The sequence below is a fragment of the Myotis daubentonii genome, chromosome 5 (assembly GCF_963259705.1).
Source record: "Myotis daubentonii chromosome 5, mMyoDau2.1, whole genome shotgun sequence".
Taxonomy (NCBI): domain Eukaryota; kingdom Metazoa; phylum Chordata; class Mammalia; order Chiroptera; family Vespertilionidae; genus Myotis; species Myotis daubentonii.
The window spans coordinates 290585-412500 of NC_081844.1; the positions used below are offsets into that span (position 1 = coordinate 290585).

The 121916-nt window shown below is 46.5% G+C and overlaps 3 protein-coding genes and 1 pseudogene across 3 annotated transcripts; 3 read left to right on the top strand and 1 right to left on the bottom strand.

The window, feature by feature from the left end:
* The first annotated feature begins 12286 nt into the window (after window positions 1–12286).
* Window positions 12287–13244, top strand: LOC132234445 (THO complex subunit 4-like). The gene is made up of 3 exons (XM_059695419.1): window positions 12287–12374; window positions 12483–12973; window positions 13077–13244. The coding sequence occupies exons 1-3, from the start codon at window positions 12287–12289 to the stop codon at window positions 13242–13244; spliced, it is 747 nt and encodes a 248-aa protein (XP_059551402.1).
* Window positions 13245–21306: 8062 nt separating this feature from the next.
* Window positions 21307–99915, top strand: LOC132234065 (transcription elongation factor SPT4-A-like). The gene is made up of 2 exons (XM_059695119.1): window positions 21307–21880; window positions 99905–99915. Exon 1 carries the CDS (start codon window positions 21337–21339, stop codon window positions 21688–21690), a length of 354 nt encoding a protein of 117 aa, XP_059551102.1. The 5' UTR covers window positions 21307–21336; the 3' UTR covers window positions 21691–21880; window positions 99905–99915.
* Window positions 63428–65074, top strand: LOC132234446 (PRAME family member 15-like). The gene is made up of 2 exons (XM_059695420.1): window positions 63428–64156; window positions 64445–65074. The coding sequence occupies exons 1-2, from the start codon at window positions 63428–63430 to the stop codon at window positions 65072–65074; spliced, it is 1359 nt and encodes a 452-aa protein (XP_059551403.1).
* On the bottom strand, window positions 65740–69374 carry LOC132234540 (SR-related and CTD-associated factor 4-like; annotated as a pseudogene).
* Window positions 99916–121916: the final 22001 nt, after the last annotated feature.

Consider the following 121916-nt stretch of genomic DNA (forward strand, 5'->3'; position numbering starts at 1 on the left):
TGAGATAAAGTTTATCTTTTAGATACAATCAGTAGGGTAAGTAATCTTGGGAGGACACATGTGTTTGCAGTGTCTTTTAAACAAGGACATTCAAAGATTAAGCATAAGAATTCCAGTAAACATCCAGGGGTCTGCATGTGCACAGACTTGTTTGGAAAGGTCAAGGAATAATTAGGGGTGTGGCCTTTGGCACTCCCCTAAGTCGTAATTCCAATAAATAGGACAGTCTGCCTTCAGCAAACTTTTTTTTTTCTCTCAGAATGTCCTCCTTACAAACTTTCCATCTAAGTCTCTTGTGCGCCCCAACAGGGATTGAGCCCACAACCCGGTATGTGCCCTGACCAGGAATTGATCTGAGATCTTCTGGTGCATGGGTCATTTCTCAACCACTGAGCCACACTGACTGGGCAACCCCACTTAATCGTGATATATTATCCTTTTAATGTATTGTTATATTTGCTAATATTTTGTTTAGAAATTTTGTATCTATGTTCATTTGAGATATTAGCCTGTAATTTTCTTCTTGTGTGTTAATATCAGGGGAATGTTGGTCTCATAAAATAAAAAGGGAAGTAGTCCCTCCTCTTCAATTTTTTGGAAGAGGTTGCGAAGGATTAGTATTAAGTCTTCTTTGAGTGTTACTGTTTCATTTTCCTTACTAGTGAGCACTCTCTTTAGGTTTTCCAATTCATGGTTCAGTCTATGTTGGTTGTATATTTCTAAGAATTTTACCATTTTTTTTTAGTTTTATAGAATTTGGTGGTGTATAGCCTTTCATAGTGTTTTTGTATAATGATTTATATTTCTGTGATGTCCATTATAACTTCTCTTTCGTTTCTGATTTTGATTCTGTTTTCACTTTTTGGTTAGTGTATGTAACTAGAGGTTTGTCAATTTTGTTTATCTTTTCAAAATACCAGCAATTTCATTGATTTTTTTTTCTATCCTTTTTTTGTTCTCTGTTTCATTTATTTCTTCTCGGATTATTATTATTATTGTTCCTCTACTGATTTTGAGCTTTATTTGTTCTTCTTTTTCTAGATGTCTTTTCTACTTGCTAAGATAAATTTAATTTTTAAAATTTCTTTTATTTTGAGATAGGCCTGTAATAAGCTAAACTTCTCTCTTAATATCACTTTTGCTGCATCCAAAACATTTTGGTATTTTGAATTTTCATTTTAATTTGTCTCTATACATCTTCTGAGCTCTTCTTTTTTTCTTTGACCCAATAGTTATTCAATAGCGTGTTGCTTTTTCAAAAATTTAATTTAAGAAAAATATTTACATCCCCCTCTCACCACCTCCCCCAACCCTATTTGGCAACCGTCAGCTTGTTCTCTATATTCATAGGTCTGTTTATATTGTTTTGTTCATTCTTTTGGTGTGGCTTAATTTTAGATTTCACACAGAAGTGAAATACAGTATTTGTCTTTCTCTTATTTCACCTAGCATAGTACCTTCTAGGTCCCTCAGTGTTGTTGCAAATGGCAATATTTTATTATTTTTTTTATTGCTGACTAATATATCATTGTATATGTTCACTACATTCTTTTGCCCATTCATCTGTTGATGGGCATCTAGGTTGCTTCTATATTGGCTGTTATTAATAATGCTGCAGTGAACATAGGGGTGCATATGTCTTTCAAATTAGTGATATTGTTTTCTTTGGATAAATACCTCCCAAAAAAACAATTTATAGGTCTTATGGCAATTCTACTTTTCATCTCTTGAGGAATTGCCATACCATTTTTCATAGTGTTTACAGTAATTTATAATCCTACCAGCAGTGCATCTTCACATCGTCACTAGTACTTATTTGCTGATTTATTGATGATAGCCATTCTAACAGGTGTGAGGTGATATCTCATTGTGGTTTTTAATTTGCATTTTCCTGATTAGTGATTTTGAGCATCTTTCCCTATATCTGTTGGCCATCAGTATGTCCTCTAAAGAAATGTGTATTCAGGTCCTCTGCCCATTTTTAAATTGGATTAGTTTTTTTGTTTTGTTTTGGTGCTATGTTGTATGAGTTCCTTATGTACAGTATTTTGGATATTAATTCCCGATAGGAAGTATCATTTGCGAATACCTTCTTCCATTCAGTAGGTTGCCTTTTTATTTTGTGGATTGTCTCCTTTGCTGTGCAAACATTTTTAGTTTGATGTAGTCACATTTGTTTATTGTTTCTTTTGTTTTCCTTGCCTGAGGAAACATATCCAAAAAGAAATTGCTAAAGAAATGTCAAAGAGTTTACTGCCTATGTTTTCTTCTAGAGTTTCATTGTTTCAGGTCTGATATCTAAGTCTTTAACCAATTTTGAGTTATTTTTGTATGTGGTATAAAAAAGTGGTTTAGTTCTTTTTCTTTTTTTTTTAATGTGTTCAGTTTTCCTGATACCTCTTATTGAAGAGAATGCCTTTACCCCATTTTATATCCTTGCCTCTTTTATTGTAGATTAAGTGATTATATAAGCAAGGATTTATTACTGGTCGCTCTATTATATTCCATTGATCTATACATCTGTTTTTATGCCAGAACCATACTGTTTTAAGTATTGTAGCTTAATAATAATAGTTTGATATCAGGTAGTGTGATACCTATGACTTTCTTCTTTCTCAAAATTTCTTTGGCTGTTTTCAGTCTTTTGTGGTTCCATATAAATTTTAGGACTCGTTTTAATTCTGAAAGAATGCCATTAATATTTTAATATTGGTTACATTGAATCTGTATATTCCTTTAATAAGGACATTTTAACAATATTAATCCTTCCATTACATGAGCAAGGTGTATTCTTCCATTTATTTGCTCTTCAATTTTTTTTTCTCCATTCTCTTATAGTTTTCATGATACAGGTTTTGGTTAAATTTATTTCTAGGTATTTTATGCTTTTGATGCAATTGTAAATGGAATTGTTTTCTTAATTTCTCCTTTTGATCATTGGTTATTGGTGTATAGAAACCCAACTGATTTCTGTGTATTAATTCTATGCTGTGACTTTATTGAATTCATTGATTAATTCTAATTGTTTTTCTTTTCTTTCAGTCCTTATGGTTATGTCATCTGCAAATAATGAGAGCTTTACTTCCTTTTCTATTTAGATGTCTTTCATTTATTTTTCTTGTCTTATTGCTATAGATGGGAGTTCCAATACTATGTTAAATAGAACTAGTGATAGTGAGCATCCTTGTCCTATTCCTGATCTTAGAGGAAAAGCTTTAAGCTTTTCACCAATGAGTATTATATTACCTATAGGTTTGATCATATATAGCCTATGTTTCTTCTATACTCACTTTGTTGAGAGCTTTTTGTTGAATTTTGTCAAATGCTTTTGCTGCATCTATTGAGATGATCATATGGTTTTAACCCTTTATTTTGTCAATGTGATGTCTCATGATGATCGATTATGGGTGTTGAGTCAGCCTTGCATTCCTAGGATAAATCTCACTTGATCATGATGTATACTTTTTTTAATGTATCATTGAATCTGGTTTGCTGATATTTTGTTGAGAATTTTGCATCTGTGTTCATCACGGGTATTGGCCTGTAATTTTCTTTTTTTGTAATGTCTTTGTCTGAGTTTGTTATCAGGATAATGCTGGCTTTATAGAATGAGTTTGGAAGCATTCCTTCCTCTTCAATTTTTTGAAATAGTTTAAGAAGAGCAGGTGTTGATTCTTCTTTGAAAATTCACCTATAAAGCCATCTGGTCCTGGACTTTTATTTGTTCGGAATTTTTAAAAATTATTGCTTCAGTTTCATTGCCAGTAATCAGTTTGTTTAGATTTTGCATTTATTCCTGATTCAGGCTTGGAAGGTTATATACTTCTGGAAAATTCATCCGTTTCTTCTATTTTGTTGAATTTGTTGGAAAACAATTGTTTGTATTATTCTTTAATGGGTTTTTAATGTCAGTGGTATCACTTGTAAATTCTCTTTCATTTATGATTTTATTTATTTGGGCTCACTTTTCTTGATGAGTTTGGCTAAGGGTTTGCAATTTTGTTTATCTTTTCAAAGAGTCAGTGTTTTAGTTTATTGATCTTTTCAATTTTTAAAATATCTATTTTGTCTTTTCTTCTCTGATCTTCACTGTTTCCTTGCTTCTGTTTACTTTGGGTGGTTTTTCCCCCCCTAATTCCTGTGGATGTGGACTTAAATTGTTTATTTGGGATTTTCCGTTTTGTTTTTTTTGTTGTTGTTGTTTTTTGTTTGTTTGTTTGTTTTTGAGGTAGGCCTGCATAGCTATGAACTTTATTCTATAACTGATTTTACTGTATCCCATACATTTTGAAAAGTTGTTTTTTCATTTTCATTTGTTTTTATGATAGTTTTTGATGTTCTGTTTGACTTCCTTTTTGATACATTCCAGTTTTCTTGCTGGAGTTGATTTCTAAGTTTCATGTCATTGTGAACAGAAAAGATGCTTAATATGATTTCAGTCTTATTGAATTCATTATGGCTTATATTGTGGTGTAATATGTGATCTATTCTAGAGATTGTTCCATGTACACTTAAAAAATGTATTCTGAAGTTTTTGTTTGAAATATTCTACAAATGATATTAAATCAATCTGGATTAATGTGACATTTAAGGCCATTATTTCCATATTGATTTTCTGTCTGGATTATCTATCCATTAATGTGAGTGGGATATTAAAATCCTGTACTATTATTGTAATGCTGTGGGTTTCTCCCTTTATGCCATTAACAATTGCCTTATACCTTTAGGTGTTGCTGTGTTGGATGTGATAGTTATGATATTTATGATTGCTGCATCCTTTACTTGGATCGAACCCTTTATAATTATGTAATGTCCTTCTTTGTATTCTTAAAATATTTTTGTTTAAAAGTATATTTTGTCTGAAATTGCTACCCCCATCTTTCTTTTCATGGAATATCTTTTTCCATCCCTTAACTTTCAGTCTACATCTTTTGATTTGCAGTGAGTCTATTGTAAGTAGCATATAGATGGGTCTTGTTTTTAAATCCATTCAGCTACCCTATATTTTTTATTGGCGCATTTAATCTATTTACATTTAAAATAATTGTTAATAAGTATGTACTTATTCCCATTTGTTAATTGTTTTATTTGTTTTTATAGTTCTCTGTTTCTTCTCTTGATCTCTTCCTTGTGGTTTGCTGGTTTTCAGTAGTTGGGTTTTTTTCTCTTTTTTCTTTGTATATCTTTTGTAGGTTTTTGGTTTGTGGTTTACATGAGGTCTATGTATATCTATAACAGTCTATTTTAAGTTGATAGGCATATACGGGTGAATATATTCTAGAAGGACTACATTTTACTACCCCATCCATGCTGTATGCTATTGGTGTTATGTTTTGTGTTTTGTATATCCTGGCTACTTATTGTTTGAGTTGTGTTTGATACTTCTTTCTTTTGATCTTAGTAGTGTTTTCAATGTGTGATTCACTGTATTTATTTAATATTTGGCTTTACCTGTGAGATTTTCCCCTTTAATATATATATTCCTATTTCTGAATATGGCCTGTCCTTTTCTGCTTAAAGAAGTCCCTTTAACATTTTTTGTAAAGTTGGTTTAATGGTGATGAACTTCTTTAGTTTTTGCTTTTGTCTGGTGAACTATCTCTTCTTCAATTCTGAATGCTAACCTTGCTGGGAAAATTATTGTGTAGTTTTCTTTCTTTCAGAACTTTAAAGATATCCTGCCACTTCCTCTAGCTGGTAAAGTTGTTGCTGAGCAATCAGCTGATAACCTGATGGAGTTTCCTTTGTATGTAATTCAGTTTTCCTCTTGTTTCCTTAAAGATTGTGTCTATATCTTAAACTTTTGCCATTTCAGTTACAATATGTCTTGGTGTAATTCTCTTGGGTTCATCTTTGTTTGGAACTCTTGTGCTTCATGGTCCTGGGTGTCTTTTCCTTTCCCAGCTTTAAATATAGTTTCTGTTCCTTTCTCTCTTCTCCTCTGGGATCCCTGTAATGCTAATGTTTGGGTTCTTGATGTTATCCCAGAGGTCCCTTAAATTATGCTCGTTTTTTAAAATTCTTTTTCTGTTTTCTGTCCCGATAGGTTGATTCCCATTGTTTGTCTTCAGGATGTGTTCTTCTGTATTAGCTAATTCCCTCTAATGTGTTTTTCATTTCAGTTACTGTATTCTTCAGACCTGGTTGGTTCTTTATTATCCTTTCTACCTCTTTGTTGAAGTTTTCTACGCCACTCTCAAGTTTGGTGAGCACCTTTATGACCATTTCTTTGAATTCTTTATTAGGCAAATTACTTATATCCATTTCCTTAGATTTTTCTTTTTTTCTGCACATTTTTCTTGTTCTTTCATTTGAGAGATAATTCTTGCACCTTTTCATTTAGTTAAAGTGTCTCTGTTTGTTCTATGAAATAGATAAAATAGCCCTCTCTCCCAGTCTTTGTAAAGTGGCCTTATGTACCAGGGTCGTCGGTGTAGGCTGGTTGGCCAGAGGAGCCGAGCAGGTGTAAGGTGTCCTGGACACTGGCCTACTGAGCTGAAATGGCTCCAGGTGGGGAGGCCAGGTGCATGTAGTAATGACCTGTTGATCCTGTTTGCTCCCGTTGTTTGGGACTGAAATGGGTTTGGGTGATGTGTCAGGTACACTCTGCAGTTACCTTGCTGGTAGGCCAGAGCACCTGGATAGAGCCCCCGCCCACTCTGTGGAGGGAGAAGGGAGGGGGGGATAAGCAATGGCGCTCGTTGGCACCTCCAACCAGGGATAATCCCCCCAGTCTCCAGAGAGCTCCAGTGGCTCCCCAGACTTCTCTATAGAGTCTCTCTCTTCTTTGTTGTACAGAAGCTGTCTTATGTAGAAGTGACCTCTGGCTTTAGTGCCAACTTGGAGCCCAGCAGGGAGGCCAGGCCTCTGCACCACCCAGTTGTTCCTGCTTGCTCCCTTTGCTGGAGGCAAAAGGATTGGGCAGCAGAGCTGGGAAAGCTGCTGTGATTTGCAGGCAAGCCACAGCCCCTGAACAGAGATCCCACCTGCCCTAAGGTGTTCACAGGCACCTCCAGCTCATGGAGTTCCTGCAGCTCCCAGAGGGCTTGTGGCTTTCCCAGCCTTCTCAATTCAGTTGTTGTTTGTTGTTGAGAAACTGTTCATGAAGCCCTTAGCTATCTTGCAGGAGTAATTACTCTGTACATATGTGTATATTTGAGTTTGCTCATGGGAGGGGTTGAGTTCAGACCTCCTATGCTGCCAGCATCTTGGACTTTTCCTTTCTAGTTTTTAAATGTGTAATGCTAGGTGGTTTATTTGAAATTTTGTTTGTTTCTTGAGCTATACCTGTAATGCTCTAAACTTCCCCCCTTGTACTGCTGCTTTTGCTGCATCCCACAAATTTTGGTATATTGTATTTTTTAAATTTTCATTTGTCTTTATGTATCTTTTGATCTCTTCCTTTATTTCTTCTTTGACCCAATAGTTGTTTAGTGGCGTGTTGTTTAATCTCCGCATATTTGTGATTTTCCCAGAAAATATGATTGGTATGATATCAGTCTTCTTAAATTTATTGAGATTAGTTTTATTATCCAGTATATGGTCTTTCCTTGAGAATGTTCAGTGTGCACTTGAAAAGAATGTGTGTTCTGGAATTTTGGGATGTAAAATTCTATAAATAATAAGTTGATTTAACCTGCTGTGTCATTTAAGGCCCATATCTTCTTATTGACTTTCTGTCTGGATGATCTATTCATTGCTCTCAGTGGGTGATTCATGTCCCCTACTATAATTTTATTTTTGTCAGTTTCTTCCTTAGGTCTATTAGTAATTGCTTTATATATCTTGATACTTGCAGGTTGGGTGCATACATATTAATAAGTGTTATGTCTTCTTAATGAATTGTCTCCTTTATCATTATAAAATGTCTATCTTTGTCTCTTGTTTCTTTTTCTTTTTTTTTAAATCTTAACATCTGTTTTGTCTCATATAAGTACAGCTACACCCACTTCTCTCTGGATGCCATTTGTTTGAAGTATCATCTTCGCCCTTCACTTTGAGCCTATGTTTGTCTTTGTAATTGAGCAGAGTCTCCTGCAGGCAACATATAGTTGGGTCTTGTTGTATAATCCATACCTCTATTTTGTGCCTTTTGATTTGTGAGTTCAATCCATTTATAATTAGGGTTGTTACTGATATATGAAGATTTACCACAGTTATTGTATCCTTTGTTTTCTTTTTGTTCTATCTCCATTGTTTGTTTTCTCTTATACTTATTTCTGCTATTTTAGTTTGACAGTTTTCTATGATTTTCTTCTTCATTTCTTCTTCTTCTTTTTTAATGTTTTATCTCAGCTCTTGATTTTTGTTTTGTGGTTACCATCAGGATTGTGCAAAATGTGTCATACATACATATAACAGTCCTTTTTCTTCTGATTGCCTCTTCATTCACCTGTACTATTCAATCCTCTTCCTCCTCTTTTATCATTTTGTTGTTGCAAATTATCCCTCTTTATGTTGTGAACTTATTATCTGCAATAGTTACAATTATTTTAATGCCCATCCCCCCTTTAACCTTTATGTTATAACTAGTGGCCTGGTGCATGAAGTTTGTGCCTGAGGGGTGGATGGGTGCGGTATCCTTCAGCCTGGCCTGAACCCTCTCCAATCTGGGACCCCTTGGGGGATGTCCGACTGCCAGTTTAGGCCCAATCCCACACCAGCAATCAGACATCCCTCTCGCAATCTGGGACCGCTGGCTCCTAACCGCTCACCTGCCTGCCTACTTGATCTTCCCTAACCACTCTTCTTGCCAGCCTGATCGCCCCTAACTTTGCCCCTGCTGGCCTGCTCGCCCCCAACTGCCCCCCACTGCCGGCCTGCTTGTCCCCAACTGCACCCCTGCTGGCCTGCTCACTCCCAATTGCCTCCCACTTCTGGCCTGCTCGCCCCCAACCGGCCCCCCTTGCCAACCTGCTCGCCCCCAGCTGCCCGCCCCCCATCAGCCCGATCTCCCCCAACTGCCCTCCCCTCCTGGCCTGATCGTCCCTAACTGGCTCTGCCTTGCTGCCATTGCTTTGTCTGGAAAGACATCTGGAAGGTCTCCCAGTCTAATTAGCATGTTACCCTTTTATTAGTATAGATAGATAGAGGCCTGGTGCATGTGTGGGGGCTGGCTGGTCTGCTCTGAAGGGGTCCCGGATCAGGATGGGGGTCCCCTTGCGGGGCATATCCAGCCTGGGTGAGGGGCTGGGGGCCATTTTCAGGCTGGCCAGACCCTCTTCAGGGTCGGGGTCTCTGCTAGGGGGTGTGGCCAACATGGATGAGGGGCTGATGGCCCTTTGCAGGCCGGCCAAGCCCCTGGCTTTGTCCAGAAGGACGCCCGGAATGTCTCTGGAAGGTCTACTGGTCTAATTAGCATATTACTCTTTTGTTAGTATAGATTATTTAATAAACTACTCTGAAGAAGATTTTCAGTTTCCTGCTTGTATCTATTAATCATCTTATTCAACGTTTTGTGTACTTTTGTGTTTTTGTTTCCAGTAGAAGACCTCCTTTCAACATTTCTTATGTGCAGTCTTATGGTGGTAAATTCTCTCAGCTTTTGTCTGTCTGGGAAACCCTTTATTTCTTCTTAATGTCTAAGGATAACTTTGCTGAATGTCTTATCCTTTGCTGATGGGTTCCTCTCTTTCAATGTCAGCATCAGCAAGAACACAGGACTGAGGAAAACCAGGGCCATGGATGGCGGAGCCCTGCCCAGCCCAGCGTCGGGGAGTCCAGGGCTGCAGGTTCGGAGGAGCAGCCCGTTCCGTTTCTTCTGGCTGTGGACGTGGGCTCGAGAAACCAGAATTACCCCCAGAACCAGCAGGATGTGTTCCTATGTCCTGGAAACCGTTAGTGTGCACTTACCTACCTTCGTCTTCGCCAGGCGCCGCCCTGGAGTCTTCATCCTGTTCGATGAGAACCACTTCGGGTTCCTCTGGCTGTCGGCAAAACACTTCATCCTGTTCGGCAGAGTCCAGAACACCTTCCAGAATGGGGAGGCACCATCCCTGCAAGCCTTCCTGGGGATGCCCTCGAACATTCAGTCCGGGCCCCCTGGGAGGAGCAGCTTGCATGCACTTTGAAGATTGGATCTTCTGACTTGGTTTAAAAAACAAAACAAACAAACAAACAGGCAAAAACCCTCCTCTTACAATTAAAAACACACACACACACAACTTCTTAAAAGAAAAAAAAAACAGCCCTGCCAACACACACACACACACACACACACACACACACACACACACACACACGCTGGTGCGTGTGGGAGCGCGAAATAAAATAACAACAATAATAATGATAATAATAATAACAACAACAAACCCTCCTTAGTAATGACATTGATCCAGCCTTTCAATGCTTTCAACCCTTCGGCAAGCCCATGGGGCCCGGTCCGGACTTGGTCTCTGGACAGGGGCCTGAGCATTCATCCAGAGAGGGAGCTGGACCCCAGGGCCCAGCCCAAGCATGGCGTAAGAGCCCGTCCCGCCCTCTGCTGGTCGAGTAGCGCTAATGCAAGTCACCCTCCCGCAGACACCTCTGGGGAAGGCAGAAACAGGTGCCCGGACTTGACCTGAGGGGGGAAGGACAAGCAAGCAGGGGGCGCGCCGCCTACGAGGAGGCAGGGGCTGAAGGGTGCTCATGGATGCCGACGGACCATTCAGATCAAGAAGCGTCTGTGCGTGACTGTGTGTTTACGTCCGCAGTCACGCACAGACAAGCACTCGCCGCTCTCAGACCCTGCTCCGAAGGGCCCCACAGACACAGGGACGAGTCATGCCCTCCCTCGGTAGGGCTAAGCTGTTTGACTGCGGACAGATGGCATTCTCTCCCTAGGCCCCCACTCTGCACCCTATTCAGAAGGGTACCCTCGCCCTGGCCCTCAACTTCTTCAACTCCAGCTTCCCGTCTTCCTGAGAACTGACCCGTTTATGCAAATCAATTTCACCTGCCTCAGCCTCCGTGTCCTCTTCCAGAGATGGGTTCATGTCACCTGCAAGGTGTCCCTGCTCCCACCACACTGGAAGCCCTCAAGGTGCCATTGGCACCCGGGTCCGCCCAAGGGAGGGGCCAAAGCCTAAGCTGCTTTTCTGTAGGGAGATGCCTCCAGGGATATGCCTCTAGGGGCGTGGGGGTGTGGTGTGGGGAGTGGGGGGGGGGGGTGGGGGTGTCGGGAACATTTCACAGAAATGCAGTAAACACAAACACGAACACACACACAACTGTGGTACATCTACCCAGTGGAAGACTACGCTGTGGTAAAAAAGTGGGAAGAAGAAGGAATTCTTGCCAGCATGGATGGAACTGGAGAGCATTATGCTAAGTGAAATTCGCCAGTCAGAGAAAATTGAATACCACATGATCTCACTCATTTGTGGACTACAGAGAACAACATAGACTGACGAACAGGGACCGATCCATACACATCTATACCCCCCGCTCTCTGACGGGGCTGTTTGACTGCTGGTGGCCTCTGGCGTCCTGGGCTCAGAGCTAAGTAACGAAAGCAGACACATTTTATTCACATCCACCTCAGCCTCTGCCTCCCATGACCTCCAAGGGCCGCTACGTCCGGTGGGTTTGCGTCGTCTCCGGTCTCCCCCTCCCCCTTCCCGCACACCCTACCCCCTCCCCCTCCCCCTCCCTTCCCCCTCCCCCTCCCCCCCAATGCAAATGGGACCGATGTTTTCAAGGGTCCATTGCCGCCCAGAGGTAGAATCTATTGCAATGAATGAAGAGAAATGAGCACAGAAATAAGAAAAAAAAATAATGACATACAGTAAAATAAAACCCGCCAACACTCTTCACGGGTCCCAGGTCGGAGGAGCCTGCCCAAGAGGCGCCCGCCGGTCAAGCACCTCAGGCATCGCAGCCACTTTCAGGAGAACCTTTCCTTGAGATGCGCCACCTGCCCCACCCTAAAGTTGGCGTCTCCCAAACGGTGATGCTTCATTCCTGGGAGCGGCTGATTGGTGGGCCTCTCTGGCTCCTCCCACCCACCACGCTCTGGGACTATAAAAGGAGGGGCGGCAGCACCTCGCAGGGTCTATGGTTCTCAGACCTTCTCAGCCCTGAAGAAGGCGCGTCTGAACTCTGTCTCCGTCTGAACAGCAGTCTCCGTGTCATTTCTGCTTCCGCGAGGAGTCCGTCCACACCTTTGCGAATCCCTGGGCCTGGACCCCAACATCTGGTGCGCGCTCAGGAACAGCTCCAGCGCCAAGCGCTGGTGCGCGCGCGGCAAGGGAAGGAACGGCGTGCTTCCCGCACGGGCTCGATCGGAGCCCGATTCCGGCCCGCCATGGCCGACAAAGTCAACATGTCTCTGGACGACATCATTCGGCTGAACCGCAGCCAGCGTGGCGGCAGCGGCGGGGCTAGGGACCGAGGCCGGGACCGAAGCCAGGACCGAGGCCGGGATCGAGGCCGGGACCGAAGCCGGGACCGAGGCCGGGACCGAGGCCGGGACCTAGGCCGGGACCGAGGCCGGGACCGAGGCCGGGCCGGCTCCCAGGGAGGCCGCAGTGGCGGAGCGCAAACCGCCGCACCAGTGAGCCGGGGCGGCGGGCCGTTCCGGAACCGGGCGGCCCTCGACCCAGGCAGGAACTGGACGGCGCCCTACAGCAGGCCGAGACAGCTTCCCAACGAGTGGCAACACGACCGCTTCCGCAGGGGCTTGGGCAGGGGCGCAGGCCTGGTGACCGGGGGCAAGCTGCTTCTGTCCAACCTGGCCTTCGGAGTGTCCGACGCGGATGTCCAGCAGCTGTTTGCAGAGGTCGGGCCTCTGAAGAAGGCCGGGGTCCACTATGACCGCTCCGGCCGCAGCCTGGGAACAGCCCACGTGCACTTTGAGCGGAAGGCAGACGCCCTGGAAGCCATGAAACAGTACCACGGCGTCCCTTTGGATGGCCGGCCCCTCCACATCCAGCTCCTCACATCACAGATACCCACGCAGCGCAGGCCGGGGCAGAGTGTCAACAGAGGCCGGGTGAATACACACCGAGGACCTGGAGGCTTTGGCGGCGGGCGCGCCGAGTCGCGCCCGCGGAGGCAGCCGGGTTACAGGCAGGGGCACCGCACACAATTCCAAGCAACGGATCTCCGCGGAGGAGTTGGACACCCAGCTGGACGCTTACAACCCCCTGAGGAGCGACAAAATCTTGGACGCCCAGGTGAACACTGGCAGCGGGATCAGGGGCACCGAGGAGTTGGAGGACGCCCTGCTGGACGCTGACGAACCCATGATGGGCACCAGCTAAAGCACCACCAAGTCACAGCATGCGTGGTGGAGCTAGGCCTGGAAATCCTCTCGCGGTGCTTCCCGAGGGCGGGCTGGCCGGGACCTGTGGCCCATTGGGGAATTGTTTCTTCTGTTTTGAAATAGGATTTAATTAAAACGCATGCAAAGTGTTTTCTTTAACGTTTATTTTATTAAAAAATTCCGAAAAAGACCTGTGTCGTACCTCGTCATTTTGCGGATAAATTTTACTGGTTGCTGTTGTGGAGGAGCTGGCCTTTTCACCTTGGCCATAATAAACAGAAATGGGTGTAGACAAAACCAACCAACCAACCAACCTACCAACCAACCTACCAACCAACAAACAAACCAAACAAACAAACAAAAAAAAAAACTACTTCCCTCAACAACAACAAAAATCATAAAAACAAAACAAACAAAAAAAAACTCCCCCCAAAAATATGTATACACACACACACACACACACACACACACACACACACACACATATATACTAGAGGCCCGGTGCACAAAATTTGTGCACTCGGGGGAGAGGGAGGTCCCTCAGTCTGGCCTGCGCCCTCTGGCAGTCTGGGACCCCTCAGGGGATGACCACTGCTCCCCGGGGGATTGGGCCAAAGATAGCAATCATACATCCCTCTGGCATCCTGGCAGCCCTCGGGGGATGTCCACTTGCCAGCCGGGCATCCTTAGTGCTGCTGAGGAGGCAGGAGAGTCTCTCACTAACACTGCTGTACTGGCAGCCATCAGCCTGGCTTGTGGCTGAGCAGAGCTCCTCCCATGTGAGAGCGTCCTGACCACCAGAGGGCAGCGCCTGCATTGAACATCTGCCCCCCTGGTGGTCAGTGTGACCAGTCATTCCCAGTCTTTCTGCTGTTAGGGTCAGTTTGCATATTACCCTTTTACTATCTAGGATAGAGGCCTGGTGCACAAGTGAGGGCCGGCTGGTTTGCCCTGAAGGGTGGCCCGGATCAGGGTGGGGGTCCCGGCTTGGGTTCCTGGCCAGCCTGGATGAGGGGATGATGGCTGTTTGCAGCTGGTCACCCCCTTCAAGGTGGGGGTCCCCACTGGGGTGCCTGGCCAGTCTGGGTGAGGGGCTGAGGGCCATTTTCAGGCTGGCAGGTGACTGAAGCTCCAAACCTCTCCTTTTTTTTTTCTTTATCCTGGGATTTATTTACCTTCTCTGGCTGTCACTGGAGCTGAGAGCCAGCTTTAGCTAGGAGGCTTGGCTCCCGCTCTGAGACCTCAGCTGCTGAAAGCAGGTATCTGGGCTTTGTTTAGCTTCTATAATTGAAACTCTGTTGCAACTCCAGCTCTGAGGCCCAGCTGGCTGAAACCAGGTTTCTGAGGATAGGTTAGCTTCTATAATTGCAACATAGTTGCTTAGAGTGCAGCTCAGAGCTGGGCGGAGGCAGGTGGGGAACCTTGGCTTCCTCCATCACTGGAGCAAGCAAGCCTCCTGTTCGCTTCAGTTGCCTTGCTGCCGGCCGCCATCTTGGTTGGCAGTTAATTTGCATATCGCCTTGATTAGCCAATGGGAAGTGTGTCACAGGTACAGTTAATTACCATGTTTGTCTATTATTAGATAGAATATATATATATGTATATAATAATCCTACATTGATAGAAACATTCCAAATATTATACCAAGAATACTTGTCTACCCCTCACCAGTTTTCGTAATGTTCCATTAACATGGAACATTTGTTAAAACTAAGACGTCTCCAAATTATTATTAACTAAGCTGCAAATTTTATTCAGATCTCACCAGTTTTTTGTTATAACGCACTTTGATATTCCTGGATCCAATTTAGGATACCACACTGCATTTAACATCTAGTAATTTTGTCAGAAAATGTAATTAGACAAAAATCCCAACCAAAATTGTATTCAGTTTAGATTCATTCTAAGAATTAGTGTTCTGCAGTTTTAATCAGAAGTATGTTAATATATGATAGAATACAATTTTATCCTATTATTTTCTTTCAAGTTTCAAACCAGAGAACCAATCAGACCATTTCTTACACAATTTACTTCCAAATTTACTTCCTATTAGTACAAATTTAACTTTAACCAGTTTTTTTTTTACGCTTCTAGCTATGCTTAGATAACTACAATAGATGGTTAGCGAGGCTTCCTTAAAATAGGCAAAAGAATGTGTGATTAGGATCTGTGGATTAAACAAGTAAGTTTGATGTCTGTATAGTCAGTGGAACTGTGTGTAATATGCATATTGTTCCTTTGAGCTACAAGTTAAATAAATGAATAAAGCAAGACTATTTTCAGACAGTGTGGAACCCACAGATGAAGCACTGTCAGATGTTAATTATTCTCTGCCTGTCCCTTGTTGCACAAGTATATACTTTCAAACAGATATGCAGCACTGTAGTTAAAAAAAAACAACAATAAGAAGATTTTCATTCATTTTAGGAGTATTCTATTTTTTCACCCAGATCACTTTTATAATGTAAAAAAATGAGCCCCCATGGATATGTAGCTTATATATTGGGGCTAAGGCACCTTTCCATTATTTATTGGTTCAATAAATAACTCTCTTAATATCTAGGAGAATTAACATTGTCCAAGAACCCAAATTCACTCTTTTCTTCAAAAATTTTTACTGAACTGGGGCAGTTAGCTAGTGTCACAAAACTGCTGTGTGGCACACGACACTGGACATTTATTTCTCAGGTGCCTGAAGGCTTTGGCTAGGTTGGCCAACAGGTGATCCTGACTGGGCTTACTCATATGTCTGGGGATTGGGCTTGGAGGCAGCTGGTTTAGGCTGGGCTGCCTGGGTGACTGGGCTCTGCTCTGGGTGACCCTCCTCCTCCTCCTCGGACAGTGGGCTAGCTGGACCCATCCTCCTTGTGATGGCAGAAGCTTAACAGAGCAAGCCCAGATTGTCAAGCCTCCTCTTGCATCACATCCATTATTATCCCACCGGCTAAAACAAATCGGATTCAAAAACACTCAGAATCAAGTGGTTGGAAGGTGTACTCTGATTCCTGATGGGAGGAACAGCAAAGTCACATGGCAAAAGGCACAGGCACAGAGAGGGCTGGAGACTCATGGATCTGTTTGTTGAAACTCTGTAGCCTGGCGGGCTGGTGTGGCTCAGCGGCTGAGCATCAACCCAGGAACCAAGAGGTTGCCGGTTCCATTCCCAACCTGGTCAGGGCACCTGTCTGGATTCTGAAGATCCCCAGTAGGGGGCATGCAAGAGGCAGTCAGCCGAGAGAGGATATTCCTCTCTTTCCCATGTTTTCTATCTCTCTAGCCCTCTCCCATCCTCTCTCTCTAAGAATCAATACAAGCATATTAAAAAAACGACAACCCCAAAACGATTTAGCCTCTCATAACAGCAGCCTGTCTTACAATGCTAAAATCAGTAGGGCCTGTCCTTTTGAGCATTACATACATATAGGAACAATCTCAAAGCCTTAAAATGCAAATTGTAGCACCCAATTTCTATCATTAGGTTTAGTAGAAAAATAATTAAGAGTTTGGGAATCATAATTTTACAGCCTCTCCGGGTTAGGTTCAGTGCACTTAACTGACTCATATATGTCCATTCCTTTGATGAGGACTCATCTCTGAGTCTTGCACCATCTCTTCCCTTTACACCTTGAGCATTAGCCCAGAAAACTCAGGTTATTCTTGGGAATGGCGCGAGGCAGTTTTAAAGTCACAGCACAGAGAGACATGCAGTTCATAGGAAGGATTCATTCTGAGTAATAATTAAATGTATTTATTTTAATTATGCCTATAAACACTGATTTTGGGGGGATGGCTACTATTATGGGGCAATGATTTAGGGGATTTGAAAGGAATATTACAGGATTTAATTTCTTTTTTTTTTTCAGGTTTATTTGGGTATATTCCCAGAAATGGAATTGCTGGGTTATAAGGCATTCTATATTTAATTTTTTCAGGTAACTCCATACTGCTTTTCTGCTGGGAAATATTTTTAACATGTATCTCTGTGTGTACTTCTTATGTACATTCAAATTCGGGAACCACTGGGTGAAGGAATTACAACTGCACTGTCCAATACAACAGCCACTAGCCACAGTGGCTATTGAGCCCTTGACATGTAGTCATCCAAATTGAGACATGCTAGAAGTGTAAAATGCACACTGGGTTATAAAGTCAGTACAAAGAATGTAAAATTTTCATTAATAACATTTTTATATTGATTACATGTTGAAATGATAGTATTTTAGATATATTAGGTTTTGTATAATGCATTATTAAAATTAATTTTAACTGTTTCTATTTACTTTTTAAGTAATACATCTGGCTCACATATTTCTATTTAACAGTGCTATACTAGAAAATATTATTAAAATTCAAATTTCAATTAGATGGGCTTAACATAATGTGAATACTCAAGAATTAGCACTCTAATTTCAAACTATATTACAAAGTTATAGTAACCAAAATGGTATTGTACTGGCACAACAACAGATACATAGATTAATGGAACAGAATAGAGAGTCCAGAAATACACCCACACCTATGTGGTCAATTAGCCTAAGACAAGGGAAGCAAGAATATAATGGGGTAAAGACAGTCTCTTCAATAAATGGTACTGGGAACACTGTACAGATGCATGCAAGACTGTGGAGATGAACTGGTTTTTTACATCATACACAAAAATAAAGCCAAAATGAATTAAAGACTCAAATGTAAGACCTGAAACCATAAAACTGCTAGAAGAAAACATAGGCAATAAACTCTCTGACATTGATCTTGGAGTTTGTCTCCTGAGGCAAGGGAAACAAAAGAAAAAATAAACAAATAAAATTACATCAAACTAAAGAATTTTTGTCCAGTGAAGGAAATTATCTACAAAACAAAAAGATAACAAACTGAATGGGAGAAGATATTTGCAAATTATGTGTCTGATAAGGGGTTAATATCCAAAATATATAAAGATGACTGGTTGTTGTGGCTCAGAGGTTGAGCATCAACCTAGGAACCAAGGGGTCACCAGTTCGATTCCCAGTCAGGGCACATACCTGGGTTGCAGGTGTTGTGCTCAGATTTCAAAGTTCCCAAGACCCCCAGGGAGCCAGTCAGTCTGATGCAAAAGCAAAGAGTCATTTATTTCAAACCCGGGTTTGGCTCCCCTGCCACACTCACCGATGCAACGGTGAGCTCCAGTGGCCGAGAGAGAGAGAGACCTGATGGGACAGGGGGTTTTAAAGGGGGGTGGAGTGAGGGCAGGAGAGGGGACTGTGGGCCCCGCTGATTGGCCAGGCGCGAGTCGGTACAGGATGTGGTCATAGTGATGGCGTGCACTTCCCTTGATTATTATTGGTTAGTCCAGAGAAATCCTGGGTGTGGCTAGCAGCGGCTTCTTCCCGTGAGGAAGCACATGGCACCGTCCCAAAATGGAGGACCCAAGGCAAGATGGAGGGTGCACATGGCTGTGTCCCAAGATGGAGGACCCAAGGCAAGATGGAGGGCGCAGTCCTTGCCCGGCTCCTGCTGCCACCGCTCGAACTCGCCACAAGGCAGGATAGCCCTCCCGCACAGCACCCGCAACTGGCCTGCGGGCAGACCGGGACTCCAGCGCATCTGGGCGGCACAGGCCCAGCAAACGGGGTGCGGCCGGTGGAGCGGCCCAGCTCTGGAGGAGCGGCATCCGCTCAGAGCAGGCCCGGCCCATGGGGCCGGTGCACTGCAGCATGGCGGCCTCCCCGAGCCAGGGCACGCGCCCCACTCCACTGCAGCCGCTGCTGCACTGGGCCCGGTCCGGGGGGCAGCGGGCGGGTGGCAGCCCGCGTCGGGCTCCCGCCATGGGCCGGGGAGCCAATGCCCCCCCATGGGGCCCGGCCCCCCCGACCGGGCCCCTAGGGCCGCATGGACCCCCGGCCCCAGTGCGGGCAAGCGGGGAGCCGACCACGGGGGAAGGGAGGAAAGAGCCAGGCGGTGAGGCCTTCCGCTCCTATGACCTCCCCCGTGGTTGGTCGCTGCCCGGCCCCACCCCTTGGCCCGCCGCTGGCCACCACGCAGCCGGGTCACTCGGACCGCTCCGGGGAGGCCAGGCCCTACGGCGGGCGCGGAGGGATCTCAGAGCCGGGCGGTCAGACTCCTCCCCCCGCACCGCCCGGGGAGGCGGGCGGTGTGCCTTTCACAGGCTTGATTCCCAGTAGGAGCCATGCAGGAGGCAGCCAATTGACAATGTTCCTTTCTCATCGATGTTCCTGTCTCTTTCCCTCTCCCTCTCCCTTTCTCTCTCTCTGAAAATCAATAAAAACATATTTAAAAATCTATACTAATAAAAGGGTAATATGCTAATTAGACCGGGAGACCTTCCGGACGTCCTTCCGGACAAAGCCATGGTGGCGGGGCAGAGGCAGAGGTGGTTAGGGGCAATCAGGCAGGGAAAGGCAGTTGGGGGTGATCAGGCCGGCGGGGGGGGGGCGTTGAGGGCAAGCAGGCCAGCAGGGGGGGCAGTTGAGGGAAAGCAGGCCGGTGGGGGGGGCAGCTGGGGGTGAGCAGGCCAGCAGGCAGAATGGTTAGGGGTGATCAGGCAGGCAGGCAGGTGAGTGATCAGGAGTCAGTGGTCCGGATTGTGAGGGGGATGACATCCCTCGAGGGCTCCCAGATTGGAGAGGGTGCAGGCTGGGCTGAGGGACACCCCCCTGTGCACAAATTTCATACACCAGGCCACTAGTCTATAATAACAAAAGCATAATATGCTAATTAGACCAGCTAGCTGAACAACCTTCTGGATGTCCTTCCAGATGACCTTCCGGATGAAGCCAGGGCTGCAAGGGCCAAGGCAAGTTGCTGCAGCTGCGAGGGCTCAGCACCTAGCATGAATTTTGTGCATTGGGCCTCTAGTATATGTATAAAGAACTCCAACTCAGGACCAAAGAAGAACACACACCCCAAACCAAACAATCTGATTAAAAATGGGCAGAGGACCTGAAGAGACATTTTCCAAAGAAGACATACGAATGGCCAACAGACATATGAAAAGATGCTCAACATCACTATTCATTATTTGATTTGCAGGAAAATGAAAATCAAAACCACAAAGAGATATTACCTGATACCTGTCAGAACAGGATTTAATTTCTTAAATAAGCACTGCTTTATCACAATTACTTTTACAAATGGCAATTTTCAGGAAAGTTTTAAAATTCTATCTTTATTCCATTTTTTAAAAATCCTCACCAGAGGATATTTTTCAATTGACTTTTTAAGAAAGAGTGGAAGAGAGAGGAAAATACAGAGGGAACCATCGATGTGAGAGAAACACATGGATTGGTTGCTTTCTGCAGGAGCGGTGACCAGGTCTGGGCCTGCAACCAAGGTACATGCCCTTGACCGGAATCAAACTCGGGACACTTTGGTCTGAAGGCTGTTGCTCTATCCACTGAGCCAAACTGGCTCGAGCCCATTTTTTCTAAAAATGTAAATCATTTAGGACAATGAAGCACAGTGAAGTGAAGATGAGTGCTATGGTCTGAATGCTTGTGACTCCCACCATGCCCCAAATTCATACATTGAAATCCTATTGCGCCAGCTAATGGGATTAGGAGTTGGAGCTTTGGGATGGGATTAGGTCCCGGGAATGGAGCCCTCATGATGGGATTAGGTCCTGGGGGTGGAGCCCTCATGATGGGATTTGTGCCCTTATAAAGGAGGCCTGAGAGAGCGGCCTGCCACATTGCCCAAGTGAGAATACAAGAAGTCAGAAGTCTGCAATTGAAAGAGGGCCCGCACCGACCGACCATACAGGTACCATTGTAAGATACGATTTTTGCCTCCATAATTCATAGTGAGTTCCATGTGTTGTGAGCCGTTGTAGTCATGTGCAGGAGGACCACCTTGCACCTTGTAATATTTTAAAATTAGTTTGATTGTGACACTAGCACTGTATAGAATCCTGAATTCATTGTTTTCATCAAAAGATGATTTAATTTTAAGGGTAACTTTAAAGGATAATTGTTGGAATTGGCAACTGATGAAAGATTGAAAATGAATAGTGAAAATATATTATTTGTTTCATTTTAGATAAAAGTTAAAAACGAATATTCGGAGAATTTCGCTCTTCTGCTCCTGTGGGGAGGATGGCTCTGAAGACCGTGCCGGAGGACATGCGGCATCTGCGGGCTTGTTTGCTGTGTTCGCTGGTCAAGACTGTAGACCAGTTTGAATATGATGGTTGTGATAATTGTGATGCATACCTTCAGATGAAGGGTAACCGAGAGGTGGTATATGACTGCACCAGCTGTTCCTTTGATGGAATCATTGCAATGATGAGTCCAGAGCACAGCTGGGTCTCCAAGTGGCAGCGAGTCAGTAACTTTAAGCCTGGTGTATATGCAGTGTCAGTCACTGGTCGCCTGCCCCAAGGAATCGTGAGGGAGCTGAAAAGTCGAGGAGTGGCCTACAAATCCAGAGACACAGCTATAAAGACCTAGCAAGATGTATGGCTGCCAGTGTCTTTGCCACCGCCAACCTGCCTCTGCTTATTTATTGTTGTGAAACTAAATGGACAGAGCTTCAAATACTCCTCACTCTCCAATTCTGAGGCTCAACAGACGGATAAGAGAGCAGCACAGCGTGTTCCTGGGCCATTTTCTTTTCTTTGGACTACTAGTTGGGGTAGTCGTCCTGAACCTCAATGAGGTTCAGGGTAGGTTTGAAGTCAATGCGCCGGAGCTTCCTGAAGAAATGGACACCTCCACATACATGGAGCAGAGCCTCTAACCACACACCTGACATCGCAGAGCCCCCCTGCTTCCCACGTGCTGCTTCAACTCTACTTTCTAGGCAACAGTGGGGCTTTCTTTTTCTGTTCAAGCACTGTACATTTATGGAACAATAAATTTGTAGTATGCAAAAATAAATAAAAATATGGGCTTGTATTTTGCTTCTTCCCCCACTTTTCAAGTCAGTCATATATATATACATATATATACACACACACACATATATATACACACACACACACACACACACACACACACACACACACACATATACACTAGAGGCCCGGTGCACAAAATATGTCCATTCCCTTTACACCTTGAGCATTAGCCCAGAAATCTCAGGTTATTCTTGGGAAAGGCGCGAGGCAATTTTAAAGTCACAGCACAATGCTACATGCAGTTCATAGGAAAGATTCATTCTGAGTAATAAATAAATGCATTTATTTCAATTATGCCTATAAACATTGATTTTGGGGAGATGGCTACTATTATGGAGCAATGATTTAGGGGATTTGAAAGGAATATGACAGGATTTAATTTCTTGCTTTATTTTTTAATTGTAAAAGTTCATGATTTATTCATAGACATAAGAAGTAAATACTTAAAAAACAAACCTATTTCTCTTAAAGTAGATTATACACACTTATTAAAAGTTTTCAAATAAAGTCAATAGTTAATATAAACTAAGGCCACACATTGAAAGAGATTGTATTTATGAATTTACATAAGCCAATTACATTTTATTCCTAAGAACATGTACAAAACCTCAAAAGACAGGATTTATGCATCTGAGCTCAGAAATCTAATGCCCAGCAAGTGCTGATAAAAGAAACATGGCCTTTGATACAGAGTCTATTGAAATTAAGAAGTAATATAGAGGAAGTTATGATGGTCCCATATGCATTATTTTTATTTATTTATTTATTTATTTATTTTTTGCCATGGACTTCTTTAATGTAAAACCACAATGTAAAAATAGAACTTTAGTTCTATTGACTGGAATACAAACAGATAAATAATCTGCTTCAAAGGGAAAAAATACCTGAGGGGGGGGGGGGAATGGTATAACGTGTAAAGCAGGAAATGTAAATATCAGTTTAGTTCCTCATTGCCAACATGGCATTTATATCCCAGATGAGATTTCATAGTTGATCCATAATTTGCTTCAGCTGTTGGTTCTTCTGTTTGAGTTTTTTATTTACTTCAGCAATTTCTTGCCTCTCTTCACTAGCAAAACGAGGTGGGCCAGCCCGATCATCATTCTTTGAGCCATCTTCTTCCACATATGGAATGAGTTGCTCTACTGGAATGGGATCCATCCCTCCGCAGTTTTCATTGCATTTGTCATAGACCAGTCTCAGCTTCCGGAAGAGAATAGAAAGCTGGCGAAGGTGATCCTGGAGCTCTGCTAGCCGATCTTGGTATGTTCCAGTATGATACGTGACACCATTTGGGAGCTGCATGTTCCGCAGCAGCTGGAAGATCTCCATCGTGTGGTACACGACGTCCTGCACCTTCTCCTGCCCTATCTGGCACAGGGAGGCGTGCTGACTTCCCCCGTGGCCTGCAGCTCTGGAGCCTCTAAGCCCGCGCGGTTCAGGTAGTAACGAGTCACTGGATCTGGGATCATAGGCGTGTAATCCTCCAGCTGCTTCAGGAAGTCCAGCAGGTGTGTGCTGGACACCACGGGCTTCACGTCTCTATGGGACGAGCTCAGCAGCACATAAACCCTGTTGGACATGGCCAGCTCACGGCGGCGAAGCTCAAGCCATGGTTTGAAAACTGGGCATGGCCGGGGGCTTTTGGGGTTGCTTGAGTTTCCCAGGGCCTGCGAGGAAGACGGGTCAGCTTTCTCATCACTCTTCTTGCCCAATGCATGGAAACCCTGCAGAGACAGCAGAAAGTGCATCTGGAGGCCGCTGCGAGGCTCTTTGATGGCCTCTTGCGTCAGCTCAGGATGACTTCTCTTTCTCGTCATCTTGGGAATGGCTAGCTTCTCCTCTGCCTTCGTTGGGGTCCAAGCCCCGCCGCGTCCGCCCCACTGGCTCCTGTTCACCTTAATGACGTCGGCCAGAGACATGTTCACTTTGTGGGCCATGGCGGGCGCGGAATCGGCCTCGGATCGAGCCGGCGCGTAAGCATGCTGGGTCGTCACTTCCTGCATGGCGCCGGACCTGTTCCTGTGCGGGCACCAGATGTTGGGGTCCAGGCCCAGGGATTCCCAAAGTTGTGGAAGGAGTTGGCGAAGAAGTGACACTGAGACAGTGCATTCAGTTGATCAGCAGCTTAACCAGGTTCTAGCCAGATCTTTGCAAGATCTCTCCCCTGAAAGCTCCCTTGGAGAACGAGGACAACGACCACGACAATAAACCTAGGGCTGAGAAGCTCTGCAAAGCAGATTCTGCTTTCTTTTATAGCCCAAGAGCGTGGTGGGAGGAGCCAAATCAGCCGCCCGCCTGCTCCACCAATCAGCCACCCCCAGGACTGAAAGCATCACCGCTCCAGAACCAGTAGAGGGTGCCAACGGCCCGCCTAAGCAATTCCTCGGGCTTGGGGAGGACTTGGGAGTTGGGACAGGTGCCCAAGTAGGCCCGCAGGTTTCTGACTCCATGCCTTGCGGGCGGCATCGCCATTTTCTGGGTTGAATAGGGGACAATACATATTTACACAGGCTCGGGTGGACCCCGGACAAGCAACAAGGAAAAAAGCCACAGTAAATCTCCTAGACTTGGGTCACTCATTAGAAATCTTGATTGCAGAACTTGTGCTCCCGTGTGTGTGTGGGGGGGGGGGGCGAGGTGGAGGGGGAGGGTGTGGGTGTGGGTGTGCTTGTGCGTGTGCGCATCTGTGTGTGTAAATCCACAGTCACGCATGGACATTTCTTGATTTGAATGGTACGTCGGCATCCATGAGCACCCTTCAGCCCCTGCCTTCTTGCAGTCAGCGTGCCCCCTGCTTGTCCTTCCTGGCTCAAGTCAAGTCCAGGCACCTGGCTCTGGCTGCAGGATGGTGGCTTGCATTGGCGCTTCCCGACCAGCAGAGGACCGGTCTGACTCTTGGGCCATCTCCGAGTGACACGAAGCTGGCCAGGGTTACCCGAGAGGCCATCTCCTCAATGTAAGGAGAGGCTGTTTATTTTTCCTAAGTCAGGAGTCCAGGTCACCACACACCAAAGGTCTACAGGAGGCACACGAGAAACAAGTGAAAGGAATTCAAACATAGCACTACAGAAAGTCCTCAACATACAGGACAAGAGAGCAAGAAAATAAAAGAGAAACAGAGGACTCTAAAACTCAGAAAACCATAACACCGCAAGCACCCTTAACTGGCAAGAATCTCTTCAACTATAAATAGATGACAAGATCCAATTGAAAGACAAACGGAGCCCTGCTGGTGTGGCTCAGTAGGTGAGAAAGGTCGTGTCATGCAATGGAAAGCTGAGGTCTCCATTCTGGGTCAAGGGATTCCGGGTCAAGGGCACATACGTGGTTGGACATACCAGGTTCTATCTTTGCTCTGGGCAGCGTGCTTGTGGGAGGCAACCAATCCATGATTCTCTCACATCACTGTCTCTCTCTCTCTCTCTCTCTCTCTCTCTCTCTCTCCCTCTCCCTCCCTCTCTCTCCCTCTCTCTCTGTCTCATGTTCTCCTGAAAGTGGCTGAGATGCCTTGTATTCATTCCTCGAAGGGAGGGGTCGGGGGGTGAGGGGGGTGAGGGAGGGGGGAGACCGGAGACGCAAACACACCGAATGAAAGGTGCCTCGGAGGTCATGGGAGGCAGATGATGAGGTGGATGTGAATAAAATATATATGATTTTGTATATGAGCTCTGAGCCCAGGACGCCAGAGGTTACCAGCAGCTGGTGGAGGCATGCGAGGTGCTCCCCAGAGCCCCCAGACAGAAAGGGGTCCAGCTGGCACGTTGTTTTGTGACTCCTGGCATCTGGCCTCTCAGGGAATTCCTTTCCCTTCTTGTAAGCCACCTCTTTGATGGCAGTGGATGTGGCGACTCTAGGACATGAATAGGATGCCGTCCTTCAGATGTGCCCTATGACGTCTGTTTTTCAAAACCATTGAATCCAAAGAGGTCAGTTGTACTGTAGGTGTGATCAGAATCTCAGCTGAGCATCAAATATGATCCACAGGCCCGAGGCCCGAGTCACCCGGCAAAAAGCCACAGTGAATCTCCTCGATGCAGGTCACTTGGCGGAAATCTCGGTGCTGGACATGGTGCTACGTGTGTGTACCTCCATGTCCACGCAGGCGCACTGGGGGATTTCCACTGTGGGATGGCATCTGAGAGCACCCCTCTTCTCCCCCCGCCCCCTCCCCCATCCCGCCACACATACACACACACACACACGCACACACACACGCACACGCACACACACACACCTACCTGCCTTCTCGCAGACAGCGCCCCTGGCTGGACCTTGCCCCATACTTGGGAGGTCCAGACACCTGGGTCTGCCTTCCCCAAAGGAGGCTGCGGTAGGGGGTGGGGGTGGGGGTAGGGGTGGGGAGGAGACTTGCATTAGCGAAGCAGGACCAGTAGAGGGCGCCACTTTCCCACCAAAGCGATTCCAGGTCTTAGGTTGAAATTGGGAGATTGGGCAGGTGCCCAAGGAGGCCCGCAGGGCTCCCTCTCCATGTCTTGCAGAGGGGCATCACCGTTTTCTGGGTTGAAGTGGGAACAATACGGATGTAGACAGGCTCGGGTTTGGCCCAGGACAAGCCACAAGGAATAAAAGCCACAGTAAATCTCCTAGGCATCAGTCACTCAGAAGATATATTGTTAGCGGACCTAACAATATATCTTTTTTTTTTTTTTAGGTGATCATCATAGCCAGATTTTCTCTTTCATTGTCATCTAACATCTGTATTTATACTTTTATACTATTTGGTCCTCACCTGGGAAAACAACCTCTCTTCTCCTACCCAGGTTCCTCCCCCTATTGTCCTCTTACATCTGCATTTATCCTATTTGATCTTAACCCCATCCATTCCATTCCAAAGGCTAGGGCGTTTCTCATCTCTATTTCAAGGTTCCTTGAAACATTCCTGCAGGGATTGCCTCAAGCAGCCAGGGAGGATCGGCTTCCAACAAATTCCCCCATTTTTATTTTTTAAATGACAGAGCCTTGTTAGAAAAAAAGAGGGAGAAGAAAGGGAAGAAGGCAGTATCCTGACACAGCTCTTTCCTTCAGCTGCCCCTTTCCCTGTGGTCCAAGGTAGAAATGGGAAACAAGTCCTGTTTCATTGAGAGGGCAGTTGCTGTCAGCCAAGTCTCTGTTTTCTGGGTAAGATCTCAGCTGGACCAAGTCTCTTTCTGTTCCCGATCTGAGCTGGGCCAAATCTCTATCCGTTATCTGGGTCTCAATCTGGGCTGGACATAGGAAGCAAGAAGCATCCATGGGGGCAGGAGACCTTCCTCAGAAGGGGCAAGTATTCAAGCCCCTGCACCATTTGGGGGGGGGAGTGAGGATCTGTGCCTCACCTCTGTTGAACCCCAAGTTCTCTCCTACTGGCCCCCAACTGTGCCTGTCTTAGGTCGTCCCACCCTGTGGGGTCTTACCCGTCTTTGACTACCAGCCATCTCTGGGCCAAGTAGGGTGATGTGAGGTTCAGTTCTGTCTCCTTGGTAGCCTATGCCCCTGTGGCCTCCATGCCCAGCAACTGCCTTTGGATCCCCTCGCCTGCTGGCAGGGCCCCGGCATTGATCACATATCTTGGGGAACCCAGGTTTCTTCTCCAGAGAGGGCCCAGCTTACACCATTGGGCAAGAGACAGATCCATGGTACCAGCCACCGTGACCTCAGCATTAACAAAGAACTCAGGCAACAGCTGTAGGCAATTGGATAGTGAGAAGAGGGTCCCTCTTGACACAAGGGCAAGAGGGGCCAATACAGGACAAAGGAGAGTCCCAGGAGAGATCTTTGATTCTTAGGAATAATTTTAATATTTTTATTTTTGTTCTAATTTTTAAAAATATGCTTTTATTGGTTTTAGAGACAGAGATGAAGGGAGAGGGAGAGAAATATCAATCTGCTACCTCCTGCATTATCCCTATTGGGGATCAAGTCCACCACCCTGACATGTGCCCTGACCAGGAATCAAACTGGCTACCTCTGGGTGAATGGGACAATGCTCAACCAACTGAGCCACACTGGCCAGGGACAATTTGTGTTTCACTTTTAAAAATACTTTATGCACAAAATGCACACCATCATATAGTGCTGAAAGGATTAGAGGCAAAAAAAAAAAAAGGTTTCAGGCACTTAACCAGCTCTCTCATCAAGGTGGTTGTTTGTGGGTTGTTGTTTTTTAACACTTTAGCTGTTTCTTCTTCATTTACTGCATATTTCTAAATGAAATGTGTGTGTTAACATGCATTCATTCATTATTTTGTGACTTGTCATGTGAATTCGTACTCGGTGCCACACAGGGTTCTGGGAGCTGGAAATACAGATTAACACAATGATCAGAATCACTGCTCCTGAGCAGCTAGCTGGGGAAGGAGGGAAGCCCCGACAGACATATGTGCATGTGCTTAATATTACACAGTGGTTAGCGCTTTGGAGAAAACGGGCCCAGGACAAGTGCCTAGGGATCAGTGTGAGGGGAAGGTGGGTGTGTCAGATTGCAAAGGTCAAGGGAAGGCTTTCTCAGGAGACAACATTTACAACAGTTGTGTCACAAGGTCCCAGGCAGAGGGAGTGGCTGGTGCAGGGAAGGAAAGAGGTGGGGTGTTGAGCTGGCTGAGGGCTACTCCCGTCTCAGTCTCAGTACAGAGGGTAAGAACAGAGGTTGGACAGATGCCTAGAAGCCTAGAAATACAGAGCCTATGATCCAAGCTGAGATACTGGGGACTTTCTTGAGTGAGACGGGACAATTGAGCAGTTTTCAGCTGCAGAGTGGCATGTTCTAAAACTATGCTTTGTTAATTTTTTTGGAAAATAAACTTCAGTGGGGAATCCCCTCCGAGATTATTTCAACTCCAAGTGAGAGAGGAAGGCGGACTGGCTGGAGAGGGATGGGAGTCAGGAGTGTAAGAAGCAGGTTGGGGAAATATTTTTGTTGTTGTTGTTAATCCTCACCCAAGGATATTTTTCCACTGATTATTTTTTGAGAGAGAGTAGAAGGGGGAGAGACAGAGAGAGAGAAACATCAATAGCTTGTCTCCCACAGACACCCCAACCAGGGCTGGGGATTGAGCTTGCAACCAAGGTATGTGCCCTTGACTAGAATCAAACCCAGGACCCTGGAGTCCCCAAGGCGACGCTCTATCTACTGAGCCAAACTGGATAGGGGATGGTTGGAAAGATATTTTGAAACAGGACTTTGTAGTGTATTTGAAATAGGCTAACACTGAAAGAAATCAAGTAGGAATACTGTGTGAGGAAGGACATATTTCCATTTTATGATTTGTGGAAAACTGAGAGAGAAGCAATTGCTAGTTGGGGCCTATGGTTTCTCTATTTTTAAATATTTTTAGTGATTTGAGAGAGAGAGGAAGGGAAACGAAGAGAGAGATAGAAATATCAACATGGATCAGCTGCCTCCTGCTGGGATCGAGCACAAAACCTGGGCATGTGCCCTGACCAGGAATCAAACTGGTGACGTCCTGGTTCATGGGTTGATGCTCAACCACTGACCTACCTGGCCAGGCCTGTGGTTTTTCTCTTTAACATGACTTAGAAGATACATGTATATGGAAAGGTCACAATAGTCCAACCCATATAAGGAGTGAAATGGCTTCTGATGGTCCTTGATCTGTAAGACCTTTTTTCTTTTCAATCCTCATCCCAGGATATTTTTCCATTGATTTTTAGAGAGAATGGAAGAGGGAGGGAAAGACAAAGAGAAATATCGATGTGAGAGAAACACATTGACTGGCTGCCTCCTGCACACGCCCAGACCAGGAACCAGGCCGGGGAGAAGCATGCAACCAAGGAACATGCTCTTGATGGGAATCAAACCCAGGACCTTTCAGTCCACAGGCTGAGGCTCTATCCACTGATCCACACTGGCCAGGGCTGTAGAAAAGACTTTTGATATGGGGTCTCTGGATTTCTGAAGAAGAGTAGTGCAGACAAAGAAAAAGAAAAGTAGACTGTGAAGGAACACTTTGTGGGAGGCAGAGCTTGCACTGTCAACACAGTTAGAATGATTCCGGAGACAGGTCTTACCAGGAGACAGAGCATAAGGCACAGGCAGCCTTGCCCACACCTGCCCTGACCAAAACTTTCTCCTTCAGCAGAACCAAAGCCAGAGAACCACCCATGTCCCTCCTGCTCTGTGGCCTTCTCCAGTCAGACATTCCTCAGCCAACATGTGAAACGCAATCACCCCTCTGAGATTCTGCCAGGAGCACCTGCAGGAAAACACCTCCCGTCAGAGGAACCCGGCCCAGAGCCTCAGAATCAACAGCAGCAGCAACATACTGATCCACATGGCTGGAATGACAAAGCTGAAGGGCAAGAGGTCAAAGGGAGGTCCAAACCTTTGCTTAAAATGATCAGGCACAGGGGAACTTCAAGGGCCTCTTTCAAGCCTCCCAATGGACAAACAGGGAGCTCCAGTGAGCATGAGAGAATAATGGAGGAAGAGCCCAGCACAGGCCAGAATGTTAATCCAAAGAACACAGGCAAATTATTTGTGGGAGTAAGAATGTCAAAAATTGTAACAATCAAGCATGGAGGGTGTGCGCAAGGCTTCAATGATAAGTCACATATCGACACACACCAGAGGACACACTCAGGGGAGAAGCCCTATGTGTGCAGGGAGTGTGGGCGAGGCTTTACACAGAAGTCACATCTCATCAGACACCAGAGGACACTCTCAGAGGAGAAGCCCTATGTTTGCAGGGAGTGTAGGGGAGGCTTTAGACATAAGTCAACTCTAATCATACACCAGAGGACACACTCAGGGGAGAAGCCCTATGTGTGTAGGGAGTGTGGGCGAGGCTTTACAGATAAGTCAGATCTCATCAAACACCAGAGGACACACTCAGGGGAGAAGCCCTATGTTTGCAGGGAGTGTGGGCGAGGCTTTACACAGAAGTCCAATCTCATCAGACACCAGAGGACACTCTCAGGGGAGAAGCCCGGTGTTTGCAGGGAGGATGCATCCTGAGCCCTAAATCGCACCTCAACAGCCACGGGGCAAGTGTAGGCACCACATACCTCCTACCCCAGCTCTGAGGGGGCTTCAGAGGAAGCCTGCTGGCTCCTTTCCCTCCCCAAGAGTGTAATTAGTACAGAAGTAACTGGTCAAACATCCTCCACTTTCAAAAGGAGAGGCAATAGACAAACCGTTCCTTAAGTGCTATGGGGATGTCAACTCCAACGTCCCTCATGGTGTTTTTGGCCTCGTTTTAATAAAGTTTGTGTGCAGACACACCTGAAGCCTACATGCCTCATCCCCCTCATCACTGAAAGCAGAGTTCCAGGAGGGCCTCAGAGAACCCTCAGCCACAGACCTGAACCCGGGAAGGTAGGAATCTGGCATCAGTCCAGTGAGGTTCCTGCCAGGGAGAGGGATTGAGACAGACTCACCAGGAACACGAATAGGACCCCAACAACCCCTTTGCTTCTCCTGGCTCCTCCCCTGATTCCTCAGACCTCTGTAGCCTCAGAGGTGAAAGCCAGAGAGGGTGTGTGCAGGTGTGTGTGTGCATGCGTGTGTGTGTGTGTGTGTGTGTGTGCGCGCGCGCCCATGTGCCTGTGCACACACCTGTGCTGCCTCAGTCTGAGCACTGGTCGCCCTCTTCTTGCTGCCTCTGTAGCACTGGCATCTCGCCTGGGGCACAGCATGTGGGCGCCAGGTCTGTCCACAAGGGTTTGAGTCTCAGCTCTGCCCTCACAACTGTGTCCTAAGGCAAGACCCCCAAGGTCTCTGTGCCTCTTTCCAAGCTATAAAGCGGGAGGGTGACCAGGCTTCGGAGTGTCATTCAGAGTGGGGTCAGCACCGGCGCCTCTGGCTCAGGGTGGCTAAAACGTGCATCTCTCGGTGAACAGAGTCTGCCAGGCCTTGAGGTGGACAAGGGAGGCAGAGGGAGTGGGGCCCGGGAGCCAGTTCAAAGCTCAAGCAGCCCCACTGTTCTGCGTGGACTCAGCTGCCTGAGCAGGAGGCGTGGGGTCAGTCATGCGCCTCCCCCCGGCCACCCTCCCACTGAGCCTGGGCAGGCGGCACTGAGAGTGACCAGGACATGAGGCCCTCACCACCCAGCTGAGAGCTTCTGGGTGCACCTCACCTCACAGTGTGTACGAAGCCCACCTCGCAGCAGCTCCTGGTGCCTGGCCTTGTACCTGGGTCTGCGGGTCTAACCCTCACCTGACCCATCTGAAATCCTTAACCGCACGTTTCTTACGGGGAGTCTGATGGGCCATGGACCTGCGTGATCAGAGCCACCAGGCCGTGTTGGTCATTCCTGGCCACTGAGGCCAGGAGCACTGACCCTCATGGGCCCATGGGTGGGAGTCCAGCGAGGCTCCAGGAAACAGGTAAACAAGTGTCTGCCTGGGGAGGCGACGGGGCCACAGCAACCAGAGGTCCCGCTTTTCTTACAACAGAAAGGACGTTGATGCAGGGAGCAGGCACAAGCTGTGAGGACCCGTCAACCCTCAGCCCGAGGGACCTAGCACAGCACCTGTTTCTGGAGGAGGAACCCAAACCCACGATCTGGGACCATGACCTTCCCTCTTCCTCCTAGCTGGCATGGCTCAGTGCTTGAGCATCGACCTATGAACCAGGAGGTCAGGGTTCAATTCCTGGTCAGGGCACATGCTCGGGTTGTGGGCTTGATCCCCAGTGTGGGGCCTTCAAGAGGCAGCGGATCCATGATTCTCTGTCATCATGGATGTTCTCTCTCTCTCTCTCTCTCTCTCTCTCTCTCTCTCTCTCTCTCTCTCTCTCTCTCTTCCTCCCCCCTTCCTCTCCCTTTCTGTCTGAAATCAATAAAAAATATATTTCAAAAAATGATGGCATTTCTATGTGAAGAATGGGAACCTCATTTCCTACAATGACTGAGGGCTTGGGTGGGTGACCTGAAACTCTCAGAAGCAACCATTGAGCAACACCTTCATACTCGGGTTTTCCCACATCAACCCAATCCTGACACACCTCAGGACCAGGGGAAATCTGCCAGTTGGGATATTGTTTTCTGTGGGTCTCAGCTGACTCATGAGGAGCCAGCCCACAGTCATGGAGCTGTTGACACCCAAGCAGGGGCCCTGTGCACATTGGAAGGTGGGCTCTCTCGCTTAGGTCAGGAGGGGAAAACCCCCACCCCCAGCCACGCATTGAAACACCACACGTTTCCAAGTGGCTCAGCTCCTCTGGTGAGTATCTCTCAGGGGTTTAATGAAAGGTTTGCACAATCAAGTCCTCATTCACATTAAAAATGTTGGTGTCCCCGTGCCCAAACCTCCACATACAGGAAGGTTCTGGTTTGACTAGTCATGCCTTGATTTGTTGAATACATCTTTCCCAGGTGGCAATGATTAGCCTTTAACTTCATGCCCAGCTTTTTCTACCATTTGTTTCCATTTCCAGTGTGAGACATCTCACTTCCTTTGGAAGGAAATGGAAAATTCTCCAGGATGTGATGCTCCGCTGTTTGGGTGTAGATGTGCACACACGTTTTAAACTGAGATACTGTGAACATTCATGAACTGGAGTTCTCACGATGACTAAGGAAGACAAGTGGTGGGTGTTTTCAGTAAAATCTGATACCTTTTGGTGGGAGGATAGGAGCAGATTTGACAGTTTCCAGTTTTATTTTAAATCTGTTGTTCTTGATCTGAGACATAGAGAGACAGGGAGACAAAGCGAAACAATCAGGTGATGGGGGTGCCCTTACCAGGAATCAAGGGGACTTCTTGGTTCATAGGTCAACACTCAGTCATTGAGCCTCGCTTGCTGGGCTGTGTGTTGCTACTTGAATGACCCATTTCTACGAAGACAATGCAGCCCTGGCTGGGTAGGTTACATGCCAGGGGGATGAGAGCCTTTACCTTGCTGGTGTTCTCATGCTGCTTCGAGCATCAGGCCTGTTTCCATCATCACAGCAGGTGGGAGCTGTGGCATCAATACAAGTTTATTTCTACCTTCTGCCTATAGGTTCATAACAGAATGAAGGGAAAACCATGAAGGCTGTCTCAACAAGGGGACCAGTCATTTAGCAAACATTCTGCTTTGGTGACAACACATGACCCCCAACAGTTCCTTGGGCAGCGATACACAGTAATACTTACCAAGTTTCTAAACATTTGCCAAGTAAAACATTCACTCTTACAAAGTTTTTAACATGCTCACTTAATTACACTTAGGAAGGCAACTTTGTACGAGAAATGTCGTTTTCTAAAATAAAATGTGTGTATAATACAAATGTATAATACATCAAACAGATGACTGCTTGGCTCTGATTTATTTTTCATGCATACAATAACTATATAGAATAAGTTTGAGATCACTTTCCAAACAACTGATGTGTGAATGGATGTCCAGAGAGGTCTTGGGTCTTGGGCAGAGTCAACATGAAGTAGGTGCTGTCTGTGGAAATGGAATCCAGGGTTCTGGAGTCAAAAACCTCTGAGAAGGTAGATCTGGGAGGATAAAAGGAACCAGCACAGTGGTCACAGGTTCCCAGATGTCACCTCTCCAGGCCACTGCGGCCTCGATTATCTGTCTGTCCTTCGGTCTCTGTGTCCCTCGGTCTATGTGTCCCTCAGTCTGTGTGTCCCTCAGCCTGTATGTCCCTCGGTCACTGACACCGGGTGAGTCTGCTCCCATCTTCTCAGTGGGGGGTACTCTGGGAGCAGCGACACAACGCAGTAGAGGGGAGCACCTGCAGGACCCTCCTCTGTCCATTCCCCACCTCCTTCACCCTCGCTTTTCTCTGCTCCTCCCAGCCTCGCCCCGCCCCCAGAGCCTCGCCCCAACGTGGTGGCTTGGGAGACCCTGCAAGGACCGCGCTAGAATGGCCTCGTCGTGTTGTGTCAGGATCTTGCCAGCTGAGAGACACTCAGACAATTTATTTTAATCTTATAGACACATTCCGTGGAAAAATATCAGCGGAGCTGGATGCTCTGCTCATCATGGTGCCTTTCTTTAGGGGTATGCTGCTTTTTCACACCCTCCAAATCTTTTCCTTCTTTGCACGTTTTTCTTATTTATGTTTTGGTTAATTCTTACCAGTGGATATGTTTTTTACAGACAGAGGGAAGGAGGGAGGGAGGGAGGGAGGGAGGGAGGGAGGGAGGGAGGGAGGGAGGGAGGGAGGGGATAGAGAAGAAACAAAAAAGCAAACATGAATATGCAAGAGACACATGGATCTTTGGCTCCCACAAGAGCCCAGACCGGGGCAGGCAATGAAGCCTGCAACCCAGGTATGTGCTCTGGAACAGGAATGCCACCAGCAACCCTTCCCTGGGCATCGAAGGTCGAACCAGCGAACAACACTGGCCAGGGCCTATTCCTTCTGCTTAGCAGATGAGAACAAATGTCACTCTTTCTTCTGGCAGAAGGCAGCCAATCTATGATGATCACTCATCATTGATCTTTCTCTCTTCCTTTCTGAAATAGTAGAAATGTATATTTCTAAAAAAAAAAACCACTGGGGCCCTGGCCAGTGTGCCTCAGTGGGGAGAGTGTCAACCTGTGTATTGAAGGGTCCCTGGTTTGATTCCCGGTCAGGGCACATGCCCGGGTTGCGGGCTGGATCCCCAGTGGGGAGGGGGTGATACAGGAGGCAGCTGATCCATGATTCTCTCTCATCATTGATGTTTCCATCTCTCTCCCTTTCCCTTCATCTCTGAAATCAATAAAAATATATTTTTTTAAAAAAACACACTGAGTTTCAATACAAAAGTTTAAATTGAATTTTTTTTCGCGCTACTAACATGTTCCCATGATACCCTGCATCTGGAGGTGCCATCAACAATGACAGCCTCCCTGGTACTGATTGCATCAATCATGGCAGCCGCAAGGGTACTGGCTGCCTCAGTAATGCCCTACAGAGGCCGCTGAGTCTAGTGGGAATAACACGTTCTCACGATACCCCTGCACCTCGCTGGACAGACTGCTGCCTCCATAATACTGTCATCCAAGGGACTGCCTGCCACAATCAGAGCGGCCACCGGGTTACTGGCTGCCTCAGGAAAGGTGACCTGTCCGGTTCTGGCTGCCTTGGTAACGGCGACCTCCCCAGGACTAACGGCTTCAATAATGGCAGCCTCTAGGTTACGGACTTAATTAATGAACGCACAGCTTCCCCATGTCAGTGCAGCAGCCAAGGCCTCCCTTTGCAGGGCTGGGACAGGAAGGGGTGCAAAAGCCAGACCCGTGACTTCAGTCTATCCAGGGAAGGGATAATTGCACCCTGGACAGCCTCGATGATTTTGTAGGGTTTTCTGTGGGTTTTGTTTGTTTGTGGGTTTTTGGGTAGAATTTTTCATCAAATTCACAGGACATTACCTAACATTTCAGCACCACGGACAGAGGCACAAGTTGTTATTCTTTGAATGGCCACAAGAGGGACGCAGAGGATCGTTTTTGCAAAGGAATTTGCTGACAGCTTCCTTTAAGGCAGTGGTTCTCAACCTTCCTAATGCCGTGACCCTTTAATACAGTTCCTCATGTTGTGCTGACCCCCAACCATAAAATTATTTTCGTGGCTAATTCATCACTGTAATGTCGCTACTGTTATGGATCGTCATGTAAATATCTGATATGCAGGATGTATTTTCATTGTTACAAACTGAACATAATTAAAGCGTAGTGATGCATCACAAAAACAATATGTAATTATATATGTGTTTTTTCGATGGTCTTAAGCTACCCCTGTGAAAGGGTCGTTCGACCCCCAAAGGGGTCGCAACCCACAGGTTGAGAACCCCTGGTCTAGTGGGAATCCCTGTTTCCCAGAAGGCAATTCCCAGCCTACCGCCTGGTCCTCTCGCTAAGGAAGCCAACACATGCGCCTGGAAGACAGTCCGGGACCTAAATACCGTCTGGAGGAACAGAGACTCGGTCAGGAGGCAGGAAGGACGCGTCACCCCAACACCTACCCGGGCTGGGGGCTCTGGGCTCCTGGGGTCCCTCCGCGAAACCGCAGGAATCCGAGCCCTGGATACCGTCCAGTTGAGCCTGGCTGAAAGCTTATTGATGGACACTCGCAGGACCCAGGGCAGCCAATCACCACGGGGGTTGGGAGCGCGGGGCGGGCTCTTTCCACAGGATTCTGCCCTTGACTGGCAGGAAGGCTCCACTCTGCGACCCGCCCTTTCCGCGTTTCTGACCGCCCATTGGTGAGCAGGGCCCCGTGACCGCAGCACTGATTGGCGGCTGCCGCTGCGCTCTGGGTGCGGGAAATCCCCCATGCCCCGCCTCACACCTCCTGAGGGCGGGAGCGCGAGGCCCGGAGCATGCGGGTTTGAGGGGACCTCAGCCAGGTGCACAGCGCGGCCTGGAGACGGACAGGAAAACGGGGGCCTCGCGTGGGAACCCCTTTGCCTCCGGCCTTCAACCCCCAGCCGAAGACCCGGGGTGTCCTCCCGAGAGGCACCCACTCTGTCATCCTCCAGGGACCCCAAGTCAGCTAACCCGGAGGACCCCCGGGCTCCACGCCCAGAGGAACACTCAATCTCCCAAAGTTCAGACCCAGCACATCCCTAGCCCAGGCTCCCTAACCACGGCACCCCAGAAAGACCGCATCCCCAACTCTGACACCTGAAACCCTGGAGCCTGTCCCTGAGACCCCAAATCTCTGCGCAGGAGCCCAAATCCTCTCACCCGAGCTCCCCAAGGTTCCTGGCCAGAAAGACCCGAATCCTACATCTTGCCCGCGGGGCCAGTCTCCTCAGCCAGCGATGTCTCTGCCCCTTGAGGTGCCTCCTCCCGCGTGCATTGCTCCGGGATCGCGGGTGATATTCCCGAACCCGGTTCCTCCCGGCACAGCCCCCACCATTCCTCAGGGCGCCTCCACCCCCACCCCCAGGGCCCCCAGTTCCCCCACTGCGCCCCTCAGTTTCCCCCTGACCGCGCCCCTCAGTCTCCAAATGGGGAAATGAGTACACCTTGACTTAAGAATTTTTGGGGAAAATGAGTGCATGCTGGGAACAGTGCCCATAGTCAACATCTGCGCTTTTCTCTGAGAAGATGGGGGCCTGATCTGAAAGGCACAGGCAGAGAGTGCTGAACCCATCCATCAGTTCTTAAATCAAGATGTTTAAATTATGTTATTTTTTCATTAAGTATAAGTGAATATGTCCATACAGAGAATATATTTGCTAAGTGTGAACAATTTACACACTCAACACATTCTAAAGTTATTTCTCTGTGACACAAGCTATGATACGTTAAAATGGTGTCGATAGACTTTTTACTAACTTGGACATAGACAATTTGGCCCTCATGTGAGTACACACAGGCATTTAAAAGACATGAACATTTTGGTTTCATACTTTAATAGTTTGTACGTTTTTGTTTTTATTTCTGAATTTACCACGTACTTTATTGTTTAAAAACTTTTAATATGGGTTGTATTTTTATCCTTTCCCTTAGGTCTGGAAGATACTTCTTCCCAGAATAAATATTTCAAAGGGATCCAATAGTTAGACTTTTCAATATACTTTTATTTGTATTTAACTTGATTAATAAATGACTTTTTAAATGTGAAAAAATAATATGCCTTCATTGTCATTAAAACTTATTATGTATGCACAAACCCACAAAGTCATTTTTCTTTTTTTAAAAAAAATTTAAATTAAATCTTTATAGTTCAGATTTTTTTTAAAAAAATGGTGAATTCTGACCAGAAACAACTCTTATTTGGTCTGCAGTGGCGTCAACATGAAAAGCATCAGATTAATTCATGACAAAATTTAAAAGATCTATCCCAAATCTACTTCAAGATAAAACCTTTCCAGATACTTTAGAAAAGCACTTAGTCCTACAGGATGCAGTGATCAAGGCCTCATTTTCAGACCATGAATACCTTATGGTAAAAGTTGGAAACATGACTTGTCATTTCTCACAGTCTTCAGTTTTCGGAGTTGTTAACGATTGCTCATGCTTGATGACTTTCAACCACTTTCTGGCAATTGCTGATACACTCCGATCTTGTGTGCATCTGCTTGATGCTGCCTGGTTGAGGACATGCTACAACAATGGCCTTCTAGCTTGGCCGACAAGATTAAATTATTTCTTGCTGCTATGGATGAGGCTGCAAAAAAACTTTCGCATGATACTTAATTTGATGCTATGAAATCCCTTTATCTTAATCTATTGGCAAAGTCTTACAATTTCACAAGGAAGCAATAGCGTCTTCGTTTCACAATGTTACCTTCCAGGCAGTTTCTGTGTTACCTTCGCAATTACTAAATATGCTCTCAGATTTGTCAACCTCTGGTGCTGAAAACAGCTCAAGTGCCATTTGAGGATAAAAGTGTTTTTTCTTTCCAGGAATAGATATTTCTTCTGGAAGCAAACAATAATTCACAAGAATGAGGCAAGAAATATCTGACTCTTCCTTACTAGGAGAAGTTGGAAAGGAAGTTCTCCATGCCTCTCCGGCAGAATACATCCAAGGACATGTAAAGAAACATGTGATGTGGCCTCCTGTGAGAAGGAATTGGCCATGAGCAGAAGCTCAGAGAGCCCAGCGCAAAAATGCAGCTATCAAATCTTTCTGGACTGCCAGGCATAGAGATCCACTTGTTTCCAAGTCTAGCACTCTTCAGGTCATCAGAGATGATGAGGTTGAGGAGGGCAGTTTCTGCATCCAGAATCACATTAACTGCAGAGAGAATTAGAATACCTAGCGGGGAGTCAATGGGAAACATCCCCTCAGGTTCACCCCACCTCCAAAAAACATGGACAGAAATCCATCAGGCCAAGACCACTCGCCTTGATCTGGCACTTACCGGCATGTGCCTGAGCATCAATCAGTTCTGGAACTACAGAGAAAAAAGAGATGAGGGGGGAAATCTTGAGCATTCCCATTCAGAGGGCTAAGTCTACCTGGATCCCCACAACAAGGAAAGACAAGAACCCATATGCTCAGGACCTGACTCCTCTGCTTGGCTATAACCCCATTCCTCCCAGGCACCAGGGCCTCTCTGGTCTGATGGGTTGATCCAGTGAAAGGAGTTTCCCACAGAACCTGTGAGGGCCTGTTAGGACCTTTCTCTTGCCTCTGTTGGAGGCTGAAGGCAGAGTCAGAAGACTATGAGAGATGGAGAAGGGATGCCTGGGGGCTCTGGGCTACATGGATCTCTGGGAGGAAGGGAGCAGCACCTTCTATCTTCCCCCAAGCCCACCTACCTAAGAAATGCTTCATGCTCTTCTCCACAAACTCTGATTTCTGGTGGAGCAGATGGATCTTCTCTTTCACCACTAGAGGGGTGGCCCATGGCTCAGGGACAGTCACTGTCTTGACTCTAGAGATAAAAGACTATTGTCCAGAGAGGGCTGGAGTGTGGAGTGGACCAAGCTCACATAAAATGGAGGGAGGTGCAGCCTCCACAGGGCACACCCAGCCCCGCCTGGGCTTTGCAAAAAAAAAATTCCTCCCTGGACTTCAAGTTTTAAACATTGGTCCTAACTTCTACCATGAATTTGCATCACCTGGGGAGTTTTTATTTTTTTAAAATCTATTTTTATGTATTTCAGAGAGGAAGGGAGAGGGAGAGAGAGATGGAAACATCAATGATGAGAGAGAATCATTGATCAGCTGCCCACAACCTGGGCATATACCCTGACCGGGAATTGAACCATGACCTCCTGGTTCATAGGTCAACACTCAACCACTGAGCCAAGCCAGCCAAGCTCACCTGGGGATTTTTTAAAAGCACTGATGTTAAAACCATGAGTTTTAATAATAGCCTTAAAATGCTTCTGATATTTAAATGCTCAGCCCAGAATTATCTATGTCAAATTAATTATACTTCCTCAGTCATTTTCTTTCTATTTAAATAAAATGATAATAGAGGAGGGAAAAAAAACACACACAATGAAATACTACTCCACACCCATTAGTATGGCTGTTGTTAAAAAAAAATAGCCCTGGCCAGGTAGCTCAGTTGGCTAAAGTGTCATCCCAATATACTAAGGTTGTGGGTTTGATCCTTGGTCAGGGCATGTACAAAAATCAACCAAGGTATACATACATAAGTGGAACAACAAATCAATGTTTCTCTCTCCCCTTTGCTGCCTCTCTAAAATCAATCAATAAAAACAATTTAAAAAGAAAAAAGAGGGGGCAGGGCTCCCTCCCTAAGAACTGGGAGCTCGCCACAGCGGGCAGGCCTCGGGGTTTGGGGAAGAACAGGCTGTAGACTAGAGGCACTGAGCCACCGATGGGTTGTCCTAAACTGCAGTTTCACTGGTTCCCTGAGAGAACAAAGTGCCCCCCATACAACCTGGCTCACTGAAGTCAGGATGCCCTCCTGAAAGGCCCTTGCCCTCCCCTCCTGACTCCACACGTCCACCACCTCTCCTCTGAAAGGCCGCCCCCCAGCACCGGTCCCTGTCTCCTCAGTCACAGCACTCAGCACGGCCCACAGCAGGTGCTGGCGTGGCCCTGCAGGCCCGGGAACCATGCAGGCTCCAGTGAGGGGCCCCACAGACAAATGCCACTCCCACTCCAAGTCCCGGTGGGGTCTGGGTGGCTTTAAAAACTCCTCTCAGCCTTTCCTGCAATTGGAGCCAAGTGTCCAGAAGAGCAGGAGACTGCTGTCTGCTCCTGAAATAGCCCATTAACCTAAAGAGGGAGGGAGCCCCAACAGTCCTTTAACCAACGAGGGGGGCTAAAAATAGCCCTTTCCGTGGGAGAGGTCGGGACACAGACTGAACGGTCTGGGAAGCAACTGGGGAGGGTTCCAAACTTGAGCATCTCACGGCTGCCCAACCTGGCCGCCACCTACTGGACTGGGGCATCAGCCCGGTGGGGTCACAGCATGAGCTGTGGGCTCAGCCTCTGTGGTCTCCATGTGGAAGGGCCTGGATGGCTGGTCCCCTCCTGCTGACCTTTAGTCAAAGCAGCACTTACTGAAGCTCCCAAAATCCTCCTGTCATTGCCTCCCCACCCTCTGTCATCTCCTCCCTCTCACCACTGAGAAAATGGAGGCGTGAAGCAATTAGGTGATGATTAAGTCAGGCACCCAAGTCCATGTCATTGACAGGACAGACCCGGGCTCCACAGCCTGATTCCAGTGTGCACAGGTGGACTAGCCACAGCTCAGGTGTCCCCTCTGGGAGCCCTCCCTGGGCCCACCTGCCTTGTGCTCTGGTCCTGAGCGCCTGGAGAGAAACAGGCTCAGACACATATGCCCACCATCACCTCCTCCCTTTGGGGCTCTGAGACTCGGCTCCTCCCTGACCTGGGAATGCTGCTTGGCCCTGTTTTAGCTGCTGCCCCTCCCACACCTGGCTTCCCACTCTGCCAGGTCTCTGCTGAAGGGCACCTGGAGAGGCAGTCCTGTACCCTTCACCTGCCTCAGCTGTGCCGAGAACAAAGGAGACCGCCCTCCACCTGCCTCTTCTGGCACCAAAGGGACAAAGGCTTGTTCTAATCTTCCTTAGGCCACTTGCTGTCCAGCCAGCCATCTGCTGTCAGCCAAGGTCAAGCCTTTGTGCCAGCCAGGAGCACGTGGAAAGCTGGGACTGAGACCCCACAACCTGGGGCATTTCACCATGGCATTTATAGCATCTAATTCCTCTCATGTGCCACTTTACAGCTGTGTCCCTGCCCCTCACCTTTCCGGGAAGGCACTGGAGACAAATCTGAATGTCTCTGGAGCCCCACCTCTTGTCACCCTGGTGGCTCAGCTGGTCTCAAGATGGCCCAACCAGAGAGCAGGCTGACGCCAGCCAGCCCTGGGCTCCCTTGCTAACACAGCTGCAGGCCAGGATGCTGGTCTAGTCACATGGCTCATAGGTGCTCGGGACTTCCACCCCAGAATGCACACTGCATCCCAGAACGAAGCCTGGCCCTATGCAGGGCCCCTCCTGCTGGAACTGGAACATCCACGCCGTCCTAGGGCAGGATTAGGAGGACTGGGGACCATGTGGCGTCCCCTCACAAACCCTGCTTTCTGTCTACACACCAATGGTGTGCGCCATGACCTCTGCCATCAGCATCTAACACCTTTAGGCTCCACTGGCTTCAACTACAAACCACAAAGTTCACCCAAAGCCACCCTCCAGAGAGAAGTCCACTTACGCCAATGGTAAACTTGAATTTGAATGGTGTCCCCTCAAAGAAGGCGGCACAGTTGTCACCAGCCAGTATGGCCTGGTCTGCTTGATGTCCATGCTGTTGATGACTTTGTTGTGTCCTGTGATCTCGCCCACAGAAGAGCCACTGTCCCACAGGAAGACGGCTCCAAACATTTATCCAATGAGAGAAGCCACAGGAAAAATAATCATTCCTGTGAAGCTGGATGAGACACGGGAAGCTGAATGTCCAATTCAGCCTCGGCTCATGATCATGCTTCACACTCCCATCCACACTCCCATCCAAATCACACACTGATGACACTGCGAATTGGGCTCTACACAGTATTTGTCGAAAGCATGGAGACCACATGTCTGCGGAAGGGGCTGGAGGTCCGTGCTTGTGTGGCCCAGGACCAGCAAGCCTCCCTGAGAAAGCATCGGCGAGGGGACCAGTTTTATGGTTTATTTCTTTACTGGGCAGGACCACAAAATACACCTGCCATCCCCTCCGAGTGGAAATGATGCCTTGCTTTTGGCTGGCATTCTGTGAAAACGTATTGTTTTGGTTACTATTTGCAATCTAATGAAAAAGAAATTGTTAAGACCAACAAGAATGATTTGAAAGCCCAGCTGGTGTGGTTCAGTGCTTGAGCATCGACCCACGCACCAAGAGGCTGCTGGTTCAATTCCTGGTCAGGGCACATGCACGAGTTGCATACAGGTGTGCAGGAGCAGCTGATCGATGATTCGCTCTCATTGATATTTCTACCTCTCTCTTCTTCTCCCTGCCTCTGTCACTCAAATCAATAAAAAAGTGCATACACACACACACACACACACATACATACACACACATATACATACACTAGAGGCCAGGTGCACAAAAATTTGTGCACTGGAGGGGGCGTTCCTCAACCCAACTTGCCCCCTATCACATACTGGGAGCCCTCAGGGGATGTCCTACTCCCTGCTCCCTGCTCCCCTTGGGGAGCCGGCCTAAGCCACAGTCTGGCCTCCCTTTTTGGGAGGCAACCGGACTGGTCATGGGAAGGCATCAGCCCCATCACCCCACTGCTGCAACTACTGCCAGTCACCGCAGCCACCAAGGTGTTTTCATCAACACGGACTCCAGTCCCTTCACCATGAAAAAATGACAACTTTCTTTAGGCATTTTCAAGATGTGTCTTTCATAGGCTATGACATTTCTTTATTATATTTTTTATCCTCACCTGAGGATATGTTTCCATTGATTTTTAGAGAACGTGGAAGAGAAAGTGAAAGACAGAGAGTAACATCAAAGTGAGAGGAACACTTTGATTGGTTGCCTCCTGCATGAACCCTGACCTGGGAGTCCTGACTTCAGTGGGCTTCTCTCCAGGCCAGGGAGAAGCCTGCAACTTAGGTACATGCCCTTAGTCAGAATTGAACCCAGACCCAGCAGTGGGCAGGCTGAGGCATTATCCACTGAGGAAAACCAGCTAGGACAGGATATGACATTTCTTAACCCTCTAGCAGTGGACCTTCCTTTTTTTCTACAGGAGTGTGGTAAAAAACCTTAGATCACCTATTTGGATTCTTATTACCCAAGTTACTGGTGAGAATATTACCAGTGGCATACAGGGAGCTAAGCCAATGAGCCATCTGAAAAGGTGTTTCCTCTGTAGTTCACACCAATTGCCAGCTTGGCCCCTGCCCAGGCCTAAAGCCTCTGGCAGAGTAATTTAGACCTGGGCAGGGGACCTCCAGCTCCCTCAATTGTTGGCTCAGCCACTGCTCCCCATGATCGCTAGCTCTGCCCCTCTCCCCGCCATCGCCAGCTCCCTCCCTGCTCCCCGCAATCGCTAGCTCTGCCCCTGCACAGGCCAAATGCCTCTGGCCAAGGCCTTACGCCTGGGCAGGGGACCCCCAGCTCCCACCATCGCTGGCTCCTCCCCTGCTACCCCCAATTGCTGGAACTGCCCCTGCCCAGACCTAACACCTCTGCTGGGGCATTAGGCCTGGGCAGGGGACCCCCAGCTCCCACCTTGGTTGGCTCCCGCCCTGCTACTCATGATCCCTGGCACCGCCCCTGCCCAGATCTAACACCTCTGGCCAAGAAGTTAGGCCTGGGCAGGGGACCCCCAGCTCCGCTCAATCGCTGACTCCGCCCTTGCTCCCATCAGGCCTGGGCAGGGGACCCACAGCTTCCCATGATCGCTGACTCTGCCCCTGCTCCCCGAGATGGCTGGTTCCACCCCTGCCCAGGCCTAATGCCTCTGACCGAGGCGTTAGGCCTAGGCAGGGGACACCCAGCTCCCCACGACCTCCTGCTCTGCCCCTGCCTAGGCCTAATGCCTCTGGCAGAAACATTAGGCATGGACAGGGGACCTCCAGCTCCCCCGCCCATCGCTGACTCCACCCCTGCTCCCCGCGATGGCCGGCTCCACCCCTGCCCAGGCTAATGCCTCTGGCCAAGGCATTAGGCCTGGGCATAGGAGCCCCAGCTCCCACCATCGCAGGCTCTGCCGCTACATAGACCTAATACCTCTGGCCAAGGTGTTAGGCCTGAGCAGGGTACCCTCAGCTCCCTATGATCGCTGACTCTGCCCCTGCTTGCGATGGCTGGCTCTGCCCATGCCCAGGCTTAAAGCCTCTGACCGAGGCATTAGGCCTGGGCAGGGGACCCCCAGCTCCTCAGGATCTCCTGCTCCACCCCTGCCTAAGCCTAACGCCTATGGCAGAAGCATTAGGCATGGACAGGGGACCCCCAGCTCCCCCCGATCGCTGACTCCGCCCCTGCTCCCAGCGATGGCTGGTCCCGCCCCTGCCCCAGCCTAAAATGCCTCTGGCCAAGGTGTTAGGCCTGGGCAGGGGACCCCCAGCTGCCCATGATCGCTGACTCCACCCCTGCTCGCTGACTCTGCCCCTGCTCTCTGCGATTGCTTTCTCCGCACCTGCCCAGGCCAAATGCCTCTGACCTAGGTGTTAGGGCTCGGCAGGGGATCCCCAGCTCCCATTGCCAGCTTTGCCCCTGCTTCCTGCGATCACTGGCTGGGGGCGGGCAAAGGCACCTGGTTCTCTGATCAGGGGGCAGGGCTGCCTCCTCGGTTTCCAATCACCACCAGCAGCAGGCGGCTTCTTCTGTCCTTCCCTTCGCCTCCCAGCATTGCGCCTACATATGCAAAATAACCACCATCTTTGTTGCCCTGATTAGCCAATGGGAAGGGTAGTGAAGTATACGGTTAATTACCATGTTTGTCTATTATTAGATAGGATTTATTAGATTATAAATAAATAAATAAAGAATGACCTGAAACTCTATGGAAGAATTGATACCTACCGCATACACATTACAAAGAGGCTCCCAATAAGGCAGACAGGCATATGCCTGCCAAGTTCAAGTCCTGGAGGGCAGCCATAGCACCCCAGAGGAAACCCTGAGTGCACTTGGAATAAGAAAACCAGGGTTCATCTCTGGTCACTAGACCTGGGAGTGCAGCAGCCACTGAGGGCCACCTACTCAGTGTCACTCACCCTGTCTTCCTTAGTGAGGGGACCTGGGGTGATGTGCCCAGCTGGGAAATGTCAGCCTCCCTGGCAGCTGCTGGGCGGGACCCAATCCTGCTCTGTGAGAGCTGTATCTCTTTCACTGCCTCCCTTTGCCGCTTCCTGGCTGGAAGGTGAGCATAATGGTGGCAGGAGTTCTAGGACTCCAGAGACATACAGACAGAAGGTGCCTGGGCCCTGAGACAAACCCCGAGGAGCTCACCCACTGTTACCTATCACTGAAGCCCACCCCGAAGGAGCCAGTGGCCCGTGCTGCTCACACCTCTGTGAGGAGGCTCAGAGCCTGGCACCTAGGGGGACTGGACACACACTCATCCCAGCTGGCACACTGAAGTCACCGCACCCCTCCCACAGGGACACTCGGAAAGAAGATCAGGGGACATGGAGGGGAGAGCCAAGGCCAGACTCACTTCTCCCTTCCCCGACCACAGCGATCCTCTTACTGTCTTCCGTCCAAGCAATGTCCTTGATCTTCCCAGCGAAAGGCTGGTACTCGTACTTCAGGAGGTGCTCCTTCTGCATGGTGTCACAGATTCGCAGCTTCCCCGACACATCTGCGGACATAATGGGTGGCGGGAGCCCCAGTCACCATGGGTCCAGGGCTGCAGAGCTGTGCAGCCTGGGGGCAGAGGCCTCCCTGCAGTTGGCCAAGGCCGCCTGTGAGGAGGGGTGTGGTGTAGGTCAATGACCCTGGCCACTCGCTGACCAGCGCCTGCTGCCTTCACGAGGCCCACTGCTGGGTGTGTGCCCCTCACCAGATTCCGGGATCACCACATTCCAATAGGTAACAGGAAGCCCAGGCACCATCGCAGCCTCGCTTTATGACCATCTTTCTTTACTTTGTAGGGGACCTAAATGGCACACAAGCTTCAGTCACTAACTTCCTCAACACTGGGGACCGGAAGTTCTTCCAGGGTACATGGTGTGTATACCAGTGACACCTGCCTCTCTCCTACATGGCCCTGAGTTACTAACAGAATCAAGGCACACAGCTGGGCAGCCGGGTGTGTGCCAGGCATGCATGGTGGCCCCCATTGGGGGGTCTGTGGACCCCACTCCCTTGAAGCCCCACTGCACCTCAGGCAGTCAGCAGCCTCACTCATCACAGCACATCCCAACCCCATGACTCAGCTGCAGTGAGTAAGCCTCATGGGAGGTGCACAGGGTGGGTGTGGGAAGGAGTGGTACTACAGACAAAACAGAGTGCCAGGCCTCAGAGCATCTGCCTCGGATCAGTGATAGAGTAGCAGCCCCTCCATCCCTGCCACGAGTCAGCCACCACATTCCAAGCACCAACCCCCACACGCCCCTCCCGCAGGAGCACTGAATTCCCATTCGCAGGAAAAATGGAGGCCTTGATGCTAAGACTGGAGGCCCAACTCCTCAGCTTGGAGGGGTCTGGGGAGCCCTCCCAGCAGGTGAGCGGACGGTGTGTTCCCAGGACACACTTCAGCACCTCACTAACTGGACAGCAGTTATGTGAGAACTTTGGTCCCCTTCAGGTGGGCCCCAGGGGAGAGAGAGCCACAACACCCCAGATGCAGCCCTGCCCTGGGCAACTCCGCAGCCCGCAAACACCTATGACCTTGCCACCTCAGGGGGAAGGGCCAGCGGGAGGGCTTCCCGAACATACAGAGTAGACAGGCATAAAGTCTCACCAAACCAGCCCTCAGCACACCAGAGGCTCTCGTTAGATGGTCACAACTACTCAGTGAGTGAGCTAAGGTTCCACAGGAGGCCCCACACTTGAGAGCAAACATCTGGCATCTAGTCCAGCTGTGGGACAGAGAGGAGACACAAGTTCCGCTATCAAGATTTGTAATGAGTGACCCACGCCTAGAAGATTTACTGTGGCTTCTTTCCTTGTGGCTCGTCCCAGGCCCACCCGAGCCTTTCTAAATATGTATTGTCGCCTCTTCAACCCAGAAGACAGCGATGCCGCCCCGGGAGGCGTGGAGATGGAGCCCTGCGAGCCCCCTTGGGCATCTGCCCCATCTGCCAAGTCCTCCCCAAGCCCCGGAACCGCTTCGGCGGGCCAGTGGCTCCCTCTACTGGTCCTGGGGCGCCAATGCAAGCCTCCTCCCCACCCCACACCTGCACCCCCTTCTGCAACTTCCTCTGGGGAAGGCAGAGCCGGGTGTCGGGACCTCCCAGGTGTGGGTGGACCCGAGGGGTCGGGAAGGTCCAGCCGGGGGCGCTGTCTGCGAGAAGGCAGGTGGCCTCTGGCGTCCTGGGCTGGGAGCTAATATACAAGACCATACACGAATTCTTCACATCAACTTCAGCCTCTGCCTCCCATGACCTCCAATGTCGCGGCCAAGGGTAAACTGAGTGGGGGGAGGGGGGAGGGGGGGAAGGGTTAAGGAAAGACAGACAAGAGAATGAAAGCTGGGCCTCGGTGGGACGCTGCTCCCTGCTGAGGAGATGGCACCAGCACCCACAAGCCGTTTCTTTATTTTATAGCAGATGCCACGAGGCAAAGTAGGGGCGTGATCACGTTGTTTACAGCATTCTCATGAGTTCCAACCTCACTCAACTACATGCCCCTGAACTCTAGCACAAGGCACGTGCGGCCCCGTGTTCGCACCATAGGCGCAAGCTTACCACCACAGCTGTTGGCTATAATTGTGCTGGGAGGGCCCTGCCCTCCAGCTGGGACTTGCACATGGCAGTGAGAGGACCCTGTCCTTTCATTAGTCCTAGGCTTGAACCTGGCCAAAACACTGTAGCGGCGCCCCATACTCCAAAGCCAGCTGGTGTGTCTGCGTCTCGGGTCTCCCCCATCCCGCCTCCCCCCGCCCCTTCCCTTCCAGGAATGAATAGCAGGCGTAGCCACGTTCAGGAGAACCTTTCCTTGAGGTCCTTTTGGTGAATGCCACCTGAAGGGGCGTGCCGTGCGCGGGCGTAGCCTGGGGCATGAGCGCCCCCAGCCTAAACTTGATGCTTAACCGGTGACGCTTCAGTCCTGGGGGCCGCCGATTGGTGGAGCGAGCGGCTGATTTGGCTCCTCCCACCACGCTCTGGGGCTATAAAAAAAGGGGGCCTTCCTTCTGTGCAAACCTTCTCAGCACTGGGACCGTCTTAGTCGTCTTCTGAGTCGTCGTCATGGTGTCCTCCTCCTCCTCCTCGTCATAGTTCTCCAAGGGAGCTTTCAGGGGATAGATCTCAAGAAGACCCGGGGGTGCGTGGCTTGACTCTAGGGCGGACCCACATAGCTATAAAACCCTGCGGATGGACGGCGGCCTACTCTGTGGTGGCTGTTAAGCGTGGAGGCATGGAGGAGACGGAGGAGTGCGCTTGCCTCTGTGCCGGGGGCTCTACGCGGGGATGGGAGTGTCCTCAGAAGCGCCAGCGCCCAGCAGAGATGGCAGCGGCCAATGGCAAGCGCTGTCTTCAGGAGTGCCAGGGCACAGCTGAGATGGCAGCCGCCAAACGGAGGCGGTGTCTTCAGGAGTTCCAGGACCCAGCTGAGAAGGCAGAGGCCAATGGCAAGCCGGCCCCGGCCCCGGCCCTGGCAGAGAAGCACCTCCAGGTGGCCGCGGCCACACCCTTCTGTGCAGGGAGTGGAGGAATGGCGAGCCCCATGCCGCCCCAGCACTGCTCCCTGCAGGACCTGCAGGTGGAGTTGCTGGTGGAGATCTTCGCCTCGCTCCCCGGCACCGTCCTGGCCAGCCTGGCCCAGGCCTGCACCAAATTCTGCCACATCCTGCGCACCGACAGCATCTGGAGACAGCGCTGCCGGGAGGAGTATGGCGTTCGTGAAAACTTGCAGAACCTGGAGATGATCGGTATGTCTTATCGAGAGGTCTACACCAAGATCTTCCCATACAGACACATTTTGGGACTTTGGCAGCTAGATCATTGCTATAGAACACTGCTGAGTGTCGTGGTGGATGGCTTAGGCATTACTGCTTGGGCGTGCAGGCCTTCCTTTAACACCCATGTGGATGACCCAGTGGAGTTCCAGCCCTGCTTTAGAATTCCCCTGACGGGGAGCAAATCAGCCTCGGTGGAGCCCTACATGGACAACCCCTACAGCTTTTTCCACAAATGCCACCTGCAGATTCAGAAGGACAGGTTCAGCATCCAGGGGATCAAGAGAGACCACCGAAATGATTCCCCAGTGTGGCTTAGGGGAGAACGGGGGCGGGTGCTGTTGGTGGAGGACTTTCTGCTTGATAACCGCCAGACCTACTGCCGAGTCTACCTCCCGCCGATCCACCCGGACGACTTCATCAGGCCAGGCCTCTTCTAATGCGTATACCATCACTACAGACTGAAGATTGTCATGCTCAGCTTCCATGGGAAGTAAGCCAGGGTCACGAACATCATGGGACAGGCCATGAACACTTAGTTAGAGATCCACCTCATGCACCGCATCCACCAGCCAGATGGCGAGATCTTCCGCAACTTCAACAAGCTCTCCCATGTTAAATAAAAGTAGTGTTATCTGTTGATAGATTTCTTCTTGAATGTGCTTTGGTATGCAATTTTTAAATTTTGTCTACTTTATTGCCTTTATTGGCAAACATTTTTCATATTTCCTTATCTTTTTAAAACATCTGTAAACTCTGTCTCTTTTGATAATTTTTGAACTATCCTAACTCTTTTTTTTATGTGTATATAGATAGAACCACAAAGTGATGAATGATGTTCCCGTTAGTGAAGTGTATATGTTGCCATATGTAATCAACACATCTAGGCTTCCGCAAGTCTGAGTTTCTGTGGTGAATTAGCACAGCAACACCTCTTTCCAAGTCATTATGGCTGTCACTCTTTTGCTTATAGAGACAATTACATAGGGAAACTTAAAGTGGTGGTTTTCCATACCATCCCTGAGGAGGCGAGTAAAGGCAAGCCTGTTCTCAGAAGGTACATTGTGGCAAAAGCCCACATTCTGGTCTAGACACTTGTCAAGCATAGGGCATGGAGCTGTGAGAGTTCTACACTTAATACTACACTCTTTTATTCTTGCTTCCCACTTCTCTTATTCTTAGCAATTTTCATGTTTCCTGGTCACTGCATCTGAATTACAGATTTATTAAAAATAAATCAATTTAAATTGATTTAAATTTCTTTGAACTTTTCAATTAATGTCATCACATATAATTTTTTGGTACAGTGAGATAATATGTCTTTATCTGGCAGAAAAAATGTATGTGCAATGTTTCAAGAACCTCTTGATAATACGTGATGGAAGTTTGAATAGAAACGCATAAAATGGGGGCTATTCGATGTGTAAGAGGGTATAGAGACAATTAAAAACAAAGTTCAAGAAATAGGAATTTAATTGTGACTGAGGAACCTTGATAATGCTGGCATTTATACATATTTACCTATACTTCTGTGAAACATTTAAATGTTCTCTCTCTCTCTGCAGATTGGCTCCTCTCATATAGTAAGATAAATTGCCCTGAGAGGGCAATTGTAACTATCAATGCCTTCTCAGGGGCATTGTAAATTCACATCTCACAACAGCTATGGGCTGATCAATGTCCAAGTTCTAAATTAAAATAAAAAGCTATGATTGGCCCAGCCAGCAAGGCTCAGTGATTGAGCATTGACCTATGAACCAAGAGGTCACAGTTTTCAAGCTCAGTCCCCACTGTGGGGCATGCAGGAGGCAGCTGATCAATGATTCTCTCTCATCATTGATGTTTCTATCTCTCTCTCCCTCTCCCTTCCTCTCTGAAATCTATAAAAAATATTTTTAAAAAGTTATGATTGGCAATAGAATGATATGAAGTAGGCTGGAGAGAGTAATGCCAACAAACAAAGAGGAGCCTCATGTTTTGGGTACCCATTAGAATAGGCATTAAACTTAGGCAGACCGCATAGAGAGAACATAAAATAGTTGTTTCTAACTCCAAATATAAATATATTGACATACATGTAATGTGTACCTCAATAGGACAAAGAAAAAATTAGGATTGCTTTCCTGACAATCCTTCTGTCCTCACTCAGTTCTACACACATCAATAGTGATTATATTTAATTTGGTATCATTAGTGTTGCCTAAAGGCCCCCATTAGACTTTACCCCATATTTCTTGTCATTAGAACCATTTTTCCATTATGATAGTCCTGTAAAATTTAAGAGTGTCTACTAATATCTACAATGCTTAGTTATATCATATTATTAAAAACATTATATAAAATTATGTCAATGGCATTGATGCAAATATTGACTAACACTAACTCCAGTTGTCAGATGGATTATGTTTGACCTACATAGTATTAATTTATCTTTGAAGAGAAAATCATGATTATCTGCTTCAGTTGAATTACAAGAATATATGGCAACACAAAGCTGAAACTGGTCACCGCCTTAGAGGAGCATGCTCTCTATCTTCTAATACTGTCTCTACTAAGCCAGAATCACTCTCATGTGATACTGCCTCACACTGTCAGGCATTTGATACTGTGAATCCTGGATAATTAGAACAATGGATGTGAAGATGCTTATCCCTCTTTCTGTTGAATCTAAATCTGAGAACTGACAATTCTATTCGCTGCCCTCATTCGTCTACAAAATTGTAAATTTCTTAAGCACAAAGATTATCTCTGTATGTTATGAATCTCTAAATGATTTAATATATTTTCCATGAGAAATAAAACATCTGGAACAATATTTGGTAAAAAAATATTTGAACTTTCCTTTTCTATGCATTGTCAATTCAGAATCAAGGCTTTAACAACCCCAACTCTACCTAGAGGTATCTTAGCAGCCTCTTTGTGGCATGTGAAGGAGAGAAGTGAAAACAGAAACTGCAATATTTACCTGCTGTTGATATCTATAATAACACACAGAACATGTTTCTTTAAAAATTTTATGAAGATAAAAAAGTAATTAATGTAGGATTACTAAACCTAAATCTGGATTTCTAATATAACGTCTAACGGCTTTTCATTAGCAAATAATTTGAATTGTTTGCTAAATATAGTTGCAAATATGGTAGCAAGTTTTGAAGAGTTGAACGTTGAATAGTAAGGTAGATATATTTGATTTAGTTGAAGTGTATATGTGCTTGAGTTAGTGTGTGATTCCCAGGCTACTGTCTATATAATATCACTGCAAGATGGCAAGCATTATAATATTTACCTATAGCATTATTTTGAAACTGTGTGATAATTAGTCTGGTGCAGCAAAAGAAACAATCTCCTTAAAAATGTAAAAAGTAGTCCTTGCTGATTTGGCTCGGTGGATAGAGTGTTGGCCTGTGGACTGAAGGGTCCCGGGTTCGATTCCAGTCAAGGGCACATGCCTGGGTTTTTGGCTGGATCCCCAGCAGGGGCATGCAGGAGGCAGCCGATAATGATTCTTTCTCATCATTGATGTTTCTATCTCTCTCTCCATCTCCCTTCTTCTCTGAAATCAATAAAACTATATTTTAAAAAGTAAAAAGTAAATAAAAAGTCCTCTCTATACCCTTATGTGCTACAAAACGATATCAATATTAACATCTAAATCTATAACTATGACCAAATCTATAATTATGTCATCTATACATTCTAATTTGTTCTAATAGCTAGACCTGTATTATTGTTTTTCAGATTCTTAAATGCATTGCAACCAAATTTTCTAAATAAACTATCCATTTTGAAATTCTAATAGATCAGGAGTAAGCAAACTATGCCTGGCCTTCTGTCTCAATTTGTAAACAAAATTTTGCTGGAACACAGTCATGCCTGGTCACTTAGGTATCCTGTGGCTACTTTCATAGCACAACCACAGCATGGAGTGGTTGTCACAGAGACCATATGGTCACAAACCCTAAAACATTTACTAACTGATGCTTCAGAAAAAAATGTTCACCTACTTTTGCACTAGGTTATTTTTGGTTGTTTTTTTTTTAATATATTTTATTGATTTTTTACAGAGAGGAAGGGAGAGAGATAGAGAGTCAGAAACATCGATGAGAGAGAAATATCGATCAGCCGTCTCCTGCACATCCCCCACTGGGGATGTGCCCGCAACCAAGATACATGCCCTTGACCGGAATCGAACCTGGGACCTTTCAGTCCGCAGGCCGACGCTCTATCCACTTAGCCAAACCGGCTTCGGCTGCACTAGGTTTTACTAAGGAAAAAATTATGACTATGTCAGGTATGTTCAGATATAAAACTTCAAAGTAAAATATATAGGTACTTTGTCTTTGACACTAAGTTAGGTACTCAGGTAATTTTCTTTTCTTCTTTATAACCAATAATTTTTTAAAAAATATATTTTATTGATTTTTCACCGAGAGGAAGGGAGAGAGATAGAGAGAGCTAGAAACATCGATGAGAGAGAAACATCGATCAGCTGCCTCTTGCACATCCCCCACCGGGGATGTGCCCGCAACCCAGGTACATGCCCTTGACCGGAATCGAACCCGGGACCTCTCAGTCCGCAGGCCGACGCTCTATCCACTGAGCCAGACCGGTTTCGGCGATAACCAATAATTTTTTAATGTATATTTAATTATTTTCCTTAATTGTAGAATTCTTAATGTATAATTGCTTTAAATATTCGTTTTAAACAAATATTTCTAAACAGTATTATATGAGTAATCTCATGGTACAGTGTGCTTTTGCAATATTTTTTCCATAAATATATTTAACACCAAACTACTAGTAATCCCAAATAAATCATGAGAAATGTAGGTCTTTATCTGTCCTGAAACCATATGCTGTTAGTATGAGTAGCATCTAAACTGAAAATATAGCATTTTATCTCCTGTAATGTTTACAATAGTTTCCTCAGGGTTTTTTTTTTTTAATAAAAAATCATCTTGTAAATTATCAGATGAAGGGTTATATAAAACTAACCATAATTATTGACCTTAAATTTCTACATATCCTTTTGCTCACTTTTTTTTATTACTTACTGTCATGTTTGCTCAATTTAAAAATATTACCAATTGATAATGGCATGAGTTGAGTGCTGATTTAGGACCTGAAAGGAAACCATCTCTAATTTTGATTGCCAAAGCAAAATAAAAATAGCAATAAAAAGGTTAGGACTAAATGCTCTGGCATATTTAATCATTGTTTCATTGTATCCCTATAGCCTTGCAAAAGTAAAATACAGTGAAAAGGTATTATCTGTAGGTATTTTAATATAATTACTAAGGAAAAAAATAGTTAGTTTTAATGTCATGTTCTCTTTTTCATAAACAAAAATAAAGATTTTAGCCCTAAAGAACTGAGTGGTCCTACACAATTGCTTATGTGTTAACTTATAATAATTTATTCATTTATTTATATTTTGTTAAAATAACTTAAAACAGGTAGAAATTTAGCAAAGTCATAAAATAAACCTGCTCTACTCATATATAGCAAACATTTTAGATGTGTGCTTTCATTTTTTAAAAGATAGCTGCAAAATATATTTTGGAATAAAACCAATCGAAATATTTAAAGGTAAGAAATATTTTATTCTAGTTTGGCTATCCAAATAGAGATGCCCCGAATAAATCCAATAACTCTACTTTATGAGAAGATATATATCATACATGCCCAATAAGACAAGAGCTTTTTTCCTATAAGTGATTTCTCTAGGAAGAGGAATCAACCTACGTACCTCATCACACACACTTTGACTTCCCTCCTGTTAAAATGAATGAGCCATGCCTGTTCCAACCTGGTATCAAGTCCTTAACTATGGAATGGTTTCCATCCTTTGTCTATCATTCAATTGATTTTTCTCAGGCAGTTTTTTATATCTCTCCTATAGAAAAAATTTCCTTCCTTGTATAGCTAATAATGTGTAGTATTTACAATGTGCAAGAAACTATTTTACCTATTTTACATGTCTTGACTCATTTGTCCTTATTTAATTCTATGATTTGCCATTATTAAACCCATTTCTACAGGTAAGGAAATTAAACAAGGATTTGGCCCCAGGCAATGAGGCTCCAGATTCTATAATCGAAACATTGTTTTATTTTACCTCTCATCTTTAACTGCATAAAGCAACCATAACTACTCTCATCTTAAAACCAATAAACAAAAAACTATCTCATGATTCCCACCCTGCCTTCCAGCTACATTCTCATTTCTTGTGCAGGTCAGTCAGCAGTTACCTCTTTTGCCAAATGGAATTCTCGGCAAACATCTTACTGAAGTAACCAGCAGAAGTTAACATGGTTATTCAACATTTTTAAAAAGTATAAGACCCAGCGCTCCTATCTTGCACAAAACCTCTCATTGGCTTCTTTCCACAATTAGAGGAACTCTAGAAAACATATGGTGGTTGCAAGCCTTTGCCTCAGCCAGCTCTGGTTATCTCAGCCTCATTTCTAATCTCTTTCCTTCCCTGGTGATGTTCCCACAGCATCCTTCTTCCTTGGGACTTTTGCACTGCTGTTCTCTCTGATCACTCTTTTACACATTTCTTTTCCTACCACCAAGACTGGAGTCAATACCCAGCTTAATCTCAACAGATAACAGGTGAAAGACATAGAGGTAAGGTAGAGCTCCATGAGCCTCAATTTTTTTTTAATCAATCAAATGGCAGTGCTTTGTAATTTAACTTCCAGACTTTTCTTAGCATCAGAAACATGGGCAGAAGTTTCACATGTCATATTTTTATTAGATTATTTGTTCTGGAATAAAAACTACCCTCTCTATTTTCTGTGTTTACAAAAATACTGTTTTTGGAGATAATAGATAGATGATAGATTAGATGATAGATTGGTAGGTAGATGATGATAGATGATAGTTAGGCAGATGATAGATAGATAGATAGATAGATAGATAGATAGATAGATAGATAGATGATAGATAGATAGATAGATAGATAGATAATAGATAGATGACAAATCAATGTATATATGAGAGAGGGAGAGAAAGAGAGAAAAGAAATGTATTACTATGTTAAACAAAAGAGTTCATAATCTCATTTATACAATGTGTATGTTAATTCACTAGAGGCTATACTTTCTTCCTTTTCTTTAAATTAGCAAATCTTTATTGGAGTGAATTTAAGAAAATACCTTATAACATTTTTAAGAAGTCAATATACAGTTCTCTGCATTTATGACAGATCTCAGATGGGAAGGGGGTAAAGGGATAGGGAGAAATTAACTAAATAACTTATGTGCATAGCCCATGGTGAAAGCCTGGGCTGGGGCAGTGCCTGGGTGGAGAGGAACAAAGGGGATGAAATGAGGGTCAACAATAAAAACTAAAATAAAGACAATCTACAGATCTATTCATGTATGTTTCCTTTCATAATCACTTTACCTGTAGACTTGCTATCAATTTTAAAGAGATGATAATGTTTATAACATGCTTGGCATGTATTAAATGTTCAGGGAATACCCATTCCCTTTATTACTATTACTAATTTTAATTGAATGGTGAGGAAACTCGGATGGTCAGCTTTATCAACAAAAGTATAATGATTATTTTTACTCTTTAAGACTATAACATGCATATATGGAAAAAAATTGAAATTTAACATATAAATGGTATCCAGAAAGGAATCATCCAACTCCCTACAACAATCCCACATTTAAATCCCTTAATTGTACAATTAAAGGAAATAATCGCAGTCAACTTTTAAATCAGTCATGACTTCATAGAATCTGAATACAGGTGATGAACTTTTATCTAACTCTAGAATCCTGTTTTGAGAAGCTGTTTCTGATGTCAAACAAAGAACCTAACATGGTGATTCTAGTTCAAGGTGTTTATTTAGGCACTGCTCTCAGGAGAAGGGAAGCGGAGTGAAGGAAGCAAGTGAGGGCAGAAGTGAAAAGCTGAGTAAAATGCATCCTCAGTTGGAGAGTAGCCTTAGTCTCATGTCATGGAGAAGATTTAAATCTTCCCCATATTTAAACTCAGGTTTGAGTGGACCCATGGCTTTTATTTATCCTAACGGGATCCAGGTTAAGAAGCAAATTGACAAATAGACGGAAAAAAAAAAATCAGGCTCAGGCAGAGAGAAAAGAAAAATGGCAGAGTCCCTTGATTGCATCTTAAAGCTTCTGATAATAATAATAATAATAATAATAATAATAATAATAATAAATAGTCTTATATCATCTTTGTTCACATAACATTACCTAAAGCAATTGTATGGCCAAACCGATATCAAATTGGGCGAAAGGTGTGATTTTACCACAGGATAAACCCCACTTAGAAACAGAAATGAAGGTAAACCCTAATATAATCTACCTTTATTCATATTTTTGGCCACAAAATACTTGGTTATCCTCTCACAGTCACTCTCTCCCAGAAGAGAGAGCCAAATAGCCCATTAAATCATGGTGCCAGAAATAAAAAGCCAACACCCATCTGTATCCAATAGGAGTAGTAAAACTACACATATGCACGCGCGCACGCACACACATACAGAAACACACACGCACACATGCACACACTCACACATACACACATGCGCACACACGCGCGCACACACACACTCTCCTGGAGCAAAACTTCCCAGGCTAATGTTTCTCATGGCCCTCAAAGGCACTTTCCCTTACTTCCACAGGCCATGTCTAAAAAAGATTTTGGAGAATATTCTTTGCCTGGGGACTGAGGAGCTTTTTGCATATTGTTTTTTGTCTACAGGAGATTGAGTGCCCCGAGCGTCAAGTGTGTATGCATTTTTTGGGGGAAACCCTGAATAGACAGATCTTATACCCTTCACAAAGATTAACTGAAAATGGATCATGAAATGGCAAATGAAAAACTAAAAATTCCTCGAAGATAACATTTTTTTAAAAAAAAAAAAGGAAAAAAAATGGAGCAACTATAGATGACCTGTGTTTGGCACTAATTTTTTTAGACACAACATCAAAGGAGCAATTCATGAAAAAATTGATAAAGTAGACCCCAAAGAAAAGAAATACTTAGATATTAAACTTAGCAAAATATGCACAAGACCTGAACTTTGAAAGCAAATTTAAAATTCCTGATAAAAGAAGACATAAATTAATTAAGAGATATACAATGTCTATGAGAAATTCTCCCAAAATTGCTACATAAGTTTGTGGTAGGCAGAATAATGGCTTCCAAAGAAGCCAGATCCCTAGGAGTCCTGGATGTGTGATGTTTCATGACAAGGAAGCATCAGGTGATAATGATATTAAGGTGGTTAATTGGCTGACACCGAGAAGACTGTATCGTATGGTATACAGGTGATACCACTGTAATCATAGGGTCCTTAAAAGGGAGAGAGCAGCAGTGTAGAGTCGAAGTTGCACAGTGAGAGAGACACACTCCACTGGCCATTGTTTGCTATGAAAGTGTTCAGGGAGCCTTGAGCCAAGAAAAACAGCCTGTAGAGACTGGAAAAGTCAGGAAAGCCAGCTATCCTCTGGTGCTCCCAGGAAGGAAAACAGCACTGCTTGAATCTTGCTTTTATCCCATTGAGACCCTTTACATTGAGGCCCTTTTCAACCTCCAGAACGGTAAGATCATGAGTTTGTTTTTTATTTTAGCCCACTCAATTTGTGGCACTGGCAATCAAGCCCACAACCCAGGCATGTGCTCTTGGCTGGAATCATACCTGGGACCCTTCAGTCTGCAGGCTGACACTCCCTCCACTGAGCCAAACTGGCCAGGTTGGATTTTTAAAATATATATTTTATTGATTTTTTACAGAGAGAAAGGGTGGGGGATAGTTAGAAACATCGATGAGAGAGAAACATCGATCAGCTGCCTCCTGCACACTCCCCACTGGGGATGTGCCCGCAACCAAGATACATGCCCTTGACCGGAATCGAACCTGGGACGCTTGAGTCCGCAGGCCGATGCTCTATCTGCTGAGCCAAACCAGTTAGGGCGGGGTGGATCTTTTTAATGTATTGCTGCATGTGATTCGCTAATATTTTGTTGAGGACCTTAGCACCGATGTTCATTAGAGATATTGGCCTGTAATTCTCTTTCTTTGTAGTGTCTTTATCCGGTTTTGGGATTAGGGTAAAGCTGGCTTCATAGAAAGAGCATGGCAGTGTTCTTCTTGAATTTTTTGAAATAGTCTGAGGAGGGTAGGTTTTAGCTTTTCTTTGAAGAACGATAAAACTCCCCTGTGAAGCCATCTGGAAGTGTTCTGATTACTGCTTCAATTTCATCAGTAGTTATTGGCCTATTCAGGTTTTCTGATGCCTGCTGATTGAGTTTTGAAAGATTGTATTTTTTTCTAGGAATATCTCCATTTCTTCAAGGTTGTCCAGTTTGTTGGAGTAGAGTTGTTCATAGTATTTTCTTTTATAATCCTTTGTATGTCTGTGGGGTCAGTTGTTACTTCACCTCTTTCATTTCTGATTTTATATATATATATATATATTTGGTCCTCTCTCTTTGCTTCTTGGTGAGCCTGACTACAGGTTCCTCAATCTTGTTTATCCTTTCAAAGAACCAGCTCTTGGTTTTATTTATCATTTGTATTGTATTTTTTTGTTTTTTGGGTTGTTTTTTTTTTTTTTTGGTCTCTATGTCATTTATTTCCTCTCTGATCTTTAATATTTTAATATTGATCATCTTAACCACTAGTGATTTTTTGTCATGAAAATCACATGGCTCTCTCCAAAACAGAAGAATTTGCCTCTTCAAAGTCAATTCTGTTTCTTTGTTATGGGGTACGGCCACAACATTAGTAACAAACAGAATTTCCAGAGGATGAGGCCCAGAAATCAGGATTTTAAAAAGATTCCCAGGTGATTCTAATGTGCAGCCAAGGTTGAGAACCATTGTCTTCGAGGATAACACAGTTCAGCTGACACTTGTTTTCAGCCTTTAAAATTCTGAACAGCCGTAACCGGTTTGGCTCAGTGGATAGAGAGTCGGCCTGTAGACTGAAGGGTCCCGGGTTCAATTCTGGTCAAGGGCATGTACCTTGGTTGTGGGCACATCTCCAGTAGGGGGTGTGCAGAAGGCAGCTGATTGATGTTTCTAACTCTCTATTTCTCTCCCTTCCTCTCTGTAAAAAATCAATGAAATATTTTTAAAAAGACGGTTTACATTCCTGATGTTGGTCCTCTGAGCCAACCTCCAGGCATCTATTAGCTGAGGACTAGACATAGGGCATCCTGAATATGCATGAGCCCTCAAGATTATTGACCACAACCAATCAAATGTAGTGAATATTTCTTCCTTATAGACCATGCCCCCGCCCTTCCCCCAGCCCCACATCACCTTTCCACAACCTGTTATCTGTAGCCAATGTAAATTATTTCAAACCAACTTACATCTTTCCACCACCACCACCCCTCCGCCCCCCAAAAATGTATAAAGGCACTTTTCAACTCCAAGTCAGTGGATGTGTTACTTTCTCTACCTAGTTAAGCTGCTGGAAATTTAGACTTCATGCCTCAGGACCTGGTCCTTTTCTTGGTCCACACTCAATAAACTCCCACCCCCCCCTTTTTTAATGGATAAATGACTTATTATGTTATGAAGTACCACATAAAATATCCACAGAATATCTATAGTAGGGAAGAGAAAAGCAGTAAGAAAGAAGTGTCAGAGGTAACAGCTCATTTCTATGCAGCATATTCTGAGAGGGTACTGTAGGAGTTTGAAGTCTGTAAATATTTAAAGGCAAATGAGCACAGGCATGAAATGATTACATTTCCACTGATACTGTCATTAGTGTCATGTTGATTTTTAAATATGTCCACATACTCTTTGAGGTGCCTCCCTTCGAAAGGTTCCGATTCTCCTGTCCTTGAATGTGGGCTGGTTTTAGTGGCTCAATAGTAACAACCAGAATGCATGACTTTTGAAACTAGGTCATAAAAAAGAAGAAAGAATGTGAATCTTACAACACATGAGGGAGCCAAGGGAGATGGAATGGTCTCTGCTGTCTAATAGTGTGTATAATCCACAATACTTATAGTTTCTTTAGGAATAACTTTTCATTTCCCAGTAAATTAAACATCCCTTAAATGAACCTTTTTTTCATATGTACTTCTGAAAAAATTCAATACCCAAACTTCTTGTTGATCTTAATGAAATGAAATTTATAGTATCAGGGCAATCCTTATAAATCATTTTTGATCTTTTTCTGATGGCTGTCCCATATATTCAGTGAGTCCCCAGTTATATTTGTCCCCACAATTTGGAAACGTCTCTAATGTTTGTCTCTTCCTGACACAACTCCAGTCCTAGTCTTCATCATCACACTCTGTGGTTACAATAGACTTCTAAACTCTTTTCTTATCTTCCCCAATTAAAACCACATTGTACATGTCTACTATATTAACTTTCTATACAGGGTGGGACAAAATAGGTTTACAGTTATGAATACATGAAACAGAGTTTACTCTTTTTATTTATTGATTACTGTATTATTTTTTAAAGGCTTTCAGTCTTTGAAGTTGTTTTTTGTTTAACAGGACTCTCAGACTTAGTCTATTTTTGTTATTCAGATAAATGATCTAACAAAATCAATTCCTTAGCTATATTTAAGTAACTATCTAATAACTGTTAACTTAAAAATTTTCCAACCAGATTAAGAAGACATTCCAGGGTAAAACATGTAATAGTTTATTCTCTTTCTGTGGTGTAGACACAGTCTGTTGCTATGTGTGTATAAGTGAAAATGAATAAGCAAGCAGTTTATCAAAACATTTATATTCAGGAGTCCTCCAGCTGTGTGGTCAGTGCTGTGGTTTTTTTCTCCACCAGGTCTGAGATCTGAGCCCCAGTCACAGCAGACATTTTTGCTGAGCACCTTGAAGATGAGCACCCGGAACCCAGCCAGACTCCTGAGGCTGGCAGGAGAGAGCCTGCTGAGGGACCAGGTTGCCGTCGTCGCAGCTCTGAAGTACCTGCCCACTCAGCTCTTTCCGCCGCTGTTCATCCTGGCCTGCCTTCAGAGAAAATGGGAGCCCCTGAAGGCGATGGTGCAAGCCTGGCCCTGCTCTGTCCTCCCTCTGGGGAGCCTGGGGAGGCTGCCTCCAGTCATGGTCTTAAAAGCGGTGTTGGAGGGGCTTGCCGATCTGTCTGCCCAAAATGTTCACCCCAGCAGGTGGAAACTGCAGGTGCTGGACTTAAGGAGCATGGGTGTCAACCTCCGGAGAAGGTGGTGTGCACACAGCACCCAGGAGTGCTCTCAGACAGGACTAGTGGCTGTGCACTGCTCCAGCCCCAACACGGACCACGCCTTGCCTCACTTGAAGGTGGTTTTAGACATTAATTTCAGTGAAATGGGCACATTTAAGTTTTACATGTACGTCATCCAATGGGCCCAGCAGCAGAGGGAAGCTGTGGTACACCTGTGCTGCAAGATGTTGAAATTTTATGAATTTCCCCTCCAGAGAGCCAGGAAGGTCCTGGATAGGGTGCAGCTGGACTGCATCCAGGAGGTGCAAGTGTTCTGCACCTGGGACCTGCCCACCCTGGGGGCATTTGCTAACTACCTGGGTCAGATGACTAACCTGCAGAGTCTCTCTCTCAACCACATCAAGGTGTTACGTGAGGGGAAGAATGAACAGGAGGAGGAGGAGGAAGAGGGAGAAATGGAGGAGGTGGAAATGGAAGAGGAGGAGGAAGTGCAGGAGGAAGAGGAGCAAGAGGAACAGAAGGAAAAGATGGAGGACTTGGAGGAGGAATATTTGAGGAAGTCGGAGGGAGCCGAGCAGGAGTGGGAGAGTGAGGAACAGGAATGGGAAAGGGAGGAGCAGGAGGAGCAGGAGGAGCAGGAGGAGCAGGAGGAGCAGGAGGAGCAGGTATACGTTTCCCGATTCCTCTCTCAGATGGGCAATCTGCGGCACCTCAAGAAGCTCTACTTGCAATCTCCCTCCTTCCTCCGAGGCCATCTGGACAAGATGCTCAGGCGCCTGCAGACCCCCTTGGACGAACTCCTCATAGGCAGTTGCCGGCAGCTGATGCAATCAGACCTGACACACCTGTTCCAGTGCCCGAACCTCAGGCAGCTGAAGTCCCTGTGTTTGTATATCGCCAAACTCGCTGATTTTGGTCCCAAGCCCCTCCGAGCTCTGCTGGAGGCAGTGGCACCCACCCTCCAGGACCTGCACCTAGATAACTGTGGGATGGTGGACTGCCAATTCGAGGCCATCCTGCCTGTCCTGAGCCGCTGTCACCAGCTCAGGGAATTCACCATCACTGAGAACAGCCTCTCCATGGCCACCTTAAAGAAGCTGCTGCACCACACAGCCGAGCTGCGCAGTTTAGAGTTGGAGTATTACCCAGTCCCCCTGGAGTGTTACGGGCCCCAGGAGACTGTGGACCAGGAGAGAGTGGCCCTGATCAGGGCTGAGCTCATGGAATCACTGAGGGAGTTAGGACAACGCAGGACCATCCGTCTCTGCACCAATGACTCTAGCACACCTGAGATGTGCCTCTGTAGTGACCTTGCTCACTAGGTGTACCTAACAAGGGCTTCCAACTGGGCCCCTGGAACCTGAAACCTCTCAGACCAGGGTGCATTATGCAGGGGGCACCCACGTTTCAGGTTCATGCTCAGTGTGAATGGGGAAAGGGAGGGATCCAGCCCAGGTACAGGATTGCAGGGACAAAGGTTGGGGAGTTCATGGGACCATCTGGTTTGCTTGGGGAGGGATTTGGGCTCCAGGTGCATCTGTGGGAGTTAATCCTCAGGTGGATGGTTTTAAATGAATTATAAGAAATAAAGACAATTTTAAAGGCCAAATAAAAACAAAAAACATTTATATTCACAGCATTCACATTTTTTAAGGAACAAAAATAAATTCTGTTTATATTGATCTTCCACCCATTGGCATTCCTTCCTAGGTGTTAAACTGACTCCCCCTCACATGGTGCGCATTTAATGAGAGCTATAGCATTATACACTTGGGTTGGAAATGTCCCACCCCAATGGGAAAGCAGCAGGAAGGTTGCCTTTGCATTAATCTCTGTTATTAATCTTAGTTTAATCCAACTGTTTTAAAGCAAAGTCAATACTACTAGGAAGGCACTGGTGGGGAATAAACAGAAATAAATCTGCTTGGTATAATAGACAGTTTTTGTGGTTGGTTGGTTGTTTTTTTAAAATATATATTTTTTTGTTACGAAAATAGAGTTTATTGAAAACATCCCTATTGTTGAGCTTTCACTGTTAACCTTGTCTTAAATTTAAAAAAAAAATAGAGAGCACTTCTAATTACGATTTGTAAACTTTTTAAAGTCAAAACGTTAAAAAGTTACAGCAAAAAGGGTAATATTTATTCATATTTTCAGTATTTTTTGTTATTTTGTGGCTATTTTTAAATAGAAGGGAAGCAATCAAATTGCTTACAGCGCCCCACCACTCCCAGGGCGGCCAGCGGGAGCCAGTATGATACAGCATCTGTACACTGTACCCCAGCGTGCGTCCTTCCCGGGCGGCCGGCCGGCTAGCGGGCCTCGGCCGCCGAGGGGGCCTTCTCGGGGTCTGCGGGTGAGGTAGCCTCTGTGGGCAGCTCTTCAGCAGGCGGGGCAGGCGCCAGCTCAGGCGCCCCCTTGGCGGGGTCCGGGGCTGGGTCTGCGCTCCCCGCCTGGGTCAGGGGCAGCTAGGCGGCCCTGTCGCCCCCCTTGGCCTTCTCCTTGGCCCGGCCTCCTCCTTCTCTCTGCGGGACTCTCTATCCCTCGGTCGCGGTCGCGGTGCCCAACAGCCCGCTGGGCTCTGTCCTCCGTGTCTCTGTGTCTGTCCTGCTCAGGGCTCCTCCGTCCCCACTGTCTCCTCTCCCGGCCGCTGTTCTCCCTCCAGTCGCCGCGGCTGGCTCCCGTAGCGGTCCTGCTCGCTGTCCACCCTATTTCCGAAGGACCTCCTTCCAAAACTCTCTTGGAACTGAACTGCTGCTGGAGGTTGTCATTCCTGAATGGCTGCGGCTGCTGCATGGGGGGCTGCTGCTGGGCTGGCAGTGGCTGCTGGGGCTGCTGCCTCCCTTCTCTATCTTCAGGGCCACGCCCCCGGGCCTGGCCCGGGGGCACCGGAGCCCTGGCATGCCACAGGCCGCACAAAGGGGCCATGTGGTGGGAAGGAGCCTTTCATTCCATGGGGCGGGGGCATCCCGAAGCCCCCTGGTCCGAGCTGCGGGCCTGGGTGCATCATGTGGGGCGGCATGGGCCAGGGCAGCATCAGAGGGAAGTGCTGCAGGTGAGGCAGAGGCATTCCCAGCAGGCGCTGCAGGGGGATCAGCCGGGGCCTTGCCCCAAGGAGGCCCCTGGACAGCCCCTGGAGCCCAATCACAGGCCCAGGTGCAACTCCTTGAGAACCCAGAAGCCAGACAGGCTGGGTGGCCGACCGGAGGGGTGGGCAGACTCGTGGGCAAGGCGGGCGGCGCGGCAGAGCCGTACATTTTCACACCATCACCAGACTCGGCGTTTCCTCTAGCCCCAGACACCACTGTTGGAATGGGATTTCCAATAGGTAAGTTTTTGGTGGGGTCTTCGCTTTTACCAGCGATAGTAGAGTTTGGGATGCTCATTGGTGGTGTGTGAGGAGGAGGAATGGACACGGGTGGAGTTATAGGAGGTGAGTGTCCGGGAGGAAGAAAACTTGGTGGTAAATGCATTGGGTTGAATCCTGAGCGTAAAAAGGGTGGAGGAGGAGGCGGTGGAGGAATGCCAGGACCGAAGACCTGCAGCGGAATTCCCAGAGGCTGCGTGAAAGTGGATGGCTGGAGAGCACCAACCGCAGGAGGCCCTGCCTGATGTGGGGGGACCTGTGGAGGAGGTACTGTGATAGGTGCGGGGACGGGAATAGGAGGGACGGGCACTGGCAAAGGCTTGGGTATGGGTGACACTGGATCTGCATGTGAGCTTTCTGCCCCTCCATTCTGAGCAACTTCATTCTCATGCTTCTTGGGAATTCCTTTCCACTCTGGGTTAAGCGTGTCGCTGTCCAACATGCCTCCTTCACAAAAGCCCTCCAGCTCCTCAGGCTTCACTTTGTCCCAAGGAACGTAGGTCACACCCAGCTCCACGTCCCAATACTGCTTGGAGTCCGCCTTGATGCCTGTGTTTAAGGCCCAGACGATCTTTATGGACTTCTGGTTCACTTTATAGTTCCCTCGGCTCCGCTTCTGCAGGGCGTGGTAGGCGTCTTGCCTATGCACCATAACAATGTAGGCACAGCCTCTGGGAGGAATCATATTAATTGATTCAATTGGACCAAACTCTTCTAAGAGACTGGAACGTCCTGCTGAGTCGTCCTTTTGTTCAGCTGTCCCACCCAGAGTGTAGTGCTACAAACGCTCGCGGTCTCGGACTTGACGGGAGGAAGGCCTTTCTGCCAGCCCTCTCTCTCTTTCTCTCTGTCCCGTCTTTCTTGGGATCGAGAGCGAGGAGAATGGCGGCGTCTGTCCCAGGACCGAGATCGAGAGCGTCGATGCCGAGACCGTCGAGATCTAGAACCAGATCGAGAGCGCCTCCTTTTTGGTGACCTAGATCTCGACTTTCTGTTATCAGACATATGCCGCTTCACCTCTTGAATACAAGGCTGTTCTACTTTCATTTCCTGCTGGGCTTTCTGTGCAAGCGGCTCACTGGGGGCCGGGAAGGGGGCCTGGAACTGCTGCTGCATGGGGGCAGCGGGAGGAAGCACAGGCGGAGCCAGGGCAGAGAACGCAGGCGGGGGCAGAAGGCTGAACCCTGGCATCTGTCCATTAGGAGGAAGTGGAACCTGTACCTGATGGTGCACTGGGTCCTGTTGCATTGCCATCATCGGCGGCTGAAACGGATCCATATTCTGATGTTGGGGATACGCTGGTTGCTGCATGCCATCTCCAGGATACCCAAAGGGCGCCTGCGGTGGAGATGCAGCGGGCAGGGCAGCAGCGGCGGGGCCGGGGCAGCAGCAGGTGCGGCAGCAGCAGAGGTGGTACTGGCAGCAGTGGCAGCAGCATCTTCTTTCTTCGATTCTTCCACAGCTTCTGGCTCATCGTCATAATCAAATCGATCAAGTAGGTTCTTGTCAAACGCCGTGGCCTTCTGCTCAGGCGGTGGTGCCGGAGTTGTTGTTAACCGAGCTGTGACGGCCTGAGCCTGAGCCATCACAGCATTGTCAATGGCGGGAGGCTGTGGTTCTGGAGGCTGCTGAAAAGTCTGAAGGACCTGCTGAAGCTGCTGCCCTTGGGTCGTCTGAAACAGCTGGGCCACAGCAGCTAAAGCATCCGAACTGGGCAGCTGCTGGACGGATGGCACAGAGTTTGTAGTGACCAGTGGGGGTTCAGAAGAAGCTTTAACTGGAGGAGGCAGTGAACCTTCATTGTTGGGGACGCTGTCGAGCCCGGGACAGCGCTGCTGCTCCCGTGCCATGTCCAGAAGGGGCTGGATAATTTCAATTTTGAAGACTCCATTTTTTTGCCAAAGGTTCAGCACACGGACTATTTTACTCTTATCTTCAGATGGACAAAGATATAAATATTGGAATGTGGCGGTTATGTTTTTAGAGAATCTTGGCCCAAAAACATCTTTATCAGTTCCAAACTGGTGACGAGACTGTCGTACAATTGAGTCGATTACATATAACCCTGGAACCTTGTATTCTGGTTTTCACTTTTTGATGAACTTTTCTACTATTTGAACTACATGTTTATGATGCTTAATGGTTTTAATAGCAGCTTTTGTGATGAGAATCATCTTGCCTCCAGAGATGGGAGGTTTCATACCCATAAGTGAAAAGAGCTCCTGGTTGAAGGCATTGACAGCGTCCATGTTCTCGCTGCGATGCCAGGCCTTGGTCACATAGACCTAGAGCGGGGCGGAGGGCCGGCTGGGGGCGGGGGCAGAGCAGCTGGCAGGCAGAGCAGGAAGCAGGGCGGCAGGGTGGCAGGGCAGCAGGGCGGCAGCGGGGCAGGCAGGCTGCGGGCCCTCAGCGCCATTGGCGGGCAGAGGAGGAGGCGCCGCGGCGTGGGTGGGTCCCCAACATGTGTGTCAGGCAGCAGCCGCGGTGGTGGAGGCGCTCGTCGTCTTGCTGGTCAGCCCGCGCCCCACGCTCTGGCCACAGGGCCCGGCCGGCGAGCGGGGCCTCCTCAGCCTCTGTCGGCGGGATGTGGGCAGCGGCCCCTAAATGTATTTTATTGATTTTTTACAGAGAAGAAGGGAGAGGGATATGTCAGGGCCAGCCTGACAGGGTTGAGCCGGGCTGAGGCAGGGAGGTGGGAATTGAGAAAAGAAAGAAAGACAGGAAAGCGGGGTCGGGAGGACCCCGGTTCTCTTGATGAACTGAAGCGAGTTTATTAGCTACACAATCTTATTTATACACAACACACTGAATCGGAGGTCTGTCAAGAGGAATGTATTCTTTGTTCCTCTTAATCTCTAAGGGAGAGAGACAGCAGAAGGACAAGTTCTCAGTACAGCATATCTCAGTAAATAGTTACAGACTTCTTGGCAAGTTATGAAAGGCTGTTCTCATTCTACAAATGTTACTCCCATTCTACTGATAATCGCCATCCAAACAAGTCTGGGAAAACTGTGTGGGTAAGGGTCCCAGCCTTGCTAGCCCCTTCAGGTGCAAGGACCTTGCCAGCTTACATGTGGCCTCCAACAGATCCCCCTTCTTTGTTTTTTAGGCAAAGTTCATGCTTCAGTGTCCGACAGTTTTTTATGTGTACATGTAAGCAGTAATATTTCAGTTCTGGATGGTGGACAAATGGTGGCAGTGTAGGTCCGACCCTCTCTGGTTTGGTCTTGGGCAAACTGCAGCGATGCACAGCTGCTGACTGCTAGCATGATAAAGCGTTGTCACCATCTTCATTTCTGGACTGCTTCTCTTCTTGTTGTCACATGAGGCCACTGCTATTCTGTGGCTGGAGCAGTCCTGATAATTCCTCTCTGTTGCAGGAATCTACATGGTCTTGGAGTTGTTTTCTGAAAATATACAAATGTATTCTCGACCAAAGGTTAATAAAGGAATTATATCTATCATTTAGACTTGGGATTCTTTTAATTTTTGTCCAAACAATTTTCCTTTGGCTTGTTTTGAAACCACGTATATTTTCATGGGTGTCTTGCTATTAGCATTATAAATGAAAAAAATTAATTTTCAAGTAAAAATATTAAAGCAATTAAGGCATTTACTTAACAGGTTATCATTTACTTAACAGGTTATTATTCCACTATCCCCCCTTTTTTATTTTTTAATATTAGGAGGTTTTTGGAAATTATATAATGCAGTCTAGATAACTTTTAATTTTAATTTTTTGTATAAAAATATGACTGTTTTAGGTTTATAGTATGTTAAGCAATTTATCCACGAAATGAAAATTTTGGTTAATACTTTTTGAATAATTACTTATATTAATTAGTAAAATTTAATTAATCTGAAAACTTGACTACTATTTTACTGTTAAATTTAATAATCTAATAACAATCTTAGTTTACACTGTAAATATTAATGGAAAGGATTATTTTGCATCCTTGAGAAGGCCTTGAGCATTCCTGGTGTTGAGCTGGATTTAGATATAGGGTAGTTGCTGTTAGCCAAGTCTCTGTTATCTGGGTACCGATTTCGGCTGGCCTAAGTCTCTTTCTGTTATCTGGGTCCCGATCTGAGCTGGGCATGGGAAGCGCAGCAGCCATGGGGGCAGGAGACCTCCCTCAGAAGGGGCGAGTGTTCAAGCCCCTGCATAGTTGGGGGGGTGAGGATCTCTGCCCCACCTCTGTTGACCCCCAAGTTCTCCACTGAGGCCCCCTGCGACTGTGCCTGTCTTAGGTCGCCCCTCCCAGAGGGGTCTTACCCGTCGTTGACTAACCAGCCATCCTCCGGGGCCAAGCAGGGTGATGTGAGGTTTAGTTTTGTCTCCTTGGTAGCGTATGCCCCTGTGGCCTCCATGCCCAGCAACTGCCTTGTGATCCCCTCGCCTGCTGGCGGGGCCTAGGCATTGATCATGGGGAACCCAGATTTCTTCTCTAGAGAGGGCCCAGCTTACGCCATTGGGCAAGAGACAGATCCATGGTACCAGCCACCATGAGGCTTCAACCTCAGCATGAACAGAGAGCTTAGGCAACAGCTGTGGACAATTGGAAGAGGGACCCCCTTGGCAAAAAGGGCAAGAGAGGTCAATATAGAATGCTCAAGTGCCTTCCTAGGGGGCCTTCCACACAGTGGAAGGGATAAAATCCTTTTATGTTCTTATTAAATTGCTGCCAAACAATTAGTTTGTAAGCTTGTTTGGAATAAATGTTAATATGCTGTTGTAAAATATTAAAAATTATTAATGAGCTTTTGTTATTTTAAATTATATCTTAAAATTCTACTGCTGTATTTTAAGAAATATAAAATAAGATAGCTTGTTTTGCCCTTTCTTAGAGGCAAAAACTTAAAATATATATTTATTAATATTTATCTGATAAAGCTTTCTATGTGATTTCAAGTATATTAAATTGGCTTTATTAAAAAATCCTTTAAGAAAAGAGAATAAACTTTTGAAAACATTTCAGGGCCCATGAAATGTCCTAAAGTCATTCCTTGATTATAGTTTTGAAATCTAACTTAAAAAACTATTAAATATATATGTGTATATATAATTTAAAGATTATATACCTTTTATAATTATTAAGAGATATCAATTAAATTAAAACTGATCTTTGTATTTAAAAATTTTGGTTGGGATTATAGAATTTATCCTCTTTTTTCAATTAGATAAATATTGAAATTTTATTATAATTATATGATTTCTCCCAATTTATGTAACCAGAACTTTAAACTCTTAGCTGTCAAGTTAAATATTTAGTATTTCTTAATCAGTAACATTTTTAAGAATAAACTTCAAAAATACATGACATAATCAAATAGATTTAATTCTGTCCTCTAGATTTTTCGTGAGGGAAATTTAGATTAATATTTTAGCATTTTGTTATTTCAGAATATCTAATATAATTAAGCAAACTCCTAAGCCTTGGGGAGCCATTGACTGAAAACAGGTAACCATTAAAATGTAAATTATATTCTTTCTACCAAGGATGGGAAACTGGGAAGCAAGCCTCTCTTTAAAAGTTGTCACTGGCAGGAAATTTTTGGCCTACCTGCTCTGTTGGGGGAAGGGAGGCTAGCCCTTCCTCTATTAAAAATTGCTTTCGGAAGCTAGCCTTAAATAGAGGGCGTAGCCGTCTTTTACCTGGGCTACTTATATTTTTATAATTAATATATTTTAATAACTCTTGAGATTTAAATTCAATTTATTATTTTAAGGCATATTCTTTAGTAAATTCTTTTAACAGAGACAATTTTACTGACTTTTCTTTTTGGCCTTGAAATTAACTTTTTAATATTCTTTATTAGTATTTAAAAACTGTTCTTTATTTATGGAAATGCCAATCCTGCTGCTAGAATCTAGCTAGCATCTTTTTTCCTTTGAGTTAAATTTTGCCATCTTTCTTAGGAAATAATCAGTCTTGGGTTTTATTTTGTATATTTGTAAAGAGATTTTAGCTTGAAACTCTATCTAAATGTCCAAAATCGGACAATGCGCGCATTAGTTCCAAGCCAGCTGTCTCTTTACAGGTGTACAGAAATCCCAGATGCATTTTTAAATTTCAGATCTGGTGGCATTTGCTGTAGTTGTATCAGAAATGCAAGGAAATCATAATTTCTTCTCTATGTGGGAGGTTTTAAATCTAATGATATTTTGTTTATTTCAGTAGGCAAGGGCAGCACCTAGGGCAGACAGAATGTCTTATTCCTATGGATCCAAGGTCCAGCCCGGCACTTCCGGGGTTTGCTCAGAATAGCTCTTGTATCTATTTTGCTCTCTGGGGCGGGCTGGGTGCTGTGCAGCCTGCTGGCCTTGAGACAGCACAGGGACAGCAGGGTAAATAGACAATGCCCCTGTTATTTGCCGTGGCTGGGCCGGCCCCTTTTGGTAGTTTCCCGACTGGTGTTGAGGCAAAGAATTTCCCTGGATATCTGTCTTAGATTTACACTCATTTGCCCAATGTTTCCCTTTTTTACATTTAGGGCATAGTCCAGGTTGTTTGGGACCTCTGCCATTTCCTTTATTAACCCCTTTATTAGAAAGACACTGTTTTGCCATGTGTCCTGTTCCTCCACAAGTGTAACACTTGTGTGTTTGAATTTCCTTGGAACTGGTGCCGCACAAGGCAGCGGAGAGTGGCGGGAACAGCCCCCGCGGCTTCTCTTTTTCTTGACAAGAAGCTTTAATAATTCTAAAAAGTGTTCTAACACATCCTCTATATCACTACCCTCTTCAGTTCCAGCAGAAAAACATTCTTCCTCCTCTTTTGCCTGAACAACACCTTTATTATCATCATGACAAAGAGCAGCAGCTTCCTCAAAATCCTCCTCATCTTGAGGAGTTAAATTGTCTTTAAAAGTTACATTATTTCTTTTTAATATACTGTCTTTTTTAGACTCCTGTTTTGTGCTATCACACTGCTTCTCCTTTTTTTCTGGCTTAAGAGATGGTTTATTATGGTCATGCCTGGGATCCAAACAATCCCGTTATTAAATTCCATAAGAAAATGCAGACCTCCTGAATGAATTTTAAAAAATTTTCTACTTGCTTGTCATTAACCTTAGTTCCTCTACTATTGAGCATAGACTTTAACATTTGCCCATAAAGGGCATTTTCTCTAGATTCTAATTGCCCCATGCTTTACTCCCGATTATCAAAAATTTGCTCCTCCCTTACCTTAACGAGTGCACTCTTTATCCGGAGGAGTTCCTCACCGTCGTCTCTCCAAGCCCGATGGAGTTCCTCACCTTCTTTTTCCCAGTTCCTCAGTCCCTTAGCTCGGGCGCCAGATCTGTCAGGGCCAGCCTGACAGGGTTGAGCCGGGCTGAGGCAGGGAGGTGGGAATTGAGAAAAGAAAGAAAGACAGGAAAGCGGGGTCGGGAGGACCCCAGTTCTCTTGATGAACTGAAGCGAGTTTATTAGCCACACAATCTTATTTATACACAACACACTGAATCGGAGGTCTGTCAAGAGGAACGTATTCTTTGTTCCTCTTAATCTCTAAGGGAGAGAGACAGCAGAAGGACAAGTTCTCAGTACAGCATATCTCAGTAAATAGTTATAGACTTCTTGGTAAGCCATGAAAGGCTGTTCTCATTCTACAAAGGTTGATCTCATTCTACTGATAATCGCCATCCAAACAAGTCTGGGAAAACTGTGTGGGTAAGGGTCCCAGCCTTGCTAGCCCCTTCAGGTGCAAGGACCTTGCCAGCTTACATGTGGCCTCCAACAGGGATATAGTTAGAAACATCGATGAGAGAGATTGATCCGCTGCCTCCTTCATGTTCCCAGTGGAAAACCCAGCTGCCTCCTGCACGCCCCCAGTGGACAACCCAGGACCATCCGCAACCAAGGTACATGCCCTTGACCGGAATCGAACCTGGGATCCTTGAGTACGCAGGCCAATGCTCTATCCACTGAGCCAAACCGGTTGGGCTGGTTGGGTTTTTTTTCTTTTAAAACAACTTCTTGAATATTTTATAATCTGGAGATTTTCCTTTCATATCTTAGTCCTCCCTTTACCATATTAAGAACTTATCACAAATGCCCTTCATCTTCTTTTCTTGAGGATTCTCGGGTAGAATCATCGCACTACTGCAGAGGAAATGTATTACTTCTTCCTTTCTAGGTTCCTTGGCTGGCCTAATAACCAGATTGACATAAAATAGGTTAACCTAAGAAAAAAATCTAGTTTCATGTGTACAGAAGCTCATAAATATATGAGACTCAAAGAAGTGACCAAAACAGGTGGGCAAAAAAAAGAATACATTTGTAAAGAACTGACAAACCAGAGCAGTTAGGGCTTGGGATACTAAATTAATAAGTAACGAGGTTTGTGTACACGGCCTGCCATGCACTAAGTTTCCTAGCTCTGGTCATAAGGAAGTCCCTCCTCCTTCTGGAACAGGGAGGGTACCTTTCATGGGGCAGATTCATTTCCTACTTTGAGGGGGACAGAGGCAGGTCAGAATGCCCTTGCTTTGGCTATTTTTCAGGTAACTTTAATTCAAAATAATCGATGTGCCAAAGTGGCATATTTTGGGATGGCATATTTTACTCCCCTTTGCTATTCAATGGAAGATCACACATCACCTGGATCTTCAGTAGGAAGTAATATTTGCTTTTCCCCTGAGAAGTGTTTTAAAACAGCTTCCCTTTACTCAATGTGGTATAGGAAACAATCTTAGATCAGCAATTTTCAACCTTTTTCATCTCATGGCACACATGAACAAATTACTAAAATTCCACAGCACACCAAAAAAAATATATTTTTTGCTGATCTGACAAAAAAGTAGATAGAATTTTGATTAATTCGTACCAGATGGCTATTGGTGTATAGACTGTTGTCAATTTTTTTTTTTAATTTGACTAAGGAAAAAGAGATCAGTATCGTTGACCAAATAGTCAGGTATTGCGAAGAAACCAAGATGGCGGCATAGGTAAACACCGGAAATTGCTGTCTCACACAACTACTTCAAAAATACAACTAAAAGACAAAATGGCCATCATCCAGAACCACAGGAAGGCTGGCTGAGTGGAAATTCTACAACTAGAAGGAAAGAGAAAAGCACACTGAGACTCAGAGGAGGTGCGGAGGTAAAGTGCAGAGGTACAGGGGCGCACGTGGCAAGGGCTGGCAACTGAGGACGCTGTTGTCTTATTCAATCAGGAGGGAGTCTCAAGTTCCTGACTGCTCTGAACTCCAGTTTCAAGGGAGTCTCTGGGGACCCAGAGTCATACAGGGTGAAACTGGACTGACTGGCATCAGGCAGAACTCGAGGGCAGCTTTCTCTCAGAGGTGCTTGCAGCGATTACCAGGACACTGAGATATGGCGCCTCTTAGCGTAGGACTGAGGATCAGCCATAGCTGTTTGCACTGCCCCATTGATTCCCTGAGACCCCACCCCACCCAAGCAGAGCACAGAGGCTTTTGCATATGACAGGTCTGGCCCTTTGCAATCTGAAAATCACCTAACAAACTGCAGCTGGGTCAAAGAGAACCAGAACTTTCAAAAGAAAGCCCAAGACCCCACAGCAGCTTGCATTGCTTCACAGCTGGGCCTCATTTGGGCACCTCCAAACAAAGAAGAGGAATCTGCAGAACTCTCCATAGCTCCTGCTTGGTAGCCTCATGCAGAGGCTAAATTAGCACCTCCTTAGAGATCCAAGAGCCAGTGTACCCAGTGATCAGAGTGGGACCATCCAGATTACAACTCCTCAGATCCATAAGGGAGACACTCAGGGGGCAGACTCAGTGAGCACCAAAGCCCCACTGAAGCAAGTCTTGCCCCAGAAGGGTGTCTCCAGCACAGAAGTTCTCCCACTGATTCTCACAGCTGATTCCCACAGTCAATTGGCCTGGAGGTCAATTCCTCCCAGTGAAACCTACAACAATCAGGGCTTAACTACAAGACTGTGCACAAAGCCCACAAAGGGGAGCACCAAGAGTGTTCACCTCAGATAATTGGGGAGGCTGAGCCACTGGGCCCTATAGCACACCTAGCACAGAAAGCCACTCTGTCAACACAGGAAAGTATAAAAAATGCGGAGACAAAGAAACAGGTCACAAATGACAGAAATGGAGGAAAGCAAACGACTGGATATAGAGTTCAAAACCACACTTATAAGGTTTTTTCAAGAATTTTCTAGAAACCGCCGATAAATTTAGTAAGACCCTCAAAAAGTCTGGTGAGACCACCGATAAATTTAGTGAGACCCTCAAGAAATCTAGTGAGACCCTCGAGGATATGAAAAAAGACCAACTAGAAATTAAGCATACACTGACTGAAATAAAGAATGTTATACAGAGTTCCAACAGCAGACTAGAGGATCGCAAGAATCAACTCAAAGATTTGAAATAGGAAGAAGCAAAAAACACCCAATCGGAAAACAAAAAGAAAAAAGAATAAAAAAATATGAAGATAGTGTAAGGAGCCTCTGAGACAACTTCAAGCGTACTAACATCTGAATTATGAGGGTGCTAGAAGAAGAGAGAGAGCAAAATATTGAAAACCTATTTGAAGAAATAATGACAGAAAACTTCCCCTACCTGGTGAAAGAAGTCCAGGAAGCACAGAGAACCCCAAACAAAAGGAATCCAAAGAGGACCATGCCAAGACACATCATAATTAAAATTCCAAGAGCGAAAGACAAAGAGAGAATCTTAAAAGTAGCAAGAGAAAAACAGTCAGTTATCTACAAGGGAGTACCCATACGACTGTCAGCTGATTTCTCAACAGAAACTATGCAGGCCAGAAGAGAATGGCAAGAAATATTCAAAGTGATGAATACCAAGAACCTACAACCAAGATTACTTTACCCAGCAAAGCTATCATTCAGAATTGAAAGTCAGATAAAGAGCTTTACTGATAAGAAAAAGCTAAAGGAGTTCATCAGCACCAAACCAGTATTATATGAATGATGAAAGGTATCCTTTAAGAAGAAGAGGAAGGAGAAAAAGGTAAAGATACAAATTATGAAGAACAAATACACATCTATCAACAAGTGAATCTAAAAATCAAGTGAATAAATAATCTGATGAACAGAATAAACTGGTGAATATAATAGAATCAGGGACATAGAAAGGGAGTGGACTGACTATTCTCCAGGGGGGAAGGGGTGTGAGGGGTGCGGGAAGAGACTGGACAAAAATCGTACAGCTATGGATGAGGACATTGGGCAGAGGGTGGGTTGGGAACCGGTGGAGGGGAGCTATGGGGGGGGGGGAGAGGAACAACTGTAATAATCTGAACAATGAAGATTTAATGAAAAAAACAAATAGTCAGGTATTGTAAATTTTAACAATTCTTGTGGCACATGGGTTGACAATCTCTACTTTGGATGTAAGGGATGTAATGGAAAGGAAATGTTCAAACCAGATGTAACCACCCTCCTGAACAAGTCAGAATGAAGATAGTTATTTTTTCAAGAGCATGTTGAAGCATTGTAACTTTATCAAATAATAAAAACTGTATGTCTAGTGATGCAACTGGAATAAGTCTATGAGTAGAGCCTAAGAACTATTGCCAATTAGAAATAGGGGCCTGAGTAAACAAGCAATCATTCCTCGGGACATCAACAAAAAGAGCAGTTTAATTAGAGTAAAGACACCTGCAACCTGGAAAGGCAAAATCTAGACTGGAAAAAAAGTACAAATTATCATTTTTTTCTGTGGCCAAATTAATTAATAATGATTTTATTGTATTGCTTTTGTAAATTGTTGGTGTGTCTCATTTTATGTAACTATGCATAATAAAATGTTCATGCTTCTCATTTCAGTATGGATAGTTATAATTTCCAACAGTTCTCAACACTATCAGCCCCACTTTTACTGAGAAATACTTAATACTGTTTATATATGTAGGTTATAAGCTAAGATAAGCTTTTATAATAAAAAGAACACCAAACAAAGTGTGTTTTCATAGAGGGGGATCTATTTCTCTTTTAGGTAACAGTTGTGAGCTGCAGGTGTTTGAGGGCAGGTGGGCAGTTCTGATCTCCAAGGTCATTCAGGGACATGGGTGTTCCGTTCTGCTTTCCTATCATCACATATTTTGTTGCCCTCCCCCACATGAGTGGAATAAACTCACAATCATTAGTCCCTAAGTCCTGGATAAAACAACACACACCCCAAACTTTTAAGGGAAAAATTTGATGTTGCTTATGCATTCCTCTTATATCCCATTGATAAAAATCTACAGAGACACATAAATGCAAGGTATTCTGAGTAATTTAATCTGTCTTGATAGATCATTTTCTATTATAGTTAACTAGAGGCCTGGTGCATGAAATGTGGGCATGGGTGGGCCCCCTAGGCCTGGCCGGCAATCAGGACCAATCAGATCCCCCGCCTCCCCACCTCCCCGCCTTCTCCTTCCCCTGCTGCCTGTGGCAACCGCCACCCATCCCCCAGTTCCCCATCCCAGCTTGGGCCCTGACAGCCAGGGGTAGGGACCCAAGAGGTTGGCCACCAGCTCTGAGGAGGAAGCCAGCCATCAGGCCCCCTGGGAAAGGGGCCACGTCCACTGCCACCCCCCCCCAGTTCCCAGTCCCAGCCCAGGGGCCTGGCTCCGATCAGGCGACCAGAGCCTTCCAGCCAGGGGGAGGGACTGGGAGGTTGACCGGTAGGTCTCATAGGTGATTGGGGTCTGTAGGCTGGGGGCCACTCCTGCGTTGAGCGTCTGCTCCCTGGTGCTCGTGTGCATCATAGCAACCGCTCGTTCCAGTCGTTTCATTGTAAGGTCACTTAGGCTTTTATATATAGATATAGATATAGATGATATAGATATAGATATAGATAAGTCTCCATTGATATGAAACTGTGAGAATAGATATTGCAGGAAAATGGAATTAAGTACAAAACTAAACAAACAAATAAAAGCCCATACTGCTATAAAATAATAAAGATTTGCAAAATTAACTTATAACAAGGTAATATAAATATCTGATGACTATAAAGTCATCAGAAGCAAGTACGTTTATGAAGAAATCGCTTCAGATACAAAAGTTACACAGTAGCATTAAATTTGCATCTTAAAAACTATCTTCTACATTGACATTAATGACTTAATTATTTGAAATTGTTACCTAATTTTGCAAAATTCAAAATGAAAAAAGGTAGACTTTTCTCTCAATTCGCATATATTGTATTCCTAATAATTTTACTGTATAGTAAAATCATGTAAAAATAATTTGTTCTTCTAATTAAAGCAGAGTAATGTTCTAGGCTTAATAATTATTAATACATTTTCCATCTACATGGATAACTGGTAGTTTTCTTGAAAGTTGTAGAGCATAAATCCATTATTTTCCCCCTCAAATAGACAATAATATCCTCTAATCACAGTGACAATCAAAAAATATCCCCAGATTGCCTTAGAAAGAAGTGAAAATGCCATTGGCAACCCTTGTCCAAATCAAATAAGTGTCTTATTGTTATCAAGTGTATTTAAAAACAATCATGAAAGTATTTTCATGAGTAGATAACTCAGGTAGATACTCTTTAAAAGCAAGAATCAAGATCCAGGAGTTCAAGGAGAAAACTGGTAAGCAAGACACACCCGTTGTGAAATCAGAGTTTCTGAAGCTAAGTATATTTAAGGTTGTGTGCTAACCTTGGGATTAAAAGACCTGTGTATTTCATCAAAATAAGGCCTCTTATATTTGCACACATATGATAGCAGAGTCATAAAAATGTTCTGTATCATCTCTATACAATTAATTTTCTTTGGTGTCTCCCACCTTCATATCAATGGCATTTTAAAAAATCAACCATTGCTTTTTCCACATTATTTTACTGAATAAAGTAATCAGTTACATCAGAGAAACAATAATCATGCTAATTTTTGTTCCAAAATTCATATAGCTATTTGGAAGATTTGCATATACTATATCATATACATGTAAGATTAATTATAATGAACTATGTTGAACTACAACAATTATTTACTTGATTTCATTCTTCTGAGTTCATAAAGCACAATCTGTTGGATGCTTCCATGACTCCATGGCACTTCCTTTTGTATAAACATCACCAACAACCATCTTTCCCTTTCTGTTACTTTGAGAATTTCAGAGCTACTTCATTAAGAAGACCTTATTAAGATTAAGGTCTTCTCTCTGAATCCATGAAATCTTTGATATTGCTATCATGTTGTTGTTAATCCTGACCCAAGGATATTTTTACATTGAATTTTAGAGAGAGAGAGTGTGTGTGTGTGGGGAGGGGGAGGCGGAGAGAAACATCAATGTGAAAGAGACACATCAATTGGTTACCTTCTGTATGTGCTCTGACAAGAGCTGGGGATCAAGCCTGCAACCAAGGTATGTGCCCGCAACTGGAAATGAACCTGGGACCCTACAGTCTGAAGGCCGATGCTCTATCCACTGAGCAAAACTGGCTAGGGTAATATTGCTATCTTTGATATTGAATTGATAATTGCTTTATGTATAAGATAGCAAATATCATGCTTTTTACTTGGAATTCTCCTCCTGCTAATAAGAATATCAGTGCTCCTGATTTTTTGTCCTATGTTCTCCTGCTTATTTTAGAAATGTTTAGGCATTTTGTGTATCTTGATTTATGTCTGTTTCTTGCAAACCAACACAGCTTTGTGGTATCATTGAGCTAGCCTTAAAGTCTGGATTTATTTTGGTTATATTGCTTTATGCTTTCCTACTTTCTGCTTATTTGCAATTTAGAAATACAAATTTTTTTCATCCACAAAACTTGAAAGATTGAAATCTTGTTCTTAATTACAAGAGCAGTTACTTTAATTTCATCGTATGCATAGGTGAATGCATATTTCTGTAAAAATAATTACAAACACAAAAAGGAAGTAATTCAACCATTCCTTCATAGTGAAAAATGAAGTGCATTTTTACAAGTTTTAATATTTCTTTTTACTTTACAATGCTTGTTAATCTATTTTGAAAGTTAGAAATGCAGCTTATAAATAATTGATTCATCTCAAAATTATATTTTTCAATAACTTGTTTTGATTCTTGCATTTATTTTAACTGTATTTATTGCAATATTTATATGTTTAGTTTACTTTCCAATATTATTATACCATTACTTTTACAATATTGGTATTTTAATTTATCTCTATTTATGAATGAATCTTAAATTCTTCTCCTCTTAGGAAAGAGAAATAATGATTTCTAAATCCTTTTATAACTTAAATGTCTTTCTGTTATCTGACCTCATCTCCCCCATTTTCAGGGGGCAGGAAGAGTGGAATTCTTGTAATATCCGGAGAAGAGGAATTTTCTGAGACTCATGCTGGTGAATGAGTGATTTTTATTTATGTGGAATTAAATCCCTGAGTTCCCAATGTCCAATTTTCCTTTTCTCAGTCATAGAAGTGTAGCTGGGGCTTCAGTAGAGCTAAAATCAGAGTCAATATCTGTGGGAAACTGATATAGGGTTAAGCCTCAGACTGACCTGCTGGCAAAGTCACAAACAAGTCCTAGCTTAGAGGGCACAATCCTCTTAGCTTAATTAGGCTTGACCTTATAACACTCCCTAGATCTTATCTGGGAAGCTAAGGGGCTGAGGAAGTGCAGGAAGTATAAACATGGTGTAAACAAGTGAAACTCACAAGAACTGTGTACCTATGGTAACCACCACCTTGTTTACCGCTCACTATAAAAAGCTTGGTGAGGCCTGAGCACAGTGGAAGTCCTTCCTCTTGAGTTGGACTTGCGCCTGGTCCCCCAATATTCCCAAATTATCTCGGGTCTTTTCTTTTTCATTTGTGTGCGGCTCCTCTTCCAGACCCGAACCCTGAACCACGCAGGACGTGGAGGGAAACACTTACGACAAATATCCAGTGCTTCCTTTCTATGTTGGAGCCCAGTCCAGTCCAGCATCAGGCTAGCTTAGCTTGTGTTTCCGTTTATAGTCCACCAGTCCATTGCCTGTGGGGTCCACATGGCCATGGGCCATATGGGCGAATGCAAGGAAGCAGGAGCAAAGAGTCACAAGAGAGGGGAACAACCAGAGCACAAGAGAGAAAGCTCCTTTGTTTAGGAGATTATGTATTTCCAAATTGTCATATGCTTGCAATGGCCACACCCATCTGGTATATCAATGGTTCCCCAGGCTTGACCTTCCCTATGTCACCCCAAATTTTCTGGGCATGATGTACCTATTTTCGCTTTGTTAGCTCCCTTCCTCCAATGTTTTGCAGGGCGTAGGTTGGTGATTCCCTGGGGAGTGCATAGTTGCAGCTTCCTGGTGAAGCTGCCCAAATGACATGACTATAATGTTTGGCCATCCCTTTGCTCCTTTCCTGTTATTAATAACTAGCTTATCACAATGGTATCATTTCCATTGCCTGTATGCTGGTATAGTTAGAGATTTTTTGAGTCCTAATAATCTCTCCCTTGTTTATACCCTGCACAGGACATTTTTCAAACTCATTTTAATACTGGCACTTCCTTTTTTTAAAAATTATCTTTATTGTTTAAAGTATTACAGCTATCCTCTTCTTTTCCCCATTGATCCCCTCCTCCCCACTCCCATCCCCTTCTCAGGCCTTTACTCCACTCTTGTCTGTGTCCATGGGTTATGCAATATGCATATAAGTTCTTTGGTTGATCTCTTCCCACCCCGCTTCCCTCTGAGGATCCGCAGTCTGTTGCATGCTTCCATGATTCTGGATGGCACTTCTTTTGAGTAAAGCATTGTTATTAGTTGCATGAGCTCTTGAGACAGAATGGGTTTGAAACAGATATTGGCTTAATATTTGTTCAATATGATTAAGGCACTCAACTCCTCTTTATTTTAAATTATTACATGGAATTAATGAGGATATTAAGTTTACAGATTGTGCAGTGGGTTAGATTAGTTAATACTTGTGTTTATATGCCCAATGTACTTAACAGAGTACCTAACACATAATAAGTTACTCATAATATTAGCAGTTATTGTGTAAGTATTATGAGCTATATCTGATTTTTTTTTTCATTACAGATTACCTGTTTTTCTGCCTGGATGTTTGCTTAAACTTAAAATTCAAAAAGCTGCTTGACGCTTGGTGACCTATTTGTATTTGCAGACTGAAAAATATTCTTAAGAAAAAAACAGCTTAAATTATTAATTAACAATATATTAGTTGTTTTAGATTCTTCTCTTATAATACATTTTTATTAGTTTTTAATGTCTTTTCACTTAAAAACTTTTTTGATGTTTCCCACTGCTTTGCTAATTTTACACTTTATAACTATTTTTATTTATAATATTTTGACAGTGTTTTCACATTGTGCTTCACACCTTTCTGAATCTCTGTTGTCATCTTGACCTTATATATTTTTATGTGCCCTTGATTTCACTGAAACTGTATCTTTTGACCTCTCTGGGGAGGGATCAAGGAGATTGCCTCAAATTATTATTATTATTGTTATTATTGTTTTTGAAAAACATAGTTTTTTCAAATGTAGTACTTACAGAAGAGAGAACTTTTAGTATGTTAACCTCCTGGTCTTTTCTGTATCCACCATGCAAGAATCACAGGACATAAGCTTTCTTTCCTAATTCTGTCTAGTAGTGGGTCCTAAGAGTTGTACTCTAGAAATGAATGGGAAAACAATTCCCCGATGATGAAGGAAAGTCAGAGCTGTAAATCTGAGCAAGGCTGGATAAATCTTCCCTGGGAAATGACAACTTAATTTTATGTTTGGCATATTTCTGCATCCCAAAGTTACAGGCAACAAAACCACTGTCCTCGATCACGCATCACTATCCACACTGTTCTTTGCTCACTGCTTATCAAATTTTACCTAGGTAGCCCAGCTGGTGTGGCTCAGTGGTTGAGCATTGACCTATGAACCATAAGGTCACAATTTGATTCTGTTCAAGGCATATGCCTGAGTTACAGGCTCGATCCCCAGTGTGGGATTTGTAGGAGGCAGCCAATCAATGATTTTCTCTCATCATTGATGTTTTTCTCTCTCCATCTCCTTTCCTTTCTGAAATCAATAGCAATGTATTTAATTTTTTTAACCTATATAAAGCTTATTCACTTTATTTCATTATTCTACACTCAATTTTTTATGGCCCTATTATAAATTTTATAATTCAAATGATGGAAAGTTAGCATGTTTCATTTATAAAAATCTCAGCTTGAAAACCCTTTCCTTAAGAATGCTTTCCCTTGTAAATTTGGTTAGTGTTCTTTGTTCTCCCATAACATCTAGTTTCTCTAGTTATACTTGCATTTACCAACACAGGTTTTCTATTCCTTGGGAGATTATCAGTGAGGAAAAGGGTGTATTCGACCTTATTTACCAATTTCTTTCCAGGGCCTATCAGAGGGCCTAAAAAATGTTTTTTGTTAATTACTCATGAAATCGTATAAATTTACAGTACGAGATTGTAGATTGTTGCTTGTTTCTTTTTTATTTAGAGGGTAGGAGTACACACGATATTGTGTAATAGTATATGCACAATACAATTTTGTGTATATCTATAATAATCTATAATAATAAAAGTATAATAAGCTAATTAGACAAGACAGCTGAATGACCTTCCATATGTCATTCTGGACATCCTTCCAGACCAGTGGTTCTCAACCTTCTGGCCCTTTAAATACAGTTTCTCATGTTGTGACCCAACCATAAAATTATTTTTGTTGCTACTTCATAACTGTAATGTTGCTACTGTTGTGAATTGTACTGTAAATATCTGATATGCAGGATGGTCTTAGGCGACCCTGTGAAAGGGTCGTTCGACTGCTAAAGGGGTCGCGACCCACAGGTTGAGAACCACTGTTCCAGGTGAAGCTGCAGTGGCGGGGGCTGAGGCAGAGGTGGTTAGGGGTGATCAGGCAGGCAGGCGAGCGGTTAGGAGCCAGTAGTCCCAGATTGCGAGAGGGTGCAGGCCGTGCTGAAGGATCCTCCCTGCCTCATGCATGAATTTTGTGCATCAGGCCTCTAGTTTATGAATAATAACAGAAAGTTGGGAGGAGGCCTATCAGGTCCTGCTTTAACATTTTGTTGCCATTTTGATCAGGAACACCTTATAGAGAATTATAATGGTTACTAGAGGCCCGGTGCACAAAAATTTGTGCACTCGGGGGAGGGAGAGGGGGTCCCTCAGCCCGGCCTGTGCCCTCTTGCAATCTGGGACCCCTCGGGAGATAACGACCTGCTGGCTTAGGCCTGCTCCCGGGTGGCAGAGGGAAGGCCCAATCCCTAGGTGCAGACCCTGGTAGGGCTCAGAGCAGGGCTGATTGGGGAGTTGGGGCGCTGCCCCCTGTCATGCACAGAGCAGGGCGGATCTGGAGGTTGCGATGCCACCCCTAGTCACGCTCAGGGTAGGGCCGATTGGGGGGTTGGGGCACCGCCCCGACACACTCAAGGCAGGGTTGATAGGGAAGTTGCGGCACCACCCCCTGTCATGCACAGAGCAGGGCCCATCGGGGGGGTGGGGCTCCGTACCCTGTCACACACAGAGCAGGGTTGATCAGGGGGTTGGGGAGCTCCCCCTGTCACGCACAGAGCAGGGCCGATCAGGAGGTTGAAGAGCTCCCCCCTGTCATGCACAGAGTAGGGCCAATAGGGGAGTTGAGGCACCGCCCCCTGTCACACACAGAGCAGGGCAGATCAGGGGGTTTGGACGCTGCCCCCTGTCATGCACAGAGCAGGGCCCATCAGGGGGGTTGGGGCTCCGTACCCTGTCACACACAGAGCAGGGCTGATCAGGGGGTTGAGGAGCTCCCCATTGTCACTCACAGAGTAGGGCCCATCAGGGGGGTTGGGGCACTGCCCCCCATCACACACAGAGCAGGGCGGATCAGGGGGTTGGGGCGCTACCACTGTCACACTCAGGGCAGGGCCGATGGGGAGGTTATGGCTCTACCCCGTCACACACAGAGCAGGGCCTGTGTGTGTGTGGGGGGGGGTTGGGGCGCCGCCCTCTATCACCCACAGAACAGGGCAATCAGGGGGTTAGGGCGTGGCACCCTGTCACACACAGAGCAGCAGGGCGATCAGGGGGTTTGGGCGCTGCCCCCTGTCACGCTGATCCCGGTGCCGGGAGGCCTCACCGCTCTGCTGATCCCGGTGCCGGGAGGCATATTACCCTTTTACTATATAGAATAGAGGCCTGGTGCACGGGTGGGGGCTGGCTGGTTTGCCCTGAAGGGTGTCCTGGATCAGGGTGGGGGTCCCCACTGGGGTGCCTAGCCAGTCTGGCTGAGGGGCTGAGGGCCATTTTCAGGCTGACGGGTGACTGAAGCTCCCAACCACTCCTTTTTTCCTTTTCTTTTTTTTTTTATTCTGGGCCAGCTTTAGCTCTGAGGCCTGGGCTGCTGAAAACAGGTTTCTGGCCTTTGTTTACTGTCTGTATTTGATACAATGTTGCGGTCTGGCTGGCTGAAGCCCGGCTGAGTAAAGCAGGTTTCTGGGGGGTTTTTAGCTTCTATATTTGCAACATAGTTGCTTAGAGTTGCAGCTGAGAGGCCGGCAAGTCAGGCGGGGAACGTTGGAGTCCTCCATCACTGAAGTAAGCAAGCCTCCCTGTTCGCATCAGCTGCCTGGCTGCCGGCTGCCATCTTGGCTGGCAGTTAATTTGCATATCTCCCTGATTAGCCAATGGGAAGGGTAGCGGTCATACATTAATTACCATATTTCTCTTTTATTAGATAGGATGTTTTTAATTAAAATGCTTTATGAAAGATGGAGGTCATTGATGTAAGCAAAAACAAAAATATGAGTTAAGTCATTTAAATATCAATTGTTCTAACTTTGCATCTTGATTAGAGATAATTCATATTGAACAAACTGATGTTGATACATTGCAATATTTATTGTTACTTTGATTTTCTTAAAAATATTTTAAACATTTTTATTAATCACTGCATTACATGCTGTAACATTCTATCATTTCCTCTCACAATTTTTCTTATGATTGGGGAATGAGCAGATGGAGTTGATTAATTATGAAAGTCAGAAAAGTGCATATTCTTAGTTTAAAAAATATCAGCTACTTCTTTAACTAGACTTTTGGGAAGAAAAAAATTTTTTATCTTTAATTTCTTTATCGGTTAAGGTATTACATGTGTGTCCTCATCCCCCGCAATTAACCCCCAACCTCCCCCCACCACACTCATGCTTTCATCCCCCTGTTGTCCATGTCCATTGGTTTGGCTTATATGCACGCATACAAGTCCTTGGTTGATCTCTTCTGATTAACCCGACCCTCCCCTACTTTCCCTCTAGAGATTGATAGGCAGATCGCTGTTTCTCTGCCTTTGGATCTGTCCTTGTTCATCAGTTTATGTTGTTCTCTGTATTCCACAAATGAGTGAGATCATGTGGTATTTATCTTTCTCTGAATGGCTTATTTCACTTAGCATAATGCTCTCCAGTTCCATCCATGCTGTTGCAAATGGCAAGAGTTCCTTCTTTTTTACAGCAGCACAGTATTCCACTGTGTAGATGTACCATAGTTTTTTAATCCATTTATCTGCTGATGGGCACTTAGGCTGTTTCCAAATCTTAGCTATGGTGAATTGTGCTGCTATGAACATAGGGGTGCATATATCCTTTCTGATTGGTGTTTCTGGTTTCTTGGGATATATTCCCAGAAGTGGGATCACTGGGTCAAATGGGAGTTCCATTTATAGTTTTTTGAGGAAACCCCATACTGTTCTCCACAGTGGCTGCACCAGTCTGCATTCCCACCTGCAGTGCAGAAGGGTTCCATTTTCTTCACATCCTCTCCGACACTTGTTGTTTGTTGATTTTTTGATGATAGCCATTCTGACAGGTGTGAGATGATACTGCATTGTCATTTTGATTTGCATCTCTCATATAATTAGTGACTTTGAGCATGTTTTCATATGTCTTTCAGCTTTCTGTATGTCCTCTTTGAAAAGTGTCTATCTAGGTCCGTTACCCATTTTTTGATTGGATTGTTTATCTTCTTATTGTTAAGTTGCATGAGTTCCCTGTTAATATTGGAGATTAAACCCTTATTGGTGATATCATTGGCAAATATGTTCTCCCATCTAGTGGGCCTTCTTGTTGTTTTGTTGATGGTTTCCTTTGCTGTGCAAAAGCTTTTTATTTTGATATAGTCCTATTTGTTTATTTTCTCTTTAGTTTCCATTGCCCTAGAGCAGTATCAGAGAAGAAATTCCTTTGGCATATGTTTGCGATTTCACTGCCTGTGGATTCCTCTAGTATTTTTATGGTTTCCCCTCTTACGTTTAAGTCTTTTATCCATTTTGAGTTTATTTTTGTGTATGGTGTGAGTTGGTGGTCTAGTCTCATCTTTTTGCATCTATCTGTCCAATTTTCCCAACACCATTTATTGAAGAGACTGTCTTGACTCCTTGTATGCTCTTGCCTCCTTTGTTGAGTATTAATTGGGCAAAGTGGTTTGGGTCAATTTCTGGGATCTCTATTATATTCCATTGGTTTATATGTCTGTTCTTTTACCAGTACCAAGCTGTTTTAAGAGCGGTGGCTTTGCAATACAGCTTGATATCTCATATTGAGATCCCACCTACTTTGTTTTTCTTTATCAGGATTGCTGTAGCTATTCGAGGTCTTGTTTTTTCCAGATGTATTTTTGGAACTTTCGTTCTAGATCTGTGAAATATGCCATTACTAATTTAATAGGGAATGCATTGAACATATAGATTGCTTTGGGTAGTATGGACATTTTGATGATGTTGATTCTACCAATCCATGAGCACGGTATGTTCTTCCATCTGTTTATGTCTTCCTCTATCTCTTTTTTCAGTGTCCTGTAGTTTTTCACATATAAACTCCCTTAGCCCTTTTTTGTCTGTGAAGCTTCTTATTTCCCCTTCAATTTTGAATGATAGCCTTGCAGGATAGAGTATTCTTGGATTCAGTCCTTTGCTTTGCATCACTTTGTAAATTTCTGTTCATTCTTTTCTTGCCTGATGTGTTTCTGTTGAGAAATCATTTGATAATCTAATAGGAGATCCCTTGTATGTAACTTTCTGTCTCTCTCTTGCAGCCTTTAAGATGCTCTCTTTGTCCTGAACACTTGCCATGGTAATTATGATGTGTCTTGGTATGGGTCTTTTCGGGTTCACCTTGTTTGGGACTCTCTGGGCTTGTGTGACTTTTTCTACCCCACCTCAGGGAAGTTTTCTGATATTATTTCTTCAAATAGGTTTTCTAGCCCTGTTCCTCTTTCTGTTGTTCTGGCACCCCTATTATTCGTATGTTGTTTCGTTTTGTGTTGTCCCATAGCTCCCTTGGGCTCTCCTCCTGTCTTTTAATTTTTTTCTCCAATTGCAGTTCAGTTTGGGTGTCTTTTGCTTTCCTGTCTTCTAATTCACTAATTCAGTCCTCTGCTTCTCCTAGTCTACTGTTGAAACTTTCAATGGTGTTTTTTATTGCAGCTATATCACTCTTCATTTCTTCTTGGTTCTTACCTAAGTTATTGATTTTTTCATCCATTTCTTTTTTATTCTTACATAAGTTGTTGATTTTTTCATCCGTTTCTTCTTGATTCTTGCATATGTTGTTGATTTTTCCTCCATCCAGTTTATGCACTCTAGGACCCTTAATCTGAATTCTTTTTCTGTCATGTTGCATGCCTGTTTCACCTAGCTGCTTTTCTGGTGAGTCCTCCTTTTCTTTCCTTTGGGGGTTTCTTTGTCTACCCATGTTTGATCTGACTGACATATCTAGATGTTGAGTGATTCAGTGACTGCTCCTTGGGTGGCAGAGGCTCCTCGGGCTGCAGTTGCTCCTCGGGCGGTTGTGGTAACAGCTGCTCCTCAGTTGGCAGCAGGTCCTCTGGCGGGTGCTGTTCACAGCTGTGGTGGCTCTTCTGTCTGATGGGGGGAGGCTTCACACACAGCTGCTGTTCCTCAGACAGACCCTATATGTAATACTTTAAATAATAAAGAATTTAAAAATATAAATGTATAAGGCCAATCCTATATAATAAAAGCCCAATAAGCTAAGTATCTGGTTGTCCGTTCAACCAATCAAAGTATAATATGCTAATGATATGCTAATGCTGCTCAACTGCTCACCATAATGTGCACTGACCACTAGGGGGCAGATGCTCTGACTGATAGGTTAGCTTGCTGCTGAGGTTTGGCAGAATGGGACTGAATGAGACAGACCAGACATGCCCTAGAGTGCTTTTATGCTCCCTCCCTGGCTGGTCAACCTCCTGCATCTCTGCTCAACCCTGATCATGCACCAGTGGGGGTCCCTCAGCCTGGCCTGCGCCCTCTCTCAATCCAATCCAGGACCCCTCAGGGGATGTCAAAGAGCCAGTTTCAGCCTCATCCCTCAGGTCAGGCCAAGGGAACCCACTGGTGCACGAATTCGTGCACCTGACCTCTAGTCAATAATAATTAACTAAAGAAAAATAGATCTCCATATAGGAAATAGAAGGGATAAATATTTACTTACGCTATTTTACTTAGCCTATTGATCTACAGAATTTTAACCAGATAGGAAATCTTAAGTAGTAAGTATCCTATATAATAAAAGTCTAATATGCAAATCAACCGAATGGTGGGATGACTGATTGCTATGACGCACAATGACCACCAGTGGCAGATGCTCAATGCAGAAGCTACCCCCTGGTGGTCAGCGCTTCTCAGACAGAAACTGGGCTCACAGCTGGTGAGTGCAGTGGCAGTTAAGGGAGCCTTTTCTGCCTCCACTGCAGGCGGGTGGTAAGGAGCGAGGGATCCCAGACTGTGAGAGGCCCAGACTGCAAGAGGGATTGGGCCTAAGCTGGCAGGCAGACATCCCCTGAGGGGTCCTGGATTGTGAAAGGGTGCATGCTGGGCTGAGGGGTCCCCCTTACCACCCCCCCCCCACAATGCATAAATCTCATGCACCAGGCCTCTAGTATTATATGTTAAGAAGGCTTTATAGTCAAGAATTAGATTTCTGTTAAAATCCAACTTGCTCAGAGATGTTAACAAGAAACTGTTTTCAGTTTGTATTTTTGATTAAGAGTTGGACATACTTACTTAGAAAATTATTCTCACAGGAAATAATCATAACACTAGTTTTTGACTGAAGCAAAGAATGTAACCTCAAATTTAATTATGTAGGGAAAGACCAGCTTAATGTACTTGGCTATTTCTCCAGATTCAGCTTGAAAATATTCAGGACCTGAGAAGATTCATTTTCTCAATAGTTCCAAGCCAAAGATGTTAGAAAACTGGGAAGGTTCATGGTAGAGTTATAATTGGCTATAACCTAATTGGAACAATTCAGAATTGTTCATTGACTGGGAAAATGTGCAAGAAGAAACACACAAGGATGACAATGGCAGTGAGCTCTCCTGCAGCAGCTGCCACCTCTACTAGACACAAATCGCAGCAGGACACTAAAGGTGAGGAGCAGAGTGCGACCCTTGAGGAAGTGTGCTACCCTTTGCAAGAGCCATGTGAATTCTGTGATTTACAGAAGCAGGAAAACATGGATTATGTACAGAAATAATTAATGGTGAGGGACAAGGCTCACATAAATATACATTGTGATGAAAGGGAATTTAATAATTTGGGGCTACAAGACAGAGATAGTGCATTTATATCTGCAGCTTGGGTCATTATCAAAGTTGTATCAAGTTTATTGAGATGGTGGGCTGAAAAAGGCATCCAAAGATGGACCAAAAATTGTAACATGGAAATGCCCACTGGTTCCTGCTCTAATGGAGAAGAAGGAATGCTTTGGTTGGCCCAATGGCTGATAGCCCCTTTTCAAAAAGTTTTATCCGAGTAACTATCTCTTTGGGGGAAACAATGAACTAGATAATTCAGCGACCACAGGCAAATGGTTATGAACAGAAATTGGTGTCAGAATCCAAAATAATACCTTAGCCCTCACTAAGACTAGGATCTTTTGAGGGTCAGGTGACCAGTGAATTTTAGCTTAGGTCTATTTTGAAATAGGTCCAAATTTTATCTCACCCATTCTGTGGTTGCTCCTGGTTGTAAAATGCATAACTGAAATTCCTATACCAGCAGAATTATCCCACACACTCATCACCAATGACTCAAGGCAACTGTGGACAGAAAGTCTAAACCAATCCATAAGAACTGCCTGTAATTGTGCAAGTATTAAGTTAGAAGCTGTACCATCTGTCTGATGAATATGAGAGATTTGTGCCACCATGAAGGATTTGAAAGATTCAGGAGTGCGGATTTGGGCACATCCTCATTACGCTTTTGATTTGTCTTGAGAGAAAGAAGGAGGAAGAGAAGGAGGAGGAGGTTGGACAGGAGCCAGTGAGAGAGGAGGAAAAGATAGAGAAAGTAGAGGAGGAGGAAAGAAGGTTTAGAAGAAATAGAAGGAGTAAGAAAAGGATGAGAAGGAAGAGGAGGGGGAGTAGGTGACAGAGAAGAAGAAAGAGAGAGGGAGAAGACACAACTTGGAAAGTGGCAGTGTACTCACCAATTCTTTAACTACAGGAGACCCTATGCTGCTGCTGTACCATGTGGTTACTTTGCTTGAACAACTTCAAAGTCCCCATCACCTTGTACCCTATGCACCTACAGTGCAGGCAAATGCCTCCTCCTCATGTTTTCATCGTTCAATTCAATTTGCCTTCTCTCAGGTGGCAAGGCCCCCATACACCTTCATTATCTTCCCTCTGGGATGAGTCATCTCTACAGGCTGAAGGTCCTCACTGCCTTTTTCTTCCACAGGAAATACTTCTGGCTGGTCGGTTACAATGATGATGTTATGCAGAATGGACCAAGTGAGTGGGACAATACTACTCTAGAGTTGAGACTGTAGAGTCAGTAGCTGAGGAAGAAATTCTGACTGAAATTCAGAATTCTTACTCAGTGAAATATGTTTGTGTCCAGTGCTCTTCTGAGGGGGAGGCAGTTATCTGAGGTAAGCAATGATTGCTGGCATCTGGCCCCACCTGCTACCAAGATGGAGAACCAGCGCCCAGGGGGCCTCTGGATTTTAGAGGCAGATTACTCCTCAGTTGAGTATATGACTCCATGGAGTGGCCTGAAAGTTTGCTTCTTTTGCATTCAACCCAGAAAAAGACAGGCACTGTCATAGGTGCAGGCGGCTGCATGTCCCCCTCCATGCACTACAGCAGACGTGATGTCCTCCCAGTGTCCCTGGCAGATGGGGATTGTGGTTGGGACCTTGGGAAGGCCGGTGTGTGAGTCACAGTGCAGGTGCTCAGGATTCCCCACCTATGAGCATATCCTTGTTTACTTACCTTTGGTTCACTCAGGATGAGATTGAGCCTGTGTTCGGACTTGTCAGCAGCAGGTGTGCCGCAGGATGTTAGCCACTAGACAGTTAATGAGGACTGGTGTGTATGAAAACAAGAAAACTAAGAGTTAAAAAGCCAATTTCTAACTCCAGAGTCCGCCAAACAAGGCAGTTTATAAATACTGGGTGACAACATCCCTAGATGGAGGAGTGAGGACCGCTGTGCCAATCCAATGGCTCTCCTGGCTTCCATTGTGAATGTCTGTGTTGATGATATAGACCATCTGACAAATTTCTGAGTTGTCCACAGCAGCACACATGGATTGTTTACATGACTTATAGCCAAGACTCAGATTCAGCACAAAGAGCTTCAGGACATGAGTATATATTTGTGTCAATGATTCCAAGCCAGAGTGAGAAAAATTGGAAAGGTTCATGGTAGAAAGCTGGCAAATCTGATTGTCAAGGTTCCCTGGGTTGCTGAGAGCTGGGGAAGAGGTAACTAGGGTCCAAGCTGCATAGGTGTCCTGGCTCCCCACGGACCTGTGGGTGGCAATGGCTCCAGCCTCTGGCTGAGTCCATCAGGGCATCGCTGGTGGCTTCCATCCCCATTAGTCAAAAGTCGTCCTAGCCAGAGAGGCAAACATTCCGGGTTAGGGACTGTCATCACCCTGGGGATTGATAGAGATTTGTCCCACAGGATTTCCTGGGTTACAAAGAACAAATCTTAAACATGGGCCACCAAGTTACCATGCAACCTGAGCTGTCCATTATGACCTGGGTGTGATGTCACTCACAGAGTCATTAAGGGCCCTGCATGGAAAGACTACATCAATTAGTGTGGGTCATGTGTGGGCCATACCTGATCCAACCTGGGCTGATCAAAGTAGTTATATAAGGTGATGCCTTGGACCCTACTATCAAACAAGGAATCCTTGTCTCTACCTACACCTGTTCACTCATGGAAAGCTCCCTGTGGCCTGTTGACATTGAAGCAGTCACGGTCTATCCTCCTGATGGATTTGTATGATGTTGATGAGTGATGTTATTTCCTTCTGGAATAATATGAGTACATTTCTCTGTACTTACCTTCTCCTCACTAATATCAGCGTGAGCTTCTGTTAGGACTGGGCAGTAGCAGGTACGCTGTAGGGCCTTAGGCATCAGACAGTTCATGAGGAATTGTATCTATAAAAAGGAAAGAAAATCATTCATTCAGTGTTAAAAAACAAGTTCTAATCCAGATTCGGCTCAAGACACTTAGTAAATATTGGGCTATGGCATGTAACACTAAATGGAGGAATGGGGACTATCGTGGCAATCCAATGGGCTTCTGAGTTCTCTTTCCATGTCTGGGTTGATGACACAGACATTCTTAATGTTTTCTGAGTGCTCCAGAACAGTGGACATGGATGGTTTACTTAATCTGTATCCAAGAGATCTAATTCAGCATGAAGAGATCGATTTTGTCACAGGTTTCAAGCCAGATGTGAGAAAAACTGGAATGGATCATGGTATTGTTATAAGCCACACATGAGGAAAGTAGAATAATTCAGAATTTGCCAGGGAACAGAAAATTTTCAAGAGGAAGCAAGCACAACAGAGTAACAAAGACAGTGAGCTCTTCTGCGACAGTTGCTACCTTGATTAGACTCAAATCCCAGCAGGACCCTAAAAGTGAGGGGGGAGTTTGACTTCTGAGGTGGTGTGCTACTCTATTTGACATGTAAATGCCCACTCCCCCTCGTTTTAAATTATGAATAAGCAGTTCAAAAGTTTATGGCAGTGGTAATGTTGGACTTGATTGGTAATGTGAGTCCTATTGCCCACTCTGGGAGTGCCCACATAGCATACCTTTCACCAATGCATGGGGAACTATATAACGACTGGAAACAGCATATTTGAAGAGCTGCATGAAGACTCTTCTATGAAAACCAGACCTTGGGAACTGCAACCTCTCAATGGGAAAGTCCAAATGTGATGAGAGACATTGAACCCCAGAGGCAGGGGTACTGGGCCTTTTCCAGTCACTGAACTCACAGAGTGGATCTGATCAGCCTGAAATACAGCAAATCCAAGCAGGATCTAGTGAGTCTGACTGGCCCTGACGTACAGTGTTGGCTAATGAGTCACGTGTTCCTAGCAGTGGGGAGAGGAAGCTCACTGCATTGTTGCTCCATCTAGTGAAGCAGAAATGTCCCCGTGAGTCCCAGGGCCCAGCAGCCTAAGCCCTGTGCCTAATTCTCTGAGATTCAAGGGAAGCCTTATTGCCTAAAACAGGTCAATTTTATGAAAATCAAACTTTATTGTTCACAGAAAATATCTATTCTAATAGAGCCACAGTTACTTATTTACATAGAATCAATGACTGATATCTAATAATGAGGAGAGGCTTGGAGTTTCTGCAGAAACCACAAACCATTGAGTCTCTGGCTATTACAGAAACAGCTTGCTGACCTCTGACCTAGGATTCCCTTTATAATCATTAAAAAGTTGTTTAAGAATTTTAGAGAGGTCTTTTTCCCTAAAGACAAAAATTTCCTTGCTTATTATTCACTAATGGCCCGGTGCACAAATTCATGCATATGGAAAGGAAATGAAGTAGAAGAAATATTTTAATATTGCTATTTGCCCTTTATAATAGAAGTGTGAGCCAAATTCATGATTTACAATGACAGATGGAAACACGTGTGTGATTGGTGCCAGTTAGAGCTGTATATGTGTGAGTCAACTTAGCCTTTTATACATATACTAGAGGCCCGGTGCACAAAATTTGTGCACTCGGGGTGGGGGAGGAAGGGTGCATCCCTCAACCGGGCCTGCACCCATTTGTAGTCCAGGACCCCATGTGGGATATCCACCTGTTGACTTAGGCCCACTCCCCGGGGGATCAGGCTTAAGCTTGCAGTCAGACATCCTTCTGGCAGTCAGGGAGCCCTTGGGGGATGTCCAACTAAAGGCTTAGGCCCCCAAGGGTTGGGCCTAAACTGGTAGTTGGACATTCTTAGTGCTGCCACGGAGGTGGGAGAAGCTCCTGCCACCATCACTGCACTGGCCAGCCATGAGCCAGCTTCTGGCTGAGTGGCACTACTCCTCGGTCTGACCTAAACCCTAGAGATTAGTACTTCATTTTACAGCTTTTTCTCGGTTTATAGGCAGCAGCAAACTCAGACTACACAGTCGGGTGTGCAAGAAATGTTGCTTTCTTTATTGTTTAGTAACCAAAACTAACTTAAACTTCAGCCCCCATTCTGCCAAGTGAAAAAACAAAAACAAAATATTATTTAACTTAGGTTCCCCACCCTCTTCTCTGGAGTTGTACTTCCATGTCAGAAAGTTTATATCTCAGGCAGAGGTGCCAAAGAACCGAGCAGGGTCAAGAACATCTGGACCTCAGTCTTCCGTCTGGGCTGGCCCCCAACCAGCTGCCATTGACCCTCACCTCAGAGCTCAAGTCCATGCTGATCCCTGGTATATCCTCCTCATCTGGGCCTTGAGGCCTCTTGAGTCCAATTTGCTCTCTCCCTCTCACACAAAGAGCTATTGGGTTTTCTGGGGTGAGGTCCTCTGACACCTCCTCAGTCCCGTTGCATGCACACCATCTTGGTGCCTTGGTCACGGCCACAAAGCTGTGTGGCTGCTCTCAGACTCTCCGTCTTCTGCTGCCTTAGGGAGTGACTCAGTGGGAGGGGAGGGTCACAGTCATTTTTACATGGCCGCCAACAAACACTCAGTGTTCCTTCCCTCTAGTCCTCCTTCTCCTCCTCACCCCAGTCCAGGCACATCTATGTGCAGGGCAGGGGAGGGTAGGAGGCAGGCGTGTCTCTGACCCAGCACACAGGCTTCCAGATCCACTGCTCCCCCAGGAGGTCTTCCACGCTCTGGACCTCGACACCCAGAACCTGCCCCCTCTAAGCTGCAGGTCTTTGCCTGCAGTGGTCAAGTCTGTTTAGAGCAGTGGTTCTCAACCTTGGCTGCACATTAGAATCACCTGGGAATCTTTTCAAAATCCTGATTTCTGGGCCTCATCCTCCAGAAATTCTGTTTCTTTGTTACTAATGCTGTGGCTCTACCCCATAACAAAGAAACAGAATTACCAGAGGATGAGGCCCCGAAATCAGGATTTTGAAAAGATTCCCAGGTGATTCTAATGTGCAGCCAAGGTTGAGAACCACTGGTTTAGAGGCTTGAAGTCAAGAAGTGCCTCTTTGTTCTCTGCTTTCTGGAGGCAGTCAGGGTGGAACATTCCTGCCTGGACTGGGGAGGGGTCTCTGGGTGTTAAGAATACCAGGAGGGGGAGCACAGACTCCTCCTACAACTCTGAGATGGGAAAGGCAGCACCCCCTCACCTCTACCCACAGGACGTTTCTTTAGAAGCAGAAGCCTCATCCTTTGCAGGGGCCTGCCCTGGCTGCCTCAGTTTCTCAGAGACAACGAATTTGATGAACGTCTTTTCCCCACTGCAGTAGCTGCTTCATTTGTTCGTTCTCGCATTTTTCATTAGCTGCTAAATAGCCCCTGTGGCTGCAAACCTGTTGTGCCTGACTCAGCTAGTGGGGAGCTATGGGAGCTGTGCAGGGACAGGGGAAGGGGGAGGGGGGCCTGGCCTACAGAGAGGGTCAGTGGTGCCTGCCCGGCTGTCTCAGAGGATGTGGCTTAGATTAGGTTCTGTCCTTTGGCGACTTTAGGAGGGGAGGCCGTGTCCTCCGCTCCACACTTTGACTCAGGGGTGGAAGTTCTCCGTGCTCTCTAGCCTCATAACTCAGTGGATCATAGTGGGATGCTGCAGGCAGGCAGGCGGCTTCTGCGGCTACACACAGGCATGGGCTGGTGGCTTCTGCAGCCGCACACGGGCGCGGGCCTGCAACCCGGGACCGGATCAGGTCACAGGCGGCTTTTGTGGCCGTACACAGGCATGAGCAGGCGGCTTCTGTGGCTGTACATGCTGTGGGCAGGTGGTTTCAGAGGGTGCACCCGGGCTTGGGCTGTTGGCTTCTGTTGCCGCACAGGGGCACGGGCTGTCCCGCACACGGGCGCGGGCAGGGGGCTTCAGGGGGGTCAGGGTTGCCGCTTGGCCTGCTCCCGGGCACTCCTGCCCTCCGATCACCATGGCCATCTCGGGCTGCAGGCCAGCCGCCTGTCCAGGGAGCCCAGGGTTGCCCTCTGGCCTGCACCCTGGCCCTCCCGCCCTCTGATAGCGGGGGCAGGCCCTCCTGCCCTCCGATCACCATGGCGATCGCTGGGCGCAGGACAGCCGGCAACCTCAACCGGCTTTCTGATGGCGATCACTGGCTAAAGGCGGCCTTTGCCCACCCCCCAGCTCTTGCCTGCCGCCTGGGTTGCCATCACCATTCTTCAGTCCTTTCCCTTTCGCCTCCCAGCATTGTGGCTATGTATGCAAATAAACCGCCATCTTTGTTGGTAGTTAACCTCCATCTTAGCTGGCAGTTAATTTGCATATCACCCTGATTAGCCAATGGGAAGGGTAGCGGTCGTATGGCTAATTACCATGTTTCTCTTTTATTAGATAAGACTAGGGGCCCTGTGCAGGAAGATTCGTGCAAGGTGGTGTGGGGGTCCCTCAGCCTGGCCTGTGCCCTCTTACAGTCTGGGACCCCTCGGGGGATGACCATCTGCTGGCTGAGACCTGCTCCCCAGGGGATTGGGCATAAGCTGGCAATCAGACATCCCTCTGGCAGCCTGGCAACCCTCAGGGGATGTGTACTTGACAGCAGGGAGCAGACCTAAGCTGCAGTCAGACATCCTTAGCACTGCTGAGGAGGCAGGAGAGGCTCCCACAACCACCGCTGTACTAGCAGCCATCAGCCTGGCTTGTGGCTGAGCAGAGCTCCTCCATGTGGGATCTCACAAACAACCGGAGGGCAGCTCCTGCATTGAGCATCTGCCCCCTGGTGGTCATTGTGTGTCATAGTGACCAGTCATTCCCAGTCTTTCTGCTTTTAGGGTCAGTTTGCATATTACCCTTTTACTATATAGGATAGAGGCCTGGTGCACGGGTGGAGGCCGGCTGGTTTGCCCTGAAGGGTGTCTCGGATCAGGGTGGGGCCACTGCTTGGGTGCCTGGCCAGCTTGGGTGAGGGGCTGATGGCTGTTTTCAGGCTGCCTGCACCCCCTTTAGGGTAGAGGTCCCCACTGGGGTGCCTGGCCAGCCTAGATGAGGAGCTGATGGCTGTTTTCAGGCTGCCCACACCCCCTTCAGGGTGGGGGTCACCACTGGGGTGCCTGGCCAACCTGGATGAGGGGCTGATGACTGTTTTCAGTCTGCCCGCAACCTCTTCAGGGTAGGGGCCCCCATTGGGGTGCCTGGCCAGTCTGGATGAGGGGCTGAGGGCTGTTTTCAGGCAGGCCAAGCCTGCAACTGAAGCTCCCAGTCTCTCCTTTTGTTCTTTTTTATATTTTTTTTATTCAGGGATTTATTTACCTTCTGTAATTGAAACTTTGATGCAGCTCCAGCTCCAAGGCTGGCTGGCTGAAAGCAGATACCTGGGGTTTGTTTAGCTTCTATAATTGCAACATTGTTGCATCCGGAGCTCAGAGCCAGGCTGTGGCAGGCAGGGAACCTTGGCTTCCTCCATCACTGGAGCAACCAAGCCTCATGTTCCCTTCAGCTGTGTGGCTGCCAGCTGCCACCTTGGTTGGCAGTTAATTTGCATATCGCCCTGATTAGCCAATGGTAAATGTAGCGGAGGTATGGTTAATTACCATTTTTGTCTATTATTAGATAGGACTAGGGGCCCAGTGCATGAATCTTCCTGCACAGTGGTGTGGGGGGGCCCTCAGCCCAGTGTTCAGCAAACTCATTAGTCAACAGAGACAAATATCAACAGTACAACGATTGAAATTTCTTTTGAGAGCAAAATTTTTTAAACTTAAACTATATAGGTAGGTACATTGTTATTAACTTAATTAGTGTACTCCTAAGCTGGCCTTTGCTAAAAACGTCCTCAATCTGATTGTGGTACTTTCACTGAGGTCAACCCCTTCCAATTCTCCCATCCACACTTGTCTTGTATACTTATTTTGTCTATCTTTTGTCACCTGCGCGCGATTTGCAGACACGACTAGCACTAACCACTGCACAATGAGACTGCTGACTGACTGGCTCACTCAACTCCTGCATGAATCATGCGCGCCTCCCCTGCCCTGAGTATCCCGCAACCCGCCTGCACCGCGTCTCCCATCGCCGGACCGACCGACACCCCCCACTTCTTCTAAAGCCACTTCTTCAAAATAGACTCACCCAAGCTGAAAAACAACTTCTGCGTATGAGCCATGAAGTTTCTATTGCACTGTACTTGTGTGCCCACACATGGTATTTTGTGGAAGAGCCACACTCAAAGGGCCAAAAAGCCGCACGTGGCTCGTGAGCCATGGTTCGCTGACCACTGCCTCAGCCCGACCTGCACCCTCTCCAGTCCGGGAGTTTCTGTCTGTCTTTGCAATCATATGAATGAATTGTCTGAGACCTCCAACCCAGTTTGGTTTGTTGCTCACAGAATAATAGAGGCATTTTTTTTCTCTTTGCTTCATTGGTGGAGATTTCCTGGAAGTTTTAGGATATCTTCCCTTTAATTTTTCCTAGACACTCTGATTTTACTTATGTCTTCATCTTTGCTTTCCTTCCATCCCTTACCGCAACAGTAACTTGCTCCAGACTCACTTTGCTCTAGTGTCTAAGAGATCTGTCTGACACCAGAACTATGATTCCCAGCATTCCTGGTGCTTCCCACACTCTGGGCTTCTGCTTCCGGTCCAGGGGCTGCCATCAGAACTACTATGCCCAGAATTCCTGGTGCTCCCCACACTGGGAGTGACCGAGGGAGCCATGGCCCCGCAAGCCTCCAGCTCTCCTGCTCTGCTCTCTGCCCAGTGACTAAGGGAGGCACATCCCTCCATGGGAGTGACCGAGGGCACCACGTCCCCATAAGCTGCCGGCTTTCCCACTTCGGCTCTCTGCCCGACGCCTGTGTATGCAAGTTAACCACCATCTTTGTTGGGTTAATTTATATATCCACCATGATTGGTTGGTAAGTCTTATGCCCAGAGTTCGGGGTCCCCAACAATCCACCACCAGGGAGCCTCCTCCAATGCAAAAGCAACGAGTCTTTATTGATCAATTCTAGAATTGGCTCCCAGCCTCTATCCAGCGCAGCGGTGAGGCGAGAGAGAGAGAGAGTCCCAGGAGAACAAAGGTTATATAGGGCTAGCTATTTGGGGTGGGCTTTAGGAGTGACGTGAGTTACAGAGATTGGTCAGGGTTTTACAGCATAAGGGTCAGGAAGTGACCATCACATTCTGAAGGTTGGAGCCGTCCTCCACTATAGCCTTATTAGGACCTTTGCTACATTTCTGGAGCTTCATTCGTCCACTCAGGTGGGTGGTTGGGAGAGTTAGGACAATACCAGCATTCTTGTGGTCACTCTCAGGGGATGGGGGGGGCGGCTTGGGCTGAGGGCCCAGCCTTGCAAGACAAGATAGAGGAGAGGGAGAAGAGTATGTCTCTGCTTCATCCTTGAAGAGGGAGGAGGGTGTATTTCTGCTTAGTTCTTTCAAGTTCCGTTCTGTCCCTTCATTCCCCCCTTGTCTTGGAACTTCCTGCTCAATCATGAGACGGACTGAACTATTAACTGAACTATTTTTATACATTCCTTGACAAATTGGACTAGTCTGTTGATAATGCAAGGGCCGAAAGTCAACAGCATCAGGAGGGTTACAAGGGGTCCGCCGAGGTCCGCTGTCTTCTTGAGCGTGATCTGCAGTGGGTGTGTCTGGTCAGAGGTCACCTTCCAGTCAGGATCCCTGCTGTCCTGGGCACAGAAGGAGCTGGGCTTGTGACCTGGCAGAGACAAACTATAACAAATGGTTTGGTGGAAGGGAAAGAAGCTTTAACAACTTCTATTGAAATAGGATTTTTCTTCTTAAAATTCCTCTATGGCTATCAAAAAGCCAAATCAAGACCAATTTATCTACTGTATTTAATTTTGCCTGATGTTTGCATAAACACAACAAGAATGGTAACTGACTACCTTTGCTGGAATTTCATGATTGAATCTTAATGTGCCCTGTAGGGCCAGGAAGCCAAGCCATCCAGCTGCCATCAGGCCTGCCTGCAGTATCTGCTGTGTTAGGTGAATCCCTCACCTGTAGCAACTCCACCTGAGCCCATGCTCTAGGCTTTAAGGCCCATCTCAGTAGCCCTCCTACTCGTTGCGGCCCAGAGTGTGTGGGGGTTCCACAGGGATGCAGAGGCATCCTTATTGCTCCCCTTCTACTCTGACCAACTGCTAGTGATGGTAGGGCATGGGCCTGACGCTCCAGCGCCAGCCATCTTCAGTGCTCCCAAGCAGGATACCAGGCTTTTCCTGTGGCACTTTTATTGGCTTCAAGTCTTCAGAGCTCAGACAGGTGTTTTTTTTTTAAAACATGATACTCCAGTCAAAGTTTCCGGTTAATAAATCACTACTGAAAACCGGTCTTATTGATTTCATGCAAAGAAATGTATTGCCATGACTTATTTAGCATTGCCAAATTTCAGAGGAATTATATAAGGAGAAAAACATACTGATCTGCTCTAAGATCTTCTGATTTTTCTCATTAGTCCTTTTTCATGGACTCTTCAGAGTTATAACAAAACAGTAACTGCTGGATTTCTTTTATCTGTCCTCTCTAAATACTTTGGCATAACTATTTACCCTCTGTTTAATGAGGCAGAATGTAAGTTATTTACTCTTTCTGACGTACTGGTCTGTACCATTTGATTCATTTTCTTTTAACATTTTTTTTTATCATGTACACAACTCTTATAAATTTTATACTTTCAAACCAGCCTTTAAACCTTCTTTCTATGTTTTTTTTTAAAATGCATGACTATGCCTTAGACCATCTATTCCAAACAGGCCTTTTTTTAGTTTTCTTTTACAGTTGAGGTATGCACCACCCCTGACATGGGCATGGTCACACAGGCCTACAAGATAGTATACAGGCTGCCAACTGTCAACTGTCTCTTGATAGAGACTAAAACCTGGTGGGTATTCTCCTTTGCCCAGTTGGGCACCTGCCCTCTTGGCAGCTAGACACCCTTTACTTTTGGAGTTCACCCCGCATAGTCCCCTTCCAGGACAGCTAACACATAGCTATAGCAATGTTCCTCAGTGTGGGAGACTGGACATTTGCCAGTTACAGCTACATTTAAACCTGTAAGAGAATTGAAGGTTAATACAACACATTAATACAATGAAACATAATATTGGCTTCATGGCCTCTTCAGGCAGTCAAATCCTCCGCTACTAAACATTTGATATGGCAGGGCTATACAAACATTTTAGGGAGGTGACTAAAGTCCACTCTTTGACCTTTCTATATAAGGTAAAATTGTCCTTGTCTTTCTGAAACCATGTTTATGAAGATGCAGGCATCATCTGAGTCTATTATACAATTTTCTGCAGGTATAGTTCTTTTCAAGTTGGGGTGAGTTCTAGGGTCATGAACTTCTTTACCCATATCGAGTCCCCAGGCTGGAAAGGATGTACAGAGTCCGAGGTGGCACTGGCAGGGCATCTCGAACAAGCTTATGGGTAGCTTGTAATTTCTGTAAGTGATCACGTCCAAGTAAGGGGTACAGGCATTCTGGCATGACTAGAAACGAATGAGTTACCGTGTTCTTTCTGAGGTCCACACTCCTCTTTGATGTCCAAGAAAAAAGGCAGTTTGTCAGGTGGCTCTTAGAACTGGTGTCTTCTTAGATGTTACTGGTCCCATTGGCTCTGTCAAGACTGAATAGGCTGCTCCAGAATACACCAGGAAACTAACCGGGGGTTTTATTTATCTTACAAATATTTATACCTAAGTAGATATATAAATATTAAATAAACATTTACATTTATACCTTTTCAGTGAACAAGTACTTTTACAGTCTTGGGAATTTTGGCAGATAACAGAAACACTGCCCAAGTCCCCTGATGGGGGCCTGACAAGAACAGATGTGGGGTCCTTTGGCTGGGGGGTATAAAGTCTTCATTCTTTCTCTCTCGGCACTGCTAAGGACAGGATCATTGGAGAGGTCTCTTCACCTAGGCAAGGCTGTGCTGAGCTATCTGGGTAAAAGTGGTTTCTGCTTCCATTTTGGTAAAAGGTCTCTGCCCATTAGAGGGACCAGGTCAACTGGTAAATATAGGAATTCATGAACCACCTGATGGCCGCCTAACTGACATTGGCAGGGGTGGCAGAACAGTCTGCAGCTGTGGTACTGTACCAGTAGCTCCAATAATGGTGACTTCCTGTCCTGAGAGGGGAGCTACCTTCTGAGTAACTACCGAGTGCTCTGCCGCTGCATCAATCATAAAGTTCCCAGTCTGGCCCCCGATCTTCATTTTGACCATCGGCTCATGGGGGCCCAGTTGGAAAAAGCCCAATCTGTCCTAGTCAGAGTCAGCTGTTGCCAGTCCGAGGAGGTCCGCCTCAGGCGGCTCTGGCCAATAGCGGCTGGGTGGTTTGGATGGCCTTGCCAGCTTCTTCTGGCCTTTACTCTGTCCCTTCTTACACACGCAGAACTGGACCCAAGGCAGCGAGGTTTGAGCAATTTTAAAATTCCTTAACATACATTTTATCATTTATGTTGCAGGGAGGGACCGGGTTGGCTCCTCCTGAATAAAGGAACTAATCAAAATAAGGCTTATTTTTTAACTTCATTTGACCCTGGGTGTGGACAACAAATGACACTAATCAGATTGACATAAACGATTTAACCTTTGTTTAGGGAGGCAAATGCAAAGCATTTACTCCCAAGTGTCATTGGTTTAGGGAAGATAGGATTTCTGCTCAGTTTCCCTATTTTACTTGTTCCAGCTTACTGATTTATCATGCATTCAATTTTCTTAAAATGTATTCTGGCACAGGAGAAAGTTGCTTTGCTGTACACAGGTAGCTTAACCCCTATATACCTGGGCTTGGACCTCTGCCCAGCAAATTGCAGTCTATAAGTTCAATATGCAGACTCCGGTTTTTCTAACCCAATGAGGTTTCGGCCAGTCTGAGTCAGACTCCTCCTCTCTGGGAGAATTTCAAGGTCCTGATAGCTCCCAGGTCCAGGGAGAGTGCTTTTTTGTTAACCCTTAGGGCCCTGCTTTTTGCCTTTTTACCAGTTCCCTTGGTGGCAGAGCAGCAACCAGGCCTCTTTCAAGGGAGTGCACTGGAAGGAGATATTAACCCCTCCTCTTCCAGCCTAGGGTCTCCCAGGGGCCCAGCCAGAGCGTCCCCCAGCAAATCCCGGAAGCCGCTGCCCTTTTGCAGTGGTATGGACTCAAGCAGGGGTTCACTGGATGTAGTCCGCAGTGAGGCGCTCACTGGCTTCTCCCTGCAGCTGCTCAGGCCCACAAGCTCTGCCCCGCAGCACAGGCAGCACCATCAGCTCCAGCACCTCGGCATTCTCCAGCTTAGCCTGCACCTCGGTGCCTGCCAGCAGCTGCTGCAGCTCCTGTAGGCTCTCCTTGACTGCGCGCACACCTCTTCTCCACCAGAGGCTTCCGGGCCTTGTGGGCAGCTCAGGCATTCAGCCCCCACTTCTTTGACCTGGCTCTCAGGGGCTGAGTCTGCCTGGCAAACAGTTCTAAATCAGCAGGGGGGCTGCAGATTCTAGCTTTGTTCCTCCTCTGCTTTTCTAGCAGGAGTTTAGTTGCTTGTTTGTTTTTTGTTTTTTTTATTCTTAGAAACCTTAATACTTTAATGATTACCAAAGGTGAACATTCAGCAATTTTAGATTAATATTTATGAACATATCTTAAATGTACTTTTACTCTTAAGATATATCTAGACCTTTTGTGATAAAACTAAGAACAGGTATCGGTCTGATTCAGCATTGGAGGGGTTAAAAGAATAAACCAGGGCAGAGAAAGACTGTGCTTACAGTTACTTTTTGTAACCTTGAAGTTCATTGATAAGACCTGTTAGGTTTGCAGCCAGCAGCATAACTGCCAACCCCCCCACCCCACTTCTCTCAGCCCAGGCTGCTTTTTCTCAGAGATTTTTTTTACTTTTTTATAAGCAATCTCAAAACTAAGCAATCTTGGAATTACAGCGATTTACAACCCAGGTAAGAGCAACTGATAGACAGAAATTTATATTAACTGAGTGGGCTGATTCCTTCTGTAGTGGCGAGCAAAAGACTCTGAGAACTGCTAGAGATTCTTGCAGCCCATCTCGGGTCCAGTTCAAACGTTCAGCCAGATGAATTAACAGAAATGCAAAACAAATCAAAGTAACTTTCACTTCACAGAGACTAGTAATGAGCAGCCAAAATAGATAAACACTCGTATTCACACTCTCAGTAGAATAGCCCAGACTGGAGCTGAGCAGATAAACAAAACAATGCCCAACTCCCCAGACGGGCATGGGGGCACTCCTGGCACCCATGTCCCAGAACAGAATTCTTGACCAACGTTTTGGTGAGAACCTACTGGAGGAGTTAAGACTGTGTCCAGTCCCCCCTCTTGGTAGCAAATTGGCTAGTTCCACACAAACAAACAGCTGTTCACTCATGATTCCTCAGTGTTTTAGCATTCATTTTAATTTTACAATCTCTATTGTATTCCTTTAAAAAAGGTTTTTTTTAACATGTAATTAAGAACAGCAGGTTTACTTTGTTCCAACCTCATGATGATCGGTGACGAGAGACAGACAAGGGAGGGGTGACCTGTTTTCACAGATTTTCACTCAGGTACCCGCCTGACCAAAGTTGTGGAACCACACACAGGAGAGGAGAGGGCAGGCCCTCTCCCTCCACACTCGCACACTTTCACCAGACATTCATTCAGCAAAGGCATTTAGCTACCACAACACACAGTTTTTCTCAGTCAGTAACATTTTTAAGAATAACCTTCAAAAATGCAAGACATAAAAGTCTTTATCATTTGAATTCAGTAAGCTTCAAGGTCCCAAGTTCTCAGCAGTTCTGGAAAACCACACCTGAGGCTGGCAAACAGGTTTGACCCAGGCCTTGACTTTAAAACGACCATAATGCTTAAAGGAGTAGTTTGAGTCTGTCCCATAGCGTCCGTCCAGTGAGTCCACAAAATCAAACAAAAGAACACAGACACCAAACAAACAAAGACACCTAAGAACAGCCTTCCGACCCCATGGAAGAAAAACTGAAAAAAAGCCAGATGGGGCTTTTACACCCCGCCAGATGGGGGCTTTTACACCCCGCCAGATGGAGGTTCAAGGCATCCCTTGACTCCTCCTGCCCGAGATCCACCTGTGCGTCCACTTAGATCTTATCAGGCCAGATTGTAGAAGCGAGCTCGCATAGGACAGAACAGACAACACATAGACACTTACCGCGGACAGCAGACTCTCGGAGTGGGGTTCCCCATGGGTTTTTCTTGGGGATCCCAGACGCCCCCCCAAAATGTTATGCCCAGAGTTCGGGGTCCCCAACAATCCACCACCAGGGAGCCTCCTCCGATGCAAAAGCAACGAGTCTTTATTGATCAATTCTAGAATTGGCTCCCAGCCTCTATCCAGCGCAGCGGTGAGGCGAGAGAGAGAGAGTCCCAGGAGAACAAAGGTTATATAGGGCTAGCTATTTGGGGTGGGCTTTAGGAGTGACGTGAGTTACAGAGATTGGTCAGGGTTTTACAGCATAAGGGTCAGGAAGTGACCATCACATTCTGAAGGTTGGAGCCGTCCTCCACTATAGCCTTATTAGGACCTTTGCTACATTTCTGGAGCTACATTGGTCCACTCAGGTGGGTGGTTGGGAGAGTTAGGACAATACCAGCATTCTTGTGGTCACTCTCGGGGGGTGGGGAGGGTGGCTTGGGCTGAGGGCCCAGCCTTGCAAGACAAGATAGAGGAGAGGGAGAAGAGTATGTCTCTGCTTCGTCCTTGAAGAGGGAGGAGGGTGTATTTCTGCTTAGTTCTTTCAAGTTCCGTTCTGTCCCTTCAGTAAGCACAGGGAAGGGATGGTCAATTTATATGTTTCTCTTTTATTATATAAGATACTAGGGGCCCAGTGCCCTCAGTGCAGCCTGCACTCTCTCCAATCTGGGACCCCTTGAAGGATATCCTACTGCTGGTTTACAGGGATCAGGCCTAATCTGGCAGTCAGACATCCCTCTCACAATCCGGGACTGCTGGCTCCTAACCACTCACCTGCCTGCCTGCCTGCCAGCCTGCCAGCCTGCTCGCCCTTAACTGCCCCCTGCCGCCGGCCTGCTTGCCCCCAACTGCTCTCCGCCCCCCCCCCCCCCCGCTAGCCTGCTCGCCTACACCATCCTTCCCCACTGGCCTGCTCGCCCCCAACTGACCCCCTGCTGGCCTGCTCACTCCAAATTGCCCCCCCCACTGTCCTGATCACTTCCAACTGACCCCCACTGATGGCCTGTTTGCCACCAACTGGCCCCCCTGCTGGTCTGCTTACCCCCAACGACCCCGTCACCCATCAGCCTGATCACCCACAACTGCCCTACCCTCTTGGCCTCTCACCGCCTCTACATTAGCCCCACCACCATGGCTTTGTCCAGAACAACATCTGGAAGGTCTCCTGGAAGGTCTCCCAGTCTAATTAGCATATTACCCTTTTTATTAGTATAGATAGAGGCCTGGTGCATGGGTGGGGGTCCCGCTGGGGTGCCTGGCCAGCCTGGGTGAGTGGCGGAGGGCCTTTTTCAGGCTCACCACACCCCCTTCAGTGTGGGAGTTTGCACTGGGGGGTGCCTGGCCAGCCTGGGTGAGGGGCTGATGGCTGTTTGCAGGCTAGCCAAGAGCCCCAGCGGGGACCCTCACCCCATGGGGGTGTGGCCAGCCTGGGTGAAGGGCTGAGGGCTGTTTTCAAGTAGGCCACACCCCTTTCAGGATAGGGGTCCCCACTGGGGTGCCTGGCCAGCCTGGGTGAGGGGCTGATGGCTGTTTGCAGGCTGGCCAAGCCCCCCAGCGGCGACCCAAGCTCTCAGCCTCTCCTTTTTTTCCTTTTCATCGCCTCCTTGAGCGGAGGCCAGGGCGGTCTGGAAGCAGGTATCTGGGATTTATTTATCTTCTATAATTGAAACTTAGTAGCCTTGTGGAGAGCACAGGGCTGGCCAGGGCAGACAGAAAGCTTGGCTTCCTCCATCACCAGGGCAACCCAAGCCTCCTGCTGCTCCTGCTCCTTGGCCACCTCCATCTAAGTTGGGTTAATTTGCATACTAGCTACTGATTGGCTGGTGGGTGTAGCTGAGTGATGGTTAATTTGCATGTTTCTCTTTTATTAGTGTAGATCCTAGGGGCCCAGTGCACAAATTCATGCAACTTGAAAGGCATTGTGGGTCGTGAGGCTGCAGTACACACAGGGGCAGGTCTCAGCCCATCCTCCACACCACCGCCCAGCCCCTCCCACCACGGCCCCCTGCCCCCTGTCTTCCAGCAGCCCCTCTCCCACTGCCACTGCTCCCATGCGCTGATGGCACCAACCCCACTTGTACCCCCTGAGGGCACATAGTGATTGGGGTCAGTGCCAGCAGCGGGTACAAGAGAGGTGGCGCTGTCAGCAGGTGTGAGCAGCAGCTGCTGCCCCAATGGCCCCTCAGGAGCAGGGGGAGGTGGAGAAGCCGTCAGGGGCAATCAGAACTGGAAGCTGCTGCTCACACATGCTGACGGTTCCAAGCAATCGAGAGTGGTGCCAGGTACCAACAGCAGGTGCGAGCGGGATTGGTGCAAGTGGGAGTGGCAGTGGCAGTGGGTGGGAGTGGCAGCTCTGGCACCAGCAGCAGGTGAGAGCAGGGCCATCTCCAGCAGTGGGTGGGAGAGATGGCTGCCAGCCCCGATCTCCCCTCAGGATCAGGGAGAGGTAAAGAAGCCCTCAAGTGTAGTAGGGGCTGACAGCCACCACTCACATTGCTGACAATGCCAAGCAATCGGGGCCAATGCTTGGCATCAGCAGTAGGTGTGAGCAGTGGCTCCGGCACCGGCCGCAGGTGCAAGTGGGCCGGTACCAGCAGCAGGTGCGAGCGCCGGGTGGGACTGTTTTTGAACAAGAGAAAGAATTTTCAATAACCACTACAGGCTCGCCCTGATGACAGTGACAGGCACCCTGCCTTGGTCTGGTGCCCCCACTCACCTGCTCTACCATTCCGCCATGGCCAACACTTGCTGTGTTATACACACATCCCCTGATGGTCAGTGCACATCATAGCAACCAGTTGTTCGTTTTTTTCTGCCATTCGGTCTATTTGCATATTAGCCTTTTATTAAATAGGATACTAGAGGCCCAGTGTACGAATTCGTGCATTAATGGGGTCCCTCTGCCTGGCCTGCAGGATCAGGTAGAAAAAAGCTCTCCGACATTCCCCGAGGAGTCCTGGATTGCAAGAGGGTGAAGGCCAGGTCAAGGGACCCCACCAGTGCACGATTGAGTCCGAGGAGAGACACAGAAGGTTGGTCGTCTGTGGAGGAACTGCAGGAGGGCTCCAGGCTGTGTCTGGCCCATCTCTCTCAATCCCGATCGATCGGACCCCAGCAGCAAGCTAACCTATCGGTGGAGCGTCTGCCCCCTGCTGGTCAGTGCACATCATAGGGTGCTGTTGAGCAGCCTTAGCATATCATTAGCATACTAATCTTTGATTGCTTGAACAGCCAACAGGTCAACCACACACAGCATATTAGGCTTTTATCATATAGGATTAGAGGTCAGATGCACAAAATTTTTGCATGGGGGAGGGGTGTCCCTCAGCCCGGCCAGTGCCCTCTTGCACTCTGGGACCCCTTGGAGGATTCCTGCCTAAGCTGTCAGTTGGACATCCCTCTTGCAGTCCGGGACCCTTCAGTCTTTACCGCCTGCCTGTTGTGGAGGTGGGAGAGGCTCCTGCCAAGACGCTGCACTTGGCAGCCTTGAGCCCAGCTTCTGGCTGAGCGGTGCTCCCCATGTGGGAGCGCACTGACCACCAGGGGGCAGCTCCCGCATTGAGTGTCTGCCCTCTGGTGGTCAGTGCATATCATAGCAACCGGTCATTCTGCTGTTTAATCAATTTGCATATTAGGATCTCATTACATAGGATAGAATAAACTTGCTTAAGTAGACCTGCTTTCTGATGTAGCTAAATCTTTTCCAGGCCAGTGAAGCACCCCAACTTCTCTTTCAGGTAATTGTCAGCACCACAGCAGTAAATATCAACATGAAGCAGATCATTATTGTAGATCATGCAGGGAGAACAAAGGGTAAAATATGTAACTGCAGCAGTGTTTGTCTATATTCTGTACAGTGAGAAAACCTGAAGTCATTGTCAAGGTCCACCATTTCTTACTTCTTTTCAGTCAGGTCAAGTTTTTAAGCTTTGTAAATCTCTGTTTTCTGGCTAATGAAAAGAAAATTGTATTCCACCAAGTCTCCTATCTACCTATCTACCTACTCCAGGACTTCTGTGAGGATCAAATGAGATGAGGCATGGGAAAACACTTCACAGATATTTGGTTAAAGTGTGAAATGTTTCAACCTGTGTTTGTGTGCTGAAGAAAATGCAAGGGGCTATTTGTTGCTAGGGAGGGGAAGCTGGGCATTGCTACATGATTTCATTACCCAGCAACCACAACAACCATTTCCAGGCTGGGGTGGGCTTTGGGCTGCATTTTGTGCCATGGGGTTTCAGCAGAATCAGCTGAGATTTGGTGAACTGTCACTTCAGGATGGTGGCAGGGCCTGTATCCCTCTTGGGGGAAGCCAAGTATTGCGTGTATTGCTTTCTGGGCTCCAGGTCTGATGTGCCATTTCTTTTTCTTTTTTATTTAAACATATTTTTTATTGATTTCCGAGATGAAGGGAGAGAGAGGGGGAGAGATAGAAACAACAATGTGAGACAATCATTAATCGGCTGCCTCTGGCTTGCCCCCTGTTGGGGATTGAGCCTGCAACCCTGGCATGTACCTTGACTGGGAATTGAACCCAGGACCTCTTGGTCTATGGGACAATGCTCAATCCACTGAACCACCACAGCCAGGCTCTGGGGTGCCATTTTTTTGTGCAGGTCACGGCAGCTCCTGATCGCTGCCCCCTGGTGGTCAGTGCGTGTATTAGTACCAGTCGGAAGGTGGGAAGGACATGTAGTATATTAGCCTTTTATATAGATAGATTCTTTATACATGGCTGATTGTAGGAACACTATGGAATGACTGCAAATATGTTATCATGTGTAAAGTTGAAACCATTGATTATCTATATTTTTCAAATTTTGCACAACAAACACATTTCTTGCTGTTTCACTGCTGCTGTTTTTGATGCAAAAACACATTTCTACTTTGCAGTCTCATCTTTGAGGAGCATATTTTTTAAATGTATTTTATTGATTTTTTACAGAGAGGAAGGGAGAGGGATAGAGAGTTAGAAACATCGATGAGAGAGAAACATTGATCAGCTGCCTCCTGCACACTCCCCACTGGGTATGTGCCCACAACCAAGGTACATGCCCTTGTCCGGAATCGAACCGGGACTCCTGAGAATGAAGGCCGACACTCTATCCACTGAGCCAAACCAGTCAGGGCTTTGAGGAGCATATTAATACTGTGATGTTCATATTTAATTAAAATAAAAAAAAATGAGCCCTGGCCAGTTAACTCAGTGGTTACAGCATCCACCTGCATACCAAATGGCCATGAGTTCGATTCCTGGTCAAGGGCACAAACCTCGGTTACAGGATCCCCAGGCCCAGTATGGACGCGTGCCATGTGTCTCTCTCATGCCAATGTTTCTCTCTAGCTCCCTCCCTCATACTCTCTTTAGAAATCAAAGGGAAAAATACTTCGGTGAGGATTTAAAAAATAAATGAAAAGAAAAATATATGAAACCATCCATTTCCTAGAAGTTGAAAGAGAACGTTTGTTCTATGATGTTGAATTTCTGCATGACTGAGCAATAAACAAACCTGGCCAAGGAACCACTGCCTCCACTCTCAGTGACTAACCAGCCCCGTGGCGTCCCAGGCATAGGGCCAAAAACAACACACAGCTGAAAAGATACATTTGGCTCTATAAGTAGGTAGTCACTTCATTCACTAAGCAAACTGGTGGGCGCCTGCTAGAGCAATCCATGTCTTCAATGGGAGAATAGAAGTTTCCAGGACATTTCCCAAACACCATTGTCTTCATCTCTTAAGTTCATGGAGCAGCTACATATGACAGGGAGGCAATGCCAAACAACAATGCAAATGAAGCCCTGACACAGGGACAGAAAAAAGCTGCTGTTCTGAGGGAGAGGCTGGACATAGGCTCAGGCGATGGGCCTGGCTCTGAGCACACGCTGCTCCTTCTGTCAGCACTCGCCTCCGGAAGTCACAGCTCACGCTGCTGAGCTTTCAGGATTCAGTCACACACTGCGATGTAAGGTGTGGCACAAAACAGGCTCCTAAATACTTGTAAAGGGATGAAGCAAAGCATGAATCTCAGGACCTAAAATGCATGCTCCCCATAAAGGGGACAGTAGTTGTGTCTAGTGTCCTCAGGTTTGCAAAGTGATATGCAGGTGCCTTCACCCCCCCCCACTCCCCAAAGGGAGGGCAGTGCCCCCTCCGAGTGCCTCTGTGGGTATCACCTGTGAAGGCACCAGCTGCTGAGGACAGGTGTCCTGCTCTCCATCCACCATCCAGGTCTCAGGGCGAGACTGACCTACCACTGTTTTCTCCCCATACACTTGTGCAAATAATGAATGAATGAATGAGCAAGTGAGTGAATGAGTGAGCAAATGAATGAATGAGTGAATGAGTGAATGAATGAATGAATGAGTGTGTGAATGAGTGAGTGTATGAATGAATGATGAAAAGATGAGTGATTTCAGTAGAGACTATAAGACATTGAGTCTCTGGCTGTTACAGGAAAAACTTGCAGATGTGATTCAGGATCTTGGGTTCCTATGATAACCTCTGTGTAGCAGCTTAACAACTTTGGAGAGGTCTATTTCACTAAAGAGAATCTTTTCCACGGCAGTAAGTCCTTCGTTAGGCACTCCTGACTGCAGAGCACTGCAGAACATGTGTAATACCATGTGTGAAGGTGAGCACTCTCCAGGGAAGCCAGTCTTTGTCAGCTGCTGCTGTCTGCACAGGCCCAGGACAGAGCTCAGGCGGAATGGGGCACTGGAATGAGTGCCTGTCCCTGCAGGTGGGTCTGGTGCTCAGATCCGTCAGACACATTGTAGTTGCCACTGGCAACACAAGTACAGAGCTTGTGACTTATCAATGTGCAGAGTGATGTCACTGAAGTCTGCTAATGCTGGAATATAAAGTCCTGCCCTGAATGCGTCCCAAACACCACTAGTTTAAGTCTATTTCATGGTCGGTAGTGACACACTGAGGAGACCTCTGCAAAGTGTTTTTTTTTAAATATATTTTTCTTGATTTCAGAGAGGAAGGTAGAGAGAGAGAAACATTGATGAGAGAGAATAAGTGATAGGCTGCCTCCTGAATGCCCCACATTGGGGATCGAGCCCACATCCTGGGCCTGTGTCCTTCACTGGAATCAAACCTGGGACCCTTCAATTGCAGGCTGATGCTCTAGTCCAGTGATAGCGAACCTATGACACGCGAGTCATAAGTGACACGTGGGCTCATTTTTTTGGTTAATTTTTCTTTGTTAAATGGCATTTAAATGTCTAAAATAAATATCAAAAATATAAGTATTTGTTTTACTATGGTTGCAAATATCAAAAAATTTTTATATGTGACACAGCACCAGAGTTAAGTTCGGGTTTTTCAAAATGCTGACATGCCAAGCTCAAAAGGTTCGCCATCACTGCTCTAGTCACTAAGCAATACTGGCTAGTGCCTCTGGAAAGTTTCTAAGCTACTATGCAAAGGTTCAAATAGGAATCCTGGCAAGAACAGTCATTTTTCCTCCATAGAATTTCAAGTATAATCTCAAGCAACAGAATGGAAGGAAAGTGATACAGAAATGCCTCCAGAGGTCTGTCTTTGTTTAAATCACCGCACCTCACGCAGCACCTCTGAGGTGCTCAGAGGCCTGGACATGCTGGGTGACGTCCCTGCTCGGGGACGATGACACTAGAAGTTGTGCACAGCCTTTCTCTGCTGCTTTGTACAGTAAAATAATGATGTGCTGTATAACATGGTTCCCACAATGTAATGATAGTGTTTTTCAGAAGTATTATTCATAGTAGTACATCCAAAATCACTGCGTTTTCCTTTCCTCTACCTTATGAACAACACATTTAGTTTAAAGAGCATTTTCATACAATTGCCTTCCACCAATGTTGTGAGTAAACTGAAGGTCAGTGACTTAGCCGCGCATGAGGGGAACAGTCCAGAGCTCAACTCAGGGCTGCCATGACCAGCCCCTTCCCACCAGGATGCCTCTACCCACAATTCACAGTCTCCCTCTAACTTCACCACAAAGAAACAAAAAAACCCTTAGGAAAAAATGTGCATCTCAAAAAAGCAACGTGAAGAATTTGGTAAAACTAGAAAGTCACCTTCCACTTTTCAAAGAGTGAAAAACTTTGAATGTTACCTCTTCTCTAATTGTCCAAATGCTTTCAATGTGGCCCTAGTGAATTACGAAGAAGCACCTGAGATGGACCACTTATTGACAAGAAACCATGGACGTCTATGCCTGATTATAATGCCGCTGCGCACCCCACTGCAGGCAATGGCCACTAAATCACATCTTGGGGCCAATTGGTTAGAGCTCAGCATCAAATTATATTACAAGCTGTTCATCTCACCCTCCTTTTCTAATTAATTTTCTATAAAAAGAGATGTTTAGCCCTAGCCGATTTGGTTCATTGGATAGAGCTTCGGCCTGCAGACTAAAGAGTCCCAGGCTTGATTCCCGTCAAGGACACAGGTGGGAGTTGCGGGCTCCATCCCCAATAGGGGGCGCATGGGAGGCATCCGATCTATGATTCTCTCTCATCATTGATGTTTCTACCTCTCTCTCGCTCCCCCTTCCTCTCAAAAAGCAAATATATGTCACAGACCTTCAGTTTACTCAGAAAAATCACTGGGAGGCAATTTTATATATATACGCAGACACAGAGAGATGTTCAGAGTCTATTTCCAGCTCTGTGACCAGTGACAGCGTTATCCCCCTCAGCGTTCTATCTGGAGGGAGAGTGAGCAGTTCCTGCAGGAAGTGCAGAGGACTGGCAGCTGTTTTACTCTGTGGCTCCACCAGAGAAAAGACTGAAAGCCCTTGGCACTTGGAGTGAATGGGAACTTCTTACCTCTAGCAGAAGTCACTGCACCCAATACGGCTGTGGCGTTCTCAGAACACGGCCTCCTATTAAAAGTCAATACATTTACGCAGAGTTCTATGTCCAGCACCGACAGTCCTGCAGAGGCAGGAGGGCGGCCAGCTGAACAGGGCACCTGCGGACCAGGGGACGCCGACCCTCCCCCTCCCTGCCCCTTGCGTCAGCGTCTGCAGCCCGGGAAGCTCCCTGAGAGGAAACTGCACCCCGGGCTTTTTATGCAGGAAAGTCTTCATCCTCAAGTGGCCCAGGACTTACCCCTTCACAAGAAAATACAATGACCACTCCCCCAAAAACACAAGTCATCCTCTCGCAACACCACTGAGGTCAGGTTTCTCCAGCCTCCAGCCTCCGCCCCGGGGTCCCTTCTGCCAGTCCCTGACGGTCCCTGAGTCTCGGCCCCATCGGCGTGTCCCACAGGGAGGGCACCCGCTGAAAACGGGGTCTACTCCAAGTGCCTGACCCATTCCCTGCACTGTGCCCACGAGTTAGGGGCCAGCAGCTGAAGTTGGGGGTCAGCTACCGGCCCCACTAACTGCACTGTGGGGAAACAGGGCACCGTGCTAAAGTTGGGGGACATCCCAAGCCTTTTACCACCAGGCAGAGACCCCCGCTTCCCCGCCCTCCCTCGCCCACAACTCACCCACCCACTGCCACGGTGCAGCTAACAGCCTTTCTCCTTCCCCACCTGCACAGCACTGCCTGGGGTGCTCTGACCCCGCCCACCCGGAGGCATGACAACACCCACACCCACCGTGATTGGCCCGTGAGTAGCGCACAGGCCACCATTGGTGGAAGTGCCTCCCCTTCCTCAGCCACTCCTGGTGCCAACTGGGTCCAGAGAGGCCAGGTGCACTCCCTCGCCCCGCGCCCCAAACGGAACAGAGCTGCATGCAGTATGTGCTGGCATGTGTTCACGTGTCCTGAGCTGTCCGCCTGCTGAAACCCACAACTTCCCCAGGCACTGCCACAGCTTCCCGCCCTACATGCTTGTCAGGGCAGAGACCGGTTTCCCCTCAAGTTTAGGACCTAAACTGTTCTGGGGTCGAGATGACTGTTCATGGCCTGTATGTCCGGGCTTTGTGGAGAGGCCTTGGAAAGACCTCATACCTGTACTGAAAACCATGGATGTTGGGTGGGGTGTGGAGGTTGTGGGCCACAAAAGAGAAGAAAGAAAAGAGGAGTGTGGGCGGAGAAGAAATCCATGAGGATGGAGGGACTTGATGAAATGGGCTCCATGGGCAACGTGCGCTCCCATGTCGCTACCCACTTGAAAACTGGATGTGGTATGTATGTATTCAGATGATATTTTCTTGAGTTGTCCACTTGAATAACCTGTATGTTTTTGTTGTTGTTTTTTTGTTTACTTCCATACAAAGATTCCTATTTATTCATATCTGATTTATTCATTTTTTATCTTATTTTAAAACCTGTATGGTTTTATGAACCGGTGTCTCACCAATAATTTCAACAAGAGAGAGAGAGAGAAAGAGAGAGAGAAAGAAGAGAAGAGGAGAGGAGAGGAGAGGAGAGGAGAGGAGAGGAGAGGAGAGGAGAGGAGAGGAGAGGAGAGGAGAGGAGAGGAGAGGAGAGGAGAGGAGAGACGATCTGTGAGTACTGCCTCATTTTGGTTTCAGCTCCCATGCGGCAAAAATGTTTTTGTGCCCTAACTGGTTTGGCTCAGTGGATGGAGAATTGGCCTACGGACTGCGGGGGAGGGTCCCAGGTTCGATTCTGGTCAAGGGCATATACCTTGGTTTCGGGCACATCCCCAGTAGGTGTGCAGGAGGCAGCTGATCGATGTTTCTCTCTTATGGATGTTTCTCTCTATCCCTTCCTCTCTGTAAAAAATAAACTACTTTATAAAATGCTTTTGTTATGTCCTCCAGGAAGGGAGAGAGGGAGAGACGGAGAGAGGGAGGCAGGTGCCGGGATGTCTTGGGCCTGTGGGGTATGGGGGGGGGGGTGGGTGGTGGTGGTGGTGGTGGTGGTGGCGGCTTGCGACTCCTAGGAAGTCTTTCACTTTCGAATGGCCCGGCCCGCCCCTATGTTTGTTCTGGCCATCCTCCGAAAAAGATTTTCCTAGTCCCCCCCATCCCCCGCCCCCGTGTTCGGTGGCGCAGTGCCGTCCCGGAGGGACTTGGGGTTGGGGGCTCTGGTCCCGATCATCCCTCCGGGTGGCTGGACGCCCTTGCCTGCTGGAGATCCGGATCCCTCCCGCTGAGGTTCGCGCCGGTTGTCGGGAGCCACCTGGCGGCAGCTTTTATACCGTTTCTTCCTTGCGGAGCATGTAGGGAGGGAAAGCTGCTGCAGTGCCCGAGGCCAACTTGCAAGGTGCCAGCGGCGCTGTCGGGATCATGCCGGCGGCGTATGTCCATGGTGCCAGGCCTGTTCTCCAGAGATTGGACCTGCAGCAATGCTGAAGGAGCAAGTGGTTGCCGCTGCAGTGGTGGGCCGCTGGGACTGGTAGACCAGCACTCTCTGTTACCCTTCAGCGGGGTCCGACCACCGCCTTTGCTTCTGCGGGTGTAGCCTCAGAGGGTGGCTTGCGCTGCTCCATCGGTGCCTGTCCAGTTCTCCGGAGATTGGACCTGCGGGGCTATTTGAAGGAGTGAGTGGCCGCCAGTGGGGCGGGTTGCCCAGCACTTGCTGTAGCCCCTCCGGGGGGACTGACCAGGGCTGCCACCATGGGCGTAGCCAAAGAGGGTGTCTTGCGCTGGGACACCGTCCTGCCTGAGGCGCCCCCTCCCCACCTCCCGCTTCTATTGATTTTGGTGCAGGTGCCTGACAGCAGGAGGTGCCGGCCCATCCGTTGCCCGTGTGTTCATGTCGGCCCGGCCCGTCAGAGGCGCCTTCCTCTAAATTTTTCAAAGTCCTAATCCAGAGGTGGGAGCGTGCTGCGTTCAGGGATCTACCTGGCTGCACAGGGGGGCGTGTACCCGAGTGTGCCGCAGTCACCGGACTGGACTTTGTGGCCTTTATCCAAGTCCGGAGTTGCGTAGGTGGAGGCCCGCACAGGCGGTGCATGGAGGACGGCGGAGGGCGAAGCGGTCCACACAGGCCCACGGGTGGTCCCCGTAGTCAGATACAGTTCTTTGTCTTTGCGCCAGCGGGCTTTGGACGACGCCATTGCAGGGCCTTCCGTACACATGGTGGTTTTAGGTGCCCCGCGGAATTATTTCAAAGTCCGGATTCCTAAGCTAAGCACATTTGACTGCGCCGTTGCCCGTGGGTGTGAAGTGGTGAGGGCTGGGCATCCCTCACCTCTTGCTGCCGCCTGTCAGAGGCACGCTCTTTACGGGTTTTGGGGGTCAACCAGATAGCCCCATCCCTTTCTTTTTGCCGCACCCCCGCCCTTCTTTGGTGGTGATGGGGTCCCGTGGGGTCTCCAGTGGCCATGACTCCTTCCGGGAGTCTGGCATGATCTGTAGACAGAGGCCCCCGTCACTGCACCATCTATGTTTTCCCTGAAGTTTGCATTTTGTACCACGAGATGACTGTGGACACGCTGTCCTCGGGTGATTGGACGACAGGGGGGTGTCCCAGGGAGCATCTTGGCCAAGACCTGAGGCTTGACTTGCCCCGTCCCGGCCACACGAGCAAAAAGCCATATGCCTCGGGCCTACGCTGGCCGGCTGCGGTACGTCTCGCCAGTCCCGACTGACCGTGCTCTCCCCCTCTGTGTGAGAAGAGAATGAAGGGCTTACATGGTGAGGCTGAAGCGCAGGCTTGTTCCAGACGGTTGTCCCCGCCTCATGTCACTACTTCTCCTGGGGGGTGGGGGGGCGCTTCATTGGCGGCTCCCTGCCCCGCTCTTGCTGATGGATCGATGTGGTGACGTCTCGCTCTCTGGCGCCGGGCCTAAGCCGCACTAGCCAAGAGAAGGACATTCCTTGGTGAATGTCACCGCTCTCGCTCTGCCTGCGGGCCCCTCTCCTCTCCTCCCTGTCTGATGGCGGTGCATGGAAGGGAAGGAGGGGTGCAGAACCCGGCCCGACCTCCATGTTACGCATGTGGTCTCTCTGATGCAGTGGACACCTTCTGCTCACCTTCCCCGGCTTGTGTCTCGGGCACCCCACCCCAAGGCAGGGAGGGGGTGTCCCGTCCTCGTGCCGCATGCGCCTCCCCGTTGGGCATGTGGATGCTGTTTTACCTTGGCCCTCGGTGGTGCCCCTGGAGCGCTCCCTGGCGTCCTGCAGGTGCCCAAGGCAAAGATGGTGGTGTAGTTTCCTTTCCCCGCGAGCCCCTGCTGGGCCGCTGCTGTCTGCGGTGCACTGGAGGGGAGCTCCAGGGGAGTCTGGCCGGATAAGGGGAGGCACGCCTGTCCCCCTCGCA

Bases quoted from the DNA above. Each gene is read 5' to 3' on its own strand.
- LOC132234445 (XM_059695419.1), top strand. From the start codon at position 12,287: ATGGCCGACAAAGTCAACATGTCTCTGGACGACATCATTCGGCTGAAC. The intron at 12,375-12,482 runs GCCGGGACCGAA...GCCGGGACCGAG, and splicing joins CGGCGGGGCTAGGGACCGAG to GCCGGGCCGGCTCCCAGGGA. The intron at 12,974-13,076 runs GTGAATACACAC...CACAATTCCAAG, and splicing joins AGAGTGTCAACAGAGGCCGG to CAACGGATCTCCGCGGAGGA.
- LOC132234065 (XM_059695119.1), top strand. From the start codon at position 21,337: ATGGCTCTGAAGACCGTGCCGGAGGACATGCGGCATCTGCGGGCTTGT.
- LOC132234446 (XM_059695420.1), top strand. From the start codon at position 63,428: ATGAGCACCCGGAACCCAGCCAGACTCCTGAGGCTGGCAGGAGAGAGC. The intron at 64,157-64,444 runs GTGTTACGTGAG...TTCCTCTCTCAG, and splicing joins TCTCTCTCAACCACATCAAG to ATGGGCAATCTGCGGCACCT.